This window comes from Aythya fuligula, chromosome 8 (assembly GCF_009819795.1).
Source record: "Aythya fuligula isolate bAytFul2 chromosome 8, bAytFul2.pri, whole genome shotgun sequence".
Lineage (NCBI taxonomy): Eukaryota > Metazoa > Chordata > Aves > Anseriformes > Anatidae > Aythya > Aythya fuligula.
The window spans coordinates 16,674,453-16,784,800 of NC_045566.1; the positions used below are offsets into that span (position 1 = coordinate 16,674,453).

The window sequence follows — 110,348 nt, forward strand, 5'->3', positions numbered from 1 at the left end:
ACAACTGCCCAGTATGCTGTCTCAAAAAATGAGTAAATCAAGCATGAGAAAACAGGGAAATAAGTATTTTCTTCTTTTAGAAGTAACGTTGACTATACTACAGCAGTATACAAAGAGTTGATCGACAAATTTGTGCATGGGGAAGTATATATACATGTAAGTAATTCCATTATGAACGTTAACTAGCAGCATGCATCACAAGGAAAACATCAGAGACGTTTGTTCATGGAAGCTAAACAAAATATGTTTGCTTTATGCTGCTCTTTTTTGGTTATTTTTATTGGAATCACAGTTACAGCAGCATAGCAATCATGTATTTTTCACTGTGAAAGATCCATGTGTCTTAGGAAACACTATCAGGCACTCTGTAGCAAACAGGGTAAAAAGCTCAGTTGGCCAACTTCAAACTTGTCAACCTAGAGTTGAAAATATTCCCTCTTCTGGAATCTCTTGATGTTGTTTATGTCCACCTTTCTCCTAGTGATTTCCAATTCTGAGAAAAATAATTAGATTGCTAGAAAGAGGAAGGTAGCAGTGACTGCAAATGGGATCTTGCCAATGATTTGGCAAACAAACTGTTATTTATCTTAACATTTTCATAATGGTGAAAGAGAAATGTCCTTAGATATAAACATCTCTGCCTGGTTTACTGGAAGATGCTAAAACTGTAAATGATAAGAAAAAGTATGCTTACTAAAGTCTTTCTAGTTCACATGGTAGCACTTGTTGGCAAAAAAAACAACCTGAAAAAGCTACACAAGCCTCACCCCAGCCTCCATTTTTTCAGTCAACAGTCCTTTTCATGAAAAACTATGCCTCCATACCCACAGACTGCTTCTGTGGATACAAAAAAGGTTTTGCCTGTGAAATTTTGAGCACATGCTGCAATAAAGCTAAAAAGGATTGAATTTCAGGGGAAAAAAAATCACAATAAGGTAGAGAACCACTCTGCTGCCCCATTGCTGAGCAGGAGAAGGACACCAAAGGCAGAGGAATCTGTTTCGGCATCTCTTACCCTATCTAGATGTCTGGTGTATTCTCACCCCAACACACTTAGACTTCTACCCTGAGATGCTCTGGGTGCTGGGAAGTTCTCCAGAGCATGCTGAGAAGTCCATCCACAGAGGTTTCTTCTCTGTCACAAGACTTTTAGGTCAAGGAGTGAGAATGAAACAAATCCCTGCCCTTTCGCTCACAGACACCAAGTATTGAACTGCTCACACAAATACTGCACATAGAATCAGAGAGCATGTAACGACAGCTTGACCTGATAAAGTCCTATCACTGCATGACTGCCACCCCCGGTGTGCAAACAAGATTTCAGTGTAGTAATTAAAAAGCAGAAAGTAGATAATAACTGTAATTGTATTTGTAACAGTCAATGGAACAGAACAAACTGGCTAGTAGGGAAAATTTTTAAAGGATTTTCAAAATGACTATAAAAATGACACAAGTACTTTACATTACCCTGTCTGATTATTTGTGTTTGAAATCAAAGCATTAGAAAGTGGGCATTTTTAATACTAACTTACTACTGTTAAATGGGCCCTTATGAGGCTCTTCACTTTAATTAAGGACATGTTCTTATTTTAAACATCTTCAGAACCTTAAGTGTGATGCATCTGTTTCAAAAGTACAATATGGCCAAGACAGAGCAGACGAGTCTGTGCAGCATTCATAAGCCTTCGGGTTAGGCTACTTCTGCAAACAAACCCGTACTCGTACGCAATGTCAGTAATACCCATCACCAGGTGATTTATCTGTGAGATCTTTGGAGGCAGGAAGCTACGCAGAAATGTCTCAAAGCCATAGCGTGAAGTAGAGAAAGTGTAATGAGATATTTAGCTAATGTTATCGTTAATCCTACAAAATAAGGAAGAAAGAATGGCGGGGATAGTCACAGAAGGGAATGGGGTTTAAACTTAAAGCCAAAAGGACTTGAGCTTAGAGGGGTGGGAAAAGATTCCCAGGGTTCAGCCTTACTGAGAAATCTTTGCCCAGTCTAGCCCAGTTGCCTCTATTTAAGCAGAAAAGGGGACGTATTTCTGCATATTTACGTGGCCCTGGTGTGTCCTTACCCAACATCAGAGAGACAGAGACGGCCATCAGCCCTCCAGCTCCCCCCTGCCAGGGCAGAAGGTGAGGCCAGGTCACCGCCGGTTCAGCACTTCTGTAGCGACGGCCCACGCACAAATTCTCATTACTTTTAAAAGCACGAAGCGCTGAGCCCCAGCCCGTGCAGCAAACCGCCCCTGTGTGAGTCAGGGCCCGGTCCGACCCTACTCAGCACATTCAGGCACTGCCGCTCTGCTGGGAGCTTACCAGCGGAACTGGGAGGACAGGTTACGCCACCGCATCTGCCTCCCTCAGCCCAGCAGAGTTGGGGCAACTCCGAGTCAGGGATTTTCGCCGAGGCGCGACAAATCCACACTTCGCATTCGGGGGCACGTGAGGCGCTGCAGGAGGCGGTGCGGCCGCGGGAGGCCTCGCACCCCGCTACCCCTCTGCCCTTAATGTCGGCGGGCCCGGCGGCGGCCAGCCAGTCCCGAGGTGCGGGTCGCCGCCTCCGCCAGAGCCCCGCGGGGCCCCCAACGCAGGACGGTGCCGGTGGGAGGCTGCCGCCAGCCCCGCGGCTCGCCCGCAACGCAGCCTCGCGGGGTGGGGGGGAACAGGCGGCGGTGCCGGGCAGGAGGGAGCCGCAGCCCCGGCTCCTCCTCGGAGCCTCGAGGGCAACCGCGAGCGGCCGGCGCAGGGCAGGGCTGGGCGGGGCAGGGCTGGGCGACCCTGGAGCCCGGCGTCACCCGGGGGGGCCGGGGGCCGGCCCCAGCAGCGGGAGGAGCGGGCGGGCGGCTCCTCCTCGGCTCCATCCGCCCCCCGCTCCGCTCCGCACCGCCCCGGCCCCGCCTCGGCCCGCCCCGGCTGCCCGGAGAGGCCGCTCCGCGCCCGGCTGCCGCCGCCTTCGCGCTCGCACGCTTCGCCGGAGCCGCCCTCTTCGCCCCGCGCCTCCCCGTCCTTCTCCAGCCCGCGGCCGGCGCCCGCTGACGGCGGGGGAGCCGCTGCGGGGCGGCAGCGGCGCCTGAGGTGAGCGCCCCCGGGGCGGCCGCGGGAGGGGGGCGCCGCTTCCCCGGCGGAGGCCCGGGCCTGGGCTGCCGGGAGCGGGGCCCGGCGTCGCCCCCCGGGGCGGGAGCCGTGTCCGTGCCCGTGCCGCGCGGCCTCGGCTCGCCTCGTTCCGCCGGGGGCCGGCCGCCCAGGCTCTGCGGGCGAGCCTTTATTCGCGGCCGGGCTTTGTGCGGGCAGCGGCGCCGGGCACGGAGCGGGGCCGGGGCCCTCCCTGCAGCCTCTCGGCCCGCAGGGCTTCCCGGCGGGGGGAGCAGCGCGTTTTTCGTGTCAAAAAAAAAAAAAAAAAGAAACGCCACGTTCTCTTTGAAGGGGCTAGCGCCGGGCGGCCGGAGCCGGGCGGCACGACCGCCGCTGCCCGGTAGGTGTCAGGCTGGCGGTGCGGCTGAGCCCGGGGGCGGCGACTCCCCGCTCGCCCCCCGCTCGCCCCGGTCCTGCCCTGCCGGCCCCCCGTGCCCCTGGGGCGGCCGGGGCCGTGGGGGGCCGCGGGGCAGGGCAGGGTCGCCGGTGGCCGCCGCCCGGCGGGGTGAGGGGGCCTGCGGGTGAGGCCTGCGGGTGGGTTTTGTTCGTGCTGGCTCTTGGTTCCTCGGGGCCGGTGGGAAGTGAGGTGCCCAAACGCGCCCCTTGCCCTCTTCGCTTTCCCTTGCGCCCGGCCTTTGCCATCCCCGTGCCCCGTTTGCTTGGCTCCTGATGCAAGGCTCCCGGCCTCAGCCTGCTGGGAGCGATCCGTGCGGCTGGGTGTTGCTTTCTGAACTTGCCAACCAGCAGGTTTAACCAGCAGGTTTCTGAATGTCTGCCACATACAGGGGCCGGAGGTTTGTGCCCTTCAGTGCAAGCCGAGCACAGTGGCACTGATGCTCCTTAACCTTACGTTAGCCCTTGCGTTGTATAATGGGGCAGCTGGGTTTGTGTAAGGCTTGGTGGTAATGTAATAAAACGCAACTAGAAATCTTCCCGTCATCTACAGAACCTTTAAATGTTACTCTGTCTTGGGAGGTGCCATGTCTGTGGGTGTTTCCAGAGGGGTACAAGGTCTAGGGAGGGCAGGGCCAGCTTGGCACTGCTGACTGGAGATCTCCCGTCTAGGCAGCAGAGAGGCTTTTGTGGGACCCGCCATGGAAATGATGCCCTTTGTTTGTACACATGCGATCGCTTGTTTTGGGAATCCGCTGTATACATGCAGTGTAGTTTGCCTAATAGCCTATGTGATAGCTGCGAATAAGATGTGACAGAGTGCGCTTTAATTGCGCAATGTTGTGTTCTGGTTGCAGACCTTTCACATTAGCTTGTGCTAGCAGCGTGGACCAGGTGTGAAGTTATTACGCCGCATCTGCATGCTGCGATACGTCTCATGCTGTAGCCAGCTCCAAAAGCAGTAGCCAGGTGCTTGGATTTTCTTCTTTCTGCATTATCTATTTCACTTTGGTTTTTGTTTTTTTCCAAAAAACAGGGTGCTGAAATGACTGATCTGTTAGTTGTCAACAAATCTGGAGACTGCTGCCTAGTTACTTAAGGCTGCTGTAGGTTGTTATGCAATCAGATTAACAAAGTTGAAACGATCATTCAACTTCAGGTAAACAAATGATATTTATAACATCATAGGTTAGGTTGACAGCAGCTGAGAGAGGCGCTGCAGGTAGCGCATTACAAATATTTGACCAAAACTCAAGGGATGGACACATTGACATAGTAAATATATCTCGCTAAACTTCTCAGTATTATAATGTGCTTACTATTGATTGTCTGTATTCCAGGGGCTTCTGCAGTGCATTAGGCACAGCCCGCGTGCATGGGCAAAGTTGCTTGCAGCCTCATTTAGTTGATGAGCAAATGTCTTTGTGCCCAGCCTGGGGTGCTGCGTGGGCTCTGCTTGTTGCAGCACAGGTGTTGCGTCCAAGATGACCAATGCTCAACTGGAAGCTTTAGAAGAAAAAAGTCATTCCAGACGTGTTTGCTGAAGCTGGCAAGCCCCTCAACCAGTCCATTATTAGTTGGCTGTTTCTCCTTGTTGTCGTGGAAGCAGCGTTGCGGCAGGAGCGATTTTTAAGGCTCGTCTCCCTGAATCTACTCAGAGAGGAGGCGATGGGGCATGGCTGGGGTGGGATGGGCTGTGTGACGTAGGCATCAGCAATGCCGGCACAGTGAAGGTGAGACCGTGCCGGCAGGGCTGAGAGCTGGGAGGCAGGAGAGGGAAGCCTGTGATGTGGGGGAAGAAGCTGGAGAGGAGGGAGGCATTTATCCGTGTTACGGCAAGGACCGCTTGTCCGAGTCTCTCTGTGCAGGGTCTAGCTGGGGACCTATCTGTGGTCGCAGCTCATAGCGCAGCCATCTCGTGTGGGCTCTGGTGCCGTGGAAGTGCACCTCACTCCAAAAATACTGCAGTGTGACATATGCCCACCGGTATGACGGTGTGCACCGGCGTGAGGCGTTTGGGGGCAAGAAGGAATAACTGACTCATGTCAGGCAGATGGCCGGAGTCCTTTTACATTGATGTGGAACTTGAGCCCTTCCAATCTGTCTCTTGTTCAGGGAAAGGTAAGGAAGACCTTAATGTTTCTCCTCCATCTTTCTGCAGAAGATGATAGAACAGCACTTTATAATCATTCAAAAAATATTCTGGAAAGTTTTTTTTGTTCTTAATTGTTGTTACTTATTTCCTTGTTGCCTCTGTTTAAGCAGGCATCTAATTGCAAAGGGATTTCATAGGCACTTGCAAACAGATATTGCTATGCTACTGGCTTATCCTTGCGCTATATAAAATACATGCAACTAAATGTATGCAAGCACATTTTGGGTGTACTGGAATCTAAAAAGGTACTTTTGGCAATTGGAAATACTGTTCAGGCCGTATTATTGCAAGATGCTCAGAGAAGAGGCGGTGTGTAATGGGATGAGCAGTCAGTAACTTTAAGACCATGTCTTCTACTGGTACTAGTCTACTTCACCTCCAGTTTATTGACAGGTCAGTGTCTTCTTTAGCTTTGTGAGCTGAACGAGATCAGTTGCTCTTGGGGAGACCAGAGCTCTGTCTAGCTCAGCGTCTGTCCTCTGATGGGGCTGCCTAGCTGCAGTGCTGTCGCTGTCCTGGTGCAGTCTTCCAGCAGTCCCCGCTCTGCGAGGACTTTGGGCTGGCAGTTCCAGTTGTGTGTAAGAGCTGCTGATGGACGGGCTTCTCCGGAATTGTTGAGTGTGTTTTGAAAACCCGTTAGTGTTCACAGCATTAGTGTTCAGTGTTGGTGAACTTACAGTGCAGCTGCGTACTCCAAAAAGTATTTAAAATCTTTTTGTTTGTTTGTTTTACGGCCTGCCATTTGAAGCACCTGTCTTGTGATTTTCACCTGTGTTTGGGGAGATTATCTTCCTTTTTAGATTTTTACATGGAAAATGCTATGTTTGGAGATGTTGACAAGCCTTAGAATGTATGCAAAGATAACTGCCATATGTTTGCAGTAAGGTATGCTCCCAGCAACACTTTCAGTCACCTTTCCTAGTTATGTACCATTGCAGCTGTCACATTTAGGTGACTGTATGCAAAAAAAAAAAAAAAAAAAAAAGTTAAAACCCAAGAAGTAATGAGATTTCTGTAGCTATACATCCTGTACATAGATTTCAGTAAGTCTCGGTTCAGACCCATGCAGACTACAAAAGAGTTGCTGTATGCCAAGCAGTGACTTCAGCAGTGTTGTTTGAAGTTCCTGCCAAAGTAAATCTGTGCAAGGTATTTGGTGCAGCAGTTTAGGGGATGTGGAAGGATGAGGGAAGCAGCACTGAAAAATAGTAGTAAAGAGCTTGAAGTTAAGAAATAGGGCTTCCAAGAAGTGTGGCATCACACAGCAAAACCAAGGACTGGCTCCCTACATTGGTCTTCTGGTTAGCTTTCACCACACCATCCCAGACCACTTAGGGAATGGGTGGGTGTTAAGAAGTTGCCTTTTAAATCCCCAATTTCTGTGTGTAGCAGGCAAGTGGGGTCTTTGGACTGTGAACCAACCTATGGTAACTGCTTTTGTCGTGGTGGTCCAGGCGTCTGCGTGGGTTATAGTGGTAATGGCAGTTAGGTTTGGTTTATTATAAGAGGCCCTCCAGCGGTTCGTTCATTTGTATTTTATTATTCTGGCAGTTCCTGAGATCCTGTTGTTGAAAGTGGGTCAAACTTCCACTTTTTAAACCAAACAGAAAGTGTTTGTCTTGTCACTTTATACTGCTGTTGCACCCTCAAGCCGGTGAATTTAGGATTGAAGTGGGTGGCATTTCAGTTTACTGGTTTACGGATGGGATAATAGTAGAGAGTGACCTGACAAACACTTTCTGTTTGTTTTAAAAATAGAGACTCTTACATAGTGATGCTCTATGAAACAACTGGGCATGCACATGGTTAAGATCTCCACAAGAGAGCATTAATCCAGCAGCATCGCCTGCATGGCTGTCTGCCGTAGCGTGCCTCTAAGGGAGGTAGCTGTGGAGTGAAGAGATGCCAGTGCCAAACGGCTTCACTGGAATATTGGACAGCCTCTGGACAGGGCTCTTCTAAACTAGTTGAGCTCTTAAAGTGGCCTCTGTTTTTCTTCTATCTCTGTATCTTTAAGAGGAAGCTGTAGATGTGATCTTTTTCCAAAACCGATGAGTAAAAAGCAAGTTTGCTTGAAATGCATGTTTAATAGGAAGAGCGTGGCAGGATCTATATATACAGGTGGGCATTTTCCCAGCAGGGTGTGTTGGGTGGTTAGGGCCATAGCTATGTTGCCGCTAACCAAAATTCTAGCTCTGAGCATGTCTATAAATACCATCGCCTCACCCCTTGGACTCCGTGAAACGATATTTAGCTGGAACCCAGTCATACGTCAGAACATAAAAGGACCTTGGTCATCGTGTGCTTTTATAACAAACAAGGAAAAATGTATCCAAGTTGCCCAATATGTGCATTGTCCGCACAAAGACAGCTTTTTATTCGGTGAAGGGGAGGCACTTACTTTTTAAACTTTTCTCCTTTGTATTTGTATCTCATCTCTTTCCAAGTTTTTATTAATAAAAGCACGACAACTTTAATGTAATTATGCATATTTGACAAACAGATCTCTATGTTTTCGACTCATGGCTAATTAGATCTGTGGAGCCTGTGCAGTTCAGGATGTTGGGTGGGCAGATTGTTTTAGCAGGAAGGCAGAGCTGGGAGCAAGTTATTATTCTTGCCTTTCTTACGGTGGCGCAGCACTTCCCGTGACCTTGGCAGGTTTCTCGATGGCATGCTGGTGTTGATGCCCAGATCCTGGGGAAAAGGGGCTGAAGTGGCCTATGTGGAGTACAGTACATTTGCCCAGTACGTTTCTCTGAACGGTTAAATAAAGTTCTAAGTATTTGCACATCTTTACTTGGAGCAGTCAGAGGAAAGAACCGCTTGGTAAAAGCAAGCCAAGGCTGCCTTTTTAAGGCTGGGAGTGGGCTGTAAGCCCATTTCATCTTTCACTTTGAGGGATGACTAAGATGTTTCCCTCTTCCGGCGATACCCAGCTTGGGCCCTGCTGCTTCATTTTGCCAACGGGCCTCCTCATCTCAGCCACGCCGTTGTGTGGAGGCAGCTGACACACAGTCAGCATGGTGAGGGTCTCTCTGTGGGGCTGGATGTGTGTGGTGAAGCTGCCTGCAGCGGCTGTGTGCCCGCTGGAGCCGGTGCGAGTGGTGCTTGAAGGTGCGCTTGTGATGCTGACGGACGGGGGGCTGCTCTTTGCCTTCCAGGGCAGTTGCGCTCGTTATGTATGCACGTGGCAGCTGTGGTCTGGTGGATGCCCGGAGGCTCAGCTTTCTCTCCTGAGCTTTTATTTTTGCGCAAATCTGAAATAGCAGAACTGGAGCCGCTGAATAAGCCAGGGGAGCAGATATGGCTGCTCTCCCCTCCACCTACTGCAGAAACGCACAGAGGAGCAACTGGTATGAGTATTTCGGGGGTGAAAGAAAAGGCAGCCGGTCTAATGTTGTCTCTGTTATTTTTTCCATTCAGGGTTCTTATGAAGATAGTTTTTCCTTATGATAAATGTTTTTAATTACTCCCTAGTTGTCAGGTATGGTGCCCTATCATTTAAAAGTGGCTGGCCTGTACTACCCAAACGAAAATCAAAACTTCCCAGTGAACAAGCTTCTGAAATAATTTCTGTCGGGTTTTCTCTGTTTAAACAAACAGACAAACAAAACAAACAAACAAAAAACACGTAACCTTTCTACTTTGGTTGCATCATATGAGTATCTTTGAGGTTGAAACTTCCCTGATGCTTGTGGGAGAGGAAGAATTTATTTCTTTTGTCTCAAATGCTGTAGTGGTGGATGCTAATTAAAATCCAAACAAACTGGGTTGAGGGGGTAGTCTTCCTTTGCCCTCACAATGAAAATCATTTCTTTGGAAGAGCTGTGAGAATTATGCCTGCAGGCGTTCATATAGAGATAAATTAGCCCCTGGCTGCCCCAAATCTTGCTGTTTCAGTTGGCAGAAATCTGCCAGGAAGGCTTTTTGAAATGGCAGCAGCCTGTCTGCGTGTTGTGGAGCAGATTGTGTACCGGGGACCACGGCACAGCCCTGAGCAAGGACGTCAGCAGCGGCTGGCGTCCCCAGCACAAACAGCCAGACTCCGTCAGCCTGACAGAGCGGAGAGGAGTGGCGCAACCCTAATGGACACATCCTGATGGCTGTCAGCTGAGAGCATGGGGTTTGTTTGTTGTTCTCCCCCAACGACAGGAGCTGACTCTGAGGTGGATTTTCCTATGGCTAGCGTTCTGCATCTCTGATGTTTTGGCAAGAGTGAGAGTGTTTCCTAAAGAGAGGAAAAAAAAAAAAAAAAAGGAATAAGAGGCCTCAGACTTAGTAACAGCATTTAGGAGAACAACAAATGCTCGGCCTTGTCGAGCAGTGTTTCATTGTGCATTTAGTTGGGCATCTTTACCAGCATAATGGAAAATTACGTGCTTGATGCTTCACTGAGTTGCGATGGGATTTGGAGGATGTAATTTCTCTAAGACTTCTAAAATCCCAAGCTTCGTGGTGGAGTTTTTATTTGCATTTATGTTTCTGTGCTAGTCTCTGAGCCTTTTTTCTTCCGCAAGAGATGGCTGGGTGCTATCAGGGAAAGAGCTTAAAGAAGAATGGATAGAGAGCAAACAAGTCAGAGCTTCCTAGCAGGTGAGCGGGGACTGGGGCGGGCTTGGTTTGGCCTGAGGGAGCAGTCTGGGGCAGGAACCATTTGAGCGGCTGGCTGCAGGGAGGGCTGCGCGCCGTGTCCCGCTCTGTGGCGTTGGTGGCACCGCAGTCCCTTCTCTGCCTGGAGCCCAGGGATCAGGCCAATGTCCCGGTGATGGTGTTGGCCTGTGCTTCTTGCCATGCTTCTGCTGTGAGCCAGTGCCTTAAGAGAACCTTGTGAGGTGAACGGCTTCCCAGAAAGTTGTTAGGAGCTTAATGCTGCAATGTAACGAGGTTTGCGAGTCACCTGTGGCACAAGAGTGCTGACGGCTTCTTTTCAGTTATTAGTTTTCGTACAGCCTGTTTTGGCCATTAGGATTGGTTGGCTATGCAAAGTGGCTCCATAAAATGCAAATTATTAGCTTCTATGTGGGTCAGAAAGCATTGCATACTTAGCGTAACTCTTGTAGTTAAACGGCCTCCTTTGTTAACCAAATGATTTAAGCACCGGCTGACTCTCAGCAGTGTCAAAAACATACAGTAATTCTGACTGAGTGTAAATAAAGCATTTCAGCTTGGAGTGATGACTGCAGGACTGGCTTGAAAGCTATTTTCGGGCCAAAGGCACAGCCCAGAGCAGGGGGACGGCCGCGGCTCCGCTCCTGGAGCGGCGTCAGGCTGGAGGATGACTCAGTCAGCCCTGCAGCTTCCTTGTTGCTCCAGAAAGGTGGCGATTTATTGCAGTCTGTGTCAGCACTAAGCAGCTGCCCGCCCGGTGCTGATTCAGCTCCCAAAGCTGGGTAAGGCTGCGCACCCGGTCTCTGCCCATCGCGGCCTTCCCAGCTCCCTTCCCTCCCATGCCGTGGGTGCCGAGGTTGAAGCAAGAGCAAACGTGGCCAGATCATCACAGAGTGCCCTTGCTGCTGGGTGGGAAGCGCGTCCAGACCCAGCCAGGCCCTTCCTTTGTAGGCAGAACAGGTTGGGCAGCAGCAGGGCACCGGGGGAGACGCAAAGCAGAAGGTGGAGCTTGCTGAGGACGTTCACTACGTGCTGCAGTTTGAGGGCTCGTGTTTTTTGGGGTTTTATGTTGGCTTGCAGTAGCCAACCTAAAGGAGGAGGAATTTCTTAGCTCCTGGTGTTATCTGATGATTAGTTGGAGTGAGGCAGTTAGTTGTATTGCTATCTTTCTCCTCCTGCCTTCCCCCTCCAAAGACAGGTACAACACTGCCAGTCCTTACGCCTGGCTGTGAAATACAGCACCTGGTGTTGGGTATAGGGGCGATACTGTGCATATCAAGGGTAAGGATTGTGCTGGAGGACAGCATCATAATGGGCACATCTCATCCTCTTACTTCCACCCTGGGGAAAGCACATAAAGAACCCACTTGCTGTTTCTTGCCATTGCAGCCCTTTTCTTTTAGAGGAAGGCAAAGGCTGGAATAACTGTTGTGTTCTTGTATTTTTTTCCTGAAACAAATCTCTTGTTGGTTTTTCTTGCTTTCAGCGTGTGCTTGGAAAAGGCGCGTTTGAGTGGTGCCAGTGGTGGTCAGTGTTGCCCACTTTCCGAGACGTGACCTTTCGCAAGGAGGCGGTACGTTTTTTGTGTGGCAGGGCTAGGGCTGAAGGTCACGGGCGGATTAGCCGTGCCGAGGAAGCTATCCAAGACCATATCTGCTGCAGGTTTTCTGAGTGTGTGAGATGAGTTCTGCTTTTGATCTTGGTTGTGACTCTGAATATCCTGAGGAATAAAGACACATGTAAGGAAGGAGGTGGCCCTGAAGACTCTTTGTTTTTCCTTTAATGGTTCCTACCAGGTGAATTGCAGTGTCAGAGAAGCTGGCAGTCAACAGCAACGAGCAGATCAGTGACCTCTGTGCTTTCCCAGGCATCTTCTCTTTGCTCTGACAATGCTGAGGGTGCCTGGGTATGAAAAAGTCACCTGTGAGCTTCATGGTGTGCTGCTCTGTGCCAGGACCGCCAGAGCAGCGTGGGTATCGGAGAACGCTGGGTGAGCTGAGGCACGCTGCCTGTGGGAACGCCAGCCTGGCCTCAGATCCAAGGAGCCACCAGCACCCTGCTGTAGCATCAGACTGCCTGACTGGTTTTGTAACTCCATTTGAATGCCGAGGAGGAGATGTAAAACAGGAGGCAGGGGTTACTTTTGCCCGTGAGGTAGCGTGTGCCTCCTGGCGCTAGGGGTTGTGGGCTGGATTATCCGCCTCTGTCTCCTCATTGCCTCCCAGGGATCAGCCAGCATGTCTGGTAGGTTTGGCTGGTCACCGGAGATACTCTGGGACAAAGTTTAATACTGGTTAAAATTAGAGTGCTGTTTTTGGTGTACTTACCTGGCAATGTCACCCCCCTGGTGCTGCGTGCAGCTGCCTTTAACGATTCGCCTGGGTTTTATCCCATTTGCTACTTGGTCACAGATCTGTTCCAGAAAGGCTTGGATGAAATGAGTGCCCGCAAAGAAAGTGTTAGAGAATGTTGGGAAGAAATATAAAGGAGAACAAGCACGCACCAGAAAATCAGTTTAAAAGTATGCAGTAAGGAGGCAGAAATGGGCACGCTTACAGACACAGCCGGAGGGGTGGTGTGGCAGCAAGTGGTGCTGCAGGCTGGGAGCTGAGGAACTTTGCCAGAGCTGCTGTGCTCGGGGCCCTCTGGGTGCCTGCGTGGTGCCCAGCATGGTAGGACTCTGCCCTGGTTTGTGCCTTGAGGATGTCAGAAGAACAAAAACAGGTCCCTTTGCCTAGTGTGAAGACATTTCTTTTTCTAAATGGAGTGAGCTGTGGATTATATTTCTAGATCCCATGATGAGCTTGAACCTCAGTATCTTAATTCAGTTCTCCTAACAGATTTGCTTTCCAAATACTATTCCTAAATCCAGTTATGAAGAGCATTTTCTGTTCCTGCTGTGACCAACGTTGATGCTCCTGACGCTGCCCCGGGGCTGGGGTAGCTGCTGCTGTTTCCTGGGGGCTCCTGGAGCTGTGCTCTGCAGGGCAAAGGCAGTGCTGGGAGGGTTAATGCTGCTGCTAACTGTAACCGAGAAAATCTGACTCATTGGTCATGGAAGACAGGAGTACAATCAAATATTGTGGCTAGATTGATTTGTTTACATATAGTGAAATTATGTAAATATCAATGCAGATTAGGTTTAGGCCTTTTGTTTGCTTGCATTCAGTACCCTGGAGCCAAAACCCGGTGCTGCTGAAGTCACGGAGAATTTTACTACTGAGCTTAGTAAGTATGGGATTTAGCTTCTGAGCAGTTAGAGATACAATAGTTTTTAATACTGTTAAGTGCTTTAGAAGAAGGATTTTTGGTGTTTTTTTTTGTTTTGTTTTGTTTTTGTTGCTACTACTATGAAAGCCATAACTGCAGGCATGTGAAAGGACATCTGAAAGGTTGGTTGATCTTCATTTTTGGGGTAGGAGCAGAGCTTGGGCCTGTTGTTTCTGGGTTGTCATCATCAGGAGTCAGTATCAATGAGCAGAGAAATGGTGTGGAGAGGGGGAACTCTGCAATTGTGCATAACCATGTTAAAGAAGGAGGTGACAAGGTGGACATCTGGAGATGAAATGTGAAGAGCTAAACAGCTGATGGCACAAGGCTGGAAATGTGGAAAGGAGAAGATGATAAAAGGCTTCCTTTTCTGTTCTTTATACAGTGTGTAGTGTGAATAAAACTTTTCTGAGTGAGAGGCTCAGAACCAGAAGAGTTTTTGGTAGGTTGTGATGGCAGGATGCTGGCTTTCACGTTACTTCTCCTTGTCAAAGTGGCAATGCAAGAAACGAGCCTGCCAAAACGACGAGGACAGAGGCTGTTCCCAGGTGGTGGGCTGCAGCCAAGGGCAGTGGTGTCACGTCCTGAAGCTGGGTCATGGGCGATCACCTCCTGCTGCATATCTGTTTCCATATGTCCCCAGCTGAGCTTATGGGAGAACAATGATTCTGGAAAGCTCAGGATCATAGTGAAAGGTTGCTGTTAACTTTTTTTTTTTTTTTTTAAAAAAAAAAAAAAAAAAAAAAAAGGTTTATTTATGTGGCACAGGTAAGACCAGAGGTCTGGAAAGGTGAAGCCTTCTTTTGCCTGTGCTGTTCTGCTTGTACTTTGGTTTCATGTATGTGAGATAATATAAAAATGCAAACTACCTGTACAGAGCACAGGGTGGTTGAGGAGTAAAAGCTCAGAGAAATTGCAGGGTATTTCCCCTGTCCGTAACCAGAAGAAACTGCTCAGTTGTGTTGTGGGGTGTGGAGGGGGTGTTACTTGTCTCTCATTTTTTACAGGGTTTTCTAGTCTTCCTCTCGGATGGGTACTAAAAGAAGTGCTTGCATGTCTTCATTCTCCAAAGGGATGATGGATTATCATCCGATAAGGAGTTGAATGTCCAATTTAAAGGGTGAATTTTGAGCACGGTGAGAGTGCTCTGACTCCCTGCATGTTGTTCAGTGACTGTGGCATATGAATGCATGCTTGTGTAAAAGCTCTTTCTTGTGTTTATACACTCAATGGTTTATTTTGGTAACAAACTTATTTTTAGATTCTCTTAAGCCAGAAGAAAAATGAGCCTGTGGAGTTGGTCATTTTTGTTTAAGATTGCACTTCCTCCCCCAGAAGTCTTCATAAAACACTTTTCCCCAAGTTTTCTGCCTCCCTACCTTATGAAATCAGGATATAGTTGTTGTGTCTTTTTTTCTGCATTTAAACTTTTACCATAAACTTGCACCGTATTCTTCAGTTCTCCATCAGACTCTTTTCCCTTAGCTGAGGACAGCATGCAGGGACAGAAGTGATCAGCCAGCAGCACTTCAAGCACCCAAGTTTGTAATGCCCAGCCAGCTGAAATGCCTCTGTTCTGCAGATGAGTAAGGGCACCACAGGCGGTTACTGCATTTCATCTTTCGGTGTCTCCTCATAAGCTGTAATTGCTACTAGGCCTGGCTGAGGTTTTATTTCAGTTTATATGACAAAAATGTACGTAGGATTTGCAGATTTGGGGTTGTGCCTTTGTATTGGGTGCGTGGTTGAACAGCATTAGGGCTGTGCTGTTTCTTCTCTGTGTTTTTCTGTTTTTCAAGCAAGTTCACATCAACTTTTTTTTTTTTTAGTGAGTTAATGCTTTGTAAGCTAAGTAAATGTCTTTTTATTAATTCAGGGTGGATATGAGCAAAAATACAGAACAAAAGACAAATGCAAACATTTAAGAAAATAACTATAATAAAGGTTCTTCTTACAAGAATTGTTCTTAAGTGAATTGATAACACTCATTTTCTGTATGTGTGTGTCTGTGTGTGGACACATATATATTTTTTGCATCTCAGAAACTATCCCATATTGTTTGGTAGTGATACACCATGGTATTTGACTGGGTATAGAAGGCAGCAGTGGAGGGCCATCTGTTGTGCACCACTTAGTAGATGCAGGCTGGTGGCTGCAGGCTCCCATCTGCGGCTTCCAGCCATCTCACTGCTCACCCGGTGCCGCGGGACTGTGCGGGTAAGAAGACTTGCACAAAGCATCGATTGCTGCAATACCAATTTCTCTCTTACTTTACTTAGTCATGGTATCCGCTGACGCAAAAGAAATTCCATACTCTGTGCAGGCATGAAAGCAGTGATAATATAAATGCGTGCACTTCTGAAAAATAACGCTAAGGAAAGGCACGTGTCCCTGCATAAGGTATATGTGGTAACTGGAAGTGTATTTACAACACGCGTAACTTCGTTTATTGTAGCTTTTAAATACCCAGCAGGAGGCACGACAATGCAGAAGGACAGGCTGCGGAACCGGCCCGCTGCCCAGACAAACAGCCAGCGTCCCCAGGCTTCCCGGAGGTCAATGGTGGCGGCCGGCGGAGCCACGGCCTGGGGTTCCAGCTTTGGTGCCCTCTGCATCTTGTGCGATAGCTAGCCATGTACGTGCAGTTGGGTTGGATCACAATGGTTACTGTGATATATGTCTGTAAGGAATGGTGTACAAGTAAAGATTTTTGGAGAAACAGATCAATAAAGTGCAAATAGAGCACGGCAGCGCTACACACCCAGACCATGGAAGCAGTGCAATCCAGGCTTTGCGTTTGTTCCTCTGTTGGCTCCTTTTGTTTTGCCATGTGTGCCAAAGACTCCCTTTCCCTTAACTCACTCTTCCCCCCTTCAAATTTGTTAATTGGCCTTTAGTGAAAAGATGTTGCTGCTGAAGGCTTCAGAAGTGAAAGCCAATCTAAACATTCAAGCATTGCGTATAGTTATGCAGCACTTTGGGTGATCTTAAGAAGTGTGAAGTAGCTACAGCAGCAGATCTGCCTGAGCATCTTGTGTGGGTTGGGTTTTTGGAAACCTGTCTGAGTTGTGTTTTTGGTGTCAGCAGCTGCACAGCTCTTGGTGGCTATCCACTTTCATTTCTCCTTTGCCAGCTTTGGGGGGGAGCAAACTCGAGGCAGAATGAACAGATAAGTGGGGGCTGAAATGAATATTTAAGCACTTCTAGATTTATTTCACTGACAGATAAACTCACTGCTTGATTTCTGCGGGAGGAGTGTTTGCCAAAGCCTTGCCAAATGCTCCAAAAAAGGAGCTGCAGAATGTTCAACACAAACCCCACAGCATTTGATGAGAGTTTATTCGGTTGTTTCAGTAGTGACTCATCTCCAGAATGATCCATCCGTTTCCCTCTTTGCATGTATATGTGGGAAAAGAAATCTGGCAAAGGTCTTGGAGCCACCTACGAAATCCAACGTCCTCCTTCAATTATTACTTAAAGCAACTGAGCATCTTAAGCCTTTGGGCAATTTTGCGAGTTGTACTGGCAAAAGGTGTTTACAGTCAAACCTTGTTCACTTTTGTGCAGTGTATCCTATATTTTTAAGAGCGTGGGGGACAGAACAGAGGAAGAAACAGTATGCATGGCTTTCTTTTTCTGTTCTCATTCAGCCACTAATTTTTCTGCCTGTGGACAGGATTGGTTTTGAAGCTGTGGTTGTTAGGACATCACTTTTTCCTTTCTGTGCATCACGGCTTTGGCTATCTGACCTGAAAATTAAAGCTCAGCAGTCAGTGTGTGTGTTACTATGCTTCCTGACACGGCTGTTCAGAAAGCCGAGCGCTCTGTCTGAATCCTTCTCCTGCCTCCACTCCTCTGAAGGCAGCAGCGAGCACAAAAACAGGAAATGGGAATGATAAAGTGTGGGATCATGGAAATGCTGAGCTAGGGCTGCCAGAAGGAAACAGCTTTCTGGTGGCAGTGGGGATGAACTGACTGCAAAAACTTAGGAAAAGTGAATTTTTTTTTTTTTTTTTTTTTTTTTTTTTTTCCCCTGTGACTTCTTTTACAGTTCTGTAAGGCTGTGTAGTGGAAAGGATTCCTGTTGTCTTGAATGGATGCTGGTGCTGGCATGTTAGTGAATGCTTAGGCAGTGTATGTGGACTGCATTAGCTAAAGGACTTGGTAATGCCTTGTCTGCATGCAAAAGAAAGTGATGATTGGGATGGAGGTTTCCTAAGAGCAGAGTGGACTTGGATCCTGTATATTTTACTTCTACATGCAGGAGCTACTACTTTTGCCTTCAGCCTTGTTTTTTCCTGTTTTTCATTCCCCAGATATTTTGCAAATTGATTTTTGCCCTAATGTTCTTCCCCCCCTGGAATTGCTAGGAAACCAGTAGAGCATCATATGGCAAAACATACTGCAGGCCGGGAAGGCACGTTATGGCTTTTCTGCCCTGCCGGAGCTGCAGACCTGCCCCGAGGGTCTGGTGGGGCTGGCTGCATCCATCACCCCTCACACCTGGGCCCCGATCCTGCTCGTGGTGGCCAGCACAGATGCGCTTTTGGCACTTCCATGTGGCACTGATGTTTCTCTCCTCAAGAAGAGCGTGATGCCACGGAGGAGTGGTGTCTGTCGGCTCTTCATCTGGAATTGGTTGAGTCTGCTCAGCAGCACCACTGTTAATGAGTTTTGAGGGCAGGAGGGAGTCTTGCAAGATGCAGTTTTTTTCCATTTCTGTCCAGGCTCAGTGAGTACCAGCGATTGGGCACAGACAGTGCAGTAGTTTTACAAGCTTGTTCCAAGCAAGGGGAGACCTATTCTGAGGCACGGACGCTTGCATCTCAAAGTCCTCAAAGTTCAGAGCTTGCAATGGAGCAATGGGCAGCGTGCTCCTGAGGACAGCGGTTTTTAAGCAAAAGACTTTGAAAGAAAACTGCTCTGTGTGTACCTGTTCTGCCTTTCAATGTTGGCCTGGTCCTGTGCAGAAGATTTCCTGGAGGTCTGCATGGTGGTACGGGCAGGGCTTACTTTCCAAGCAACATGGAAGAAATGGGGTGAAGCGTTGTATTTGACTACAGTTCGTCATGTATCAAAGAAAATATGTCCTGACTAAGAATAGTTTTCTAAGAAAAGGAAATGAACTGTCAGGAATTATAGTAAACATTTGGGAAGCTTTGAAATTATTTATTAGGAGCAGCATATCCTCTGGGTTTGCAAAAAGGCTCTGCTTTTAGCAGGAGAAAGTTATGTTTACATTAAGATCAATGTGATTCAATGGTAACTAACTGATTACAAGGATCTTTCCTTAATAAAAGAGCTGCCAGTGAAAATGCAGAAGATTAGGATTGCCTCATGGAGGATTTACATTACCTGAATTTAAATAAGTGTATCCTCCTTCTTGCAGAAGGTGCAAGTAATAATTTGTGCTATGCCCCGCCACCAGCAGTGGAGCAGATTGCCTGAGCAGTTGGAGGCAGATTTGGTGCTTTCCTTTCTGGCCCCAGGTGTGCTTTTCCTGGCCAGGAGAGCAGAACAGTGCACCCCTTCTGCTCATCCAATTGTGGATATAGAGAAAAGCTCCAAAGCCAGTCTTCCCCAGATGTCAGTGGAAGTTATGCTTTGGAGAAGGATTAGGTCATTGTTACTTTTTTCCCTCTCTCTTTGCTTTTTCCTCCACAAAGAACGTTCATTGTTTATGAGCAGGTCCTTTTCTCTCTGTCAGCTGGTGTGTGTTTTTTGTTCTGAGGGACTTAAGATCTTTTTTTTTTTTTTTCCCTATGTTATTTACAAGGGACTTAGGAAAATGTATAGAGATGCCTGCCCAGTGCTTTTTGTGAAGTTTATAATGCAAATAAAATAGCGATGGAGTAAAAAGCCACCTGTGAGAAGATATTGTTAAGAAACAAGTTGTTTTGGAGAAAAGTTAAGCAATACTTTATTTGATTTTGTTTTGCTTTTCTTTGCTTCTTTGGCTTCCAAATCAGCATTGAAAAATACCTGCCAGCTGTAATTATCTTACTGGAAGCTTAATTCAAGGTCTAATTTTACTGGAAGCCTGAAGGACAGGAGGAGGCCAGAGCTGGAGAATGGCGTCTTACGTTGACTGATGGCTGTGTCAGACGTACATAAGGTAAACTTAATAAAATAAACACGCAGTGCTGCTTCTGGCCCAAAGTGGGCAAACTGCACGGAAGCACTCACAGCAAGTCGTCAGTTTTTGTGTCTGGCCCAAAAGCCTTTGCTAGTGGTTTTGATTATTTATCTCTGACCCAAACCTCCTGGCGTACCTGTAACTGACTGTTCAGTTGATAGCGACTGAAGTGTGTTTAAGTGCTTTAGCTGAAGAGAAAATCAGGACTGTTTTGAGCCCAAATGATAAGGAGATTGAAAGTAATAAATTGCTTTAAGTGCTAGCCTTCCATAGTGGGGCTCAGGTTCACTGTTTCCTATTATTCAAAACTCACTATCCTGCCAGTATTTCTCCATTAGGAACCTCCTGAAGCACTTCCAGCGTCTCCAGACAGCTCTGTTAACACCTTCATTGTCCGTGTTTTCTCTTAAGAAAGAGAGAAAGGAGAGAGAGTGAAAAGAGCAAATTTTCTGAGTGAGTAAACCCAAAGGGCAGAGAAGCATTTCATTTCGTCCAAATTCTTGACTTGCTTCCATGGCTGGGCTATCACAGATGTGCAGGCACAAAGAGGAAGCTTGTGATGAGCCCGGTGAGTTCTGCCTGATGGCTTCGTGTCAAGCCAAAAAAATGTGGTGATTTATCTCCATGCCTTAGAGGAAGCATCTCTTCCTTGTTCTTCCAATTGTACATTTAGGGAAACGACCAGAATCATATCAACAAAATTCTTCCCCCTGGATTCAGATCCCCAAATCTTTTGGGTAGCCTTCATCAAGAGTTCACATGGCATGTATGCCTTTCTGGTTTTGCTATCCATTGCAAAAGCATGTGAGGAGTTGTAGTGCAATTCTGATAATCGCAAAATATTTCTGTAAGTAAACAGATTGTAATAAATTGATGTTTCAGATTTGCTTTGTGTGAAGTGTTTACGCAGCAGAAGCAGGAGCAGTTAGCAATGCATTCTAATAGTTCAGGCAAAAATGTTTGGAAACAACACAGTGGGAGATTATTCCTGTGTTTTCAGGGAAAAAAAACAGCCATCCAGTGTGCACTGGGCTGTACAGTGATAGCACTGCGCACAACTTTGGTTTTGAAGCTTGCCGTGAGTGTGAAGAGGATGAATAGGCTACGTGGGGAAGGGGACTCTTTTCTCCCTTGCCTGTTTTTAATTTAGGAAAAAAAAAATCTCTCTTTACCTGAGAATTGAATAAATAATAACTTAAAATGACTTCAAAAGTTATTATAAGCCACTGTGTTTATCTGCTCTGTCTGGTTAGGCAAATCAGCAGAATCTATTTGGGGAAGGAGCCAGGGAGGGTATCTGAGCCTCACTTTTATTAGAGTCTCGGAATTAGAGGTTGCGGCACATCCCCTCCAGCATGTTTCATGCAATTTGATATTTACATACTGAAAACCTGTCTGGACTCTCACCAGTAGCGTTTATGGTGTGCAGTGTCTATCACCGCCTGTCTGCCTGTGTCAGTTTGTGCATAGAGGATTTATTCTGATCTTTTTTCATCTCCCTCACTGTTCATTGCCTCTCCCCTTGGCCCCACAAAGGTGCTTGTGCTGGGATCCAGCATCGTGAGCAGCAGCTTTGCCTCTTATGGCAGGGTGTCTCCAGCTCTGCAGGCATGCTGCACAGAGCTTGGGCTGCTGGGTCAGGGTTTATACACCCATCTTCTGAGCCCAGAGTAATTCATTGTGTGCTGGGACTGAAGCTCGGTCTATTTTAATCTGGAACCTGCTGCACTTATAGGCCTGGTGCAGTTACAGGTTGTTGTCAGCATGCCTGGATGCAAAATGGGATGTGTAGTGCTCTCCATCTTCTGGAAAACAGCCCCAGTGCCTGCTATGAGCAGTGTTTTGTAAGGACTGGATGATAGCAATAGTAATGTTTATTGTTAAGCTTTATTTTCATTTATTTATTTTTAGTTTTCTGGTGGGTTCAACCAAAGCAAAATGATTTTTAATAGGAATTTTAATTTGTCTTCTGTTTGACTTTGTGCTAATGTTTGTCTTCTATCTTACACTTAAACACAGGCTTTTTGGAGGAGGCTGCTCTTGCTCTGTTTGCAGTGTCCAGCACAGTGGGAATCTTTTCCATGCTACTCCTACGTACTACAGATACTTAAGTAATAATGAAATTGCAGGCAGCTATCTCTCCTCTCCTGCCCACACTGCTTTAAACCATTCAGCCCGTTCTTTTGCCTGTCTCATTTGAAACCCTGTGATTTGTGACTAGAATTGTACTGAGCTTGTCAGAGCTTTCTGCTGCCTGTTTGGTAACAAGCAGCAGTGTTTACTTACGTGCCGGTAAATCCTGTGTATTAAACAGCAGCAGAAGCTGTTTCTGTGTTCTGAGGGCTTCAAGAAAACTTGAACAACAAACAATTTTCCCCTTTTCTAAACACTGAAATATTTACTTCTAGTCTTAATCTTGCAGAGACATTCCTCACAGAACATGTGTTTAAGAAAGAGGTGAATACAAGATCTGTAGGCAAGGGATTGGGAAGTCAAATCCCAGTTTGGAAGGTAGATGTATTTATTCTCTCTGTTCACACTGTTTACAACAGATTACAGCATTTGGTTTTTGTCTGTCTGTTGCTTCTTCTGTAAGCACTTTGCATATTTAATTAACACTTCAACATTTGAATTATTCCACAAGAAATTCTTGCTTCCCACTATCATTTGCTTTTCTTCTGCTGTCATCTGAACCTCTTCCTTTAAGATACAAGAATTAAGCAAACACCAGAGGTCTTGTTTCTGTGGATGTTTGTGAATGCAGCTTTCACAGTATTAAAAGGCTGAAAACCGCAGCTGGTTTCTTAATAATCATACAGGTGCCTTGCCTGTCCTCCTGGGACTAAGCCCTGTGAAATGTGGTGTGTGAACCTGTGCATCCCTGTCGAGGCTCGAGAAAGCACTTGCTTAATTTCAGATATCATTGACCTGTCTGAAAGTGCTCTTCAGACAGCAGCCTGTAGTACTGCAAGGAAATCTCATATTGCCAGGGCATCTGAATTGCACAAGGTGCTGCTTTTTATGACTGGCTGAATGTGAAGGCTGCCAGCAAGGACTGTGTGTGTGTGTGTGGGGGGGGAAGTGTATAAGTAAGAGTCGCTCATCCCTTGCTTATAAATAAAATGTATGCACATGCGCATGGAAGGAGAGGGTGTTTATTTGTTTGATGGGATTGAAAGCCTACCAAAGCAGTAATAATTGGTTTATTGGCTATTTTTTTTTCCATTTTTTTCCTTTGCTTGTGTTTAGGTTATTTTGCTCTGCTAAATTCTGCTACCTTTCTCTTCCCTCCTTGTTTCCCCGTCGTTGGGTGCTTTCCTTCTTTTCCCTATCCTGTGCTGCCTTTCCCAACAGCCTTGGCTGTGGTTTTCCTGATCCATGGCTTTGTAGATAGGAAGAGGCAGACTGTAGAGATAAGGTTTTGTTTTCCTCATTTAGATACTGTAGCCTATGGTCATTTTGCATCACTGAATTCTGTACTTCTAGAAAACATATAAATGCACTATTGACATTAATGATACGAGTGGTCTCCTAAATACCTTTGTGCGCTGTTTTTGTATTTCAATATTTCAAAAATGCTTAACCTTCATTTCAGAGGTCTGATGTTTCCCTAGCATTGAACTGAAGTGCATGGGAATATGCTCCCTGTAAATACTGAGGGACGCCCTGTTGTAACAGAAACTCAAGTGCTTGTTCAGGCAGATGTATTTTTTTTTTTTTTTTTAACTTTAAAGAAGAGTTCATCTGAATGTTCTCCCAAGGGAATGCCACTTCAGTGAGCAAGTTGGTTGACTTGTAAGAATTAAAACATATCTATCAAAAAGGCAGCCCTGCAGGCTGTAATGCTAAGGGAGGATGCTGAAAAGGGTGTAAAGCTTTTAGGATTTTTTGAATAGGCATTCACTCATATAGGAAAGTTTGGACTAAGGCAGAAAACTAAGGTAATCCTTGATCAGGTAAATGAAAGTACAGTAATGGGTGCTTACATAGTCTAGACCATAGCTTGTTTTTCCTTTTTTTTTTTTTTTTTTTTTTTTTTTTTAAAGAAGTTTGAAAAAAAAATGAAGGTGATTCTGTTTTGCTTTGCATTTCTTACAGTTTTCTTTGCCAAATAAACATTAAAGAAGCTATTAAATTGGTTAATCTTCATCGTTATTATCCAGTTTTTTGAATTTTGTAATCTTTGGTACTTCAAGACCTCCATTTTCAAGTTAGTCTGAGTCTTGTGCTTCTGTGAGCATTTGGGATGAGGAAATACTAAACCCCAGAATGATAAAATAAAATAAAAAAAGTTAGGAATTCGGTAGCATTTCACTCCCTGCCTTTTTGTTCACCAAGCGCCATTACTGCTTGCAGCGAGCGCGCCGGGCTTGTGCATGGAATCCAAATGCGGCCGTTGCGGAGCCTGAATGGGCTCCTGCCCTGGCCCTTAAGATGGCTGCAGGAATTTCAGGACTCTTTCAATTTGCAATTTCAATTTGCCATTGCCTATGCAAAGCTTTTATTCTTTGGTCTCTCTTCCTGGTATGTTTGCTTTTCCTAACTTCAGTGCCTCTGGCTGTCTGGTTAGACTTCACAGCCGTTTGGGGGGTGATTTTTAATTTAATTTTATTTTTTCTGAAATACAAACTATTTTAGAAAGTGGATAATATGCTGAAAAATTCTTCTGTGCACCTCATATACAATTATACATGTTTGTGGGGGCAGGCTAGTGTCTTTGCAGATTCACAGCTCTGTCTCTGTGTTCTCTGAAATCATTATTTTCAGTAGAACTATTTTCTTACTAACTGCCTTGCTTATTATATTCCTGGTAATTGAAATAAGGGGAATCCTAAATTATGTTGTGCTTTCTGGCTCCTGTCCAGTTATTTATAAAGCATGGTGAATAAACTGTCCTGGAATGCCTGGTAGGTATCATTTTTGAAGATGCTATGTTAAACCGTGTTTTACTTAGTCTAACACCTCTAACTATTGCTCCTCACCTCTTTGCTCACCTTCAAGAATAGTTGGGATTTTACAAGCTGACCGGGACATGATACTTTCCCTGAAGAATTCCTACTACCAGCTGTTGCTTGGCAGAAAATCAGCTGCTCCTTAAAAATGAGATCTCCTATACAATGAAAAAAAGCAAGTTTTTCTTTACCCTCCTGTGCAATTGCTAATGAGTTAATTTGTATGAAAACATCACACTTCACATAGTGCCACTTTAAAGGATAAAGCCAGTGAACTAAGTTTTAAAATGCCATTTAAAAAAAAGTGATAAGCAAAAAGGTCTCCCATATACACAATCCTGTAAGAAAATCACTCATAGGAGAGCCAAATCCCTAAAGCTTTAAGCCTCTTTTTGATCCATGGGATTAGTGGAGATTTCCATTTTTGCATGGCAAATTTGGGGACTGTTAAGGCTGCCCAGAAGAACCATGTTTGGGTAGAAGCGATGTTACAGAGGGGTGTGCTGCTCCAACCCTGCTTGCTCCACACTGGTTTGCGTGAACTCTTGGTCTGAACATTGCTCTTGAACCTGAGCAGGGTCCTTTCGTTATTTAGTTGCTGAAGGAGATAAAAGCCCATCTGTTTGATGACCCAGGCTGTCACCTGCAAAGCGAGCTAAGCTTTGAAGCAGCTTCATTAACGTGGAGGATTTATGAGGCAGCATTTATAGGGGTCTGCGCTGGTCAAATGGGCAGGTGGCACTGCAGGAAAACATGTCTCGCATCACAAGTTGGATTGGAAGCTCCCTGATGAAGGCAATGTTTTTCTTCACCTTCAGTGAAATATTTACAGTATTTCTGGCTGATGTAGTAGAAATCTCTCTAAGGGGAATCCTTAGGTCCTTACAGAGTTGCCCTCTTGCCCATGCTGTGTTAGAAGAGGGAAGGGGGTAGGCATGGGATTGGCTGTATAAGAAGCAGCACTAGAGCTGGCTTGTATCAAACCCATCTTTTTATGTTTTGATCAATTAAGGAAGTGAGATGACTTTTACATGGTATAACATTTTATGGGAAAAGTCTACCATGCTCTAACCCATGCTGAGCGTGGTTGGTCTCCGTGAGGCACCTTCCTACAAGGAGGCTTCGAGGAGGACCATTGGCTATGGTGGGAAAGGCTGCTGAAACCCCAAGAAGGGGATTTTCCTGTGCAAGGAAGAAAATCATGTCCAAAATAAGAAGCGATAAAGGATGGTGGTATTTAGAAGAATATCAGATAAGTATTCTGTAAGCTGACACTATCTGTGTGTATCTGCTGCCCAGGCTGACCTCTTGTGCTCCACTGAGGCAGGGCAGGCACAGGAGTTGGGGTTAGATTTATCTCATTGACTGCCAGCGGTGTTCTCAGCTGTACAGCCCCGAGTCGGTGGGACTGTTAGAAAGTAGTTGGTATTGTACTTGGTGAAACAAGACAAGGTACACTGGTGGTTGTTAAAACCCAATTTTGTAATTAATCTGCTCCCAGTAGGCTGTTAACGTCTGAGCAGCTGCAGTTCCCCATCTGCAGGTAGGAGCCACGAAGGTCCTTGATGAATGCTGCTTTGCTAATGAGCGTCTTTCAGAAGGGCTGTCCCTGGTAGGGACCAGAGATGCTTGGCAAAGAAACTCAAGGTTGTGAAATATACAAGTGCTCTGTGGCACACAGCTTAACCTGCAGCGAGAAGCCATGCGAATGCTTCCCTTCAGACTCCGCTCATTCTGTTATTCTCTAAAGCAAAAGAACCAGATTCTGCTAAGCAGATAACAGCAACATTTAAAGTGGTGGTAAAAATAAACAGGCAAAAACTTGTAATGCCTTCTTTATGATTTCAAGTGGAACAGCTCTCCCACTGTTTGGCTTGAGGTAATTGCTTGGTGGTTTATTTTCTGCAGGGAACAGGGTAGATAATATTTATGAATGGCGTGGGCACATTTTTTTTTTAATCTATGTTTTTTCCACCCATTGTAATGTGAGGCTGTAACAGTAGAAGCCTACAATTATGTAAAGATATTAATAGTAACTGAAAATGTCTGTAAAATAGTTCTTTGCTATAAGTTTCTCAGCATGTATACTTTGTGCTCATCTCTTCCTTTAAACTCCTTAATAGTGTTCAGTGTGAAAAGTTCTGCTTTGCATAATGAGCATATCGTCAGTGCATAACAAATGCTTAGCTTTTAATGAAAAACTTTCCAAGCTAAAAATAGTGCTCTTTGTAGCAGATACCCAACTGATGCTCCTGGACAACTGTGTTTTAATTAAAACCTGTATTGTTATTAGTTGCAGCCAAAGATACTTGCCCTGTTGCAAGACATGTCTTGTCGCTTGAATCTGATACTCACACAGCCTGTTAAATATATTAACAATGCTTTATATGTTTAATTTGATGTTTGAAAACAGTGTTGCAAGCATAACCCGAGCAGGGTACAGCTATTTCTTTGCTTCTCATTGTGCATCTGGAATTTTGCTGTGATTTCCTTTTCTCTTAACCCCAAACATCAGAACAAAACTTGGCAGAGGCTGCTGGCTGTTGCCTGGCATCAAGAATTTACATAAATCCAAAGGCTTGGGTTGTTCCTATCAAAAATGAAGTGTCCCGGATTTACTGAAAATTTATCCTGAGTCACTTTGGATTAGACAGTTTGACACCTATTCACACATCCTGAGAGGAAAACTGCGGAATAGTAGAGTAGGCTGCTTGCTTGAATTTCAAAGTGCCTTACAGTATTATTATTGAGAGTGGTCTCATTTGGATTAACGTTTAATCAAGGTCACTTGAAGGTGAAGTTAAGGGTAATAAATACAAGTAGCTTTTTATAATCATAAGAAATCATTTTCAAGGTTGTTGCATTTTTTTCTTTATACAGAAATTAACAGAAAAGTGTTTTCAAAGCTTGCATCAGTGTTGAAATTCAGTCTTGCTGTTTGGGGATATTTCTTCCCAGCCTGGTTGAACTGGGAGAGTCTGGCACCACAAGAGGAGGAGGAAATGAGGTGAAGACAGGCGTTTTGAGGAGTCTCATTCTTGAAATACAAAGATGGGTTCTTGTGCCTTTGGAATGTTTTGTTTGGCTCTGTAAGAGATGCACGCACACACGGAGTTTCACGTCAGAGGGAAGGGTGTAGATGAGAACACCAACACGTGCTGGTGTGCTGCACAAGCAGTGGTGTTTCCTTGCTGCATTGCTTTCACTGAGCATCTTCATCCACAATGTGATGCTTGTTTACAGGGAAAATGCCTACTAACAGGGCATCTCATGGAATGGGAAGCTTAGCTTCGAGATAAACACTTAACGAATGGGTGGTGGAGAGGAGCTGCCTGGTAGCATAAGCTGCTGCATTACTGTTGAGGAGTACAAAATTCTCCCCTCTTTGAAGGAATAAATTCGATGGTGCACATGGAGTTTCTCATGCTAAACATGAAGGATTCATCCAGCTGGGTTGCTCCAGCCTGTGGAGCTTGGGGAATAGCTCAGAGGTAGGCGCTGTGCATGGCAGCGAGGTGTTTTGGGGCTTCAATCAGGGCTTATACAACAGGCCAGAACAGTGTGCGGGAGCACTCATGCATGTTATTAAGGTGCATCATGACAGCTCTTCCAGATGTCTCACACCGACTGAAACTTGCTCCAAAATGGTGCTGTGCCTTGAAGAGTTCAGAAACTGTGAGATCTGAATGGCAGTGCATTGGGGTGAAGCCTTCCAGTGGTAAAACTGTCTGGCTGTTCATGTGTGTAAACAAAATGTGTGTGAGGATGATTATGAGATATAAGCCTGATCACTAAAAAATGTGTGTGTCTATTACACCCCCCTCACTCTCTTCTTGCAATACAAATCAACACAGATGAATCTTTCTGCTGTTTTGATTTGTTGTTTTTTTATTTTTTTTCCCTTCGGTATACAGAAATTCCTGTGGGAAGTAACGAGGTGAAGGCAAGAAATAAAATATTATGGATTCGCCATGCCTTTGGGTATTATTTTCTGTCACACTTTTGCAGCGTTTTGCTTGCTTAATCCCAACTGTACATTGTCACTGAGCTGTCTGCGGTGGAGCCCGGGTTGCAGTTGTGCATTATTCCTTCTAATCTGGGTTACCTTGCGCTTGTCAACATAAGTTTATTCCACCGTCAGCTTAATTGTCTGGCTTTTCTCTGGCACTTTGGAGTTTGTCACTTTCCTCCAGTCTTGATTAACTTGCATCGTTTGGTGCCACCCATTGTGTAGGACTCTTCCCTGGCTGCTCTCTTCTGGAGGTGTGATTTAGCTCGGGTCTCTGCGTAATAAAGGGCACTGATGGGGGTTTGGGCGGGTTTCTTCAGTACTGAATTTTTTTAGTACTTGGAGGGAGGTTAGTGGGGAGTAAATGAAGGAAGATGGGCTCTAGGAGCACTCAGCTCTCCTCAGGCTCTGGCTCTGATGCATCCATGGAGGACCCATTTCCTTCTGCTGGCATTACCAGAAACCTGCTGAGGGTAAATTTGCCCTCTTTTCACCATCACAGCAGGCTGGATGGCTTTTTAGGGTGCCTTCCAAGCTGCCTCTCCAGGCTCCTGTAGCATTGCCCCTCTGAGATACTGTCACTGCCTCTGGGGCGTTCATGTAACAGTGATTTTTTTCTTCGCCTGGACAAAGACAGCAAATGCATTAACTCCAGTGACTGAAGCCACATTAAATCTTTTCAATTCGATATGTTTCTCTGGCTCTTTTGAAGAACTTTCATTAATTCTGATTTCAAACAGCTTGTAAGGCGGATTGAGCTGTAATTTTCAAGATCATGTCTGAGCATTTCCCAGTCCTCCCTTTAGCTGGCTTGGATGGAAAATTGAGTATTTTTGCCTGGTAAATTTTGAATAACTCAAAGATTGAATGTTCTTGCATACTCAAGGTCTGGAAAACAGCAGAGACAACCTATGCATCTTGAGTGCTGAGCCCAGATCATACTGCCTGTAATAGCCCCATTAGCTACCAGCTGCACAGCGGGTGAGAAGTTATTGGGGCAGTGAATTTATTTTTGTATGCTCAGTTTGGGATTTGTTCCTTTTGAACAAATGGGATTTGTTCCTTTTGAAAGCGAGGTTCCTGCCTGCAAGCTGCTGGTGTGTTTCGGAGTCCCTTGTCCGGGTTCCCAGATGTGTCGTCCCTTTTCATTGATATTCCACAGGGGTGTGTGGCCGCTTGCAGGGAATGCCAGCCGCAGGACTCAGGCCTCCCGGAAGAGGCGAGAGCCAGCACAAAAGTGCTGCATTTTAGCACGAGCTGAACGTAAAAATTAGATTACCTGCACCCTTCCTCATGAAAAGGGCTGCTGTGCTCTGAAGTAATTAAAAAAAAAAAAAAAACAAGTAGAAGATCCATTTTGTGGAAGGACGTAGAAATGTCCTTCCATGAACCTGACCGTAGGCTTGCACAAAATCAGATCCTTTTTCTCTAACGAGGCACTTAAGTAACCTTAAATGAAGGTTAATGCTCCATTAGACTTTTATCAGTTATGTTAGAGATAGAAATGCTTTGGCCACAGGCATATTGATCTCCTATGTCAAATAATAGGAAAAATGGGTTACTTTTTACTAGTCCAGCTGCAAAAATGCGTATTTGAATCAAGTAAACCCTTGTTTTATTGAGTCTCTCTTGGGGATCTGTGCGCACAGGTGGATTGTCCAAAGTGAATATGTTAAGTTAGCCTTAAACTCTGAGGAGACTCCACATCGCTCCTCGCATCCCATTTTAGTATAATGTTATCACCTGTTCTTTGAATTCAGATGTCTGTGTAAGATCCTTGTATTGCCTAAAAAGAGAAGAGAAGCCAAGCTGGTAGGGTTTCAGCTCCTGTTCTAGCAAGTACAGGCTAGCAAGCACCTGAGGAGTTGTTGTCCCTGTTGGGGTATCTTGGCAGTATTTATAGTTAGATCCCTGGTACTGGCTCAGAAATGCATTTCAGGGAGGTTGGGGCAGCTGTTGGCATTGGGTTAATGAAATCCAAGTGGCTGCTTTGTGTAAGAAGTTTGCAATGTATAAGTACACATAATGTTTGTATAATCCCTTTGCCCGTATACTTTCAATTTCTTTCACCCAGCTCAGTTGGGGGAATAACAGAGCTGCTTAGCATCTTCTGCACCTCTCTGACTGGCGTGGTGACGTTTCTCTCCTTCCCCTCTGCTTTCGGGTCTCTTCTGTCCCGGCAAGCTGTCAGCCTTTCCATTGCCTTGCCACATGCAGTTGCCGCTACGGGGGCCAGGGTGGCGTTGGTGACACAAAGCCTTCCGATTCCGGACCAGAATGGTGTACATTTCGGTACAACCTCTTACACAAACCTCTTACCTTGGCGGGGAGCAGGGGGGGTGTCCTTGATGAGGGGCACCCTTGATGGCCTTAGCAGCAGTCAGCGTTGCTGATAAGCTTACGCAAAGTTGAAGTTATCTTGTTTTATACTGAAAATACACACATGTAAATTGTATATTGCTCTAACCAAAGTTCTTTCACGTACTTAGATGATGTTCCAGTTTGGCCAGAGGTGCTGGCTGACAGGAAAGCTGCTTTTCCAGCAGTGTGTGTGTGTGGTTTCCAGCCAGGCGGCTCTGCTCGGACCATGCAGGTGCAGAGTCCCTGCCAGGAGCTGTGTGCAGTGATCCCGGGGCTGGCCGGTGTTACAGGGGAACTCTGATGGGAATGGGGATGGCCGTGTCGTAAATGGGAAAGCCTAATGTTTATTGCACGACAAAAGAACGTGGTAAGGGAGTGTCATTTTATGGTACAGTATTTATTAGGAAGGAAGCTGAAATTTCAAGGCAGAACATGGTAACCTTTTTTGGTTTTATGCTTTACAGCATATTTTTGAAGCCTGTACACTGAGGCTGCTTCCCTTTTAGCAAAGGGATGAAAAATAGATACCCTGTCAATTCCAGAGTTGATTTTTATCCAGATAGCGTTAATCTTACAACCAGACGATGGTCTCTGGGAAGATGCTCCACACTTTGTTCAGTGGTGCTGATATCTTCTCATCCTGCTGTAGGATAAGGTGCAGCTGTGTGTTCACAGCAGCCCTTTGTGTGCGGAATGGCACCTCTCTCCAGGTCATCCTTCACCAAGCCTCAATGAAACAAATACTGTGTCCGTCCCTGCTCTTTTTTAGCCCTCGTGTTGATGTTCTGGATTTAGTCTTTCAAGTTTCAAAGATCTGAATTTCACTGTGATGAAGTAGGGTTTATTTATGAGCAGCCAGCACATGCTGGATGATTCACTGTATATGACAAAACAGTGGCTATTCTTTATATAATTTCCTAATCATCAAAAGCATGATTGAAGATAAACAAGGTGAAAAGAGAAGAATCTTGTTTGTTAGCTTCTGGGGTTTTCTGTTGTCTATCCTAATGACACTTCTGCAGTAGGCACTTTGAATTAGTCTGTTTAAAATAACAATTGGAAGTGCTCACCTACATTATTGCAATTCAGCTGCTCAGAACACGCATGTAATGTGGTGATGGAAAAATACAGTAACACTGACTGAAGACTTTATGGTGATTGGTGCACATAGCTCTTGAAGCTGATTTTCATGAGACTGTTTATGGGTTGTCTGGCATTGTATAATTTACAGGTACTATAAATGACGCCAGCATTTACAATTCCCTTGTTTTGAGGACAGGATCTGCCAGAAGTTAATGCCACGCTAGGAAACTAGACTCAGTTATATGGTGTTTCTTACACATGGCATCAAATTAACTTCCAGTTGCAAGCTCCTTGCTCAGCCATGACCATCCATGTTCGCTTGCTTGTCAGGAAGGTGCACGATCCGCTGTTGGAGCAGCGGAGCAGGGGGCAGTAGTTTGAATTCCCTCCCCCCACCCTTCTCCCATCCCACTGCCACTTGTCTTATAAAATAAAATATCCAAATTCAATGCATTTTGAATTTAGATTCAAAATTGCTTTCCTAACATAATAAAAACATATCTAAGAGAGCCTGCCTGCTGTGAGAATTCACAAACTTGTTTCTTTTTCTAATTTTAAAAAGAAATCCTTCTCACCCAGGAAGCTAAAAGGGAGAGAGGAAGACTATAATGATATTGCAGGATTTATTCCCAGGAAAGCAGCTGCTATTTTCATGTGCAAAAAAAGCTAAGTGGAGGAGTAAAGGGCCAATGACCTTAACATTTTACAGCTGTTGGTTGGCTACATTTTAATGCTGGCTCCAACTGCTTTGAAGTTTCACTGTGGTGGGGAGCTGCAGAGCCTGGCCCCACAATGTGGTCCAGCACTGAAACCCGCTGGGCACGGTGAAGGTGGAGGAGAATCAGCCTGCTGAGTGATTGCCCTTAATCCTTTATGGGCATAAAGAGGGAAATAACAACAAAAGGAAGAATGAGCAAAGATATAAATGAAATTTAACCAACATGACGTGACTTCTGCAACATAGTAAAGCTGCCAGGGCTAAATGCTTTGAGATGAGTCCCTAAGGAAGGTAAGACAGCTTTGGGTAGGGCTATACAGCACCCTTTTAGAGCGGATATCAAAATAATCCCAAAGCAACGCTATGCTTTTGAGTTCAAGCACTGTTTAAATGCAACAGTTTTCTGCAGTTTCTGCACCAGTATCAACACTAAGTCAAAATCCTTTTTGTGAAGTTGACATCTGCTAAGGCAGTGTTAGAAGTTCTTTGGGGCTCATGTGGAGAGCACACGTTCCTCATGGTGGCTGCAGTGTATAATAACTAATGTCCTGCAGGTCCTGATGCATTGGCCATTGAGTTGGAAGAGGAGCAGTAGTTGAGCATTTGTATAATAAAGGAATTGAAAGCAAAGCTCAGTATGGGCCAAAGGAAAAGGAGCCCAGATAGCCCCGTGAGAAGGGACGCCTGCCAGGAGGGTGGCAGAAGAAATCAGAAAATATTCCTGAATCAGGGTTGTCCTTGTGGTGTCGAGATGGAGAAAGAGGGGCAGCAGGTGAGATTTCCCCATGTCTTGGATGTGAACGGAAGGCACTGCTTTGCCCTTTCTTCTCATCAACTTTCTCTGCCTGGGTGAGTGCTTTCTGGCACTCTGCAGACCTTCAGTGCCCTCAGGTGTAACCCGTTGCAATATTTTGGCATGGGTTATCCACCAGCGTTACAGTCCTGTATTGTTCTGACAGCTCAATTCATACAAAAAACTCTTACGCATCAGTTCCTACTGATTGCATTTATGGTATAGGGAACCTTGTTCAATAATTTATTACACACTTCTCTGCTCCTGCAGGTCAGCAGAATGTATGATGTTGTACAGTCTGTATGACTTTCTCTTCTTGCTTCAACTCCTGTGAGGCTCTAATGTTTTCAGCTGTTTTTTTTTCCTTCCTATTCATACACAAGTTTGGCAGAAAAATCACTCTAAGAGCTCAAATGTGTGGCCGGGTGAGTGTGAGGGGGCGTGGGAGAACACTTCATTCGCCATTTGCTTTCAGGATTATTTCCTCTAATTTGTTCATGCTCTGTTATATACCTTTCACAACTACAGGAATCATGCCAGCAATTCAGCTCCCTGCCTTTGAAAACTTCATGGTCTCGCAGCCAGACGGCTACTGCTGCTCCTCCTTAGATGCACTGTGCTCCATCTGCCATGCGGAGGGGGTCAGGAGCATTACTCGAAATGCCTCTGAATGGGTCTTGGTCCTCGAGTCATTTCCAGCTTTAGTTTTCAGTAGTGAATAGCAGTGATTAATTTATTTAAAAATCAAAATCGCAGAGTTGCTGCTGTGTGCGTGCAGGAGTCACTGCCATGGCATATGCATGCATTGATGCTTCCCTGAAGATCTGCTGACCTGGAGGGGTTGCAACACTTACACAGAAGTGGTTTCAGGCCAGCTGTGCATCAGCTGCTGGTTAATCCTAAATCCTGCCTGGCTGCGTTTCAGAGCAGCAGCCAGATCGGTTGCTTTTAAAAACTTTTGATTGGATTGACTGCAAATAGCTTTGAATTCAGCCAAAACAAGCCATTGCAAAGAGGAGTCTGGGCGCAGCGTGATGTGACCTTGATGTCCTGGTAGGGTGGAGTGGCAGACATTCTGCTCACACTGCTGGGACCAAGCATCCATTAAAGAGCGGACAACGTGAGTGGCTGGGAGCAGATGTGCGTTAGGAGTTGGAAGCTGCTGGGCGACAGCACCCAACCCAAACCAGACTTTCTCCAAGGGGTATGGTGTCCTTGCCCTTGCTGCCCTTCTGCTCAGGGCTACAGGTGTTTTGCCAAGCTGGCGTTCATGGGCAAAGTGTAAATGCTGGCACAGTCGTTCCTAAACCTCCTCTGTAGCCAGCACTGCTCCGTAAGTAGTATTCTGCATGGGCTTTGGTTTAAGGAAGTACAAGCAACATCTAGAGAATGTTTACCTGACTAAGTAGAAAATTGTGTGTGGTGTTTTCCCTAAAATTTCAAATGGGAAGAATTGAATTTGTTTGAAACACAATTTTTCTGAGGTAAAATAGATCCCTAGGCTGGGGGTGAAGGGATAAAGGCACAGGAGCGCTGAGTAGGAGACAGCTGCCCATACGTGGAAATTTAAAGCAGTCACATTAGCAGGAACATAACATCAGACCAAAGTACAGGGTAGGTTGCCAGCAACCTGAATAACATGCAAGCTGGGGCAGAGTGGCTGGAAAGCTGTGCAGAGGAAAAGGATCTGGGGGTGTTGGTTGATGCTCGCCTGAACATGGCCCAGCAGTGTGCCCAGGTGGCCAAGAAGGCCAGTGGCATCCTGGCTTGTATCAGGAATAGTGCAGCCAGCAGGAGCAGGGAGGTGATCGTCCCCCTGTACTCAGCTCTGGTGAGGCCGCACCTCGAGTGCTGTGTTCAGGTTTGGGCTCCTCACTACAAGAAGGACATGGAGGTGCTTGAGCGGGTCCAGAGAAGGGCCTGGAGCACAAGTCCTGTGAGGAGTGGCTGAGGGAACTGGGGTTGTTTAGTCTGGGGAAGAGGACGCTCGGGGGAGACCTCATTGCTCTCTACAAGTACCTGAAAGGAAGGTGTGAGCTGGGGGTCGGCCTCTTCTCACAGTTATCTAGTGATAGGACTAGAGCGAATGGCCTCAAGTTGTGCCAGGGGAGGTTCAGGTTGGCAATGAGGAGACATTTCTTCTCAGAAAGAGCAGTCAGGCATTGGGACGGGTTGCCCAGGGAGGTGGTGGAGTCACCGTCCCTGGGGGTGTTTAAGGAAAGGTTGGATGTGGTGCTTAGGGACATGGCTTAGCAGGTGACACTGGTAGTAGGGTGATGGTTGGACCAGATGATCTTGAAGGTCTCTTGTAGCCTTAATGATTTTATATGCATTTTAGGGGATTTTTCAGGGAACACCCCGTTACTGAACACCAATTGGAACACCAGCTAACTGAGTCAAGGGGACTTTTTCTTGTGGAGCTGTTAGGATACCAACAGATCAAGGGGTCCAAAGGAGGGCAAGACCCTGAAAGCATGCAGTTACAGCTAATTGAATCAGAAATCCTTGTGCTTAAAAAAATGCATGCTGGTCCACGGGAACTACTTTTTTATCTACAGCAAGAATGCATACAAGTAACAAATCTGCCATTACCAGTTAATGGCAAGATTCCTCTGACATTGTGCTGGAGAGCGCTGCAGCATTAACCAAGGCTTGTCAGCAATGTGTGCAGCTGGATGTGCATCCCCAGCAACTGATGGGAAGAGGGCAGGGGGAATTCAGGAGGGCAAAGTGGCTTTTTCCCTGGGTGGTTACTATCCCTCAAGTTTTTTTTCCAAATCAAACATTCTTGTTGCTGCTGCTGCTACAGGTATAGTATCATTTTATTTAAGTTTAATCCTAAATGATGTGGTTGATTGGTGAGGTGTAATAGTTGCATCTTTAAATTGTTTTTAATTAGGCAAAGCAAGAGGAATTTTCAAAAGTGAAATAATGTTCAGACCCGTGCTTGGATGTGTACAGAACATCACATAAATCACAGTTCCCATACCTCAGGGCTTTCTCTTATATCTTGCTCAGTAAACCGTATCTTGCTTTTAAGCCATGAAGACAGAAATTAAATTAAATAGGAGAGCTGAGCTTATTCTTGGTTTTCTTTATACTTTAGAGGCACTTGGGCACCCTACCCATTACAGTGGAGATGATGCTTAGATATCAGGAAACTCCTGTAATAAGAATTGAAGCTGTTTTTTCCGTCGTCCTGCTTAGTATCTCCCATTGCACGTGCGCGCTTAGCTGGAATGAGATCACTAGCAGGCTGTTTCTGAAACCCCTTTGGAAGTAAATTACAAAACAACCTTTCTTCCCTGAAACTTGAGTTTTAGAAAGTGACCTCAGGCCATCAACTGTCAATGGAAAAGGTCTTGTTGCCTTTAATCAGGTCCCTAAAGCTGTGTTGTATTGGATTTTCAGTCAGTTAGCTCTGACTGTAACCTGAACGAAGTACTGTGTAATGGACTGAGATACTGCAGAAACCCACCAGCTCTGAAATAGGCTCTGAAATGTGTTTGATAGCAAAACGCCATACCTGAATGCTTTCTCTGTTGTGAAGGTTCTCCACTGTGATTCTGTAATGTCTTTGTAGCAGATGTAGCAATTGCTCACAGAGAAGTGGGAAATGCAGCTTAATTTCCATGTCCTCTTTCTTTTAATGAAAAGGGCTTGTTTTCTGTGAAGGACAAGAACGTAGGATGAAAGTCCTGATTCTTTGGAAATCCTGGGAGAGTAACAGCATCTACTACGGTAAAGAGAGCTGTAGCACTGGGACAGATGTGGAAAAGGAAACAGCTGTACAGGTGAAATACACTGTACAACACGCTTGCTTTCTCACCAGAAACATACTGTCTCCTGCGTGATTTTGCCAGCCCATAGTCTTGCAAAGTCTCATGTGTCTTCAATATTTTGTGTGTTATTTTTTCCCCCTCTTTCTAGGAGAATTATTTAGATGTTTGAACTGCATTTTGTAATGGTGGTGGTAGTCTTCCTGTTGCTTCTCCTAAGGTGTTTGGGGTTTTGAAAAATAACAGGAAAAAATTAATTAACTTTACGTAGAAAAAGCAAAAGTTGTAGGTCCTGTGACTTGCTCCTGGGTAGCAGGTCTTTTCCAGTTGCTGCCACTTGAACCCACCCTGTATGAATTCAGAGCAAGACTGAAATGCAATTCCCCTTTCCTTTCTCGTTTCTAATTTACTGTGCATGAAATCTCATCCCAGGGGCTCACTACTACTCTTTGCCCTTATGAGACTGAATGGGGAGCAAACGCTCCCACAAGTACCATGCTGCTGTCGAGAGCTGTTCTGTACAGAAAACACTTGTTGCTTTCATACATCAAAACTATGCACTGGAGAAATGCTGACTGCCCAAAAAAAAAAAAAAAAAGACACAAACAAACAAACAAACAAAAAACACTAATTTTTCACACAGAAGTGGTAATATTAGCCTCAGTGGGACAAAGTCTCTCTTATAATAACCTGGTGATGCTAATTATTAGCATTCATTCAAGCCAGGCCCTCCCTGCTAGGGAAAGCCAGGTAAGTGAGCTTATGTGCCTTTTCTGCCCAATCTCTTAGCTGTCAAATCAGAGTCTTCTTGTTTGTCCTTTGCAATGTGACTGGTTAAGCTACCAGTTCTGCTGAGCGTGGCTTTGCAAGGAGGATGCACGCAAATTGTGTTTCAAATGTCAATTCCACCTCCGTCCGACTGACTGGCTGGGTTTGGTTAGTTTGTTGATGGTATTTTTAGTGCAGGTCGAGTAAAATGCTATACAAACATGGTGTGCTTTCTCTTTGCTTCCTTGTGCATTATTAATTTTATAGCACTGCACTCATTCTTTTTCTCTTCATCAAGATTGCCACTGCATTCGCCCAGCTGGCCAGAACAGCATGTTTCCAGTTGGATACTAAAATGCAGGAATAAGCACAGGAATTATGCATCATGGGGCAAACGGTTCATGGAAGGGAGAAAAGGTTTAATATCATGGCTAGTAATATCAGCAGGCAGAGGGAGTACTTTGTGGCCGTGTGCTCAAAGGAACAGAGCATCACTACTCACTCTTCCTTTTTTCCTGACTTTTATTTTTCCCCTCCTGCCTCTGCAAGGTGTTGCTCCAGCATCTGCCACCCTTGTTCTCCTGTAACCTTACCCCTCTCATTTAGTAATTCATGGCTTAATTTTCAATATTGCTTTGCTATCCACCAGCAATACTGGCTTGAATAATTTGAAGAAGGAGGAAGAGAGCTGTGTGTTTTTTTTTCTTCTTATTCCCTTAGGCCATTGGTGCACTTCAAAGGCAAAAGTTCTCTCTTTTTGGCTCAAAAATGTCTTTTGGCAGTTGAAAAACAATAAAAAAAGCCATTGTTTGTGGCACAGGTGGGTGAGGGTAGCTGAAGAGGAAGGATATCGTAGTGGAGGGACTGTGGTGCTAACCTCCGATGACCCTTGTGGAATGCAAATTCAGAAGATGGTGCTGCTCTCTTTGATTAGAAAAAATAACTTGAAAGCCAAGTAGACCTATTTCTTATAAGAAGTACATATAATTAAGAGCAGTAAGTTAAATCCTTGGGTTCTGTCTGGACTACGCTGTGTTACAGGAAAAGATAGGGTGGTTTTCTTGTGTAGCGTAGGTTTTTTTTTTTTTCACAGGTGCAGAAAGCTCATTGCTTTGATCTCTTTGGCTCTGTGAAATTTTTACCCAATTTCCTGTGTGGTCAGCACAGAAAGAAGCTTGTAGATGTATCTGCAACATGAAGAAGATGAAAGATTGGTTATCTCAGTGGAAAAAAAAAAAAAGAAAAAAAAAAAGAAAACAAATACACCTCTGGTAATAGAAGAATAAACATTCATTTACTGCAAAACACTGGACGTGCTCCATCTGATATCAGGGAATTGCTTAAGGTTTCCAATGGCAATATCTACCGTAATAACGAGCTCCCCTTTTGAAAGCACTCAGATGAAACTTGGGGGACCAAATGCAGCATCTGAGAGCCGGTACAGCCATCTTCTCTTGACCTGCACCGAAGATGTTAATAGTAAAGCTGCCACATTTTATTTGGGGGTGGTGTAGACACTTTTGATCTGTTGAAGAGGTTTTTCTCACTAGCGTTTTGCAGATCAGAGCCTGTAAATTGCCTCTCAAATCTTGATAATTAATGATGGTGGGTGGTGAACATGAGTAGCAAATGGTTGGAGGTTTTCTTACGCTTTTTATTCTGAAATCTGTATGCCCCTAAAATGCTTAGGAAGACAAAAGGGAAAATTATATTTGAGAAGAAGTGGGGGAGCAGGCCACGTGGACACGTTATTCCACTGCCGTTTCAAGTGCTGCATCGCCAAAACGATCAGCAGGCAGCCCACTGGATGAGGACCAGCCCCTCATTTTGGAGCAATTCCTGAACCTTGTCACTGCTGGGACAGGAAAGGCTGAAGAGAGCTGGAGCGTCACGGATTTTCTCCCTTCTGCAGAATTAATGCTGATTTTCTTTGCAGTGTCATCTATTTTGCTGCTCTGTATTAACGCTTGTCCCAGCAATGCACCTGGATATGTGTGTGGGAGATCGTTTCGGAAGAGCTTTCTTAACCCTGTTTACTGGCACCAGAAGTTGCTGCCCAGTATCCAAGTGTTAGTTGTGTGTATTTCTTTTCAGACACTGCTAATGCAAAGGATAAAAATGTTTAGTTCCCGTATTTGTGATGCTTCTCTTCCATCACAGCCTGCCTTCCGACGGGGCCGTATTTTTAGGAAGGCTGGTGCATGCTACCAAGGTACCGCAGGAGATGTGGCTGGGGATGGTTTTTCCTTTCTTCCCCAAAGAGCTTTAGCCTGAGGTGTTCTTGTTCTGCACTGCTTTGCTCCTGTTCCCTTCTGCAGCAACTGGTTGTGGGTGACAGGGCCATCACAGGGCACTAATCAGTGATTAAGGTGAACCCTGTTCTAACATTTTTCATCGTTTTCCCTTATCTGCCCTTTTGCAGTGGCAAAGCCCTGGAGCTGAATAATCCCTGCTGCAACTGAGATGTCTACACGGTGCTGCAGCTTGCTTTGAACCCTTTAATTTTCTGCACGCTTGGTGCTTGTGTAGCCCCCCCAAAACATCCCCTCCCCAAAACCAGCACCACGTGATGCAGTACATGTGGTTTGTGTCGCTGAGCGGCTTCTCGCCCTGGTGGATGTCAGGACCACGGGGGTTTACAGACAGAGGAGGCACACGTGGCAGTGCAGTTTGACAGCCTGCTCCCGGCACTGACTGCTAGGGGACACGTGGAGCGGTACTGAGAACTAACTGGCTCTCAGAAGGGCCACGGCTCTGTCTGTGCCCCTGCCAAGCAGACTGCAGGCAGCTTGGAGAAGGGCCTCGGCCACTGCTTGAGCAAGCAGAGAGCTTCCCTAGCCTAATCCTGGCCTCTCCTGCAAAACCTAGGTTTGCACTGAAAAAAACATACGTAACCTTATAGGGCAAAACAATACATATATTTCTTGGAAGAGGGAAGGCAGCTCAGGGTCTGCTCACTCCCTCCCACGCATGGCAGCGGGGTGCCGCTGAGCACTGGGAGCTGAGGGAGGAGAGAAGGATGGGAGAAGGGGAAGGCTGTGCTCAGGGCATGTATCTGGGAGGGAGGGTGGAAAAAAAGGATGCTGTCACACAGAGCAAATGCGTGGAGGGCTGCAGAGGACAGGGACTGGGTGCGTCAGGGCAGCTGTAAGCTAGCTTTTTTTCTCCTCCCTTTTATTTTATGTGACATCTGGGTTCTTCAGGGAGCGTTATTCTGTCTTAAAATGGGCATCGCTGCCTTTTTGAGAGGCAGAGCTTTTACAGATCTGGTAGAGTAATGATCACATAGGAAAAAGATAATAGAGCTGGCTCTCCTCTTTCACATCTATTAACATAAGATCTTTAATTGATTTAGGGGGTTATTTTCTCTGAACAATTGCAGTTAGCAGCTCTTAATCACCAAAACACTTTCTTAGGAATCTGGCTTAATGGGTAGATTGTTTAAAGGGGTGGGAGAAGCAGATATTGCCAGTTTCTTATCATCTTCTTTCAAAAAAAAAAAAAAAGAAAAAAAAAAAAGAAAACAAGAAAAGCACTCTGTGGGAATAGATGGGTGGGTGGGAAACATATCTGTGTGTGGCTTGCTTTCTTCTAGCCCCAGGTTAAAGAGAAGGGCTGGAAGGGACTTCAGGATTGACTCCACCCATACGGTACTGATAGGTATTACTGAATATATTTTAAAAATGTAATAGAGTGGAGACAGCCTGTGCTTTCGTATTCCTCAAACCCCGTTATTTTGCTTTCTGGAAGCACTGCATTTAGCGGTTCCACGTTGTCAATACGTGTAGTTCAATATTTTTCTCTCTTATGCTGTCTTTTAGGTAAAAGCCTCTTGACAACCACGCAGGAAGGTGGATTATTTTTAAAACAATGAGCATGCGTCTCTAGACATGATTTGTGGTTCAGTCCAGCTGGAGCTGTCTGAATGAAGCTATGGGCTGTGCGTCAGCCAAGCATGTTTCTACTGTTCAAAATGAAGAGGAAACTCAGAAGGGGAAAAACTATCAGAACGGCGATGTGTTTGGTGGTAAGTGGTGTGGGATTTTACCTTTTTCCAACATCACAAATGGTCTGGAAGGTATTTTTGGGAGCCTTAACCTTTCACAAAATAGAAAGGGAAGTGTTAGACTACATCACAATAATAATGCACTTGGACCCTTCTAGGGATAGTGCCATGGTAGCTGAAGTAGAGGTTGAGGTGAAATCCTTAGCGGCAGATTAACCTTCTGAACGACGTACAGTACTGCCCTGTCTTTAACTTCTCAAGTACTAGGATAGTTCAAAGACAGCCAATTGCACAACCCCCCTATGTTTATATATATATGTCTGTGTGTATATATTTGTCATTAGGTGCCAAAATGCTTGACTCATTTACTAAAAACAAAGTAAAAAAAAAAAAAAATTAGTAAGAAAGAGAATTCCCTAGTACTATTGTTCTGTAAAGCAATAAAACACTAATGCTGGAATCCTGTAGCAAACAAGAGTTGAAGGTACAGTGAGACTGGAAATACCCTTCTGGGAAGGAGTCGGTGGTACTGCGAGGCTGGGAGCATGGCATGGAAACTGCCCAGCACTGTGTGGGCAGAGGTCTCGAGTCAGGGTCTGATCACAGGCACTTAGGCTTCGGGAAAGGAAAAGTTGTCTGTAGATAAAATGTATGGCCAACTGCAGGATTATTTCTCCAGATTCTGACAATACAGGCTCAGTAGTTTTTAGATAATGATCTAAATGGTAATGTAGTTTTTAAAATATTAGGAACTGTCTGGAAGATTATTCAGAAATGAGAGTTCTAGTTCTGCCCAGATATTTATCTGAAAACTCCTTACTGTGACTACAGCAACTTGGTACTGTTCTTAAAATAGGTGCATTGCTACTGAGTATGCCAAACTTCTCTTCTCTGGTGTTTTTTATAGCAATTGTTTGTGCAGAAGTGGGTATGACACATCTAGCAGCAAAAAATACCTCCCCTTAATTTCAAAAGCAATGATATTTTACTTTTTCAACCTTTCTGGGGGCTGGCTCCCAGCAATTGATCCCAAAGTAAGATTACCCGAAGTATTATTCTGAAGAGAAACAAATTGTTCAGGAAGCTTCAAGCCTAAACTGCATGTTATTTTCCCACGTGTACTTCTTCATGAGCCTGAAAGATGCCAGTTTTGGAGCTGAGTTCAGTATGTTAGTTTTATTTAAAACAGGCTTTAAGTGCTGTCATGAACAAAAAGCTCTCTTAGTTTCTGAAAGGAATTTGAGTTGATCTTTTAGCTAACGTTTAGCAATGGAGCAGTTTTGGCAATACGTGTCTCCGCATTTTTAGTAGTATTTTTAAACTGCCAAAAGATTCTAACTTTAATGACAAGAAAATTAAAGTAACTTCTGGAGGCAGAAGATCAAGAATACTGAAGGGATTTTGAAGAATTGCCACTTTGCAGAGCTGGACTGGTGTCAGTGGTATCATTTAGCTTTTCTGGGATCCTTCTGAGGACTGTTAATCTTCCCTATTTTACAGAGATCTTCCAATATCAGAAATACTACCTGCAGTCATCTATTTTCTGGTACGTGTTTTAGTTCAGGTACGCTGTTTGTGATAGGTAAAAATCCAGTTGAGCAACGGATCCTCTTTTAGCAGAGTTTACTTACCACTGGTGTCTGGGACTTGTTGATTTGTTGAGTGACAGCTGGAATGGGCACAGAAGGTGCGTTTCTTCCTTGCTGCTGAGGGACAGGCTTCAGCTCAGGAACTGGGTGAATGAGAAAGGTGAGCTGGAGGTGCCTGGCTTTACTGCTATCCTTTTGGGACCTATAAATGATCTCCAGGAAGCTTAGATGCCTGGCTGGAAGTGGCATGTTTCATGTGTAGCATGCCTTGCGTAGTTCCTGAACAGGATTTTTGATGTGAAGATAGAGACAAGAAAATTACACCTTAAGATTATATTTATCATCCTTGTTAACAGTCTTCTGGACTTGCCAAATGCCTAGACATTTATCAAACGAGAGAGTACTGTTCCTAATCCCCCTTCTTCCGTGCTGTAAATTGTAGTGGCTGATTGCATTATTTGGTACAAGGTAGGTCTGACAGCCCAGAGTATTCTGCCTGCTTCATTTTCTATTAAACTTTCCTGGCGTGAGACCTGAATTCTATGTAACGTATCTGCAGTTATTCTGTAAGTCATCAAGGAGGAAGTCACTCTGCGCTGTGTCAGAAGGCTCTCACAACCAACTCCCTGCAAGGAGAGAGCGTAGTCGTGCTGGATTTGAATGGTAATTGCAGCTAGGATGATGGAGCGTAGCAGAATAAGCTCCCAGATATAGGGGTGGATGCAGAGAGTCAACAAAGGATAGAGAACACTGCAATACTTCCATCATGCTTTTCCCCATCCACTGCCAGGTGCCAAGACATACTGAATGTTTCCTTGCTTACTGCTTGGAAGTGACAGAAGTGTCTCATCCAGCCAGTGGCCAAGAGCAGAGCATCTCTACAGCCTGTAGGGATTGAATTTTAACTGTGGAACTAAGCAAGACCAAGGTGAGTGGCAGAGAAATCAGATGAACCAAGAAGGTAATAGAAAGGGAATTAATTAGAGTCAGTTGCTAAGAAAGGTAGTTTTGTGGTAGGAGTTTGCCTCAGAGGACTTGTAACTGGAAGAAATCCTGAAGCACTTGGAACAGCAAGGATGGGATTCAAAGAAAACACCTTGGTGCTGGTGCTACCTTCCCTCACCTGAAAGACGTGGCGTACAGTGTGTTGCCCCTCACTGCTTGCCTCGCGTCTGAGATGGAACTGGCACTCTTCTTTCTTCTTTGAACATCATCTGCAGACAAGTTCCCAAAGGAATCAGTAGTAAGGACTGTGTTTTCCACCCTGCTTTTGCATTAAGTAGGTTGTTTTGAATGAGGAGAGAGATGAAAATACTTGACTTGGTTCTCACTAGTTCTGCTCGTACCTTTGCCTTAGGCTGCTGGGAGTGTTTTTGCCACTTAAGGATTTTTGTAACGCATGGTTGAAAGAAAGCAAGAGCCACAAAGCTGGAATAACTTCTAGCTTTTACACACACCATCCTTTTCCACAAGTGGGTGCTCTGACAAGCAGATGTTCCTGTGATCTTCTGTGAGCTCTGTCTCCTCTAGTTCTCAAGAGCTTTTTCACTTGGCTGCACTGCTGTAACTGTGGCTTCATGATAGCAAGAAGACCTACCTACCAAGGGATGAAGGAGATAGCCATCACTGCCATCGCAGCTGTTTTTCAGGTAGGAAATGAGAATTGCTGGTGCCTGCCTACAGCAATGCCAAGCGTGTGGCTGCTCCATACCATCCTTGCTGCCAAGGTTGGATATGATGGAAGTTTCAGAGGTCAGAGAAGAAGGGGGTTAGTCATAGCCTGGGGTTAGTAGGTTGCAGCTTGTTACTGATGGAAAAGAGATGTAGCTAGAATGAGGATGTTTGCTGGGGTAAGTGGAGCAGACCTGTGTGGCTGTAGCTAAAGATGGATTCTTGCTGAGAACAAGGTCTGTTGTACGTGTAGCGGAGTCTGGGAAATATCCTTCATTGTCTGAACCAAAGAAGGCATTGAGGCAGTCTCAGAACTGTGTACGTGGTTATGTCTCCAGACTTCTCATTTTAGGTAAGCTCTAAGTCATGGAACAGGATTTCATGAGAAAGGAAGGGTGGAAAGGACATCAGTAACTGCTATGCAGCTTTTTGCCCTCTGTGCCTTTGATAACAGTCCTCTCCTCACATCACAGAACTTCCCTGAAGAGCATCGTTACTGTCGTCAGTTTTGCCTTCCTTTGCTGTGAACATCCTTGCAGTCCTTCCATACTTTCTCCTCTTCCTTACAGGGCAGAAGCAGGCAGAGAAGCCCTGCAGGCATTACTAGTGCCAGTGAGGCTGCAGCTTTGCCCTCTGCCTTTTTGTTGCCACTCATCTTACACGCTGTGAGCCTTGTATTTGCTCTGGAGCCCTCCCTCTGAGCCCTCCAAAGGTGGCCTGTCTGAAGATCACTTAACATTTCCAAAGCTGTCCTTAGGGGTTGGAATGTTTGTTTTATGGTTAACCCAACCTTCTGCAGAAGAAAAGGAGACAGTTATCAGGTGTACTATGTCTGGATTTTCATTTTTTCCTGGCCAGTGGGTTTTGCTTGACTGTAGGTGACACTGGATCCAGGGAACACTTTCTGAGCTGCTCAGAGTGGTGCAGTTCACAGCTTTCGCTCTTCCTCAGAGCCTCTGAATGCTTTTTCCTTTTTTTTACTGCTGGTGGTTGGTTGTAGCCAAGTCTAATGACTATTGGAGAGATCAACACTTCTGTGAGAGCTTTTTTTGGACTTCCGAAAGTCACTGCAGGTTATGATTATGCTCTAGCGCCTTATTTCTTCCCCAGATTTTAATGTCCTTTTCAATTGAGGAGACACATTGAGCCAGGTGTGCACTGTCTGTTTGAATCCCTCATGTTTAAAACCAAGAAACTCACCATGAGACCCATGGATTCTGTAGGAACAAATTCTGGTTAACTGCAAACAAAACATTAAAATTTCTGTTTCATCCCAAACTGTAGAAGGCACCCTGCATTTTGTTGTAATGTATATTTAAATAATTGAGTTAGCAGGCCTATCTAAGGAGATGTTCTAGAGAAGATTGAATATAATATGATTATTATGCCTTGTTGGTCTCTAATGACTTTAAAATCCCTCTAATAAGGATAGTAATAATAAATCTTCATCATTTTACTTCAAAGCTGATTTCCAGAGCAATACGTAAGAACTGTAATACTGTAAATACCAGTGAAGAACAAAATGTCATGATAGAGCTTTGAGTGTTGTTGATTTCAGGATATGTTTTAATAATGTAACATCTCTGTTAGATTAGATTATATTTGCTCCTTAAAAAAAAAAAAAATCATGTGATGTTCATTAGGGGAGCAGTAATTATTGACGTAATTTTTGTGTAAGAAAACAATTGGTAATGTGTTGTGGTAAAAACTACTTTAGAATCTGTTCATTAATCTGGGATTCTAATCCAGATGTTTATATGGAGCTCCTGGACACTTTTTTTTCTTGTAAGAGTTTTTTTTTCTAAGAGAAAAACTCTTATGGCAAATTGGTAATATCAGAGCTGCAATTGCCAGATAGGATTTACATGTATATTACTAGCAGCAGCTCCAATTGCTAAGCCAGTCTAAATAAAGCTGAATGCAAAGCACAATAGTATTTAAACCAATTTATCTCAGAACAACAGGGACATTGCAAGAACAGGAAATCTTTAGCATTGAGGTATGATAATGAGATTGAAAAACTGATTGATGAACATTTGCCCTGAATGGTGGCAGCCAGTCTGCAGTGTCAGGAAAGCAGAGACCCCCCTGGCAGGGAGGGCTCCCTCCTCTCCCCAGATGGAGGAGTTCATCTGAGCCACCCAGAGGTGCTGCTCTGGAGCTGCTCTAACTGAGCTGGAAGCAGGTATCTCTGCTTAGGTTCTTGTTCACCTATGCCACAGTTTAAAACCCAAAGACTTTTTCAAGTCATCATGAGTTTTTCTTGCTGCCTGTGTGTTTTACAGCTTTGTCGCACTCCGGATAACCTCTGCTTTGCTTGTTTCCACCTTTGTGTCTGCCGTGTCTCATCCGTGTGGGCATCTGCCCACTGCTGCATACAGCAGAGCTCCGACTTAATAATTAAGTTTAAATGGAGTGCTGAAAGGTGATAAAATAACTGAAACTTTTAAAACATACCCACTGTATACAGGAAGAGAAATTTGAGGCTGGACCTACCTTTCCTAAATATGCATAATTTCCCCCCAAAATCTTGTGCCTGAACTTCTGTGGAGATGAGTTTGCTTTGAAGGCTCTTTCCTTGACTGGCAGGACCAGAAGCATCATCTTATTCAAAGCTTAGTCTCAGATTGTTTGGGGCGCTTGTTGTTTGCTGGCCTGTGAGCCCAGCAGACTATTCAGATATCCTTAAATAATGAGAGATAACTTCCCATGCCTGTCGTTCTCCATCCAGCTCTTGTGCATACAGTTCTGCAGATGGTCTTCCACACATTGGAAGCTCTTAAGTAGTGAAGCTTTTAGATAAAAACTGCAGTAAGAAAAATGTATTGAAAGCATTTTCAGTGAATAATATCTTCCTATTACCTCTTTTTTTCCCTTGACTGTCAGAAATAAGTGGTAAAGTTGAGAATGAGATTCTTTTTTTCTGGCCAAGCTGTCTTTTATTGTGGCCGCCCATACTGAACTCAAACTGCCTAGAAAGAAGTAGCTTAAGGACATAACTTCCGTCATTTTCCCCCTGAATGCATGCCATGATCATGAGGTCCTTCTGCACTAGGCTTCACACAAACCCTCAGCTCACTCTGCCTGGCAGCGTTTATTTTATTGACTATCTTGATCAGCTGATGAGCACTCAGTGAGTAATTGCTGCAGCTCATATGTCTGTCTTGCCATGCTTCTGCAGTGTCACACCTTACCTGTTTTAGGAACAGTAGTGATTATACATAAAGGGACCAGCACCATGCAGTGTTCTAATACCAAAGCCGATATTTTGAGACAATAACTTCTAAAGACATTTTCAAACATGAACAAATACATCTGGTACAACCACGGGTGCTCACTCCAGTGGCACTGAATTCTGCCCTGCATGGAGGTGAGTGGCACTTTCTCTGAAAACCTGGTCTCAGGGGGCAGAGTTGCAAAACTTTAAATATCACAGTGCATTTTTAAGGAGGAGTTTTTCATTGCATAAATGCAAATTCCAGCTGAGCTCCTGAAAGGGTAGCTCTCATGTTGTTTGTGATTTCAGCAGCTTGTGTTGTGAAGTAGTTTTTGCTTAAATGTTTAAAAGACCAGGAAAAGGAACTGAGTGTGTTGCATTGTAGGGCAGAGCTACATCGCGGTATGTGAGCATCTTCCACATTACACTGATTACACTGGACTCTGGTTTTCCTCACTCTTTTTTTAATTAATTTTAAAAGAACTGTTGCTGAAGAACAAATCCCAAACGTGGTAAGGTAGAGTGTCCCTTTTGAATAAAATTGTATTTATTAGTTTAACAACAACTTTGTTTTTATCTGCAATGTTCTAGCCTGATTTCATGACAGTCTGGTTTCTTATCTAAGTAAACATAGGTCAGTATTAAACGCATCTGTTTCAGGAAGTGAGCGAGAAAAATAAAATAAAAAAATCTTTCAGTGGGAAATGTAATAACATATTTATCTAGACTTATGGTGTATTTGTTTAACTAGGACAACACCCTTAACAAGTGAATAATTTACTATTTTATTTCTACAAGGAAGCAACAAGGTTTAAAAAAAATTTCAATACAAAACCAAATCCTGCCATCATTTTTTTCTAGAGACCTATTAGCAATCAGCACTTGCAAAGAAAGCATTTTTCCCATCAATTCAATCTCTGTGTTTTCTTCTTTTGTGAATAAAGCTGGCTCATCTTTATAGCCCTTTTGTAATAGGCTCTGTTTTGCAACGTGAGGAGGAAGTTCTGGGCTTTGGGTACCACAATGGCTAGCATCAAAACAAGCTCTTCATCATGCTCCAGCTAGTACAGGTAGAGAGAAATGTGTAAAGAGTATATAAAGAGCCTTCCGTGGAAGGTGTAATGGGCCAACATCTCCCTGGGAGCAGCATTGGGTTTCTCCAACGAGGGTTGATGAGCTGGGAGTTGAGGGTGACCCCAGTGCTCCCAGTGTCCTCACTGGTGGGGTGAAGTCCTGTGGGGCTTGTGCACAGTGCAGAGCTGGGTGCAGGTTTTGTTGGCAGTCCCAGGCAGTGAAGCAGGGCTGGGGACCAGCTGGGGAGCACAGTGAGGAGCAGCAGGAGGCAAGGCTGGAGACAGGGCTGAGGACAAGCTAGGGTCTGTCCAGGAGATAAGGTACCTCCGATGGGGGGTTGAGGTCCCTCCAGCAGACAGAAGCAGAGGCAGGACAGGAGACAGGTGTACCGCTCGAGTACTGAAGGCCACAGCTTGAGCCAAAAATGATGTTCTTAGATCTGAGGGCAGAAGGTGCAAGCAAGGTCTTTAGGGGAGGCTGGCCGTGGTCTCCTAAACACACTCATGGCCCTGACAGCATCGAACAGCTTTACACGATGAGTGTGGTTGAACTAGCTCTCCTCCTACACCTTCCCCTTCTGTTTTTGCTTGTGAGTGGAGCAGTGTTGGTGTGGAGGTCCTCAGGGGTGAGATCCAAGGCAGTGGGTCCTGTAGGCTCCAGGATGATACCTTGCCACTTCTACCAGGGTTGGTTTTCAGCTTCTAGCTTCCCTCATCCAGCTGTGATGAAAATTGGCTCAGAAGTCACAGTAGAGTAGCTCCTTAAATACCCAGCTGTTGGAAAATGACTCAGTTGTACTGCATTCTGCTGCTGTAAACCACTTCAGTGAAGACATTGGCAGTAGTCGAAGGCATTCCTTGGGCAGGTGCAGTAATTCCTGTGCAACCCAACGTTAGTGGTAGCAGTGGGGTTCCCCTCCAGGAAGGGTTAAGAAACCTGTCCCCACCCTACAGGGCTGTGCACGAGGTGGTAGGTAACTTCTGTTTTGATGGGACACCGGGGTCAGGCAGGACTGGGCGTGACTGGTTGTCTGACTGGTTAAAGCTGTATCACACTTTTTATGCAGACCTTCTCTGGTACAGTTACTGTTTCTTACCTATTTTGCAGCAATGCCTGGGTTTCCAGGCTGAAGTCTGAGTACCGTGGCATTGGTATGGCACGCACGTAATCATGCCTGGCACCTTTGGCAGGGATTTATTATATAAAGAGAGGAGATGACCAAAAGGTGGAGAAACAGTTGTTATCCCCATTTTGAGGGAGGGATGAATCACAGGCAGGTCGTAACTTCCCCACTTCTTAATTTAATGTAAGCTTTCACCTTCTGCAATCTGCATGCTAGTGTCACAGCACCTGAAGGAGTGCCCGTGAGGCTCTGCAAGCAGTGGATACATGGACAGAGTTTTAGTCTTGGAAATGACCCATCCCACAAGCTGTTTAGCTCCACAAAGACTATGGTCAAAGTTGAATAGACACAGAGTGTATGACATATGCATTTCACAATTGCATTAGTGTACTATAAATAGGGACATACATTCACCTTTAATATTTGCTAGGAAGAAGCTGCGATGCATTTTCTGGCAGCCTTGGTGCAGAAGGAAAACGTTTTATTTTCTGTTACAGACAAACTTATTTTTTACTTTAAGACAAAACTCTTAGTATTTATTGCCTACCAGTAGGTAGAAATGAGAAAAATCACAGTAAAAAGGCCACTGTTCTTGCAGCCTTCCTTTTGTCATTTTCCAAGCACTGTAATTCTTGGCCACAAAGAAAATAAAAACCAAAGACTGAAATTTGTCCAGGAAAACCCCAGTCTGGGAGAAAATCCTCAAGTTTTCTGGGTAAGGCTCAGGCCTGGTGAAGCTGCATGAATGTGTATGCACTTCAGCAACTTGAGACCCTAATTTTATAGTAGGAGTGTCAACTAACAGAAATAACTACCAAATGCAAGAAAAAGATAAGGAATAGGTGAATATTTGTGTACTCCAGCATACACAGACACAGGTTAGTTGCTGTGAAAATTTAGTTTCTCCAGAAGCTGCCGAAATCTTGCATTGCCTGGTGGGCTCAGACTACTGTGAAGCATCTGCTTCCTGAAGGAGAAGATGTTTTTCCACTGGGTGATTCTCCAAAGCAGTGAACCCTCCTGGGTATTTCAGATAAATCGTGTAACCCAGTACATCATCCTGGTCTGAGGCCCCTTTGTCCAAAAACCATGGGAAATGTTCTGATTGCTGTCTGGTGAGCAGTCAGCGAACAAAACCAGTGGGTTTTGGCATGCCCTGCCATGCGTCTTTTGTTCTCATTTGTACGAGGCAGGGCTCTGGCAAAAAGGATCGGGTTTAGGGTGCACTTAAATTCTGTATTTCCCTTCCACTCTTCCGGTGGGAGCTCTGCAAGGGGCTACTTGGGGGAAGATTTTTTAGTTTGTTGTGTGAAAGTCTCCTAAGCTGTATTCATGGTTGTATTCATTGAAATTACATGCATTTGATCTTTTTTTTTTTTTTTTTTTTTTTTTACTTCAAATATATATTGAATTTCTAACTGTAGGAATTGGGAGGATCTTGAGATATTTTTAGGATGAAAATGTTTGACTAATATGAGCACTCTAAGCACACATTTCCTATTTTGATTTTTTTTAGCTATTATTTAAAAACTGCCTTTTCTTACACTTTTTTTTTTTTTATTTCCCACCCAATCATTTGCACTTCCAGCATCCCCTAAATGTATGTGCTCATGTATTATTGGCATGTAGCAGCTTTAATTTGATTTCAAGGAAGCGGGCAGTGGGGCAGCGAATGGGACCAGTGCTTCCAGTCTCAAAAGCAGGTTACGTGCAAGCGATGGCAGTAAGGACAACGGAGGAGATGAGTAACAGCACAAGGTGGTGCGGAAGAGCACATGTGGCTTGCTATGGAGAACTGAGAGCTGATTTGTGACTTGGCACATGTGGTGTTACACAAGCCCGTGGGACTGTATGTCTCTTGTGACTGCACAGTTGGTCCCTTGTGCTGCTGTAGCTTCCTTAGGGTGGCCCCTTTGTTGTCATCACCTGTTGAAGGTTGCACCTCCTTGGGTGGTGGTACATGACTGCTCTTGGGGCTTTGGATAAAACCTTGCAAGGTGGATGCTGCTGGGGAGAGTGGACATCTTTCAGAGATAATCTGTTATCTCTGAACGCTGCAACAAGGATAAAATATTAATCTCTGCGATGGGTTAATTTTGTAGCTCATCAGGTGGCCTGCAATAAAGTAATGTAATTAACTTTTGTATCTATTGCATCTGGAAATGTGTGCTGTATTTTATAAATTCAGTTTTCATTTTTCATTGGTCCCCCCTCCCCTTTTGGTTTACAGAAGTACCAGCATGAGGAGACATCGGTGCTCCTCGTGAATCTTCAGGACGTGGCTGGTCTTGTATAATCATTCTGGCCTTTCCATAATGCAATTCGTAAAATTAAATAGCTGAGGATTTACAAATACTCTTTCTGAGGTACATGAGCTGTGAGAATACGATAGACTAATATTAATAGAAGAAAGCTCTAAGCCAGGATAGATGTGAAAATAGATTCTAAGCCATACGTTGTGGGACAACAATCTCGTTTAATAGCTGACTGATTGGGAATGACATTACTTCTTAAGAAAAGACAAACCAACACTTTATTGACAAGGAAACTGAAGACATGTTGTCATGTATTTGCAATGACAGGAAATGTGTAATTTTGCATGGTTTTATTCCTATTTTTTCAAGGAAGTCTTGGGGCCACTCAGTTCAGGGAAGGTTTTTGGTATGCAACAGTGGAGATTCCAGGAGGGCTGTAAGGAGCCAGTACCTCCATTGCTGTCCAGCATCTGCATCTCCTCCAAGACACAGGTTTTGTCACTGCCACCTACAGGTTTGCTTGTCTTGTGTCTCATGGTTGAATTGCTGCTCACTAAGTATATTGTGAACTCAGAAACTTTCCCAAGGCTTACAGTAGTTACTGTAGCACAATTAAATTTGTGATGTGTGGAAGTTGCCCAGTTATGTCTCCTTGTTTCTGAATTGCTGTGACCTCTGAGTTGTTTAATCACCAAGGGTGTGGTTTTTTTTGTTGTGCTTTTTTTTGTTTTTTTTCCACCTACAAAATGAAGGCCGTGCCCACCTGGCTTAGTGTTCACAAAGGGCTTTGAAAACCTCCTATGAGAGGTGCTCTGGAAAACCTGTTGACAGATTCGAGGGTTTCTCTGTGCTCTGTACGTCTGAGCTGTGGGTCTCAATATAATGGTAGGAAGTTTTAGCCCTTCTTGTATTGTAGTTTGTTATATTCCAAGGCAAAGTTTACTTGTTGCCCACTCATATTCCCTTTTTTCTCTCCCTTCCACTGCTCCATAACTGAGAGGCTTCTCAAAGTGAAGCCAATTCCTTAATCTTCTGCAGTATGAGTGGTGCAGAGTTTTTTCTTCAGGGCAGGGCCACACAATTTACTTGGTCTTGCCAACCACCAAATCTATTTATGGTTTTTAAATGTAATGGGTGATTGGAAGTGAATTGCTGAACTTTCAGTTCCCATAAGATGCACAAGACCTTTCCTGGGTTGTCCCTGCGCAGCAACAGGGCTGTGGTCTGGTGGTGCCCTAGCAGAAAGTTGCAACCTGTGTCTGAAAACCTGTCTACTGATTTCACCTGAATAGCGGTGTTTTTCAAGGCACCAACCCTTTGTTTTCCAGACGGCTGTTCCTTTAACATCTTTCCGCTTCTTGTTTCCTCTTCTGCTTTCATTTCTCAATTTGATCTTTTTAGTGGGCTAGATAATTGCATTTACTGCTTATCCTTCCTGCAGAGCACCATAGTTATAATCTGTTTCACCTGAAAAATGGTTTCCTTTGAACAACCTTGCATCTGGCACCATGTTAAAATGAATTAAATATAAAAACAAAAACAAACAACCCAACAAAAATCTGTGTGAATGTACATATATATATATATATGTGTATGTATGTATATATATATATGAGTTGTACAGTTTAAGCATACAAAAACTGCATAGCTGCTAGATAGTTATGCATGCAGAACATCAGAGCTGTTTTTTGGCTGTTTAATTATGCTCAAGTGCATGAAAATCTTTAATTATATTATCACATGGCTGTTTATTCAATGCCATCGTATGTGTAGAGCTTCCTCAGATCTAAAACTGAAATGGGTATTTAAAAGATTTGGAGATTGTGTAATTAAAGACTGGAAATTGCTTGTTTGGTAATTGGACAAGTTCTTCTGTTGGCCGTTTGTGCAAGTTTAGCTTCCTAGAAAAAAATATGTCCTAGAAATTGTTAAAAAGATGCAGGGAGCTGGCTTCTGGAAGTTGTTTGTCTCTCTGGGGGAACTGGTCAGGAGCATCTCTGACATTTGCACCTGGGAGCCTTCATGAAGCAGAGCAGAAGCAGTGTTTCTTTCCTCCACAGGGTCCAGGAGATGTTCAGATATCTTATCCTCCCCTGGCCACCCCCCCACCCCACCCTCCTCGAGATCACTTGTCCCCAGGACTTGGTTTTCACCTACTTTTGGAGTACTCACTGTCGTCTTCTTGTCTGTGCATTTTCCCAGCAGCCCTGTGAAGCAGCAAAAGATACTTTTGAGCTAGCGGTCTGTGGTGTAAGGAGAATTAACCCTGAGGAACATGGAGGAAGGCTGAGCTAGAGCAGTTTGTCATACCCTGACCGCTGATTGTCGTCCCTCTCATCCTGTGAACGTGGGGCAGATGACTGACATGCATGGAGGCCAGCCATGCAGACCATGGGTGGTTGGCACTTGTCTTCCATGGGATGTTAATATTGAGATTGCATTACTTCTCACAAAAAAACTCAATTGCTTGCATACCAATGCATATATATATATTATTTTTTTCCCTGCCAAAGTTCTTGTCTGACCTGCTGGTGACAGAGACCTAGCTGGCATGAGGCACTGCAGTGGGCCAGTGCCCTTGGTAAAAGATTGCTTAGCACGATCCTTTATGCATGATGCGATAGAAAGTTATGCATACCACTGTAGATGTTTATAGTACTTGGATTGCGTGTTAGTCCAAATAGAGAGTAAGCCTAGGAGCTTTTTGGCCAAGAAGAAACCGAAGTGGTAGAAAAAAAAACAAGTGATGAATTCCTTGGAGAAGTTGTGAACTCTGTTGAGGGTGGAAAGCCCTTGAAGAGAATCCTGGACAGATTGGAGAGCTGGGCGATCACCAACCACATGAAGCTTAACAAGAGCAAGTGCTAGGTCCTGCACCTGGGACAGGGCAACCCTGGCTATATGGACAGACTGGGGGACGAGACACTGGAGAGCAGCCCCGCAGAGAGGGATCTGGGGCTTGTGGTTGATAAGCTGAATATGAGCCAGCAGTGTGCCCTGGCAGCCAGGAGAGCCTACTGTATGCTAGGGTGCATCAAGCACAGTATCACTAGTCAGTCGAGGGAAGTGATTGTCCCGCTCTGCTCTGCGCTGGTGCGGCCTCACCTCGAGTACTGTGTGCAGTTATGGACACCTGTGTTGGGTCTGTCTGAGCTGGAGTCACCTTTTCCCTGTAGCAGCCCACACAGTGCTGTGCTCTGCACTTGTAGCTGGAACAGCACTGATATCACTCAGGTGTTATGTCTCTTGCTGCATACATGTAGTGCTGGCACAGCGTCAGGACTCCTTCCAAGCCCCCAGGAGCCAGCAGGCTGGGGGTGGGCAAGTGATGGGGAGGGGACATTGCCAGGGCAGCTGACCTAAACCAACCAAAGGGATATTCCATAACACCTGATGTCACACTCAGCAATAAAAGGGGGGGCTCTCGTGGGGGAGGGGGCTGTTCCTCCTGAACAACCACTACGCGTTCTGAGGCCCTGCTTCCCAGGACGTGGCCGAACATCGCTCGTTGATGGGAAGTAGAGAATAATTTTTTTTTCCCCTCTCTCTGTGCTTCCATGCGGACTTACTGTTTCTTTTGTTTCGTTTTCTCCCTATTCCCTTTCTCTTTAATTAAACCTTTCTCATCTCAAACCTTGAGTTCTCTGTGTTGTATTTTCTCCCCCTTCCTCTTGAAGAGGGGGAGTGAGAGAGCGGTTGTGGTGGAGCTCAGCTGCCCACCTGAGTAAAACCACCACAACACCACAGTAAAAAAGGATGTGAAACTGCTGGAGAGTGTCCAGAGAAGGGCTACAAAGATGGCGAAGGGCCTACAGGGGAAGACACATGAGGAGGGGCTGCGGTCACTTGGCCTGTTCAGCCTGGAGAAGAGGAGGCTGAGGGGAGACCTCATTGTGGCCTGCAGCTTCCTCACGAGGAGGAGTGGAGGGGCAGGCGCCGATCTCTTCTCTTTAGTGACCAGTGACAGGACCCGCGGGAATGGTGTCAAGCTGAGGCAAGGGAGGTTCAAGCTAGACATCAGGAAGAGGGTCTTCACTGAGAGAGTTGTTGCACACTGGAACAGGCTCCCCAGGGACGCAGTCACTGCACCAAGCCTGTCTGAATTTAAGAAGCGATTGGACTGTGCACTTAGTCACATGGTGAAAAATTTTGGGTAGACCTGTGTGGTGCCAGGAGTTGGACTTGGTGATGTGGTGGTTCTGCTTGAATGGGCAGCCACCACAACCTCCTCAAAGAGGAACAGGGAGAAAATACAATGAAAAGAGCTCAAAGGTTGAGATGAGGAAGGACAAGGAGATCACGCAGTAATTATTGTAACGGGCAAAACAGACTCGGCATAGGGAGACAGTAAGATTTATTGCTTATTACTAACAAGCTAGAGAAGTGAGAAACAAAGGAAAAAAACCAAAAGCACCTTCCCCCCCCCATTCACCCTCTTCCACCTCCTCCCCCTGAGCGGTGCGGGGGAACGGGGGAATGGGGTTATGGTCAGTCTACAGCACTTCTTCTCTGCCGCTCCTTCTTGGTCACTCTCGTCCAATGTGCTAAGGGGTACCTCCCATGGGATGCAGTCCTTGATGAACTGATCTGGCATGGGCTTCCCACAGGCAGCAGCTCTTCCAGAACTGCTCCAGATATGGGTCCGTAGCACGGGGTCCGTCCCTCAGGAGCAAACTGCTCCAACCTGGGTCCCCCATGGGCAGCAGGTCCTGCCAGGTCACCTGCTCCTGTGTCGTCTCCTCTCCATGGGCTACAGGTCTGGCCCAGAATCTGCTCTGGCAGGGGTCTTCCACAGGTGGCAGCCTCCGTTGGTGCAGGTCCACCTGCTCTACTGTGGTCTCCTCCACGGGCTGCAGCGTGGAACCCTGCTCCACCGTGGTACTCCATGGGCTGCAGGGGGACATCCTGCTTCACCATGGTCCTCACCACAGGCCGCAGGGGACTTATGCTCCAGCACCTGGAACACCTTTCCCCCTCCTTCTTCACTGACCTTGGCGCCTACAAGGCCGTTCCTCACTCCTCTCACTCTCCCAGCTGCTGTGTGGCGCAGCGTTTTTTTCCCTGTCTTAAATATGCTCTCACAGAGGCGCAAAACAGCATCGTTTATTGGCTCGGCTCTGGTCAGCAGTGGGGCCCTTACCAAACATGGGGCAGCTTCTAGATCCTTCTCACAGAAGCCACCCCTATGGCCCCCTGCTACGAAAACCTTGCCATGATAAACCCAGTAGAGGTGATCCTTATGGGTCCCTTCCAACTCAGGATGTTCTATGATTCTATGGTTTCTTGGTTCAGCTGCACGTGTTCGGCATACAGCAATGTTTCTCTTTGCAAGTCGTGTACTGAATTCGAAAATTAGCCTGATGGAAACAAGGGAGCTAAATTATGGCTTCATCATTAGCTGTCACTCTATTAGATCAGGGGAGAAAAGAAACCAGAAAACCCAAGGTACAAGCACCAGCATCACGGGCAGCAGGACATCATGTTCTCCCCAGGCAGGAGTCAGCCTATGCTGTTCGTGTCAGAGCACAGAGATAACAAAAGGATCAAGAGGTGCAAGCAGTTTGCAGCACTAGGAACTCCTGACAGCGTTATAATGAAGGGTGGGTTGATATGGCAGTGAAGTTTTTTGTGCTTTTACACAAGCAAAAATCTAGATGAAGTCATTTGAGTTAATGGAACTGTGCTACTGTCAAACTTGTTGGCCCAGGAGGAATGTGTTGAAAGCAGTCATGATTGGGGCCTGGAAAAGGATAGTCTGATAAAGCAGGAGGGAATTCGCAGAAGTTTTCCCTTGTAGTTTCAAGCAGGTTTTTCTCAAGCAGGTTTCAAGGTGGTTTCTGCCCTTGAGGGAGCTGATATTCCATGAAGCATCATGAAGTGGGGCTGTAGAAGGAACTGCTCAAAAAAGCTTAGTAAGGAGTGGCGCCTGTCTTGCCTTGCTTCAGGGCAAATGTCCTTCCTGCACACAGGGAGTGGTCTGCTTTTCTGATTGTTTGCCTTGGTCCCCTTTTTCTCTCCCCCCAAAATAACCCTAGCAGCCACATCTGCTTTGTGCAGAAGCAGCATTCGGCATTCCTCAGGTCCATATTAGGATGGTGTAGGATGAAGAAAATACTTTTATGGTGATCATTTCAGACATGCTGAAATCTGTGCTGTACATTCAGGTTTTTAAGCAGCTTTTCTATCTGATGATTAATACCTTGCTGGCAATATTGGTGTGTTGCTTGTGCACCTGGACTGTGTTTAGTATCTGGTGTCCACCACCCCAGCTTCCTGCAGTGGCTTATTTCAGGTCGGATTAAGGTACAGGTAACTTCATTTGGGAAATCCGAATTAGCATTTTCAGATAGACCTTTGAGAGAACTGGATTGGCGTACTTCCTAAGCTATTTTTTCCATTTAGTTCACATTAGTACAAACAGCTCAATCACCAGGATGACGAATTGCCCAGGAGTAGATAGATCTGAGTGCTGACGACAGAGGACAACAACGGGCCACTCGCCCACTGCTGCTCTATCTCCAGTGAAGTTTCACTCTCAGCCCACGTGCAGGTGGATCAAAAATCCTCCCCCACAGCTGCAAATCTCAGCAACTAAGTCAGAACCAAATTAACAATGTCGAGTTGAAATAACCATTTAGATCCTTCTTTCTTTAAGTTCGGTGAAGCTGAAGCTAAGTAGGTAACTGGGATATCCCACATTATCTAGAAGTTAATTTGAGAAACATTCATTTATAGGATTTTTGTAACTTTTCTCTAACTGTTGACTTGTTTTTGATCTTTGACATTACTTTAGCTGACATTCATGCAGCTGATATCCACATACAGTAATAGAGCTGGAATATTCCGTTGAGCCCATCTCATCCATCTCATGCTCCCAAACTGAACAAAATTCTACCTGTAGCGGTCAAGGCTGGTGACCTAAAAGGTCTTTAAAAACCTCTGAATATGGAAACTGCAACCATCCAAGCTACCTAATTCCAGTGCTTTGTTCTCCTTCCAGCTAATGATCTTTCCTAATGTCTGTTTTTAAGCCATAGCTGCTTGTCCAACCAGTGTAGCAGTATTCCTCCTCCTCCTTTGCAGCGGCATTGTAGGTGATGTTTGGCGTGGTTTGCATTTAGCATCTAAGTGTCTTGCTTACTGCACAGGGCAGAGAAATTTGTTGGACAAAAAGTTTGTATTTTACAGAACGGTCATGTTTCATTATGGATGAAGGATGAATCTTGGTACATCCTTCATTTCAAAGGCAAGAGGTGCTGATGAACACTATGAAGCACAGGATCACGAAGGGGTAGTTAGAAACTTTCTTCTTGGTGGTGTGACTGAAGTACCACATATCTCCTGTGCTGCTTGGTATGTCACTGAGAAGAGGGGCTCACCTGTCATTTGTTTTGACAACAGCACGGACAGATCTGTCCATCTGAGATGAAATGGGAATGGGAATGGATATGAATATAAATCAGCCCTCCTCTTTTTTTAAGACTACATTCCTCCAAAGATTGCTCCAAAGGTCTCAGTGAGTCCAGATATGTGTTGCAGTTGTGCTTGTTTTTTGTGTTTTTGAGGTTCATGTTCTGGTTTTTATTTTTTTAACTGGGCCAGAAATAACATCATAACTGATGTTGCTGTGGTAATGGCACTTAGAGCAATGTCTGGAGGTGCTGAAGAAATGTTTTTCATTGGAACAACCACAAGGTTTATTTCTTTTTTTTTTTCCTCTCCCCTCTAGTAATTGTTTCAATATTATATGTTGCTATGCTCATTTATCACTGAAATCATTATTAATGAGTGCTGTTTTTCTTCGTCGCATCTCCATGGCAACTGGGTGACATGTTTGAGTAGAATTATCTGTTTCCAGATGGAAATCTTCATTCATAAGATTTGCTTACTGAGAATTTTTACAGCACATTCAACTTAAAAATTCTTCTTTCATCACCCTTCTAAAGAGTTGTGTCAGAGGTGTTGCTGCTTTCTAGTTTATATCCTGTGATGGTTTTTATGGTGGACATTATGCTGGAAAATATTTCTGGTTTTAATTTGTGGTTCATTTATGTTGGTTTTATTTTTGGGCTGCATTTCTTCAATGCAGTATTTGCCATGGCAGCCCTGTAAGCCCATTCCTCTCCTATTTGAATTATTGCAACTCCGCTTTTTTGTATAAAAAAGCACACACTGGAAGACAGTACTTGATTTTTTACTTCTGTACATGAAAGAAGCATAAAGATTTATTTCCCTTTATACGTGATGTACTACACTCTGAATGATAGTGTCCTAAATTTTTATTCATGTTCACTGCTTGATGTTTAGTTTTGAACATGAAAGAAGCATAAAGATACTGCATTTTGTCCATTTTGATGTAAAACTGTATTTAGGAAAAATAAAAAGATACGGCTGTTTAGAAAGATAAAGCAAGGTAAATATGCACAGACCTCTATAATTTTATTTATTGTGAACTTCATACAATTTTAAAGGTCTTGTTCATTGTCAGATTTGATTGAGATCAGGTAGGGCCTAATTAACGTTTCAGGATGTCTCTGCATTGGCTTCTGATCACTCAAACCAACGTATCTCAAAATGCTGTATTTACTGTAGCAGAAGTCAAAAAGTAAAAAATCAGAAGGTGAATTTAGCGTCCTTTACTTCTTCAGTTGCAGATGCACCCTTACCTGATGAAGCAAAACCTGCTGAGCAGTTTTCACAGAATCACAGAATGCTTGAGTTTGGAAGGGACCTCCAAAGATCATCTAGTCCAACCCCCCTGCTCAAGCAGGGTCACCTAGAGATATAGGATGGCATGCAGGCAGGTTTTTTGAATATCTCCAAAGAAGGAGACTCCACAACCTCTCTCTGGGCAGCCTGTAACAGTGCTCTGTCACCCAAATCATAATGTAGTTCTTCCTCATATGGCAATGAAACCTCCTGTGGTTCAGTTTATACCCATTTCACCTTGTCCTATGACTGGCCACCACTGAGAAGAAATTGGGCCCATCCTCTTTACATTGTCCCCTCAGGTGTCTGCAGAGGCTAATAAGATCCCCTCTCAATCTCCTCTAGGCTAAACAGGCCCAGCTCACTTAGTCTTTCCTCATAGGACAGATGCTCCAATCCCTTAATCATCTTTGTGGCTCTACGATGGATGCTCTCTAGAAGTTCTGCGTTCTTCTTGTACTGGGGAGCCCAGGACTGCACACAGTACTCCAGGTGTGGCCTCACCAGAGCTGAGTAGAGGGAGAGGATCACCTCACTTGACTTGCTGTCCACACTCCTCCTGATGCAGGCTAGGATCCCATTGTACTTCTTAGCCACATTAAAGCCATTAATGATGTATACCCTGTGACACTTCTGGGTGGTTTGTCGGTTGCTGAAATGTCCCATCTTTTGCATGTACTCTGCTTTCATCCTGACAGTAATTTCAGAGCATGAACAGTCTCTTAAATACATCAGGATTCATGGCTTCTGAACACCCCATCTTACATACGTATATCTTATCTAGAGAAGATAAATGTAATCATCACCTCATCAAAAAGTTTATGCGTAGCTCTGCCCTCCTAATAATAATATGATGTAAGACTTGTCTTCTCCACCTGCGTAATTGAATTTTGTTGGTCTATTCAGTGTATGTGAAGTAACGGATGTTGTCCCATCCACAGTGTTAGGTGTCAGACTCATTTCTTCTCTGTTTCACCAAGTAGTGATGTCCCACCTAGCTAAGCCACTTAGTACCACCTTCTCCTCCTCCTCTGCACCTCTTTGGCTGCCAAAAGACTCATTGCAATCAGTGTTAAAGGGCTGGGAGAGTGCAAAATATTGACCAGTCCCCTTGGTTTCAGGGCTTGTTCTGCATTTCCCATGTCAGATCCTTGCTTGAATAGATTTGTGAAGGGCTCATAAAAATGAAGAGGTTTTATGGGTTAGCTTGATCCAGGAAAAAGAAGGAAGTTTGACATGAACACGAAGGACGAAGCTTCTGTTAGTGAGCTCTATAAATGCCAAAGAGAGGCCTGCAAGCAAAATTTAGTGTTTCTCATCAGATAGCAGGAAGGTTTCAGATATAGACATCAGTATATTAGCTGGGATTCAGGCAGTTCTGGCACTGAAGCAGCTTAGTTCAAAGGCCATTGGAATTCATTAGAGATGGGTATTTTCATGGAATCATTAAAGTTGGAAAAGACCTCCAAGATCATCTGGTCCAACCGTCCCCCTGCCACCAATATCACCCAGTAAACCATATCCCTAAATGTTTTCCCTTGGTGAATTGGGTGGTTTGGCAAGTGGCTGTTTCTAGCAGTCCCTCACCATACCTAGGAAGCTGTAGGGTTTATAGTCAGCTGGATAGTCCTTTTTCTTTCATTGACAATATAATTACTTAGCTGTTTTTTCCCTTTGAAAGTGGAATCATAGCTATTTATACCTATCTCCAACAAGTGACTACTCAGTATGAGAAAATGATGCCAATATATTGTATTTATGCTCACTATTTTGAGGAAAATATTTTGCCTGTGATAGGAAATTACGATAGCTTATGAGTAATGATACTGCTTCAAATGTAACATTGCTGATCATTTCATGTGTTCTTGATGCAGCACTTGTGCATGGTCCTGGCCTTGCTTCTTGCGTTATTCCTGAAGTTAAGTTGATCGCTTGCTTTCTGCAGGCCACTGTTGTGTTTGCTTGTCATTGGTGTGTGCATCTCTTGCTCAAAACTCATGGGTTTGATGGAGTTGCTGGCTGTTTGGCACTCCTGCCTGTTAATCATTTATTTAGGCACTGAGGTATGAGTGTTGTCCATTCAGACTGCCGCTTCCTTCATGTGCCTCATCCCTCCAGAGACTGCCTCTTGGCTTTTAAGGTAGGTTGTCAGCTTAGATTTTGGCAAATTAACATTGCCATTGCTTTTGGAGATACAGGTAGAGATTTCTAATGCCCCAATCCATACTACATAATAGAGCTATGGCATTAAGTTTGTAAGACACTTCCTATTAAAAGACTAACTTTACTAATTCACAGAGGCAGATGTCTTCCACTTTGACCTCCTGATTATTTCTATTTCAACTGGGGCTTGGAGCAACCTGGTCTAGTGGGAGATGTTCCTGCCCATGGGGTTGGAACCAGATGGTCTTTAAGGTCCCTTCCAACCCAAGCCAGTCTGTGATCCTCCTAACAGGAAGGCAGATTTCTCTCAAGTAAGACTTCCTAGTTTACATGTTTTTTTCAACTTGTCCCCAAAAATGTAATGAAAAACAACTTTTATTTTTGGAAGCTTTCTTGCTGCTGAGTGTGTCAGGCCTTAATTGTACCAGGCATATGCACTTCTGCCAGTCCCAAGGATAGAGGAAGAGTCACGCTGTCTGCACTGCACCACACAGATAACTGAGTAGCTGTTGTATTGATAAGTAAAGTACTGGGGAAAAACACTTTTACTCACTAACGCTGTTAGTCAGCTGTGGAACTTATACAAGAAATTCTTTAAATGTCCTGTGTCCACCTCATAATCCTCTCCCTTGCCTGGCCTAACTCTGTCCACAGTTTCTCTAACATCTGGCCTCTTTACAAACCCTAGACGATTCAGGAAGTTCTTTGCTGAAGAACTTCATTAGCCTATTAAAAGCAGTCTGGATTTGTAAGTAGCAATACTGCAGTAATTACAAGTGTGGCCAAGATGGTGGGGATGAATATTTGGAGGCCAGGTTCCAGCATGCCTACTGCTCAGGTACCTGAACAGCAGTGCCCCTCGGGACTGGTGGCAGTCAGCTAGAGGAGAAATCCAGAATTAAGCTGCCAGCTAGAGCTTCCTTCCCATCTTACCTCCATCCTATAGAACTGCATCAAACTTTCATACAAAAAGCTGATTATACCAATTATCAAACATGGCCTCATCAGTGCCCTTGCTGCATGCACCAAGAAAGAACGTGCTTCATGTGGCCCCATACCTGCAGTCCACGCAGGGAGGTCTGCTGCCCGGGCAGGCGCTCAATGTTCAGTTACAGTAAGTCACTGGGGATAGGCCGGAGACACCTTGCAGAAGTTATTTTTGCCCCTGAACATCAGAACCTCCATGCCTTGCTTATTCTTTACAAGGCTGGGTTGCTCGTTCCTCTCAGCATGTCTTGTTGAGTTGATGTGGACGAGCCGCAGGTTGTGCAAACTTCCTTTGTTCCATTTTCTCTGTCTCATCTGGTCCCTTATTCAAATCCATAAATGCCACTGTGGGAGCTGTGTGCTTTTTCTACGTGTGGGTTTCATTGCTAATCGCAACAGAGATCACTGAAAGAGTGAGGAGAATGTAAGTTAGATATTGCAGTCAATCAAGTACTTCTAATTCTCGGGCTTTATTGTGTTCAGCCTTTTAGGTTTTATGAATTGTCATCTCCTGACTACCTAAATTCCATTTAAAAAGAGAAAAAAAGTTCAGCAAGCAAGTTCACATCTACCAGTCTAATGATTTCTTAATTCTTCGTTCTTAATATTTTTAATATGTTTAATATTATTAATATGTTTTAAGTTCTTGCCTGTTTTGAGTCTCTGCATCTGAGTTGCTACTATGTAATAAATTTACAATTTTATTTAAACTCTGTAATAATCTTAAAAAAAATAGATATGTACTAGTCCAAATGCAGCTTATATCTTTAAAAAACAAATAAAAAAAAAGGCTTATATAACATATACTACCTGATTAATAGTTTCCTCAAAACAAGCTTCCTTCTAAATTACTTCATTTTTGTGTTTGTTTGTTTGTTTAAATACAATAGACCCAGGAAAATCCATTTGTGTTTTGCTTTTCCCTTAGCAAGATAAATTGCTTGAAAACCCAAAGAAAAATAATAAAGTTTGGATGGTTTCTTTTCATTTGCCCAGGTTTCACTTTTTATTCCCAGTGTATTCTCATTTCATTTTGCATCGAGGGAAAGGAAGAGAAGAATTTCTTTTCCCCAAATCCTTGAGAATTTGGGAATGTCATGTCCTACTAAGGAAAAAACCATGGTTCCAGCTTTAAGTGATGTTGTTTGCATCTTATGGCATAGCATCCATACATAAAATAGCATTACAGGACTGACACCAGAGCTGGAAGTCAGTATTCGAAAAGCTGCAATATCTAGCTGATAAATAGTAAGGGCAGGCCGGGAGTTTTACTGTTCTTATTCCTTATTTTCATGCTGGATTTCTCTCTGGGTAATGTTCATGTGCAGAAGAAATGGTTGTGGTAGGGACTGGGGAGACGAGGATGGTCAGCATGCTGCCCCTTCTCCAGAAATCCTCATGTGACTGGCACTGGGTACCTTTTGGTTTAACTCTATTAAAACAGTGCAGGAAAAAGAATGAAAAAAGACGCTGTGTTTGGGGGTGTTTTTTCTTTCTTTCTTTTTTTCTTTCTTTTTTTTTTTCAGATTATAGCCTATTTTTTAAATTGCCTTCATTAGCGTTGCTTGATTTATCAATGCAAAGTACGTACATGAGCAGCCTCCTCTGCATAGTCACTACCTTACATTGCTTGCTTGCCCACTGATAGTAAAAGACTAGGGAGGCTGCAGTAGCAGAGTTTGCTTGTATTAAGACAAATCATACAGAAAACTAGGGAGGTTGAAAAGGGCTTGTCCTGCCATATTCCCTGTACCCACTGTTCACAGTACCGAGGCTATTCCAGCTGAGAGAGCTGCCCACCCATTTCAGGAGGCCAGAACAACTTTCTTGGTATCAGTCCCATTTAAGTCTTTGAAACTATATACCTGTGGTTTTTTGTTGCCGTGTTGAATTAGGATCTTTTCTAGTCAGCTGTTTTGGGTTTAGTTTTTTATTTTTTATTTTTCCCCAGCTGCTGAACTACAGTGGTTCAAAACTTTTTTTTTCTTTTTTTTTTTTTTTTTTTCTTGGTGTTCAGATGAGTATAGGATCAAACCAGTGGAAGAGGTCAAATACATGAAAAATGGGGGAGAAGATGATCAGAAAATAGCAGCCAGGAACCAAGAAAACTTGGTAAGGATTGAACTTATCACTTCTTTAATGAAATAACATGGCTCTGCTTTTGTAATGAAATATGCAACATGCAGCACATTGAGACTGCAGCTTACACACAGCAAGAGGATTTTCCTGAAAATGTCATACCTGTCTGTGAAGCTCACATAGACAGTGCAAAATACTACTTTTTCTTGTGCTTGTCTTTATGAATTAGGCTCTACTTGATCTTGGAGGGAGTGCTTCCATGATTATACTCATCTCCTTTGCAGATAAAAATATACATGGTTTGAAATGTCTGTGTCTATATTGCAAACGAGCTGGTAGTAAAACAGCAGTGCCCTGCCATTAATAAAATGACCCACTTAAGTAGACATTATTTGCTCTGTGCCTCGTGGTTTTACATATTTTAAAATTCACAGTTCATGATAGCAAAAGCAATATATTCATAACAGAGCAGTCGCAAAAATCATTTTTCACATTTTGTATTTTCCCTGACTCAAGCAACTTGTTGGCTCACAGTTCTGCCGTCAGGGAGGAAATCTCAGGTAAACTCTCAGTGCTGCTAGAAATAGCTGGGGTGCTGTTGAGGTGGCTCAAATTGTGGCCGAGTCACATGAACGGACTTCTGAGAAATGCCACCTCTGTTCTAAAACTGAAGAAATGTACATTTTGTAATTGGTTAGCTGGGGCTTCACCCAGTTTAATTTTTTGAGGACATTTCACAGTGATAATAGTTGTGTGTGAAGTTTCAGATCTGGTTCCCTTCACTCATCACAGCTTTCTTCATATAGGATTGTTTTTCTTCTTCCCCCCGTCAGTAGGACCAAAGGGGGAATGTAATTAACATCCACTGAACATAATTCAGTGGTCCTATGACCATTATCACCAGCTCAAGATTTGCTCTTGCTATGACTGGGCAGCTGTACAAAAATACACCGTGAATTTGTCTTTTGTTGAAGATGTGTGGAGGAGCGTAACAGAGCTGCGGGAAACCTGGATGTGCTTTCCTTCCCTCTTCTAGATGCATGTGCTTGCAGAACAGAACAACCACACATGCCTTCCTGCTCTAAACAGCAGTTAGTTTGCTGTGTGCTGTCCCAGCCTAGGTGCTGGAGTGAAGGTTGAGCAGCACACAGAGCTGTTTCTGCTTTGCTTTCCATGTGCCTTGGCTACTTGCAGTTTTGCATTGCTGATGCTCCAGTGAGGACACACCTTCAGCTTGCAGCAGGATGCTGGGGATATTTTAGTGCAACACTGCTGAGAACATCGCCTTTTCTAGCAGCATCCGCAGTGCCCTCGGCATTACTGCAGTTTAAGCATGTTTGTTTTGAACTGGGAGAAGTGGGACTGCAAGAATTTTTGCTCATTTTAGAGACCCCAGTACTTTGTTGGTAAACAGGAGAGAATTTAAAAAAAAAAAAAAAAAAAAGGAAAAGAAAAAAAAAGGAAAAAAAAAGGAAAAATGATCCAAATATGTATTTTTGATAAAAGTAGAAAAAGCCTAGCAATTTAACTTATTTTTTTCATTTATTTATTTTTATTTTTTTTACTTTCTGCTGCACTTAAAGTACTGGCAGAAGGTAAAATGCCACTTGCATGAGAACCAGGAAGAGTTCAGGAAAGCATAGGTCTGCAGAAGTGACACAGCAGATACAGATATTTTGCACTTTGATTGGTTTCTGCATTTTTGCAGGACTTAAGTGTTAGTCTGATTCAGTTTAGCAAGAGACATTGCTACAGCACAGTGCTTAATGTTTTATTATTGATGGGTCATGCTTGATGGGAGCAGGGGGTTGGTGGAAAGTATATCTTAATGTGGGGCTGGAGGGCTAATATAGCTCTCTTGTCTGTCATATCTGTTGGGAGAAAAAGCAACAGTAATGCAAGAAAGCCTTCAATCAGACTGGTTGCATGTACTTTAAAACAAAAACCCTCTTGCATGCCAAAAAGATTTTATTTTCCTTTTCCTCATCTTACTATAAGGAGATTACAGTGACTGTAAATGCATGCAGCTTAATCCTGGGAATTGTCAGGTCCTCGTCATTCCTGGATTTTTAAGTGGGTTTCGCTGCTCGAGTTCTCCCAAGTAAGCATGTTTAGCGCACTGCTTAGAGGATGGGTTAAGCTACCCATCACTCAGGCTTTACTTTTCTTAACGTGAAAAGTTGGCAAGCACTTACATAATCCTGTCTTCTCATCAGACATTTCCAGGCAACAGAAATTGTCAGAAAAAGAAAAGGCGGTGGGAGAATCATCCAGCCCTTTTCCCTCCTCCCTTGTTCCTTAATCCCACATTTTGTTTATTGTCGCAGGGCTGCTAATTCACATCTCCTTCAGAGATGGGGCCAGGATGAGATGCATAACCCACGTGTCATTACAGTCTTTAGTCAGTTCCCTGGGAACTGCTTGTCTCAGGGCTGTCATACCCTCTGGTACTTTGTCCTTGAATGTCCTTGAATCCGACTGTTACTCGGATGAGAGAAAAATTTTGGTCCTGTTACAAGCATGTCTCAGAATTACCAATCCTCCTTTTTGAAGTGTTTTAAAGGCTGGCTTGAAAAAAAAAAAAGTGTGCTTAGGCAAAAACAAAACTGCTTCCCTTACACCCGAGGCTCTTTGAGTTGCTGTCCTGTGGGGAGCTGGCACCGCTGTGGGTATCGCTGGGAGAAATGAAGCCCCATCACTGGTCCCTGTCTTTCCAGCGTCCACCTGAGGTTAATCAGGGCTCAAAACTGGCGCAAAGCTGACACTAAAGCAGAAATGCTGCAAAAACATACCGACAGCAGGAATGGCTGTGCTAGGGCTGTGTGCCAGGTGAAGCAGAAGATGCTCCATGTGAAGAAATTCTCTGGCAGAATGAAAGGCCTCATGGAATTTAAATGTAGGCTCTTGGCAGGAACAAAAAAAAAAAAAAAAAGAATAAGAAAAGCCAGACTTGTTTCATATTCTGTCAAACAATGATTCACTGCTTTACCCAGGTTGGTTTTGTTGTTCTGTGCTTGCTGTCAAATGTTGCAGCTCCTGGTTTCAGTGCTGGTGTCTCCAGACACAGGAGGGCTGCCCGTGGTGCTTCATGGGGCCAAGGACGACTGGGGCCAGGAGATGGTTGCTGTCTCTCCACGTACCAGAGGCAAGCTCCAGATCCAGCATCGTCCCTGACCTGCATGCATTTCCCCACTGGAGGCCCCGATGGCTTGCTTATGCAGTACCGAGGATGGTTGCAGGCTTTTAGGATTGCTGTAATCCAAACCGAAGGGTTTTACCAACTGATGAGTGTCTTACTCGGCAGATCTGGGATGGTTTTGTTTTTTTTTTTTTCTTTACCAGCAAGAAAAGCTGATCATGGCTAGTAATATACCTTGCATGCTTGGGTGAAGAACATTTTGAAGAAAAACACTTTGAAGAACTAAAATGCAAAAAATCAGTAATATTAATATTTTAAAAGGCTCAATCAATTCTAAAAGATACCTGCTACAAGCAGGAATAAGTAATAAATTTTTACCTTCTCTAAAGACCTGTTAATTTTTGTGTAGAAGGGACTTACTGTTTAGCTCTTCAATGTCATGTTAAGTGTATAAAGCACAATCACAACAGCCTATTTAGCATTCATCACAGGACTAATTTCATTGTCCTTATTTCCATCCCCTCAGAACACTGTTGGTTTTCCACTGTAAAACGTTATTGCCGAAAAAGGTAAGGTAAGGTGTGTTGTATTCATGCAGTGCTGGAAACTCGATGAGCTGTATCAATTTTCCTTTGAGATGGTTTGCAATAATACAGATGCCTCTTGTTGCCGCTCTCCGTGCTACCCCAGCCCGAGAGACAACATCGATTGGCTGCCTGGACGTCTGCTCCCCAAGCAGGGACACCAGAGATGGACACACTGTGTCTAGCTCAAGTGCCAATTTATTGCTGCGTAGCATAGCTTCTTATACCCGTACACGCGATCGCCCAGATCCCCATGACCCTCTGTTCCACCCATGGTCCCTCCCAATCCTCCCCCCACATCTCCCCCCTATATATATACTATATATCACGCCTCTTTTTGTCGCACCCCCTTTTCCCGTTACAAAAGGTATTAGCATAGTACAGTGTTAGCTGAAGGTGATCATTCTCTTCTTCTTGTGGCAAGCACTGCCATCCATTATTAAGAAGCAGGTTAATATTCACTGTTCACAGGACTAGCTTTTCAAGGATTTTTTCTGTCGCAATAGTCAAAAGAGCAGGGGCAAGAAGAGCACGCCGACATCCAATCCAATCCAATACCACTGACAAAACTGCCGATAAAAGAGAGGTTATCCATGAATCTGATGTTCCCAGCCAATCTAGCCAGCCCTTCCCCCACCAGTCTCGGTAAATTCAATCTCCATAAGAGCTCTTCAACAACTCCTCAACTGCGCCCTTAGCTCGCTCAATTGCCGTTGTTGCGTTCTTTGTCCAATCGATACAACGAAAAACTTCGACGCCAGCATCCTCCAACTCAGAGCAACCGATGCCGGTTCGAGCAAGCAAGTAGTCCACAGCCAGCCTTGTCGAGGACAATCCTTCTTTAAGAGCTTCCATGCCGCCGATGGGATTTGTCAAAGCCTTTGCTGTGCGGTTAGCATTCTTCAGTGCCCAACAAGCTAACCGCTCAATCATCTTAGTATTTCGAACGAGCTGCGGGAATATAAAAAGCATCTCAACAATTGTTTGTGCTCAGGTAGTCAAATACCATCCGTCATCATAGTCAGGATCTAGAGTGGGGTCTTTCAACGAGTGCCTGTGACGGCTCACCTCCTTCCCTGTGGTGTTCCTGATGGGTGCAAGCGGACTAACTGCCAAAATACCAAGCGCGCAAGGTCCGCCATAAGCATTAGGGGGAATAGTCAGGTAAACCTGACCACCCCCACAAAGCAAGAAGATTCCCCACGGCAAATGCAGAGATATCGAGGGACTGTCAAATACCATGATAGTCGCCCACCTCTTATCATCATATTCTGCACCGGGCATCTGATCATCGTGTCCCCCACCATCGTCCACCACCTGCCTTGACCTTCCTCCGTGGTTTTACTCGCAGGTAGGGAAACCTTAAAGACAGGGGCGCACCAAGGTGCCCCACAGTCCCCTACAGGGATCCCGTCTTCCCCTGAGTCCTTCCCTGCTCCCTTCTCCCTATCACTAGTGTCCTCTGTCTGCGTCCCTTCCCCCCCCGTCTTGGCTGCCGCCATTTTATGGACTGCCACCACTGTGTTTTCCAACAGAGCACTCAATGACTCCACCTTCACCTTCTGACCCTGCCTATATTCCTCTGAGCCTTGCAACATTCCCGCCACCAACTGCTATATGGAGAGCTGCTCCCTCGCCTGCTTAAAGGTCTTGAGGATCTTCCCAAAAGCAGGAATCAACCCCAGAGCCTCCTTATTCCCATTACAAGCCGCTGCCCAAAGTTCCTCCCCCACCTTTTCTAGTGTTCGCCGTTCCAGACAATTGGACGGTGAATCAGCACCTCTGAAAAAAATAGAATATAACATTTTTTTGTTAGATGGTTAACTTAATATTTATTTACAGAATCACAGAATCATCTAGGTTGGAAGAGACCTCCAAGATCACCAAGTCCAACCTCTGACCTAACACTAACAAGTCCTCCACTAAACTGTATCACTGAGCTCTACATCTAAACGTCTTTTAAAGACCTCCATGGATGCCCACTTCCCTGGGCAGCCCATTCCAGTGCCTAACAACCCTTTCAGTAAAGAATTGTATTGTAGCTCAGTTCTTGGATGTTTTTGTAACTTTTGCTAATGGAGATCATTTTCTGGTCTACAATGCTGCAAAAGGCTACCAATTGGAATTTTTATGCTTTGTTATCCAAACCCTCAAAACAGTTGGGCACAATCCTCTGTTTTGTCCTGGAGCTCAGTAGTGAAATTGCATGTTGGAGCTTGAGATGAATTCCTGCTGGAGCTGGAAGAAAATTACCTCTTTGTGTTTTTCTTGCTATCTCTCACTCCGCCTTTAATAATATGAACAATATTTTGAGTTTTCTTTTCCAATAAGTATAAATTTCCACTCCACTTACCTGCAAATGTCATTTTTGTCAGCTTTGCGTGTGCTGTTATTTCCTATGTCTCGAGCTTCTCCAACCAGCTGCTGTTCTGCATTTATCATTCAGCTTGGTAGTACTTAATATTGCACAACCTCAGTAGCCATCGTTTTGTATTCAACAGCAGTTGTCATTTTCTGCAGTGATACATTAGAAGTAGACAGTAGTAACTGATAGATGAAGTGTATGAAATTAAAAGCCTGGCAGAAAAGGGTAAATGAAGCAACTTTAATAACTATATAAAATGTAACACATGAAATACTGTGTCTAATATCAATATTTAAATAGGTACGCAAAATATATAGTATAGATCCATCAATCAGATAAACATTTTGTGATGTTTGGTGCAAATCTGGACAGATGCCTGAACTTCTGATTGATTTAGGAAAATAAGTTTTTAATTCTATTGCCAAGATCACTGGTCTATGTACGTAAAAGAAAGAAGCTAACTATGACTCCCTGTGGTTAAATTTACTGCAGATATTTCTGGTGTTTTCCTTTCTACAAAAGTAAAATACCACAAGTGGCTCTGGAAACTTAAGCACGGTAATACAATTAATTTTGTATTTTAAAGTGTTTAAATCCACTGCTACTTATTGTTTCTAGATAAGCTTTGAACTGCTGTGTTTTAAATGTCTAAGTGCATATGTTAATCATGGTGCTGTTTTAGTACATGGGTAAAGAGCTTTGTAGAAATGAAAGTATCATATTAATGTATACTGTAGTATAAAGATTTCAAGCTGTGAGTTCCCTAATTATTTATTTTAAACCGCTTTACAACAAGAGCAGTTCAAAGTATGCTATTTCAGGGTGGAATTTGCTCACACTCTGCCTGTCAGGGGAAGGAAACCAGAAATGCCCAGGACCATACCCCTCCATCCTTAGCAAGAACAGGATTTTTTGTTTGTTTGTTTTTAAATTTCATCTGCCCTGTGTTAAGCCCCGGGTTATTTGGCTACAGGAGCAGGGAAGTTGCGGGGTACAAAACAGGGATACTCACCCACCCCACCTCAACCCATTTTCCCACAAGTAGAGACATCCACTTTGCCTGGCTGCAGCCAAATCCTCCTATCCCAAGGGAGGTCTGCGCAAACAGGTCAAGCAGGCTGCTTGGAGATGCTCCCATCTGGACTCTTCCTGCCTTGAGTTTAAGGGAAAAAAAAAGAAAAAAGAAAAAACAAACAAACAAACAAAAGAAAACAAACAAAAAAAAAAAAAAAAAAAAAACAGAACAAAAGAAGCAACTACAAAATAAGTAAATGAAAGGCATGGATTAAAATTTAAAAGTAACTAAATGACAGAGTAATAAATAAATAAATCCAAGCTCCTTTCTGTTGTAGGTGGCAGGGTTCACACTAGGATAAAGGAGGCAGCATCCCAGCATCCACCAAACAAAGTGTCCTTTCCTCCAGGCAGAGCTGCTCTGAGTGGTACCTGGACAAAGCAAGTGCTTTGCACCACCAAGCCACCAAGAGGAATTTTCCTTTTCACTTTTATGAGGTGATACCCCCTAAATTCCTGTGAGAGTACATAGTTGCTTATTGGATATGTTTTTCTGCAGTCTTCATTGGTAGAGTCTGGACTGGGGCATTTTGTGCTGCACGTGCTCCCAGTCTGCCTTCTATTTTCCCCAGGGAAATTAAAATCTTGAAATCACCCTTCAGACTTTTTCAGAGTTTGGAACTCTAAATGAGTGCTGCCCTATCGGTACTAAAGAAGAAAGTAATTACACATTTCAATTTTAATGAGTCAGCCTCTCCCAATATTTTTGGAAGAAATGCATTTGAAGCTGATTTAGAAGTGCACAGAAAGGATATTGTTACTTGAGTCTGTTATTTTAAACACCATGCAATTAGCTTTTTTCCATAATGCCTATTTCAGTTAAAATTTGCAGTGATATCCTTCAAAGAATGGTTTCTCATAATGAATTTATGTCACTTAGCTCATTTCACTTACGGGTCACTGCATATTATATGGAGATCAAAGTAAATGATTGCACTAAGTATTAATATTCTTTTTCCTCTGGATCCCATAACAAATTTGATGTAAGAAGTATTAATTTTTCCTCTAATACCTAACTTCTGAAAATCTAGAAAGCAAGTGGATACTGTTAATATTTTAGCAAGTCAGAAATAATATAAATGCTAAATATGATCCAGATATGTTGCTTCAGACTGTTCTACTTCAGTCTTCACCCTCCAGTAAGTAAACCTGCAGAGTGCTCTGTTGAGAGGTAGAATGAAACATATCCAGAATGTGATTTTAAAGTAGAAAGCTTAAAAAAATGTAATGGTATTTCTTTCTAAGTATATTAAAATAACAGTGTCCAGAAGCAACATGTAATTGCAGTCTTATTAATGTTTGCCAGGAAAAAAAAACGTGTTAGTCAAGGTCTAATGCCCAAGTGTATGTTTTGCTCTAGCTGGGTCAAATATAAATCTCCAGCTCTGTGTTTGTGATCCATACGCCATTATTTCCTGCAATGTTTTCCATAGCCATTCGAAAATAAAGTAGTTTAAAAAAAAATAAAGTAAAAGACAGCAACAGAAACCAAACAACTAATGGCTACAATCCACTTCATATTTTCAGCATTTTAGTTCAAACATCTAGGTAAGAAGAGAGAAAATACTTATCTAGTGAAACTTTTATCTCCTTTTTATTTTATAATGCTTTGAAAATCAAAAATCGCTTGTGAAAGGCTTGTTCTAAACACAAACAATCTAGGTGCCCAAGGTGCCCTGGCCATTATGTGCAGCCCTGGGCAGGTGTCAGGAAGGAGCATGGTTTCAGGACCAGCCGTGGAGGAGTGTGAATAGAAACATTCACATCAGTTGTGGGAGTTGATTATTTTTTTGTGGGTTGTATTCTTCCATATTTGCATTATTTCAGTGGGTGGGTTCCTGCCAAGGATGGGTTTTTCTGCTCTGGGGAAGGCGATGTCTTTGTGAGGGCAGATGGGCACAAAGCTGTTTGCTGGCTGGAGCAATTGGCTGCACTCGTCAGAAATCATCTTGGCCAAGGAAGTCCCTTCTCGTGGGAGTCTGACCTGGAAGCTCAGCTGAAGGGCTGAAGAGCTGCAGCTCTCCACGTCTGTGTGGATGACCACCTTATCCAGGACTTGTATACAACAGTGCCTGAAGCCCAAACTGGATGTCTGCTGTGGTGAGCTCTGGCAGTGGCAGCAGGTGGGCATGGCAACATTTATCTGTAGTCTGGAGCATCCTGGCCCACCAGCAACACCAAGGATGTGACTGTTTCTCCTGTCCTTTCATAATTGTCCTTGTGCTGGAGATAATCTACTATATCAAGGCTGTGGATATAGCGTGTATGTTTTGAACACACAAATTTAATGATAATCTCCAGGAGCAGGTGTAGAAATGCATACTGCTCTGCAGCAGCTTGCTGTGCACTTTGTGGCAAGCCTGCCTGCATCTCAGTGCTGCCAACACCAGTCATTTCGAGATGAGTCAGCTGACCAAAATATATAGGTTATGTATGAAGTTTGCTATTTAAAAGCATCATAAAAAACTCTGGAAGCCTTTGGTTCCAGTGTGTCTTCCATGATTGTAAGAGCTACCCCCCCACACCTTTTTTCTGTTTTTTTTGTGTTGTGTTTTTTTTTTTAGAGCTGAGGTTCTTTTTCTTTGAAAGCTTGAGAGTCTCTAAACATAACTTGAAGCACTGAAGCTTTAAGAGAGATGAGCAATAAGATTTTGAAAGCTGTCAGCAATAGGAGTTCTCCACAGCCTCTGTTTTGGTACTAGTTTTTCAGTGTTTGCCAGATAAGCATTAATTGCTAATTCTGCTGTTTTGCAACAGCGGGTAAGACAAGACCAGGCAGAAACAAATACACAAAAATGCCTAAAATCATAAGAAGTCACTAGTGGGGAATAAAGCTGGCAAGTCCAGGCACTGAGGCATCGTTAGCCAGCTGTGCCTTCAGCTAGCCCAAGACACATGGCACATTCGCATATAGGTGTTATGCAGGTTTGCTCAGACCTTCTGTTCAGGCACAGAACCCCTTCAGTTGAGGCAGTTGTGGAGGAAAATATAGGCCCAGGATTTCTATATCTGGTGAGACGCTGATTTAATGCTGTTTAAGTACGTGGAGACAATGGGGAAATGTATCCATCGATGCTTCATTAGATACTTAACCGTGCAACCTTAGTAATCTTAAAATTTTGGTTTGAATACCATACCACACCCAGAAAAGGAAGTTTCAGGGGGCTGAGAGATGACATGGGCTTTTAGACTCAAACTTGAAATTGAATATATTAATCTTGCTTTGAAGCAAAAATGTCCACTTTTGAATTTTGACAGAGCTTTCCTTCTATCTGTGTTTTTCCTCCTCTTCCTTTTATCCTGTATTTCTCTGACCAGTGTCATCACCTGGATCTTCTGGCCTGGAATGCATCTTTAAAGTGTTTTCCAGTAGCTGGGAGCTCAGGGTTGTTCACAGTCAATTATGGTGGCTTCGCAGAGAGCTTCTGCTGGCAGTGGATGAGCAGAAGCACCCTTCCCATAAGCAGCAAGGCACCTGGAGGTAGAAAGATGGCATGTGACTGTGGGACGTGCACTGTAACAGTCATGGTAGGAACATGTGAGGGTTTCATCCAGCAAAGGCAGCATGCCACAAGTCGGCGTTGTGTTCAGCAGTAAATCTGCACGGCATAGCCAACCACACTCGTCCTCTTGAGGGCCTTGAAAACCAGTTTTGTTGTGGTTCCTTTGGTGTCATTGAGAGCCTGTTTGTCTGCACCCATCAGGGACGGGGCCGTTCTCAGGAGTCCGTGCTCGGCTTCTCCCTTGGGATGGCCCTGTTGGCCCTAGCAAAGTAGAGCCGTCAGCCAGGCAAGTCAGAGCTTTTGTCACTAACAGTATGTTACAGCAATGAGATCCATAAGCTAGAGAGCAGTTATTTGGAAAAAAAAATAAATCTAACATCTTTTTTTCAAATGAGCATTTTCAGTTTGGAATTTGTGCTTTCTGTAACAATGCCGCTGCTGCTGTGTTAAGAGACTAGAACAGCAGAAGGTCCCCATCCGCCTTGCATCACGATAGTTTTGGAACACTTGTGTTTTGTCTGCTTTTTTAGGAAAATGATGCAAGTGTTTTCCAATATCCAGTCCGCACGAGACTTCCTTCATCACCCAAATTATTGTTGGTTTGTTCCCTTTCCACTCATCTGGGTTATTTAGTAAGAAAAGCAGTCTACAGTGGAAGATCCAAGAGTGAGGAGTGCTTGCAGGAATACAAATTGTGGCAGGAGAGCACTAATTATTCAACTAATCTTCAAAAAGATAATGCCTATTGCGCTGAATGAGAATGAACTGATATTGTGTATATTTTAAACATTCACAGCTTTTGCCACTGAGAGAGCAATGTTTCCCACTGCACCTGACAGGCAAATGTACACTCACGCTGAGCAGGAACATTTTGCACTGCTTCAGCCATCGTTTTGTGTTGTCTTGCTTGATATTTTGGTTGTGCTCCATCATGATATGTGAGTGACGTTGGCAAATCTTTAAAATCTAAATAGGAGTTTTGCAGAGGAGAAACTGATGGTATTTTAGATTAAATTATTTAAAACCATAGGGGACATTTTTTAGTGTTGGGTGGGGGTTTGTCTTGTATTCTTTGGCAGTAATGTGGAGACCATGTGGATAACGGCCTGCCCAGGCATTTTGTCAGCGTAGGCTTGCTGGAATGGTGCTGCAGTGGAGGGGTGTTAGCGCCAACAGTGGGCAGAAAACACCCTGACACTAAAACACCCTGATTTAATGATGCCTTTTCTACAGAAAGTGAAGGGGAACTGGTGAGAGCTGTTGGGGAAGCTCGTTGGCTGTATGGCATCGCTCCGGTTAGCTTTAGGTCTTTCACCATAAGTCCTGCATGCCCAGGCTGACACTGTGGTAAGTCCAGGTCTCCCTGAAACTGGGAGCGAAGTTGTGACTTGCTCCCCCGACTGCAGCAGGAACACAGTGCTTTTGGGGGCCACAGGGAAGGTAAAAACGTTCCTCAACCTGCTTTGGTACGCCCCATGCTCAGGGTTTGCTCAAAGCTGTGCTGATGCTCACACCGAGACCATCACCGTGGAGGCTGCCAGGGCTGCGTGAAGCTTCAGGTAGAGAGTTGGGGAGCAGGGAATGGGGAGGAGGGCAGTTGCAAGGGGGGAATCTTCAGCCTTCCATGGCCGAAGGTGTGGGCTTGTGATCCTCTTTTCAGGGGACTGGCACCGGTCTCCTAGCTGCTGGCACCAGCTGGAGCAAAACTTCCTGTGTCGGGTCTCTGTCTCAAGTCGAACTACAAAAGCTTCAGCCACACATGGGAATTAAATGAAGAGCGTCTCCATCTGTACCGTACCATTCATGCTTATACTTGCAATGGAAGGGGCTCAGCCTGAGTTTTTCACTACAGTTATGCTGTTTACCTTCAGTTGCACCCCTTTGCTTTTGTGGGTAACCAAACCAAGCTAGCTGTACTGCTGCTGGGGCACAGGCTTACGAAGATATGTGTTGGGGGGGTTCTGCCTTTCAAGCAGTGGGCAGGGTGGCACTGCATGACAGAGGAGAAAAGGACTGGATTGGGAGGAGGGGAATCACTATAGATGATAACCTTCAAGGGCTTAGGGTTTTTTCAATAAAAAGGAACAAAAAAAAAGACGAGAAAAAAATGATGAAATACATTCTTGTAAAAGCAAACACTTTTGATATTAAGGAAATGCTGGGCAGATAATTCAGGCTGTTGTGTGTAGGGAGGATGATGCAGTTTCGGATTATACATAGGCACATTATAAAATGAAGCTGCTATGAGTACTCCTACATGAGTACTTCCTAGTGTAAGTTACTAACTTAGCAAAGCAACAGTGAACTGAGCTAATACACAGCTTACCAAGTTTGTTCTCACCGGGCATAAAATCTTTTTTGGCTTAAAAGTATTTGCTCATTGTTCCTGCAACATATCCAAGTTCCAATACAGCTCTACAGTGCTCTGTTTTCATCACCCTCACTCTGTGCTCACCATGCTTGCTGCGTGCTTCTTCTCACTGCTTTATCGGAGACGTAATCTTTCCACGGGATACCATCAAAGGCAGGCAGCTTTAAGTAAATAAACAAGCTGCCTGATAGTCTAGGCATGGGAACGCAAAACCAATGAGTTTTAATAATATAATAATATTCTATTTGTGTGTATGTATATGTTTAAATAGCAAATGCAGTTTGTATTGCAGCAGCACCTGAAGGCAGTAGTCAGGAATCAGAATCAGCTTCTCTGCCTGTGAACACAGCATGAAGGAGCCTGACCCCTAAAAGCCCATACATGACCAGTTCTGCCAAACAATTTCAAAATGTAATAAAAGTGCAGGTTTGCATGTGCTTCCAGGGAAGCAACTCGGGGGTGAGTTTCCAATTCCCAAAGTAAAAAATTAAAGGCAAACACTGAAGAGAGTGAGGGCATAAATACAGCAGAGCTTGGTGCACTGCCCTCCTTTCCCCGGTGTCTGGAGGTACAACCCTGCAACATGGGGGACGATTTGGAGGAGCATGGGAAGGAACACAACTGTCAAGCTACTCTTTTGCCTTGCTTTTCTTTCCTTTAGCGATTTGGAGGAAGGAGGCTGCTGTGATGGAGAGGAGACCATCAAAGGGACAGGTAGTGGCAGCAGGAGGATGGTTTCAGGATTTGAGAGATGCTTGGAATATCCTTCTGCCAGTGAAATGCTGCCTGTTTTCTAGATCTTCCTCTTCTTAGACCTGGGGAGCATGCAGTGCTTTGTTGTTTGATCAGGTCCACCTGAGTTACACATGGAAAATCCTCAGACCTTTCAGGTGACTGGGCTCTGAAATGACTGGCTTTACTGGAGTCATTTCATAGTTTTTAGGAGTCAAAGGCAAATCATGCTTTATTTTTTATAAGGCCTTGACTGGATGCAGAAATTTAGCAGCTTGTGTATTGATGGGATTTGGTGCTCCCATCCCTGTAAGTCACTCCATCCTGCCCGGCCAAAAGATTAACATCTGCATGGGAACACTGAAGTAACGCTTACACTGATTTCCTTACTGGTGAAAACATTTAGCAAGGAAACAGGACTTCAGCCGCACCAGGGAATTGCTGCCGGCAGATGTGACGAGATGGCGGCACCTCTTTCCACAGCACGGTTTGCTCGCAGCATGTTGTGCATTGAGCTGCTTTTCTGCATCCTCTTTTTAAAAAAAAACAAAAACAAAAACAAAACAAAACAAACAAACAAAAAAAAACCACCACCACCAACAACAACAACAAAAAACACACACAAAAGCAACAAAACAAAACAAGCAGAGATCTTTTACCGAGCTTATGCTGTGGCACCACATCAGCTAGCGTTGCTCAGCCTTGCAGCAATCCCAGCCAGGGCTGGCCACTGGCCAAGCAGTTGCTAGCTGCAGCCTGCCCATGACAGGTCCTCTAAGAATAGCCCCAGTGCTCTTTTTTTTAACTAAAAAAAAAAAAAAAAAAGGAAATAAATAAATGTTTTAGCAATTGTCTGTGCTATAAACGTGGAGCTTTTCCTCCTGACAGTCCCTTCGTTAGGTTGTGTCTGCAGCGAGCCATTGCTAACACTGAGAAATATTTTTGAACTTAGTGGGGTGAGTCAGCGCTCAGCTGTAACTTGGTCATGGGGCAGCAGGGATGCGGATTGTCTGTTAGCGAGCGTCTAGTTTCAACAGTTTCAGGAACATGAGCAATTTCTCAGCTCATGTTAATTAGACTCATAACTCTTTCTGAGATGATCTAAGGCAAGGATTAATTATAAAAGTTTCCCAGTGTTAGAACATGTTTCTTTAAAGATTGGCATGCTTTCATTTTACAATTACCATGAAAGAATTTTCCTCTACTTCAAATCCTTAAAATACCATTCTATCTTTATATGTAAATAACCACATTTATGAGTTTATTTAAACAAATCTAACTGTTAAATGGGAAAAACACATAAAAGGCCCATGCACTGCCAGCCCATTCAAAGGCTCAACCAAGTGGACTCGCATATTCCTCGTGGGCTCAGTAGCATTTTGGAAGCTGTTCTTCTGGCTGTACTTGTTTTCTCTCTTAAATGAAACACATTGTGGATTATTTTTCTATCTTTTAAATAATAAGTGGTCTAACAAGGTGTCCTTATGTGTTCCTCCTTTTGTCTCCATATGTCTCTTCCAGGTCAGCTCAGTGGAGTCCAAATGGAGATGTGGATCCAGTGGGCCCCCTGTTAGACCATCCTGTTTGCTGTGCCACTCCTGGCTCAGAGCCTGTAGCCTGAACTTTGGCTTGAGCACCTGCTAAATCTAAATGTTGTTAATGCCATGGCTGCGTTTCCTTAGAGGAGGAAGGAAGTAGATCTTGATCAGGGTCCATAAAGTAGTCTCAGAGTGAAAATACCCGATTTACATCAACCTCATTTGTTCAATTTTGAGAAAACCAACGTAAAAATGGTTAAATGGGTATATGAAAGGCTTGTTTTGGCTTGGTATACAATCACAAAAGTCCAGATGAAACAACATGTCTTCTCTATGTCTTCTCTGTCTTCTATGCTGCTTATTTTCCTGGGGGTAAATTTTAACAGGTTCTCAGAGTATGATATCTGAGTGTTCCCTGTTGGGAATCCCTGTACCTGTTTGGAAAGCTTGGCCAAGTTTCCATTTTGTTTTCTTTTTTACTTTAAAAAGCTATTTTCTTATGATTAAGTCATGCAGCCAAATAGTGATGTCATTTTTTTCAAACCCTACTTCTGTGAGTGCCTGAAAACAGAAAAGATTCAAATCTAGTTCCTGTGGCTGCTGGTTTTGACTTTTTTTTTTTTTTTTTTCTAGAAAAGCATTGTGCTAGCCTGTTCAGGAAATTGAGTTCAGGAAATGCAATAGAAGATCATTGGGGATTTTTGCTTAATTTAGCTCTTAATTTTGCTTTAAATTTAGACTATAGGTTCTTCTCAGATGTTCATGTTTTTAATAATCTGACACTATAGATCTCCCTGGTCTTAAGGCCCATACTTAGGAGTCATGGATTATGTATGAAGATTACTATGTGCATGTAAGTTATTGAACTTGGTTTTAACATGGTGGCATAGGCCATAAAGCTGAGGTAACTTAAGGAAGTAAAAGCCATGCAAATGCAAAGCACTAAAGTAATAATGAAGCCTTTGGCATCATGTTGGGTGATGAACTGCAGTGGTATTTTTCATTCAGCTTTTCAGTGAAACCCTTTTGTGAAGCGGTGCTCCAGCACTCGGTCTCCCTGAACTTCTGGCCCAGCTGCAAGTGAGACAAAATGCATTGGATCAGCTCTGAGTTTACAAACGCGGACAGATTAATTTGGAAAGACAGATTGCAAACGCACATCGTGGCCACAGTCTGAGTTCTATAAAAGCGATGTATGGCTGGTGCAGAATGATAAAAATTTGTATCAAGGGAACAGCTTAATTAACTGTTCTTGATTAAAGTCGTACAGTATGTGAATTTAACAGCTTGTCTTCAAAAGCAGAATGTGAAATCACTTATTACCGTGGCGCATCTTACTAGCAAATTGTGGGCTGCCAGAGGTTCTTGTGATTAATTGAGCTTAGAGGAACTTAACACTGGGGTGGGGGATAGTGAATAGTTTTTCTGCTCTTGCTTCAAGCCCAGTGCCTCGTGCAAGAAGAGGAGTTGTCAGGAACAGTCACTGGGGAGCACATAGGGGCTTGTGGAGAGGCCTGGTAGCTGCAAGGACTGGGCAGGCAGGGGGCTGCAAAGCAAGGGCTGCAGCAGAATACCTCTAGCAAACATCGGGCAATTGCTAACAGCACTGCCATCCCAGCCTCCACATCGATGGGCAATTTGTGCATCATGGTTGGCGGGAGCCTTCGGGCTGTGGAGAATGGCCTGCTTCAGAGCAGCACGATGTTCTTGAAGTTTGGTGTGTCTTGCTTCCGTCATCCTTTAGGTTGGGCAGCTGTTGTTCATGCAGAGTTTTCCTGATGGTCCCATTTTGTGGAGCTCCAGTCGTTTTGTGATTCTCGTAGACTTCAGAGCATTGAGCTGAAGGAGGTGATGTGTTCTGCAGCCTATTGTAGCCTTTACATCCATCAGTACAATGCTGGTCCTTTTTAAAAGAGCAAGATAAAGATAGCTTGTGTCCGGCAGGCTTCTGGATCCCATTCAGCAAACTACTGTATAAGTTGGGGCTTCCATTTTCTATATGTCCAGTTGATTATTCCTGCAGAAATGTAATACCTTGCACTTAGGCCCCTGTTTGCATCATCTCCTGTCTCTTTCAGTACATCCCTCCAAGTTGTCAGCATAACTTGGAAACCTGCAAAATTCAGTCCTTCCTGGCTTGATGCTCTTTGTGGTTTTGGAAAGCTGACGTAGTCTCTAGTTCATTGTTATTCATCATCCCAGTCCCTAATGAAAATTCAGCTCCTGGACAGATACCAACAAAAGCCTGCTCAATACATTCCTCCATTTTGACAGTGTTCAACTGCAAACTACCTGGCGTGTGGCTTCCCAGCCAGCAGTGCACTTATCCTGCAGTGTTTTCATCTAGCAGGTCTAGAAAAACAGACCCGCTTTTCCAAACTTGTTTATGAAAGTGTCAGGAGAGATGGTGACAAAAGCCTTATGAAAATCAAGGGGTATCACATGTTTGTTGCAACCAATATAACTGAAATAGAGTATTTACATAAATATGAGTTGTTGTGTTGGTTTTTTTAATAGGTTTCAAGTATTGTTACTTTACAATGTCTTGCCATTATATTTTGTCTAAAAATGGTAATACCACAAGATGGATGTTTGCTTTAAAATAGAAGCTCAGATTGTGAAGCATAATGGAAAGCCCAAGGGTGAATTTTGGGAGCGAGTTTATTGCTGTGACATGAAGGGCGCTGACTGCTTTCATTACACAACACTTCACTATTAGTCAAAGCTCACATTCAGTCAGTATGATCAATTAGCACAGATGTGTAAGTAGTGTACTTTATCATTAGATTATGTCAAAACTGAGCTTAAAAAGTGTTTCCTTGTCTTCTTTAAGATAACATAAAACTCCTGCTTAACCTTTCAGAATCAAGTATTTATACTTGATCTCCTCTGAAGGATCCTCCTGATTCCAATCAGAGAGTGTCTTCTGTGTGTTTTTTCACTGTGAATAGGTAAATACGCTAGATGGGTGAGCATTACGGCAGCTTGGAAGCAAGGTGGGTGAAAAACACGAACTTACAGCAGGCATACTGGCTTTTAGACTGGGCAAATGCACACCTGCCACTAATCCAAGATAAAGAATTAGTTTTTGTTCCTAGTGTACACAATATCTCACCTTGACCATGATGACTATGATTAGCGAAGGTCTGCTAAACAGCAGAGGTATGTATGGTCTTTCTGAGAGATGCTCGCTCCTCCTGGTACCCTTTTACTGGGAGTGGGGCTTGCTGCATTACGTAGGCTCGCTGAGATGAGTAGGACTGTCTGTGCCTGCAGATACTCTGATCTGCAGTAAGTAAATACAAAAACCAAACTTCTTCGGGACATATCTGTGACAATACATTTATCTCAGAGATGTATTTATTTCAGAAACTGCCTGTGTTGTGACACCTAATAGTAAGACGCTGTTTTGTATTTTATAAGTGCTTTGAAAAAATTAGCAAAATCCACTAATATTGTAGTCAGTGAATTCATCTGAAATTGCCTGACAACGCTGTTCTATATACGAAGTAGAAAAATCAATAAATTTAATCCAAGGTAAAACAGTCTAGCTCTCTAAAGGAGAAGGCTGCCTTGTTTGCTCAGTGCTGGAAATGATTGCCTCATGCTAATTGAATAACATCCAGCAGTTGCGTGGCTGAATCTTTCAGACTAATTTGACTCATGGGGACCAAAGACTCTAAATGAAGTATATTTGTCATGCCACAGTCCTACAGGATTATGAGCACTTGGATTCATTTGATCTGATGCATTCCAACAATATTAAGTAAGTCCATTTTTTATTGTCCTTTTGCACCTTATATTTTCCTGGCTGTGGAAGTCCAGCTTCTTACTTTTTGGAAACTGAGCTGTGATATGACAAATATTTCTTGGCCAGTATTTCTGGCTCTGGCAGGGTTTGAAGAATTCTTGGCTGGCTTTTACAGTAGGCTGATAGCTTAGACCAAATATAACAAGAGGGAGAGTACGGCATGTAGAATTTAATTATGGTATTTGTTATATTATTTTTCTTGTCTTAAAATTCTTTGCTGTATTCTGGGTTTTGTGCTAAATAAGCAGTCATTCTAAAATGTTTTAATCGCTACTTAGATACTAAATAATTTTAAACAAAATATCTGAAAGATCCTTTTGTCTTTTAGCAAGATAATTGTGCTGTGAAACTTGCTTTCAGAAGTCATTTGGGAAGTCGGGTTGACAGAGTGCTTGGCAGGCAGGACTTACTCCTGGAATGTATGGGTTCTCTTCTGGAACCTTCCTTGCAGCCATGGTCATGGGCACTGTTCATAACGTGCAGAGACATGAGTTGTATAAAGACTTTGCAAAGGTAGCTAGTGGATGTGAGTAAAGCAAAGGAAATAATGTGAATGCAAACCCATGAACTAGTTACTGTAGAGGCATCGTTGTTCTTCTCACGGTAGCATTTGTACATAAGTAAATGACAGCTGATGAGGTGGGAGTGGGTACAGAGGAGAGCTGCTAATGTGCTGCAGCTTTTCACAGAAGCAAGCTTTGAGATGGGAACCAAGAGAGAAAATGTTTCCCTTGGATATATCGCTTCCCTGGTGTGTTTGGCTTTGGCAAAAGTTCACTTTCAGGCAGATCAGTGAGTTGAAAGGACTCCTTACAGGGCCAGACAGGTCCTATACCTGCAGGAGCATACCGAAAGCACATGTCTGGGACCCTCCTGGTGGCAGACCTCAGTAAAATGGCCATAAACTGAGTGTGCAACTGCAGTCTTAAGGAGAGAAGGACCTACCAAGAGGTAAATGCCTTTCTGCACTGAAAAAAGTCTCTGCACGAGTATTATTAGCCTATTAATGTTGGCCAGAGTTTCTGCTTGGTCCAAGAGAGCATATGCCTAGTGTCAGTGCAGCTACCCTGGGTCCCTTGGGAGCCCGTGGAGACAAAAATTTGCTTACCCAGCAAGCTCGCAGTGATGCAGCTAAAATTAATTGGATGTGATTTTAAGCCTCAGGAATTTGGGGCTTAAACTAAACTCTGGATTTGAGGATTAGGAGAAGACCACCTAATCATCTAAGTGTTTGTCTTCCCAGATAATCCTTGATAACATGGTGAGCCTTCATATAACTCATATTGAATTAACAAGTTAACGTGCCCTTCTGGAAGCACAGACAAGGGTTATAGCTGTGTACTGGGTCCAAGGTGAGAGGCTGGAGTAGTCACAGCCCTTGGCGCTGCCTGAGCAGGAGGAAAGCATGTTGATGGGCTGGAGGAGAGAGACTGTGGAAGTCCCATGGCACAGCAGCTTGCACGTTTGATGCAAGCACCTCCGTACAGGTACTGTTACAGGAGGCCACTCCGAGGCAGAAGAGCCAGCCCTGGCAAGACTGAGGCATCAAATATTCATAGTACCAGAAAGGCTTTAATGATCCTGGAGCGTTAATAGGACAGTACCATGTTACTACCCACTTATTTATAGCTGAAAGTTTGAGGCAGTGTGTGACTGCCCGCGTTTCATTTGGAAGATGTGGATAGAGGAGCCTTGGCTGAAAGGAGCGTTTCCTTCTGTTCGTTGCACTCAGCTGATCTCTGATGCTTACGTGGGGCTTAAACATCACAAAATGGGCCTCTTGTGCTCCCCCATCTACTGTATGCCCTTCCTTTCTCCTCTGAAGGTTATTTTGGAAATTCTGCCCATACGCAGCTGTGGCTCCTTGTGCTGGCCTCCATGCCCATCCTGTGGCTGGTTGTTTGCCCACCTTCTCTCTTGGCTCTCTTTCCCTGCTTGCCTTTCCCAGATGTTTGGAACAAACAGAGCAGTATTACAAAGAGCCCAAAAAACTGTTAGCAAAGATTCCAACAAATCCATTTGATTCCTCAGGGACCTGCTTCATTGCGTGCAGTAGCCTCAGCAGTGGGAGAGGCTGCGCTCTCCACCAGCAGACAGTGAGAGCCACCCCACATTGCTCTGGCAGGGAGGAAGGTGATCCTGACACGAGGGTCACGTCTCTGCGTTTCAAAACTGCTCCTGCAGTCCTTCAGGTTGAGAAGTTTGGGGCGAATGTTGTCAGAATTGGCTAAGCACCAAGCTTAGAAAGGACGGCGTTTTAAATGTCTTAGTAAAAGTTGCATGATCCATTCACCGGGACTGATAAGCCTGCCTCTTGAAGGCCAAGTGTGCTGCTTGCTGGGTCTTGAGGTGTGAATTCTTGTCTGTTATTGGCAGTTTGCAGCATGTGCCTTTTTCCAGGGCTTCCCTTCCTAAAGAAAGGCCAAGGAAGGGTTATACATCATTTCTGCTGAGGGTTGTTCAGAAGTTGCGAGTTCATCGCACAGAACAGAAGACCTACTGCGGTGTTTGGCAGAACGCTTGTATAGGTTCTGTAGAGCCCTGATAGCCATGTCTTGGCTGCTTTTCGCTTTGCCAGAGACATGAACAAGCAAGAAATATTGATTACAGCATACTCACATTGTGATTTCAAAGTAGATGTTGGTTTTTAATGCTCTTAGCAGCAATCGGAGAAGGTTCTTCGCCTGTTGCAGCTGCTCTGCTTTTGTGTGGCTCATACTGTTATAAAAAGGCAGAGGGATTGTGAGGCTTCGGTGACTTTAATAAAATCTATTTTTGCTGTTAGGATCACTGATGTAGTATATGGCTTGAATTAAAGTTCTCATCACATTGAGATTAAGCAAGTAGTTAATTAAGTGTAGGGAAGCAATTGATAATACCGCAACAACTGTAGTGAAAAATGGGACTATTTTCTTACTAAACTCTTGTTTTCTCCTACTTTTCAGTACCATTCCTGTGAAATGTGCATTGGAGTATGCTTCTGACTCAGGCAGATAGCTTTCATGTTTGGCAATATTGCGTCTCATGGTAGTAACGTGACAGCACATAATTTTTTGAACATTCCTGGGATGGGAAAACCCTATTAAATTTTAGAGGTGCTTTTATTATTGTACTTTCCTGGCTTGAAAAGAAAATAGAGTTTGTGTTAAAACTTGGCATCTGCAAATGGCTGAAAGCCAAATTGCAGAATTGAAAGCTGGTTTTGATTAGAAATAGGAAAATTGAAGATGATGTAAGAGTGCATGGTTTGGTTGCATGGGATTTTTGTTAATTTTTGGAAGACCTGTTGGACTGTGAGTCATGGAACAAACAGATATTTTACATTATTATCATGTGTCTGTACTAAAGCATTGTGGCCTTTTGTTTGTTTATTTGTTTGTTTGTTTTAGTAATCCGATGGTTGAGGCAGGAAGACAGATCATCCCTTACAGCTCTTTGGCTTGAGAGAGCACCATACCACAAATTTTAGGTACCCATTAGAGAAGCTGAGATCTGTTTATTTCTCCTGCAGCTTTTATTTGCCTCATTTTTTTCTGAGGTATGAATGCACAGCGTATAGGTGTCGCCTGCATATGTGGTAATAAAACTTAGGGACATGTCAGCTGTAAACCATGCTTTCCAGTAACAAAATGAGTACATGCTGAGTACACTTACAGAAGTCAAAGAGGCTTGAACCAGTGCTGCCTCTGTTTTTGAAAGAGTTGGGCTTGCAACCCCAAAATATGTGATCTACCCTGTTTCTCAAAGCTAAGCATATTTTCTATTTTTAGGGAAACCTCGAAAGTAAAAATAGTTGGTGGAGCCACATGTAGCTTCCGTCTGTTTGTTCAAGAGTCTCAGATAGGGCTGCTGTTAGCAGAGATATGCCATCTCTGGACGTGCTGGGTTAACCTCACTGGTTTGAGATGCCACATCTTGCATCTTGTGAGATGCAAGACAAACAGGAGCTTGTCTTGCTCTCACATGTGGCAAAACACGTGATACGGCCTGACTTCAGTAAGGCTTTAAATACTGTGACTGAAATTGGAAGCACACTCTGTAGGAAAGATATAGGCAGAAGGGAAAGAGCCCAGAAGGGAGTGACAAGAATAGGAGGTTTAGCAAACGTAAGCTGTAATGGAAGATGGAATCAATTGATGTGTTTAGCCTAAAATACAGAAGGAAATGCAAGTCACCCGATATATAAAAGGTTACTTTAAAAGGCATAACAGTCATCTTTCCTCTGTGATCGCAGGAATGTGGGAAGACATTGGACAAAGATTTAAGCTAGGTAGAAGGAAAATGTCTGAACTTTCAGGGAAGTGGCACAATGACAGGCTGTTGAGAAAACCTGCAGTACTGGGGTTTGGAGAACGAGTTAGACAGAAATCCTTTGATGTGGTTTAGATACCACGTGGTTTAGATGCCCTCGGGTTGTTCGTACTCTGAAATGTCTTCCTTTAGTGCTATTTAGTACCATGGGAGGCTTTCAGGTGACTGATCTCCCCGTTTCACAATGCTATCTCACATTTTGATCAAGGGACTGCTGGCATTCAGTGGGTGCGTGGTGGACCCATCCCTGGCCATGCTGATCTCGTGTGGTGTATCAGACCTCCTCTCCTGCTGCCAGTCTCTCCTGAGGGAGCAGATGCCATTCCATGGCAATGCCACTGCTGGGACTGATGCATGGCAGCTGCAGTGTCAGCACTAATGTTTTACTAGACAAAAGAAGATTTGCTGCTTTCCGGCAAAAGTGGGCAGAGCTCATTTTGAGTCTTTTCTGTGCCCTCCCCTACCTGTGAGGATTTGGGAAGAGGCAGTACAGAAGGTGAGCTGACGGGCACTGTAAAATCAAAGTGGATAATGATGGGCTTATCAGGCACACAGTCACATAGTGACTCTTAAATATATGTTGGACATCAGTATTTTCACCCAGTATTGGTTTGGTTATCTTCCTCTAATCTGCAATATCCCAAGCATCCAAAGCTATTTCTGTTCATCCTGGATGGAATGTGTTGACTTTGTTGGTGCCCTATTTTGCTAACACTGAGGAGACACACTTATTTATCTGTTCTTTTTCGAAGGAAACTTAGAGGAGACAAACACTTAAAAACCCACCTTCTGTAACTGAATGAAATAGCTTATAACATTTTTAAACGGCTTTTGATTTCTTTCATTCTGCTGTATACCATATCTGTTCTCATTATTAGTCTGAGATAAATTTGTTTGGAAAATCCGGGGAAAATCCATTCCTATACACCTGAGGACCGGAAGCTCAGTAATTGAGCAGGCTGCTGTATTCATTGGGAAATTATAATATTTTTTTTCTATTATTCAGAAGCAACAGCTAAACAAAGCAATTAAAAGATTGTACAAAACATATACAGCAGTTTAAGGTTCCTCCTGCAGCCATAATACTTCACATGTACGTCATGGTATATTTGTCACACTTAATAATATTCACACTGTTATGCCTATGTAGCGAGAACTGTAACTCTGCTCTCTTGGGCCTTAAATTTTGCACCACTTACAAATTTTAGAATTAATGCAAATAAAACAGACACTGAGAGGAGCACAATGCAGACATTGAAAATGTGCTCCAGTGATGGCATTTACATAACTGCAATCTACCAAAAATTTTAAAATTTTCACTTTGGACAGTGCTGGTAGTATGAGAGCTTATTGTAGGGAACTCTTGCTGTTTTGAAACATACATTAATATGATTTTATTTCCTTTGTCAGACACACAGCAAGTGGAAGATGTTAGCAGCAGTGTCCATTTGGCATCAGCCTGACATATGCAGCATAGTTTTCACATGTTTAGGAGCTGTGTTTGTCAGCGGTCTTGGCTGGCTTTGGCAGTGCAGGAAGATCTCAGGGTGCTGTGCTTGTGTGTGCCTGACTTGGAGGCACCTCTCAGGGAACTGCTTCTCCAGTGGGGGGTGGGTGCAGAGCATATTCTGCAAGCAGGCTGTTGAAGCTCAGTCTTGCCTCTGATGAAATTTTAGGTCCAGCTATTTAAAAATCCATGAACAGCACATCTAGTTCTCTAGATATTTCTCTTGTATATCTTTGAAGGGCATAAAGCTCTTCAAAGCCATCCCAATAAAAAGCTCTGCAAAAATTGTAGTAGCAATAACCTGCTTGCCATGCCAGCAAAGTGCTTTATTCAGGAAATACTGGATACATACCCTGCTGCAGACAGGCTGCATAATACTCCAGGTTACTTCTAAGACCATCTACACTGTTTATTCCTGGCTATAAATGTTTTACAGACTTCACGCCATACCCTTGTTTCATAGTTAATGCCAGCTCTTTCCACGTTACTACATTTGATGGCAAACTACTTTTGGGAGACATACGTGAGAAATACGAGGGTATGAGTAATATATACATTTACTGTAAATGAGTGTATTTCTGTGAAAGCTTGTTGAGAGAGAGAATAATTAATGACATAGGCTTAATAAGCAGTAAGTTAATTTTGAGCCAGTTTTTGTTATCCAGGGTGGCCGTACAATCCAGAAGACTGACATACCCAGAAAAGAGCAAGGTTGATTGTGCTTTTTGTTGCTAAGTACCCTAAAAACCTCTGAAGTTTTCTCAGGAGTCAATCTAATCTTGTAATTTGTCGACAATGTAGTTTTTAACTTTTATCCATCTATTTTTAATTTGCGAGATAAAACTTTGAGCCATACTGATGTACCAAAGCCATTAAAGGTCTGATCCATTAGGAGAGCTGGTGAGCAGGTCTCCTTTCTGCCTACAGCATTTTTTTCACAATAATTCTGGATATGTTTCAATGAAAGCAAATGTTCTTGATGCCCTGGAGCAATCCCATATCACCTTGGTATCTGTTGTACACAATTGTGAGGGCCAGTATTCAGTCAGTTTTTTCCCTTGCAAAGCTTAACAGGGGGTGTTCCTCAACTTCATTTTGCAGACTGTTGCCCTCTGGAAATTGAGAACCAGGAAACCCTGAAGTTTAGGGTGGTGCAAACCTCCTGTTACAGAACAGAGGCACTTCTCAAGTAATCACACTTCTGATCTTCTGTAAGGGACACCTTGAAGTTTGGCAATCTATCTGCAGAAAAGAACTTTGAGATAGAAATAAAGGTCATATGTATTTATGTTCTTTATCATTAATTTCATCTGTTTACCTCTTTTCATTTCCTGTCTTCATGCCAGCTCTTCCCATGTCTGCATTTCAGTTTGTCTTTAGCCTTCCTGGTATATGGTTACTCTACAAAATTCATTGGAATTCCCATGACCAAATAGCCTCATGTTCATAGTGGGGGAGGAGGAGTTGAAAAGCTGATGGGTAAGTTTAAAAACTTTTAGCTGTTAGATGTGGTAAATATTAATGCCCTTTGAAAACCCTTTAGTGATAGTTTTTCCCCTTTTTTTTTTCTTTCTTTTTTTTTGTTCCTGCTCTTCAGTGATGCTATTCATCAAAGTTCAAAGACCAGTAACTTTGGCTGAGAGTGAACTGTATTGAGATATTGCAGGAGAAGTCCTTCATTTTTCTCCGGAGAGACCTCTTTGCTGTTTTGTTTGTTTGTTGTTGTTGTTGTTTTTTAATTATTTTTTTTAATTATTATTTATTTATTTATTCTTTTTAACTTCACATTTCTGGTTGGACTTTTCAGATTTGTTGCTATCCTGCAACCTGAACTAAGCGTAAGAGGCACAGTAGGCTTTTCTCTAATAATCACCCCCTGGTTTTAACCTCTGTAGGATTTAAAAAAGCAACTACAAATTACTTACCTCACTAGTTGATCTTGCTTTCAATATGCAAACAACTGATCCAAGAAAAAAAGCAGGAGGGTGGCAGCCAGAGCAGAAAGCAGGCAACGGCAGGTAAGTTATCCTTGAAGAGGGAGATTAATGCAGGGGAGCCAGCAGGGTGAGAACTGAAATGAGACCAAACCTGCAGATAGAGCATGCTTGTTACCCTGCCTCCAGCCAGAACCACACTCTGCAAGCGCTTTGTTTGCTTACTCTCTTGGAGGGTTAAATTAGGCTTTGTTCAAACTGCTCTCAGAGGTTGGAGCAAGTTCTCAGGTAGTTTTTTATTTACTTCATTTTTTTCTTTCTTCTGTCTGGTCTCCAGATTCATCCAGCCCTTGTACCCAATACGCTTCTGCAGCCTCATTTTATTCTTCCAAGTCGTGCTTGCCTTGAATTGCTGTGTTGGCTTCTGCAGTAGGTTATCTGGTGATAGTATCTCCATGTGGATTGTGTTTATTTTGTACAGGCACAACAACTGTTTCTCTTCTGTGCTTTGAAGGCCTGGGCTGAAAGCCACCAGCACTCAATGGAACAACTCTTGTTGACTTTAAATCAGACCTTGCTGAGCAAGATGAATAGGTGTATGCGTGCTTATAGGGTATCACTGACTGGTAAATAAACACTAAAAGAAGCATTTCTCAGATTACAGCATATGGACGACTTTCTGGTGGGCTGTAGAAAGCCGCTCAGGATTCACCCCATTTTGACCTGCTTTTATCACTTTTGAAGTAATTTTTTTATTTTTATTTTTTATTTTTTTTGTGTGTTTTCAGAATCCCTTTCTTCCATTTTACATTTCAGGAGCTAGAGTCACTACAGTAAAAATTCTCCATAGTACCTGGCAAGGAGCAGCATGTTTCAGGATGAGGCCTCTGGAATGAATTTGAGGAAACCATGGACTGCTGATAAAAGCACAGGATTTCTCTCTGCCAAATACGAGTTGTGCTCCTGGCATCTGTGCAGGCCCCCAGCGTGTTGTTGGCTGGGCTCGTGGAATCATATTCTTTTCCAAAATAAATGCCCAGCTGTGTGTCTGTTTCTCCCTCCCCTGTCCATGCTTGAATGGCCACAATTTCAGCCAGAAGTCTTCAGCCTTCACTTTCTCCCATTTTGTTAATTGGGAATAAAATTTAACAAACCTACTCAAAAAAAAAAAAAATTGTTCCAATGTCCAGTTTATTAAGAAAGACCTTTTACAAGAGTAAGGCATCACGGGCAGGTCCCTCATTCTTAGTTGGGGAAATTTTGGCCTAACGCTCAGTGCAAGGTGCTCCCCAAAACGGGGCTCCCTTGGCAGACAGCATTTTCTAGGAGCCTGGGGCAAGACGTGCGTCAGTAGTGGAGTAGTGCCAGCACCCATTGACTTGTGTCATGGTTGTGCCTTCAGGAGTCTACGTGACTGAGTCCACGTTGTGAAATATCAGTAGTCACAGGTATCTGGGATGTGTTTGGGAGATCAGGGGAGTTTGTGCCAATGTTTGCTTTTCTCATAACCAATGTTGATAGACTTACCATGGAAAGGTATAAGGTCCTTCTAATGATGGGGATGATAACAGCTTTTTGAAGCATCTCCTCAACGTGAACATTGTCCCTTATGACTTGGATAGGATCCCAAGAGGAGGAGCAGGGTGGGCTTTGTGTGTTAGCACTATCTGATGTACACACTCCATGCCATGCTCTGACTTACTGAGAGTGTCCCCAGGACTCCCTTCTGGACCACACAGTGTATGTATGTATACACATTATGGTAGGGATAATGTGATTCATCTGGTGAATGGGATTAAAGAGTAATTCTCTTCCCCCTTCACCAGCGTCAGAGATTTTTCAATGTTCAATTTGCCCCTGCACTATAAAGTTAGCAAGTTATCCTAAATAACATTTTCAGACGGTTTTGCTTCCAAGTAACAGGAGAAAGAAGGAGGAGGCTCTGTTAGGCCTGTACAGACTTCCTGCAAATAGGGATATAAAAAGTCAGTGCTTGCATATGTAGAGAGCAAGGAAACTCTTTGTACAATCAGTAAAGTCTGTCTTTCTCCCATGTTCCCCCTCATTTATCAAGATAATCCATGTAAAATATCACTACCTGAGGCTGGTTCTCATAACTGAGGGGCACAAAAAGTGCTGAGCTGTCAGACTGAAATTTTACATCTAATTTTTCAGACTTTCTAACTGAGCCATTTGTTCTTTCTTTTCAACTACTATTATTTTAAAGAATGGTACGTTATAAAAATAGAAAAAAATATATCATTTTTTCCCTGAGTGATTTTAACAGTAAATCAAATAGCCCCAGAAACCAGTTTGAAAGGTGCTGCAGGCTGCTTTGAAGGAAAACACAATCTTGATACAAATGAGGAATGTTGTTTATAAGTATTTGAATAGTTGTAAACTACCAATATTGAGTAAAATATGATCACTGTCCGTACCCTTTATGTTTCTGTGGACCGTGTTTTAGTAGCAAAACATAAGTTTACAGATGTAAATGTATCTTAAAAGCAGTACTAATTTTGGTGCACGTGCCATTTACAGACATTGGTGACTCCATGGTACAGCTGCAAGTTGGATACTTGAACCTTTTCTGAGTTGCAAAAATAATAGTGTTGAAACAAAAAAAGCTCATTTTTCTTGCACTAAGTTTTACTATTCTGTGTTTTTTTCCCGTTTGGTTGCATATTTGCTCAGTTATTGCAACATTGGAGAAAAACACCTGAAGACCAAAATGTGATTGCCGGTTAATGAAAATTAGCCATTAGGTGGCAGAATTGCTAATTGCACCTTTAATATTTCTCTCTGGACAATCTCATCAATTAAGAAAAAAAAAAAAAAAAACACATAAAATGATATGTAGTCTCTTCACTAAATATCTGAAAGCATCTCTGTATTGGCCCTATGTTATTAAGCTTTTGGTCATGAGTGTTCGAGTCAAGCAGAAAGACTGTTTGCAGCTTACTTGTGTCCATCTGTGGTAATCTGAGGAAGAAAAGAAAATGCCTAAAATGAAGCTCCCATGGCTTTGTAAGAGGGGAAGCATCAAGGGGAATGCTGACAGATACATAATTATAATGGCAGTAGTGGCTGTTGCTGTGTTAATAGCATCTGGCAGTGGAATCACTGCCATCTGTTAACACCCTGAAATTCTGAAATGGCGCATTCTTTATGTAGAGATTAACAATAATTAACGAATCTATCAGATGAAATCACCTTGATTTGATGACAGCTTTACCCTGATAATGATTACTTGCGAAATAATGGGGAGTAAAATGCCCACTTACCAGTAAAATGCCTTCTTACCACAGACTAGCTAATGCCTCTATCCAAGTACAGCATTCTGCATAGCTTATTTTTAAAGTTGTGGTGAGAGGCAATATTTAATGTGTTTCCTTCAAATAATCCGTATAAGCAGAGCTAGATTAAAAGCTAAATTTTACATATTAATTTCTACTTGCAGCAGATTAGGACTCTGAAAACACTTGCAGTTCTGCAGATGCATGGTAACTTACTCAGTGTTAATCACTGACTCATGTGCCTCAAAGACAGAGAAAATGAGTTTGAACTGAGAGAAGTGACACTTCAGCCCAGGTCCGGTCAGCCTCAAAGAGCAATCCGACTGCCTTAAACTATTTCGGGTTTGTCAGCTGGGTGTCATCGTGTTGTCTGTCAGATGTAACCTGTGGTTGATGTTGCTAAAATTCATCGCTGCCTGATGCTGCCATTAAACAACTTACTTGTGCAGGTGAATTACTTCAAAAAGTATTTTGAATTAAGCAGTGGGTTGGGCCCGGAAATATGGGGGGGATGAGGAAGTCTTTGGTAGTAACTGTGAATGTGTGAGCTAGCCCAGCCATGGCTTGTGGCTAACAAACCATCTGATTTTGCTTGAAATTAGAATCCAAACCATTAGTTTCTGATGAATCAGTGTCTCTTCAACAGCGATGGGAAAAAATATTCCATTTATTTGTATTTTGAAGAATTATTTTTGAATATCTGTTTTTGTCAAAGCCCATATTTTGGTCAACGTAATGATGTATCAGTGCTGTAAATAAGAGGTATGAGCAAAGTACTGAGCCAATTCGGGGGCTGGTTGGATTTCATTTTTCTCCTAATTCCTCTTCTGTTTACTCCTGCTGAGGAGCAGATGGAAAAGGTGACATGTTCTCTGATTAAACAGAAGAATTGTAAGAAATAAATAATTGAGGCCTGTTAATTATCAGAAGCAATAGGAGGGGAAAGAATAAACTTTGCACTCTTGAAGTCAAGTAAACCTAAATTTTATTTCTATCTCCATTTGTAAGTCTGATAATATGGTAAATAACATTCTGGGCTCCACATAGAGAAGGCAATATGTATTTTTCTTGTGTCTGTCTATTTGTTCCTAAGTGACAGAAGTTTCTATATACTGGGATTTGTGCTGATGCCAGCTACTGATAGAGCTGCGCTGACGCCAAACCACAAGTGGAGGTGTGGAAAGCTGGGTTTGTGTCACCCTGATTTATCGCAGCTCCAGACGCGGGAGCTGTAAATCAGAGCTTTCCTTGCCTTTTAATGGGAGCAATGGATTCACAGTAGTCTTTTGGTGGAGAACAAATGAGCTGGCCGAGCAGACTTGCGGATAAAGGCTGGGCTTGCCTGGTGCATGAGGCTGGAGTTCATCTGGCTCCTGGGTTTCATGTCCTCTTCCCTGTGCAACCTACTTCTCTTATTTTGCTTGACAATGAGTTCACCGTGCAGATAGAGAGTCATTCACAGCTAAAATTCAAAGATGCTTTGAAAGCAAATGGATTCATCTTCTGTTCTGCTGTGTTGACTTTTTGTCATAGGATGCTGGGAAGGCAGTGGCTGAGGGAAGCAGGGGTGCTTGGTAGGGCTGGGAAGGAAGGCTTGTTTCTCTCTCACTGTTATTTTCATGCAAGACACTTTTCTGTTTGGGAGGATTAGAAGATATCCATTGAACAGTGTTAAATATGCTGAGGTAGTTGATGTTTACATTCCTTGTAGAATTATTCATTAAAATATTAACTGCTAGACAGTCTATCTTTTTTTTTTTTTTTTAATTCAGTGATTTAGTAGCCCTCTTATAAATCATGTTGTGTCATTCAGACATTCAAAGACTAAATAAGACAAAACAAAACTGTCAAAATTACCCACAAAAGCACTAATTCTTGCTTTTACATTTCTTAAATTGTCACGGGCTTGATGCACTGAAGAAACAGAGAAGGATTTGTGTGGCGGGTGGGCTATAAAATTTAACTCAGCTCTCTTCCATCTGTACCATCAGCTTTCCCTAACACACTGTGCTGATGTGAAAAGGGCTATATCCTGCTCCAAGTCTTCTCAGACAACAGAAGCATATGCACTTTGGTTCACAGCAACTTTTGGCACAAAAGCAAGGGGTACCTTGAAATGCTGGCTCTGGACTCAACTCTTTTCCCTCCCCACCGTTTTGTTATGTTTTGTTGTGTTTTTAGTGGTTCTGGTTCTCCACAAAGGACTCGATTGTGTGCTTGTTGATAAACATGTTCTGGTGGCCTTGCTTGGGCCCCTTGTGTCCAGTTTCATGGCTGAGCCAGTAAAATCTGCCACTGGTGTTCTCCTCTTCGCTGGAACATTTAACGTGTGGTTTCTCCCATATTTAATATATGTTTTCTCCCGTACATTGTTCTCCCCGCAATGCTCGTGTCTCACCTTCATTGTGAGCAAACCTACAGGTCTGGGTGACTCTGGGGCTCTGCCTCGTTACCTTCAGGTGCTAATTAGTGGCGGTGTTCATACAGCTCTGTGAGGAGCAGCCCCCGGTGCACTTGGACTGCAGGAGGGCCATTAGCCAGCGCAGCATTCGATGGCTGCAAATCCCCCAGGGACTTGCCCCATGACCCGGGGCTGTGCAGCAGCAAGCCCCCAGCCACTGAACTGGTAACATTTAACAATTTCCCACCCAGGGTGATGGCCCCATGTTTCACAGGGTTGTAGCATCAATGGTTTTGCCTTTAATTTTGTTTTTTTTGCTGAGCTTTTCGCATTCGGTTGCACAAGTGGCTGGACCCAGCAGCATGTGATGCAGTGATGCCAAATGCCTGTCGTGCTTTGCTGCTTGATAAATACTGATGGTACCTCTACTCTGTTTTCTGTGTATTTCAGGAAAAAAGTGCCAGTTCAAATGTAAGACTTAAATCTAATAAAGAGATCCCAGGATTAGTACATCAACCCAGAGCAAAGTAAGTTCTATTTTTATTTTCAATTTAGTACAAATATGTGCAAGATTAAAGAAGTATCTGTGAAATTCCCAGTTATTGCCAAGCACAAACCAATTGGTGGTTCCAACAGCCTGAAATCCATACCCACTTTAAATAAAACAGGTAAGAACAAGAACACAGCTGGGTAGCATTGGTGCTGACATCCCTGCAGTGTCCGTCCTGTCCTTTGCACGGCCAAGATGTGCCATACAGTGTTACTTCTCAGCTTTCCATGCAACTTAAGCATAAACAAAATTATATATGCATTAATGTTCCTAAATACTAGCAGTTAAGTTCCCAGGGAAGTTTTTGCTGTCTCTTGGCTTTGGTTATCAGATGTACAGCCTCACAAACCCCTGGGATAAGTAACGGCAAACTTTTCCATTTAAAATAGTGAAGTTGTTTCTCTAAAATTAGGGTTGATGTGCAGCTGAGGGTTTATCCAGTCCCTAGCCAGAGTTCTGTGCTGTGCCATGGCTGAGATCAGTACACATCGCATATGCCATGAAATATTTAGCTCCTGGGCTAGTAGTAGCTCCTTTCTTATCTAAATCACTGTTACATTTTAATCACTAATTGGGTTGAAAATAACATTACGTGGAGCCATATATCACGTTCTTAACGAAGAGGTGATAAAGCTTTGCTGTTGAGTTTTGAACAATAGCAGAAGTGCTGTTCTTTATGCTCTGCCTTCAGGGCACTTATTAACTTTAACTTGCTGCATACCAAGTGCATTGTGTGCAGTTTCAAATCTGGAAACTTCAATAATTTCCTACTGAACTGACAGTGTAATTCAGCCTCCTTTCAAACAGAAGAAATCAGTGCTTCAGTTGTAATTGCAAAGAAGTTCACAGCAAGGAGGTGGAGGTAAAATCACCCTTCAGCAAAACTGTGTTTCATTACTGTCACCTGGTTCTTCCCAGCAGGGTCAGAGGTGCATTTAAGTGCTTTGATACTGAGGCACAGTCACCTTCCTCTGTGACTGCCAGTGTAAATCAGCCTGGGCCAAAAGAAGAGACATCCCTTTTCATGGGTCACCTTCTCTGATGCACCCAGGACAGAAGGATTGTGTGGGTTCAGGGACACCAGTCTATCCTCAGACTCCAATATTAAAAGTTCCTGTAGAAATCAGAACTGACTTTCATTCACCAAAAAGCACCTTCCTAAAAATAATAGTTTGGCAAAGGTAAATAATCCGTAACATTCCCGCAAAAACAAAGGAAGCTGCTAGGAGAATTGCAGAATGTAACATTAGGTTGTTGGGTAAAACACTCACTGTTTGCCTAAGCCTCTGCTGTTTACACAATACACTGTTGATGTGTACCAGTGGATTTCTCTTTGTGAAGTAGGTACATGTGTTTGAATTCCTAATCACAAAGTCAGCAAATATCTGGTTACCATGTGCACATTTGTTTTTTTAGGTTTATAATCTGAAAACCAGGAAAATTCGGACTGCAAAGGGGAAGGTAGCATTGTGTGGGAAAGGGCTACTTAGCTAAAAGAGCAGAAATAAACGCAGAAATGATGTTTCTTGGAGGACCCTTCTTGCAGAATGGGTGTTATTTCAAAACAAAAAGTAAACTATGTACCAAAGTAAGATTGCAAGGGCTCTTCCCATACATAGGAGGATTCAGATTTCTATATCTAGAGCCCTGGACTCAAAAAGCAACGTGTGTAAGGAGCCCATAGACCAAGGCCAAGGAGCTGGTCCTCACTCTTCGTGATGGGTGCCAATACCTGCCGGATCCTCCTTCATCCCTGCACCATGCCTTGAGCTCTCAGGCACTTGCTCATCCTCAAAAATGACTGTGCTGACATCTTTGGCAAGCTACATGATAAAGTACGTTCCAGTGAGGACTCCTGAGACATGTTAGAAACTCATGGAGTAACGGTGCCTGAAGCATAAAATGAAAGAAGTGGTATTTCATACCATTTTTATCCTGCTAGGAATCCCATGTTTTCGTAAAATGTGTTCCATCAGCCTGCCATGAAACATCTGAAAAAGCATTCACATGCCTTCTGATGTGCTTGTTAGAAAATAATGATTTCCACATTTCTATTTGGGGAAATTATTTTCTTCTGAAGGAATGCCCAAAAATTCTGCTTAGATTCAGTGGTTTTCTGTCTCGTATTCATTAACACTGTCAGTTCCCTGCTAACGTTTTTATAATTTCACACAGCTCCTCAAAACCAACACGCTGTCAGCATTTGTGTGTTGCATCTCTAAAATAGCACGTCAGTCTTACTGCCCAGCTAAACTTTTCAGAAGATCATGGCCTACCCCCAATGGGATTTCTGATGTATATGGCAGTGCAACGCTTTTTTTGCCCCCTCCATTTAATTTCCTTACAAATGATGGTTGATGTGAGTTGCGACAGTATCATCTCATTTCACTAGAAACTGGGTCTGTGCTGTTGCAAAGGGAAGAGTATGTTTCCAGTGCTCTCTCCATCTCGTGAAGTGCTGTGCTACGAGGTGGGTCCTTTCCCTCCCTGCCATACTATTCAGGTCCTGCAGGGTCTCTGCTGGGGCTAAATTCCTGCATCTTATAAATTGGATATACCAGAGTCACACCTGGGCTCATGCTGACGCTGCCTTCTATCTGCTTAGAAGTCTTTGTGTTTCAGTTGTCAGACCAAGAAGTCGCTACAGGGCAGCAGCCTTTGCCAACAGCGGTTTCTGTCCAGTGGTAATGCTTGGAGGACTGAATTCTGCAGTCTGCTGGGTTTTCTAAGTGTAGGGTTTTTTTCAACTGCTTCTGAGAATTATTTTATCACCTATGAAGTGAATGGGTCTCCAGGGCTGAGAGCTTGCCTACCCAGGGAGAGGTGGACTGCCCCTCTCTGAGTCACCCAAATGTGCAAGTGACAGGCAATCCTGCCCCATACAAGCACTTTTTCCCTATCTCAGGTGGAGGGAAATGCAGATAGCTGGAGACAAAAACTCCAACAGCCACTGAAAGGTGAATTGTTCCCTCACCTGAATCAGCAGCTTTTGGTTTTAATGCAACTTCTGAGAACTTCTCTTGTGAACTGAGCCTCTGTTTATGTCCAGCATAGGTGTATCATTGTATATGTTTATCCCAATATCAAGTGAAGTGTGAATGCTGAGCTTTGTAGGAAAGTGCAGTGAGCTGTTGGTTATCTGGGAGAAGTATTAACTCATTACAGCTGAAAGGATTGTACCAAAGGAGAGGAGTCTGAGATGGGACTTGAGCAAGGTGAACCAGCTTTTAGTGTTGAAGAAAAGCTCCAAAAGCTGTGCGTCTTTCTGACCATTTGGCAGCACGCTGTTATCACTGGCACCAGTGTCCCATCCTTCCTTTTTTCTCCTCCTTTTTCATCCTGCATTCAGTACCTGGCATTTCTCTGCAGACCCTATGTGCCAGGCTCCCCAGACTCTCTTTGCTGCATTTACAGAGGATGCTCCACCTTCACATTGCAGAAGGGATATCGTTATTTCAGGCAAGAGGCCCTTATCACCCTGTAACTTAAACAGAGCAGACACACACCAAATCCCATCTGTTCAACATCCTTATCTTTGTCTTTCTCATTCTTTCCTTTGTGTCTGACCTTCCTCTATTTTGGGATTGCAGGTCCCCCTTGGGGAAGGGTTTATTGTCTTGTGCCACCATCAGCATTTTAGAAACCACCAGAAATAGTCTTTTGCAGCCAATCACTAATGCAAAACCCCATCACTAACCCCTAAACCTCTTGATGCTGCAAAATTACATGTAATCAAAGTGAGTGATCTGCTGGGTCTGCAGGGTCACCCAGCCTGAGCTTGAAGCCATACATGGGTACTTGAAGCAAGAGCTCAGATGTAGCAGTGCTCTTGTAACAGTGTAACAGTCTTCAAGAGCAAGGCTGTAATTTAGACCTTAATTTCACATTGCAGACGTCTAATTTTGTGCTGTCGAAGCTGGTGGTCTGCAAAACCTTGTCTTGACACAAAGGGACAAGCCCAAGGAAAGGTAGCAGGCTGGTAAGTTCCTCTAATCAGCCTGACAAAGGGAATCGTTTCCTCTGGAAGCACACAGGTCCTAGTTACCATCCCAAGTCTAGCACATGTACACAGAACCAAATGCAGTAATTTTTCTGTGGGCAAACCTTAGATTAACCCAAGAAAAGAGGAGGGGGGAGGGGAAGATTAAAAAATTGTCATTGTAGACCAAAGTATAAAGTGATTTATTTTCCACAGTGGTAAAAGCTTACAGTGAGGTTCCTTGACAGTTCTGGACTACAGCAGTGTCAGCATTTTAAATTGGGAAAAGTCCTGTTGGTACTGATACTCTGCCTTTGCCTTTCAGCATGCACATCTCTGAAAGCCAACAAGAATTCTTCAGAATGCTTGATGAAAAAATTGAAAAGGTAAGGAACAATACAGTAAACATACATTTTCTTGCTTGCTGTCCCAGGCAGTGGACAGGCAGGTTTCCCAGCTCCATGGGGAGGAGAAGTGGACAGCATCCACACCCTCCAGTACTTGAAGAGACCCTGGTCTGAGACACCCCCCCCCACCACTCGTTGTTTATAAAGTTCTAAGTCTTTTAAATTAAAATCCCGGCTTCTTTATTTATCGTTAAAGAATCGTTATACCACAACACAGATGAGAAACTGAGACTTTAGGAACGAAATGGGCTATTTGGATCATGTTGCCTGTCTACAACAGAAATTTCAACTCTTGTTTACACCTTGAGCTGATGTTGTACTCTTTATGCTTCATATTTTGGAGTGGCATACATTATTTAATATGTGGTATGAAATATTTGATTCCCCAGTTTGACTGAAGTAATCTGTACTACTGAATTGTAAAGAAGGAGGGAGATTTTTACTTGGATGACTCTGAATTTCAGTCATTTTTGCCCACACTCCTGATCTTAGGAGCTGGAGTGCTACGGTGGGTGAATCCCTTCTTTGTCTCAAGCAACTAATTTGTTATGCTACTCTAATAAAAAATACTTACAAAAGTAAAAAATGAGATTAAAAAGGAAGAGTATGTGATGAGAAGTTGGGAGTTTGTATATTCCTGAGAGAAGTATATACTGGTATAAATATATATACCAGTATTTCACAGGAGAAGGATTTTGCTTAACCTGTGACATCTCTATAAATGCACTTAAAAATAGAGTTTATACATATCTGCAATAGAGCTACATCTCCTTTGAACAAATGCATTCACCCTATAAATACTTAGCTGCTTTTTCTGGACATCATCGCCTTCCATAATGTCAAACACAGAATGTCCAGTGAAATGGGTTTTCCAAAGATGTATCTTATCTACAGACCAGCCCATCTAATGACTGTATCTAATTATGAATTCAGGCTAGTTTTGTTTTCTAGTTTTGTTTCAGGGCAGTAATACCATTCATTTGCCAGCTGCCACTTTGAGAAACAGTTGACCATGTCTCCTTGCTGTTTGGATCATGCTCGCACATCCTTGCAGGTGTTCTCCAGGGCTCTTATACTGATTTATCATATAGATCCAGAGACTGTCTATTAAGATGAAATACGTAGTTTTATCCATGAAAGAGACAAGACAGCTCCTTTGAATTTCAAGCTGCTGACATCTGATGAGATTGGCAGGGGTTAATGCACAGCTGAACATGGGATCTGCTGTGTATGGGATCCTCCTGTGCCTGAGAAAATTGTCTTCATAAGAGAAGTTTGCTTTCTAATTAGTCTTTGCCAGCAATATATTGTTTTTGTAGGTATCTGCCACAAGTGCCAAAAATATCAGAAAATACTAGTTTTGTTTGATTCCTAAACAGCTTTCTGAGCCCCTTCTCTGTGGAAGTGAAGGAGCAGTGGAACAATTAAAAGAATTAAATCACTGAGCAACTCACTAATTTCAGCTGAAATAGGCAGCAGAAGGGGGGGGCTGCCCGTGGTTGACGAGGGCCCAGACCATGTTGTAATAGTAATTTGGTAACCGTGGCCATGTGTAGCACTATTCGTAACAGAGACACACTGTCAGTCGCTGACTCTGCAGGCTACCTGGAGAAACCTTACAGTCAGAGGGGAGATACCCCTCAAATTGCATTGAAAACCTGAGGGGTGCTGGGTCATTTAATAGGAATGAGTTACAACAATTGTAACATGCACAATAAGAATTATAAGGAAGATTAAAAGTGTGTTTTGGATTTAGCAAAGGGAAGCCTGGCTGAAATAAAATTTCTTTAATCCAAGTGTAAATTCTAAAGGACAAAAGCCGATATTTTAGCAACTGAAAACAAAGTGTTTATGAGTCCTGGAGGTCAAAATATCCTTAAATAAATGATCTGAAGAACTTCTCTGAGACAAAGTTCATCGCCTGTTGATACTCCACATGTACTGTTTTCCTGGCTGCATGTATTGGAATGGCAAAGCTGAATAAACTTCTGCAAACGTAGCCCAAAGGTAAAAATCAGACTGTTACACCCAGTGCATGAAGCTTCTGCCTACCAAAATTCCATGTCAAAACACCGTGAAACATTCATGGGGAGACATCTGTTAGTATCTCTGTTCGAGTGTCTATCCTTGAGAGAAGAGCGAGGACTGAACTTGCATTATGGAACTTTATGCAATTATGATAATTAAAGACATAGGATTTGTGGGGAAAAAAGAAATCCTAAAATAAAGCTTGATGCTGAATGCTCAGCTATGAATGCATTCAGCTACATTTTGGTTCTGCTTGAGTCAACTGGACTCTTTTCCGATAATCTCAGGGTCCCAGAATTTGAAAAAAAAAAAAAAAAAGAAAAAAAAAAAAAGGAAGAAGGCCTGATGAGAAAGGCAGAATTATAAAGTGGGAGGATCGGAGTAGCTGGGTAGAGTTAAGGAGCTGACAGCACAGGAAACAGGAGTTCTGGAATTCATTTAATCCCCGACAGACCACGGAGCGCTTCTTGTGGCAGTGTTCCAGTGGCATAGCAACATGCATCCAAACAGGCAATTAAAAAGCTGAATGAATAAATGGCGAGGGGCTGTGCGGCTCTGTGTTTTCAGCCAACAGACATGGTGAGGGTCTGGTGGCAAATGGTGAATGCAGCTTCTGCTTGACCAAAAGCTGGGTGTGCAAAGCATCAGGAGAGAAGAGGAGAAGGAATTAACAGGTCACCTGTGAGCAGCACCAGAGCTGGGACCTAGGGTGAAAGCTGGCTCACGTAGGAATGCTGCCAGCATCTGCCAGGAGCTGCATCAAGGCCTCCTGGGGTTTTCATGTTGTCTGAAACTCATGTTGCTGTGAGTGTAGTCATGGGCTTTACTTTCGCAGCATCTCTGCGGCGCGGCGGGGCCTTGCTCAGCACCCTGGGCTTCAGCTTCTTTCCTTCCTTGTCTGGAGCAGCATGCTCCATTGTCAGGTATTGAACCAGAGAGCAGAACAGCGGGAGGAATGGGAAGGAAGAAAAGGAAGAATTAAAATTATGAGATTCACAGTGACAGAAAGGGAGTGACTTCCTGTCCTGGTTTTGTGCAGATCTTCCAGAAATGGTTGTAGGAGTTCCGCAAACTCCATTGCCTGTTTTTCAGTTTCTCCCTACCTCTGAACTTAAGTGTCCTTGTTTCACAGACCTGAAGTACGTTATTTGTAAGTATTATTTGCTATTTGTATCTTCAGTTAGTGATTTACAAAATACCTGGCTTTTTTCCTTCCAGGGTCGTGATTATTGTTCAGAAGAGGAAGATGTCACATAGTGCCAATTCTGCCAATCAAACCAGGAATACTACTGTGTAAATAGATTACAACCCAGTTGACACCTTTTGGAAGTCTTCTAGAGCGAACAGCACTACATAACAGAAGAAGATCATTTCCACATTATATGCTCCATTCAGTTACAGTGTTTCTTAATGAACAGATGAGGAATATTGCTAAGAACTCGTAAGGAACTGTTTTTGTTGCTGCTAGTTAAAACCTGTTGCAACTTTTCACTTTCTCTGTGTCCAGATACGCAGCAAATCCTTAAAGTTAATCTGAAAGACATTGTTGATTTTATTAAGGCTTCTGGCCTGTTTTCTATCTAATAAGGTAGTGTTATACAAAGCTTCCATAAGTGAACATTCAAGCATCTGAGAACACCCTACAGCTGTCTGTCAGTCCGTGTACGGGCTGGAGTGCTTATTAATGCTGGTGATTTCAAGCTTTGGAGATGGGATGTTTTGCCATGGCAGGCCTTGTTTCTCTGCTCAGAAGAAAGCTGAGAAACTATTATCCATTAAAAGCATGTTATCACTGAAATACTGGAAGTGATACAGGAGCGGGAATTTGTATTTTAAGAGGAAAAGAGTTTCATTTAATAGGTATCTTAATCAAGGACTAAGCTTGCAGTATTGGCTTTGCTGAGCACGAATGGGAGTGTGATCACAATCATTTTGAATCTCTTTTTTTCTAAGAAAATAAACATTTTACTGTTTTTATGTATTCTTGTCTTTTACCATTCATGCAACACACTGTTCTAAGAGCCTGGGAACAGGGAAGGCAAAACCAACTCTTCACATTTCTGACTCTGTGGATCTGATCTTTTAAAGCAGCTCTGTGTCAATTGGGGGTGTCTGTTGCATGTCCTGTAGAGTTTATTTTTCCATATTATACAGAGAGGATGCTATCTTCTCAAAAGCAGATGTAATATTTTTAACAAATACTGTCATGAGTAAAAAAAAAAAAAAAAAAAAACACTCAAGGAAAAAAGACACTTTTTGTATTTATTCTTCAAGAAGAGATTGTTACCTGTGCTGATGTTTATTCTCCACACTACGATACCATGTGAGTGCCAGGTCTGCCCTGCATCCCAAGCAGTGAATCTTCAGGATGTAGGTTTCAGTAGTGTGTTGATGTCAGTGCACTGTGTGGGACTGTGTATGTCAAACAGACCAGAGACTGCATTTACAGTGTCATTTCTGATGTGACAGATGTCAGCTTTGGGCACGCAATCCAAAACCTTTTAAAATACTCCATTTTTCACTGGCCTAGTTCTCAGGGCCTTTTGCAAACCAGATTCTCTTAAAGTTTTTCAACCGAGTCCCTCAATGATCCCTTCTGACTTCTGAAAATCTCATAAATATTAGGGAGTTTCGTCTCTAAAGAATTTCCTCCATCATTCACTCTGAGTGGGTTTGGGCAGTCCACAGCAAAAGATTTTGTGTGAGTTCCCCCTGGTAATGCCATTAGTGCTGTCCCACACCTAGAGCCTGTCAAAAACCATAGTTTGCTTATGCTTCCTTCCCCACACTGGGCTTTCCTTTTGCTTTTGGCCACAGATGAGGCAGCGTGGTAGGGAGGACATGTCAACCTCAGTTTGAGCTGAGTGGTCCCTCACAGGACAGGGCCAACTCAAGTGCTCCGTAGTGTCAGTAGTTTTCCATGTAGATGCTCAGCATCAGGGTCCTCATTGGCAGATTTCACCACATGCATCTTTAACTTGTTAATGGTCAAAGATTGCTGGCCAGATCCTGAATCTTTGCTCCATTTTGGCAGCAGCTTTGGCAATGCAGCTTTCCTGGAGATCTTGACCTCAGTGGAGATGATTTTTCACTGCCTTCCTCCCATCAAATCATCCTTAGGTAGGGCTCCTGGGGTCTTGGTGCTATAGAGCCATTTAACCTGTTAAGCCAATGCTATCTACTGAGTTGTGTGAACGCAAGTGTATGTGCAGCAAGAAGGCCCTGTGGCAGTGCGTTGGGGGGAGATGAGGCGTAGGGGTGTTTCAGAGAGACAGGCTGTTCGCTTTGCTGTTGGGGAGGAGACCTGGAGGTCAAACATTACCTAAGAAGTTGGGTAGGTGCAGAGTGAAAACATTCATATATGTTATTGTGCTGCTTCAGGCAGAGTTTTCAGTGAAGGGAGCTGAATCCCAGCTTAGGGAAACTTTAAAATGTGGAATATGGTAAAATAAAAGTCGGACGTAGAAGTACCAGAGTGAGGTCAGAGGAGAGCTCCTAAGATGATCAGAGGCCTGGAGCACCTGTTGTACAAGGACAGGCTGAGAGAGCTGGGCCTGTTTAGCCTGGACAAGAGAAGGCTGAGAGGAGACCTCATTAATGTATATAAATACCTGAGGGGAAGGCGTTGAGAGAATGGAATCAGTCCCTTTTCGGTTGTGCCCAGTGACAGGACGAGAGGCAATGGGCACAAACTGAAGCATAGGAGGTTCAATATGAGGGGGCACTTCTTTACTGTGAGAGGGGTGACAGAGCGGAGAGGAGGGTTGTGCAGTCTCCTT

General features: G+C 43.7%; 1 protein-coding gene across 2 annotated transcripts; it reads left to right on the top strand.

The window, feature by feature from the left end:
• The first annotated feature begins 2,960 nt into the window (after positions 1-2,960).
• Positions 2,961-108,550, top strand: C8H1orf21 (chromosome 8 C1orf21 homolog). Of its 2 annotated transcripts, none has more exons than XM_032192158.1 (6): positions 2,961-3,081; positions 41,988-42,193; positions 66,978-67,072; positions 100,056-100,132; positions 104,460-104,520; positions 107,788-108,550. In XM_032192158.1, the coding sequence occupies exons 2-6, from the start codon at positions 42,100-42,102 to the stop codon at positions 107,824-107,826; spliced, it is 366 nt and encodes a 121-aa protein (XP_032048049.1). In that variant the 5' UTR covers positions 2,961-3,081; positions 41,988-42,099; the 3' UTR covers positions 107,827-108,550. The 2 variants fall into 2 exon arrangements, with proteins under 2 accessions (XP_032048049.1, XP_032048050.1); XM_032192159.1 differs by lacking the exon at positions 2,961-3,081 and adding an exon at positions 5,285-5,652.
• Positions 108,551-110,348: the final 1,798 nt, after the last annotated feature.

What these genes read in the sequence shown, in the direction of transcription:
- C8H1orf21 (XM_032192158.1), top strand. Translation starts at nt 42,100, where the DNA reads ATGGGCTGTGCGTCAGCCAAGCATGTTTCTACTGTTCAAAATGAAGAG. An exon ending in GTACATCAACCCAGAGCAAA is followed by an intron (nt 100,133 to 104,459) that starts GTAAGTTCTATT and finishes TTTGCCTTTCAG; the next exon opens with CATGCACATCTCTGAAAGCC. An exon ending in TTGATGAAAAAATTGAAAAG is followed by an intron (nt 104,521 to 107,787) that starts GTAAGGAACAAT and finishes TTTTCCTTCCAG; the next exon opens with GGTCGTGATTATTGTTCAGA.